Genomic DNA, 144,179 nt, shown 5'->3' with positions numbered 1-144,179 from the left:
CTAGAGATGTTTGTGAGCCATGCACACCTGGGGCCAGTGCCTCTCATGCCCATCCCATTGGAGGCTCTGTGAAAACAAGGAACATTGCAAGGAGATGAACCTAGGGCAGAGTTCTGTCCACAGAAAGCAGATTGGCTCAGGAAGAGGAGACCAAGCAGGCTGAGGGTAAAGGAGATCCTAGAGATAAAAGGAGGCAGAATGTTGAAGCATAGAGTAGATTTCCAGAGAGAGGAAGACTAGGCCTTCAGAGGGAGAAGAGCAGTGTCCTTTGGTATGGGGGATAGAAGACCAGAGTGGGTGTGGGAGGAGTTATGTAGGATGGGAGAGCAGGGACCCCACTGGATGGAGTAGTAGGGAAGAAGATAGTCACTGGGTTTCAGAGGAGATGAATGGGATCTAGAACAGAAACAATTTAACTGTAGTACATTTTAAAATGGGCTTCCCTGGTGGTGCAGTGGCTAAGAATCTGGCTGCCAATGCAGGGGACATGAGTTTGATCCCTGTGCGAAGTTGCTCCACATGCCATGGAGCAACTAAGCCTGTGTGCCACAGCTACTGAGCCTACACTCTAGAGCCAGTGAGCCACAACTACTGAGCCTGAGTGCCACAACTATTGAAGCCTGTGCACTTAGAGCCCATGCTCTACAATAAGAGAAGCCACCGCAATGAGAAGCCCGTGCACCACAACAAAGTGTAGCCCCCACTCTCCACAACTAGAGAAAGCCCATGTGCAGCAATGAAGACTCAACACAGCCAAGAAAGAAAGAAAGAAAGAAAGAAAGAAAGAAAGAAAGAAAGAAAGAAAGAAAGAAAGAAAGAAAGAAAGAAAGAAAGAAAGAAAGTTATATAAAAATGTACTACAAAGCTACAATAACCCAAACAGTGTGGTAATGGCATAAGGTTAGACATATGGATCAATGGGACAGAATTGAGAGTCTAGAAATAATCCCCTACATTTATGGTCAATTGATTTTCAACAAATGGCCAAGAAAATTCAATGGAGAAAGTCTATTCATCATGGTGCTGGGACAGTTGTATATTGGCTGGTAAAAAGATGAACTGAGACCCCTACATCACACCATGCATTAAAATTAACTCACAATGGGAACTTCCCTGGTGGTGCAGTGGCTAAGAATCATGACAATGAAGGGGACACTGGTTCTATCCCTGGTCTGGGAAGATCCCACATGCTGCAGAGCAACTAAGCGCCTGCTCCACAACTACTGAAATCCACGTGCCTTCTCCTCAACAAGAGAAACCACCACAATGAGAAGCCCACACACTGCAATGAAGAGTAGCCCCTGCTTGCAGCAACAAAGACCAAACACAGCCAAAAGTAAATAAATTTATAAAAAATTAACTCATGATGAAATGTTGAAAAGTAAAAATATAAATTTAGTAGCAGATGTAGGAGAATATCTTTGTGATTGAGCTGTGGAGAAGGAATTTGTGTGTGTTTTGTTTTTTTTAAAGACAGAAAAGAAACATCTTACTGCAAAAAACCCTGATGCTGTCATAGAGCCACTGTGAAGAACCCAACCCAGATGTTCTCTACCTTGTGTTTGAACTGCTACACACAAATTTTGGTGTGTGTGCATTTTGCAGTCCCCACATTCCCGACCAAAATGTGGTTTCTCAGAGTTTACCTCCAGCTTTATACCTACAGGTTTCCTACCTTTTCCCTGGATTTGTTTGATAATTTCTTACCGGAATGAGCATTCCTGACTTTTTTCCCATCATGGTAATGTGAACGTTTATTTTTGTTTGAAATCTTTTATAAATATTTAAATCAACACAATAATCAACTACTTAATTGCTGCAATCTGTAGAAATATACACAAGCTGTAAATAAACATCCCCCCAGGGACATAGTTGGATACACTGTCCCTTCTGTAAACACCTCTCTGGGAACAAATAAATATAACATTATTCCTGGGGCAGTTAATGTGAGGAATGAGGAGAAGTGCATCTTACAGTGTGGTATTTTATCCTTCAGGGATGGCAAAGTGTCCTCTGATATTTGTGTGTGTGTGTGTGTGAAATTTTCTAAAGAAATGTGATAATTTCCTCATTTGTTATACTCATTCATCTTGTCTTATTTTCCAAACATGTCCATTTGCTATGATGGAAAATGCTACAGCTTTTATGAATGGATTAGTTAATGACCATCTGATGTTTTGGCTCCTTTAATTTAGCCGTGGGTTTCAGCATCCAGCTCATGATGGTTCAATGTCTTGTACTTTTTTTTTTCCCCTCATACTTTTAATTAAAAAAAGATGGGGAAGCCCTAATATTTTCAAAATTCAAAGTCCAAAATCTGTCTTTTGATTGGAGCATTGAATCTATGTATATTTAATGTTTTACTTTAAATAAGGAGGAACTTACTTCTGTTACATTGCTATTTGTTCTCTATATGCCTTATAGTTGTGTTTTATCCCTCATTTCCTGCCTTATTGTATTCTTTGGTGTTTCATTGACTTTTTTGGTAGTGAAATGTTTAAAATTCTTTCTTATTCCCTTTTGTGCATATTTTATAGCTATTTTATTCTTGGTTGCCATGGGGGTTACATTTATCATTCTGAAGTTATAACACTAATTTGAATTTATGCCAGCTTGATTTCAATAACATACAAAACTCTGCTTCATTCCCACTTCTTTCAGTTGTGGATGTCACAAAATGGCATCTTTATATATTGTATGTCAAAAACATAATCTAATAATTTTAAAAATGCATTAACCTCTTAAATGATGTAAAAAAACAAACTATGGAGTTACAAACTAAAGTTACAATAATCATATCTTTTAGATTAATATTTGCTTTTTAAAATGTATTAGTTTCTTGGGCAGTGAATAAGACTCTGAGCTCCAAATGCAGGGGGCCAGTGTTCGATCCCTGGTCAGGGAACTAGATTCCACATGCATGCCACAACTAAGAATTCACATGCTGCAACTAAGGAGCCTGCCTGCCACAACTAAGACCTGGAGCAACTAAATAAATAAATAAAATTTTAAAAAATTTATTAGTTTTTGTGTGTGTGTGCTTAAATTTTGAAAAAATAAACTTGATTCTCTTTAATTATTGATGTGTGTGTGTGAAAACATGTCTTTGATAAAGGATGGTCAACTTTTGCATTTTCTTTATTTAGGGCAGCATTTCTCAAACTTCAGTTTTTGTTTTTTTTGTTGCTGTTTTAGAATTACCTTCACATTATTTACCATTATCTCATCCTATCATTATTTTTAAATTTTTATTTTGTTGTGATAAAACGCTTACCATGAGATCTACCCTCTTAACAGGTTTTTAAGCTATATAGCCGTCTTATCTGTAGGCACAGTGTTGTACTACATATCTCTAAAACTCATTCTTCTTGCATAACTGAAATTTTATACTCATTGTTTAGCAATCCCCCCTTTTCCCCTCCCCTCCAACCCCCAGCAGCCACTATTCTATTCTTTGTTTGTATATGTTTCATTATTTTAAATACATCATATAAGTGGAATCATGCCGTATTTGTCCTTCTGTGACTGGCTTATTTCTCTTAGCCTAATGTTCTCGAGGTTCATCCATATTGCTGCATGTTGCACGATTTCTTTATTTTTTAAGGCTAAGCAATGTTGCATTTTATGTATATGCCATAATGTTTTCATCCATTCACCTGTTGATGGACGTATACTTTATTTCAACATCTTGGTTATTGTGAATAGTGCCACAGTGAACATGGGAGCTCTATTTCCTTGAGATCCTGATTTCAATTCTTCTGGATAAATACCCAGAAGTGAGCTTGTAGTTCCAATTTTTAAAAAAAATTTTTATGTCACACACATAATTTTTATGTAAGAAAAATGTGTTGAAATAACTGAACAATATTTTTCTTTATTTTCAGAAACTTCTGTTTTCCTTCAGTACATCTAAACTTAGGCACTTGTAGATCTATTTATAAAACATAGAGAATAAACCATAATGGAAGAGAATATATAAAAAAAGAACGTACATATGTGTATAACTGAGCCACTTTGCTGTACAGCAAAAATTAGCACAACATTGTAAATCAACTATACATCAATAAAAAAACACAACATAGAGGGAAAGCTGTCCTAGTAAAGTTACATTGCAACATAATATTCAGGAAGCTATTTCATAAACATGCAAAAGAGCTCAGTATTTTCTCAGATCTCAGGACTTTCATTTTCACTCTTGAAGTAAGCTGTAATGGCTGGAACTGAAAAGCTCTTACTATACAAGAAAAAGGAAAAAAATGTTACATGGTTTCTTTATTTTTCTTTTAAAAAATTAATTAATTAATTGGCTGTGTTGGATCTTCATTGGTGCTTTCTCTAGTTGCAGCGAGTGGGGGCCACTCTTCATTGTGGTGTGTGGGCTTCTCAGTGCGGTGGCCTCTCTTGTTGCAGAGCACGGGCTCTAGGCACGCCGGCCTCAGTAATTGTGGCACTGCAGGCTCAATAGCTGTGGCTTGCAGGCTCTAGAGAGCTCAGCAGTTGTGATGCATGGGCTTAGTTGCTCCTTGGTATGTGGGATCTTCCCAGACCAGGGCTCGAACCAGTGTCCCCTGCAGTGGCAGGCGGATTCTTAACCACTGCGCCACCAGGGAATTCTCTACATGGTTTCTTTTAAATAGATTTTAAGCACAAGTAATAAAATTGAATATTATTGGGTTTCCTAATGTTCAGACATTCGTGCATTTGTAGGATACAATCTACTTATTTATGGTGTTTTATTATGGAAAAATGTGTATTTGTGTTATTAAAGATAGGGCTGGATGGGGAAGCAGCTGGGGAGATAGGACCATAGCCCTTGCATAAAGTGCTATGTTGATAGGAGGCAGAATAAAATTTAAGAAAATGGCCAGGCTTTTGAAATCAGACAGATCTGGATTTAAAGCCCAAATTTCAGGAATGCCACTTACAAGCTATTTGAATTTGACAAGTTACTCAACCTCCTCAAGGCTGCTTTTTATTCTATCCTAATAGCAGTATGTATTTCATAGAGTTGTTGAAGGATTAATGACTGTGCTAAGTACTTAGGTTAAGGTAATGCCTGGTAAGTAGGAAGCACATAGTAAATGTCAGATATTATTGTTGTTTTCATTGACCAGTAATTACCAATATGTTTCGCCTTAAGTAGTACTACCATGTTAGGTTTGTGCCTTCCTTATGGTTTTTCCCCCTTGCTCCAGCTTTTATTATTTATTTATTTATTTCCCAAACATTTTTTTAAAAAATTGATGTATAGTTGATTCGCAACATTGTATTAGCTTCAGGTATACAACCTAGTGATTCAAAAATTTTTATTTTATTTAAAAAATATTTCTTTTTTTATTTGCCTGCACCTGGTCTTAGTTGCAGCATGCAGTTGCCGTGTGCAGCATCCTTTAGTTGCGGCATGTGAACTCTTAGTTTCAGCATGTGGGAATCTAGTTCCCTGACCAGGGATTGACCCCGGCCCCCCCTGCCTTGGGAGTATGGAGTCTTAGCTACTGGATCACCAGGGAAGTCCCCCCAAATTTTATAGATTATACTCCATTTAAAGTTAGTGTAAAATATTGCTCTATTCCCTGTGCTATATATGGTAGGTCTACTTTTAATTTTTGAGGGACTTGCATACAGTTTTCCATAGTGGCTACACCATTCTGTGTTCCCACCAACAGTGTACAAGGGTTTCTCTACATCCTTGCCAACTCATGTTTTTTGGTATTGGTCCCTTAAATCATGTAGAAAACAAAAAGTGGGGTTACAAGCCAATGTTACAATAAAGCTAGCATTTATAATTACCCATGTATTTACTTCTACTGAGATCTTTATTTCTTCATACAGCTTCAAATTACTGTCTGATACCCTTTCATTTCACCCTACAGGACTGTCTTTAGCATTTCTTACAAGACTGGACTAGCGGGTGAACTCCCTCAGCTTTTGTTTATCTGAGAATGTCATAATTTCTTGCTTACTTTTGAAGGACAGTTTTGCTGGATATAGAATTTTTGGTGAATAGTTATTTTGGTGTTAGTATTTTGAATGTATCAGTCCCCTGCCTTCTGGCCTCCAAAGTTTCTGATGAAAAATCTGCTGATAATCTTACTGAGAATAACTTGTAGGTGATGAATCACTTCTCACTTGCTGCTTTCAAAATTCTGTCTTTGGTTTTTGACAGTTTGATTATAATGTGTCATGGCATGAGTTTCTTTGAGTTCATCTTACTTGAAGTTTCTTGATGTTTATATTCATGTCTTTCATCACATTTGGGAAGGTTTCAGCCATTATTTCTTCAAATATTCTTCCTTCCTCTTCTTTCTCTTCTCCTTCAGGGTCTCCCACAATGTGTGTATTTGTCCATTTGATGGTGTCCCACAAGTTCCTTAGGCTCTGTTCACTTTAATTCAATTTTATTTTTTTCTATTCTTCAGACTCAATAATTCTCATTTTTCTGCCTTCAAGTTTGCTGATTCTTTATGTCTATTCAATTATGCCTTTGGATCCCTCTCAGAAAATTTTTATTGCTGTTTTTGTGCTTTTCAGCTTGAGAATTTCTTCCCCCCCCCCCAGGTCCCCCCCCATCTTTACTGAGGTATAATTGACAAATAAAAATTGTAATCAGAATTTTTTTTCTTTTTTAGAATTGAAGTATGGTTGATGTATAATGTTAAAAAAAAGTTACAGGTATACAGTATAATGATTCACAATTTTTAAGATTACATTACATTTATAGCTATTATAAAATATTGGCTATATTCCCTGTGTTGTAAAATATATTCTTGTAGCTTATTTTATACAGAATAGTTTGTAACTCTTAATCCCCTACCCCTATATTTTCCCTCGCCACTTCCCACTCCCCACTGGTAACCATTAACTTGTTCTGTATATCTGTGACTGTTTCTTTTTTGTTATATTCACTAGTTAGTTTTATTTTCTAGACTCCACATATGTGACATCATACTGTATTTGTCTTTTCTGTCTGACTTATATAACTTAGCATAATACCCACCAAGTCCATCCATGTTGCTGGAAATGGCAAAATTTCATTTTTTTTACAGCTGAGTAGTATTCCACTGGTGAGTGTATATGTATATTTACACACACACACACACACACACACACATACACACACACACATCACACCTTGTTTATCCTCTTTATCCATTCATCTGCTGATGGACGTTTATGTTGCTTCCATATCTTGGCAATTGTAAATAATGCTGCTATGAACATTGGGGTGCATGTATGTAACCAGAATTTCTTTTTGGTTTCTTTTTATGTTTTCTATTTCTATGTTGATATTTCCACTCAGTTCTTACACTGTTTTCTTGTCTTTCTCCATGTCTTCCTTCAGTTATCTGAGCATCTTAAAGACAGATGTTTTACAATCTTTGTCTAGTAGATCTGTTATCAGGTCTTTTTCAGGGGAAGTTTATGTTGGTTTATTTTTTCCCTTGGATGGGATGTACTTTCCCTTTTTTTTTTTTTAATGTCTTGTGATGTTTTGGTTGAAAACTGGACATTTGCATCTAATTATGTGTTAACTCTGACCATACACACATATAAACTCAAAATGGATTAAAGACCTAAATGTAAGGCCAGACACTATAAAACTCCTAGAGGAAAACATAGGCAGAACACTCTATGACATACATCAAAGCAAGATCCTTTTTGACCCACCTCCTAGAATAATGGAAATAAAAGCAAGAATGAACAAATGGGAGCTAATGAAAAAAGCTTTTGCACAGTGAAAGAAACCATAAACAAGACAAGAAGACAACCCCCAGAATGGAAGAAAATACTTGCCAATGAAGCAATGGACAAAGGATTAATCTCCAAAATATACAAGCAGCTCATGCAGCTTAATACCAAAAAAGCAAATAACCCAATCCACAAATGGGCAGAAGACCTAAATAGACATGTCTCCAAAGAAGACATGCAGGTGGCCAACAAACACATGAAAAGATGCTCAACACCATTAATCATTAGAGAAATGCAAGTCAAAGCCACAATGAGGTATCACCTCACACCAGTCAGAATGGCCATCATCAAAAGATCTAGAAACAATAAATGTTGGAGAGGGTGTGGAGAAAAGGGAACTCTCCTGCACTGTTGGTGGGAATGTAAGTTGGTACAGCCACTATGGAAAACAGTTTGGAGGTTCCTTAAAAAACTGAAAATGAAACTACCATATGATCTGGTAATCCCACTCCTGGGCATATACCCAGAGAAAACCATGATCCAAAAAGAAACGTGTACCATAATGTTCACTGCAGCACTATTTACAATAGCCAGGACTTGGAAGCAATCTAAATGCCCATCAACAGATGAATGGATAAAGAAGATGTGGCACATATATACAAAGGAATATTACTCAGCCATAAAAAGGAATGAAATGGAGCTATATGTAATGAGATGGATAGACCTAGAGACTGTCACACAGAGCAAAGTAAGCCAGAAAGAGAAAAACAAATACTGTATGCTAACTCATATATATGGAATCTAAAAAAATGGTACTGATGAACCCAGTGACAGGTTAAGAATAAAGATGCAGGTACAGAGAATGGACTGGAGGACATGGGGTTTGGGGGGCAAAGGGGAAGCTGGGACGAAGTGAAAGAGTAGCATAGACATATATACACTACCAACTGTAAAATAAATAGCTAGTGGGAAGTTGCTGTATAACAAAGGGAGATCAACTCGATGATGGGTGATGCCTTAGAGGGCCAGGACAGGGAGGATGGGAGGAAGTCATGGGAGGAAGGGGATATGGGGATATATGTATAAATACAGCTGATTCACTTTGCTGTACCTCAAAAACTGGTACAAGAGTGTAAAGTGATTATATTCCAATAAAGAGCTTAAAAAAATAAAAATGTGTTAACTCTGGAAATCAGGTTCTCTCCCCTCTGCTGGATTTGCTAATTTTCCCCTGATGGTTGTAGGCTGTCTCTGTGCCAAAGATCAGCCTGTTGTGTAAACTTAAGGTCTTCTCAGGTGTTTTCTGAGCCTGCACCTTTCCCTGAGCATACACAGTGACTTTCTAATTTTTCTTGTATACACAATTGATTTGGAATATCCTATTTTTCCATGTCTAGCTCCACAAGGGAAAAAAGAGAGAAGTGAAGGAGGAAAGGGAGGGCACCAGTCCTTTAAATCCTCCAGAAATCCCTTCAGTTGTATAAGGAGGATTTTGCAACAATGCAGGAAGTGCAACAACAGTGGCATTTTCTCTTTGTCTGCACCTCTCTGATGAGAAGCAGCCATCAGTCATCAGAGCGCAGATTCCTGATATTTGGAGAACAGAGTGCTTTTTGCCCACCCATTTCTCCTCCAAGCTGTGTGCAAGCTGCTCAAAAAGCACATGCACAGATTACTGCCACCAGGATAGGGGATAAGGGAAGGGTAGCTGCTACTGCAGGAAGAACTGAAATTGCCTGAAATTAATTGTTTACCTCAGTTTACCAGTCCAAGCTGTCTTCTGGAAGTTTCAAGGCTTCAGTAGGCGCTGAGGTTCCAAACTAATTACATCAAACAGATTCTAGGTGGGGAGAGAGTCCTTATGCTGCCTACTCTTCCCAGAATCTTCTGCTCTGACTTTTTATACGGATCAGTGACTTCAGGTCTCATTCCTAATGTCACTTCTTCAGAAAGTGTCCTTCCTCCCACCTCAATTACTCCTACTTCTTTCCAGGTGTAGATTTTTACCTGCATTTTCCAGAATCAGGGAAACGTAATCAGGTTCATAGGGTTTATTGTTCTCTTAACAACCTATGAAAAGTTAAATCATGTAAATGAAACTAAGTTTTACCTCTATCAGTAGTATACCCATATATAAAAGTTCCCCAGAAAATGCTTGAGCCATTTTCCAGAAAGGGAAAGGCAGTGAAGCTCCCCTTGTAATTGCTGTGCAGTGTTGTGTTAGTTTCTGCTGTACAACAAAGTGAATCAGCTATATTTATACATATATCCCCATATCCCCTCCATATACCACCCCTCTAGGTCATCACCAAGAATGAAATTGATCTCCTTGTGTTATGCAGCTGCTTCCCACAAGCTATCTATTTTACATTTGGTAGTGTATATACGGCAGTGCTACTCTCTCACTTCATCCCAACTTCCCCTTCCCCCCACATGTCCTCAAGTCCGTTCTCTACATCTATGTCTTGGGTTTTTTTTTTTCTTTTTTAAATAAATTTACTTACTTATTTATTTATTTATTGACTGAGTTGGGTCTTTGTTGCTGAGTATGGGCTTTCTCTAGTTGCAGTGAGCAGGGGCTACTCTTTGTTGCATTGCGAGGGTTGCTCGCTGTGGTGGCTTCTCTTGTTGCAGAGCACAGGCTCTAGGTGCGCGGGCTTCAGTAGTTGCAGCACATGGGCTCAGTAGTTGTGGCTCACGGGCTCTGGAGCACAGGCTCAGCAGTTGCGATGCACAGGCTTAGTTGCTCCTTGGCATGTGGAATCTTCCCAGACTAGGGCTTGAACCCATCTCTCCTGCATTGGCAGGCAGATTCTTAACCACTGAACCACCAGGGAAGTCCCCGTCTATGTCTTTATTCTTGCCCAGCCACTAGGTTCATCAGTAGCGTTTCTTTTTAGATTCCATAGGTATGCGTTAGCATATGGTATTTGTTTTTCTCTTTCTGACTTACTTCACTCTGTATGACACTCTATGTCCATCCATCTCACACAAATAACTCAATTTCATTCCTTTTTATGGCTGAGTAATATTCCATCGTATATATGTGCCACATCTTCTTTATCCATTCACCTGTTGAGAAGCATTTAATTTTAATGAAGTATAACGGGTCGATTTTCTCATTCATGGGTCTTACTTTTGGTGTTGTGTCTAAAATCTCATTGCCAGGCCCAAGGTCATCTAAATTTTCTCTTATCTTTCAGGAGTTTTAAATTTTGCATTTTACATTTACGTTTCTGAGTTACATTTTGAGCTAATTTTTGTGAAAGTCTGGAAGTCTGTGACTAATTAATTATTTTTTTGCTTCTAGATATACATACATCCCATCACCATTTGTTAAGAAGACTATTTGTTGAGAGAACTTTCTTTCTCCATTGAGTTGCCTTTGTTTCTTTGTCAAAGATCAGTTGACTATATATGAGTTTATTTCTGTGTTCTCTGTCCTGTTCCCTTAATCAATTTGTCTATTCTTTCACACTGTTTTGACTACTGTAGCTTTATATTGTCTTGAAGTCAGATAGTCCTGTGACTTTGTTCTTCCATATTGTGTTGATCATTCTGGGTCTTTTTGCCTTTGCATGTAAACGTTAACCAGTTTTCATTATCCATAAAATAGCTCATGAGGATTTTGACTGGGATTGTTTTGACTCTATAGCTCAAACTGAGGAGAAATGATATCTTAATAACATTAGGCCTTGTGATCCGTGAACATGGGATGTTTTTCCATTTGTTTAGGTGCTGAGACCAGCTCGGCGACTCGAGGTGAGTGACGGGTGCCGCAAGCTTGAAGAAGACACAGACACAGACTGAAGAGAAAAGTGGGACCGTGGGGCTCAAGACCTCTCGGATCAAGAGCCCTGCTGACTCATCCCGGGTTGCTTTTACTGAGTTCCTGGGCTAACATTCTCAGGTTACACCCATAAACAATCAAGGGCCTCACATGACCGAGGCAATTATCTTTGTTTACTTCCTGGGTCCGAGTTGAGCAGGTGTGGATTTGAGCTCAGCCCGGAGAGGAAAACAGCCCTGGGGGCAGGAGACCTCTCTCAGATATTAGGGGTCTGTGCCCCACCCCTGCTGGCCCCTCTGCGACTGTGCCTGTCTTAGGTTGTTCCTCCCTTGAGGAATCTTACCCGTCTTTGGCTAACCAGCCATCCTTCAGGGCCAAACAGGGTGATATTAGTCTCCACGCCCCGCACCCTCAGCTCCTCCACTGCTCAAGCAGGATATTCTGAATCCCATCGCTCGGCCCACATACTTTAACATTTTTCAAGGTTTCAGAAAGGTTCCCGAATGTCTTCCCACATTTAGGTTTTAAATTTCTTTCAACAAAGTTTTGTAGTTTTAAGAGTATAAGTTTTGCACTACTTTTGTTAAATTTATTCCTATGTATTTCAGTATTTGGGTGCTATTGTAAATGGATTTGTTTCTTAATTTTTATTTTTATTATTATTATTATTATTTTTGGGCACACGGGCTTAGTTGCTCCGCGGCATGTGGGATCTTCCTGGACCTGGGATCGAACCCGTGACCTCTGCATTGGCAGGCGGATTCTTAACCACTGTGCCACCTAGGAAGCCCCATGTTTCTTAATTTTAAAAAAAATTTATTTATTTATTGGCTGCATTGCTGCACATGGGCTTTCTCTACTTGTGGCGAGCAGGGGCTACTCTTTGTTGTGGTGCATGGGCTTCTCATTGTGGTGGCTTCTCTTGGGGAGCACAGGCTCTAGGCACCCAGGCTTCAGCAGTTGCAGCACACAAGCTCAATAGTTGTGGCTCATGGGCTTAGTTGCTGCGCTGCATGTGGTATGTTCCTGGAGCAGGGCTCGAACCTGTGTCCTCTGCATTGGCAGTCGGATTCTTAACCACTGCGCCACCTAGGGAGTCCTGTTTTCTTAATTTTATTTAAAAATATTTTACTACAAGCATATAGAAATAAAATTGATTTTTGTATATTAATTTTGCCCTTGCAACCTTGTTGAACTCATTTATTAGTTATAATAGTTTTTTAGTGGATTCCTTAGGATTTTCTATGTACAATATCATGTAATCGGTGAATAGAGATCATTTTACTTCTTTTCCAATCTGGATGCCTTTTACTTTTTTTTTCTAGTCTAATTGATAATGCTAAGATATCTGATATCATGTTCAATAAAAGCAGCAAGAGTGGATATTGTCCTGTTTCTGTTCTTACAGGGAAAAGCATCGTGTCTATCACCAGTAAGTATGATCTTAGCTGTGGGTTTTTCATAGCCGTCCCTTGTCAGCCTGAGGAATTTCCCTTCTGTTAATTGTTTGCAGCATGTTTTTATAATGAAACAGCGTGGGATTTTGTCACATGCTTTTTCTGTGTCTGTGGAGATGATCGTGTGGTGTTTTGTTTGTTATTCTATTGATATGATATAACAGTTGATCTTGGGATGTTAAACCAACCTTGTGTACCTGGAATAAAACCTACCTAGTCATGTATTATTCTTTATATGTCCCTGAATTAAGTCTTCCAATACTTTGTTAAAGATTCTTATATCCATATTTATAAGAAATTGGTGTGTATTTTTTGGTGTTATGTTAGTCTGATTTGTTATCAGTATAATACTAGTTTTGTAGAATGAGTTGAAGTGTTCACACCTCTTCTACCTTTTGGAAGAGTTTGTGAAGATTTGGTATTAATTCTTTAAATGTTTGGTAGAATTCAGCAGTTAAACTATCTGGGCCTGGGTTTTTGTTGTTTTTATTTTTATGTATTTATTTATTTAAAAAATTTCTTTTAATTAATTAATTAATTAGCTGCATTGGGTCTTTGTTGCTATGTGGGGGCTTTCTCTAGTTGTGTCGAGTGGGGGCTACTCTTTGTTGCAGTGCATGGGCTTCTCTTCTTGTGGAGCACGGGCTTCTAGGCACACAGGCTTCAGTAGTTGCAGCACTTGGGCTCAGTAGTTGTGGTGTAGGAGCTTAGTTGCTCCGTGGCATGTGGGATCTTCCCGGACCAGGGCTTGAACCTGTGTCCTCTGCACTGACAGGAGGATTCTTAATTACTGTGCCACCAGGGAAGTCCTCATTTCTTTTTAGTGCTACCTAATATTCCATTCTCTGGATGTAGTACAGTTTATTTATTCATTTATCTACTGAAAGACATCTCAGTTGCTTCTGTGTTTAGGCAATTATTAAGAAAGCTGTGATAAACATCTATGTGCAGGTTTTTGTGCAGATCTAAATTTTCAACTCATTTGGGAAAAATTTCCTCTAGGCATTGGTTTGGGGACCAGAAGAGTCCCCTCTGCCACAGGGGATGGAGGTTAAGAATAATTTACTCTGTTAAGATCAAGTAGATGTGGGCCAAGTAGATAAGTAGATAAGTTTTGTGCAAAATCCCAGTGCTGGGACAACTGAATAGCCACATGCAAAGAAAAGAAGTTGGACTCTTACTTCATACCAAATACACTGATTTACCAAAATGGGACAAAGACCTAAACATAAGAAATAAAACTATAATACTCTTAAAAAAAGCAAGAGAAAATATTCATGACCTTGGATTTGGCAAAGTATTCTTAGATATTAACACCAAAAGCCAAAATGGCAAAAAAGAGATATTTTGGATTTCGTCAAAATTAGTAACTTTTGAGCTTCAAAAGACATTGTCAAGAAAGTGAAGACACTCATTAGGACCCTTGTGCACTATTGATGAGAATATGAAATCATTCTGCTAGTATGGAAAACAACATGGCAGTTCTTCAGAAATTACAGAGATACTGTATGATCCAGAAATTCTACTGTGTATACACCCAAAAGAATCCAAAACATGGACAGATATTTGTATATTTGTTCATAGGACCATTATCCGCAATAACCAAAACGTGGAAGCAGCCCAAGTGTCCATCAAGGGATGCATGGATCAACAAGATGTAGTAATGGACTATTATTCAGAAAGGAGATTCTGACACATGCTACAACATAGATAAACCTCAGGGACATTATGCTAAGTAAAATAAGCCTATCCGAAAAGGACAGATACTGCATGATCCCATTTATGTGAGGTTTCTATAGCAGGGGAATTTATAGAGACCAAAAATAGAATGGTGGTTTCAGGGGCTGGAGGATGGTGTGAATGGTGAGTTGTTGTTTAATGGGTATAGAATTTCAGGTTTTTTTTTTTTTTTTTTAGAATGTATTTGTTTTTAAACATAGAGGGCTGTTTGTTTATTTATTTATTTTTGGCTCCATCTGGTCTTAGTTGTGGCATGCAGGATCTTCGTTGAGGCATTTGAAATTTTTCATTGTGGCTCGCAGGCTTCTGTCTGGTTGTGGCATGAGGGTTTTCTCTCCTCTAGTTGTGGTGCACAGGCTCCAGGGTGTGTGGGCTCTGTAGTTTGTGGCACGCGGGCTCTCTCGTTGAGGTGCGTGAACTCAGTATTTGTGGCGCGCAGGCTTAGTTGCCCTGCTGCATGTGGGATCTTAGTTCCCTGACCAGGGATTGGACCCACCTCTCCTGCATTGAAAGGGGGATTCTTTACCACTGGACCTCCAGGGAAGTCCCTAGAGTTTCAGTTTTCCATGATGAAAACAGTTCTGGTGATTGGTTTCGCAATATCAATGTACTTTACACTGCTGAACTGTACACTTAAAGTGGTTAAGATGTAAATTTTCTGGTATGTGTATATTACCACAATGAAAAGTACAAAGTTCTAAAGCAAGAGAGTAAAAACACAACACACAGAATGGAAGAAAAAATTGAAAATAATATATAAGGGAATTGTATCAAGTGTAAACAAAGAACTGCTACAAATCAATAATAAAAAGTCAAATAATCCAATTTAAAAGTGGCAAAACACAGGGATTTTCCTGACAGTCCAGTGGTTAGGACTTCTGTGTTTCCACTGGGACATGGGGTGGGGGGTGGTGGTGGATTTGATCCTTGGTTGGAAGTAGGATCCCGCAAGTCACGGGGTGTGAAGTGGCAAAATACTTAGACATTTTTCCAAGGAAAATATACTAAGATTTCTGAACATGATTACACATCAAGGAAATGCAAGTCAAAACCGCAATGAGGTTGGGGGCGGGGTGGGCAAAATGGGTGAAGGGGGTCAAAAAGTACAAATTCCATTTATAAAATAAATAAGTCACTGGAATGTAACATACACCATGGCAACTATAGTCAGTAATACTGCACTTCACATGGAAAACTGCTAGAATAGAGCTTAAAAGTCCTCATTGCAAGAAAAAAATTTTTTTTTGGTAACTATGTGTGGTGAGAGAGGTTAACTAGACTTATTGTGGTGATCATATTGTAATACACACAAATATGAGATCATTGCGTTGTACAACTGAAACTAATATAATGTTGTATGTTAATTATAACTCAAAAAAACCCACAATGAGATACAACTTCATACCTGCTAGAGTCAAAAGTGAGTGAATAACAAGTGTACTCAAGGATATGGAGAAACTGAAACCCTCATACACTGCTGGTGGGATTATAAAATGATGCAGCCACTTTGGAAAACAGTCTGGCATTTCCTCAAAACTTAAACCTAGAATTACCACATGACCCATCAATTCCACTCCCAGGCATATGCCCAAGTGAAATAAAAGCACATGTTTACCTCAAAACTTGTACATGACAGTACTGATTTGAAACAGACTGTCAGCGATTTCTCCAGCAAAGATGGGTTTATTTGGGATCAGCAGAGAACTGCAATTCAGGGTCTGCAACCACGGCGAGTTGCGTGCAAGTCCGCCCAGAGCAAGGGAAGGAGGACGCTTTTACAGAGGGGAAAAGGACGCTGGGAGTGTTATGGTAAACAGTCTGCGGGTTTTCATTGACTGAATCCTTGACAAGAAAGGAGACTTTTTTTCTTCTTCTTGGGCTCTATCATTGCAGGGTGTGAGAGCTCCCCCTGCTGGTCTCCTGACTCTATTTAATTGAGGTTTCTGTTATTAGCTTTTTTACAACTGCTTATAGCAACATTTTTCATAATAGTCAAAAAGTAGTAACAATCTCAATGTCCATTAACAGATGAGTAGGTAAAGAAAATCTTCTATATCTATACAATGGAGCATTTTTCAGCCATAAAAACAAATGAACTATGGATACCCGCATATCCCTTGAAAAAATTATGCTGTGTTAATGAAGTCAACAAAGTACACATATTACATAATTCCATTCATATGAAGTCAGTGAATACTGACATCTATAGAGACAGAGAGTAGATTAGTGACTGCCTGGGGCCTGGAGGAGGAAGATGGGAAGTTACTGATAGCTAAGGGGTTACAGGGATTTCTTTTTGAGATGATGGAAATGTTCTAAAACTGGCCATAGGGACTTCTCTGGTGGTCCAGTGGTTAAGACTCTGAGCTTCCACTGCAGGGGGCACGGGTTCCATCCCTGGTTGGGGAACTAACATCACGTATGCCGCACAGTGGTGGCCAAAAATAGATAAATAAATACATAAATAAATACAATAAAATTGACCATAGTAATGAATATGCTGAAAACCATTGTGCTGTAAGACCACTGAAATAAAAAGTACTTTTTCTCTAATAATATGCTCCTGTTAAATGAAGAACAACTAAAAGCCAAAGGGAAAAAAAAAAAAAAGAAAAGAAAGAAAAAAGAAATTTCAAAACTAACCATGGAGAAGAAAAGAGAAAGAGAAGGAAGAGAAGAAGAAAAGAGCAGAGGATATCAATGTGGCAGTCAATAGGATGCAAGAAGTCAGTAAGAGAAAGCCCTGAACAAAAAAAGGCAAGGGATATTTTTCCCTTACGTGTGAAAATGAAATTGTATCTTCAAAGCCAAAAGACCTCTTATTTTTGCATTTAAGAGTTTACTGTTTGGGAACTCTACTCAATACTCTGTAATGGCCTATATGGTAAGAGAATCTAAAAAAGAGTGGATACATGTATAACTGATCCACTTTGCTGTGGCACCTGAAACTAACACCACATTGTTAATCAATTATACGTGAATAAAAAATTTTTAACAAACCCCCCCTGCACTGCACACTTTAAAGAGGTCCATTATATAGTATGTGTATTGTATCTTAACAAAGCCTTTCAAATAAATGGCTAAATGCATTAAGAGTTTGCAATCCAATCTTTTAAGCATATTAATAGTTTCTGGGTACATCCCATGTTTGTATGACCCTTTATTTTCTTATATCAGTGAAAGCAGGAATTTTTGCTGTAGGGCTATTATAGTCGTTTACATCTCAAAGCGCTTTAAGAACACACTCAAAAACTAATGTAGAATATATACCCAAGAATTTAATGAACAGGCCTCATAGCTTGTGACTGGTGCGAGGAGACCCTCCGACAGTCGTCTGGCCTGGCTCTGGCAACCCACTTGCTCTGGATTGGTTCCTCAAGGGGTTGGTCCATCTAGAAACAGCTTTGAGTTACCCTGCTTACACCTGTGTCCCATTCAGGTCCGGAGCAGGATTTGGTTGAATGCAAGGATCCTTGGTAGGCCAGGGCTGAAGCCTGGTCTGCTTGGCCACGTGGCCTCCACGTGCAGTTAACTCTGTGAGGTGGGGGGGTGATGGTGATGGGGTGGGCAGGTTTTTGGGAACCATCCTCTGGGGGCCCACCAAGGGTAGTTGGGTGGGGCGACGCCCTGCAGGGCGTGGACCAAGCTACTCCTGTGGCCACGCCCAGGATCACATCCCACCTGCGCTTTACCGCCCAAGGTGTCTCTGTTGCAGCTTCTGATGCGTTTCGACCTGCACGGGCGCTGGGGTGGAAGAGAGGGCCCCGGGGGGAACCCAGAAGCCGGGAAATGGTGAGCGTGTGGGGCCAGGTGTCCCAGGACGGAGAGGGGAGATTGAGTTGGAACTGGCCGCGGTGGGACGCAGGCCCCCTTGCAATCCACTCCGGAGTCTGCAGACCCGCGTGGGCCGAGGGCGCGGCTCGAACCTCAGTCCCCTCAGGCTCGCCAGTGGGGGCGGGGCAGGCAGCCAGGACCCCAGGCCGCCTGTCCCGCGACTTCGGCTCGGGAACCTCTCTGGACAGTTCTGCGCTCGCAGCCCCCAAGTCTCTCCCAGATTGTGCGGTGACCACGGGGAGGGTCATCAGGGAACAATCGTGACTCGGTTTCCGGGGCTCTTGCATGGGAGGAACTGTGGTCTGTGGCGTCTCCAGTGCCTATTTTCTTCCCAGCCGGCACCCGTTATCTTTTGAAGTTTTCAAAATTTTAGGAAACTGGACCTCAGATCCCTGACCCTGGTACCACCCCCCACCCCCAGCCTAGCTCTTCCTAGAACTGGCAGTAAATTCCTAAACTTTCAGATCCCTCCCGCCTTCCCAAAGCCAGCTTGCCCTCTCCAACTCACAGCCTCGTTATCAACTATTCCTTCTCCGTGGTGCATTTCAAACAGACCCAATATTTTAATTGTTTATTCTTTTCCCACAGTCAATGGATGGCTCTTTTTAAAAGTTTTATTTTTTGTTTGTGGATATTTTACATGAAAGGAAATCAGAGAATAACCACCTGGAACTACTTTATATGAAATTCTTGTGTCTCTCCCCTTGGATCTTTCCTGGATACATATACGCTATATCCTATGTGATGTCTTTGGGTCAGAAATACCTCTTTGGAAACTTTCCTGGGTGTTCTCATCTGTAAGCTCTGCCCCTCCCTGAGTTTGTTACCTTGAAAAATTTATTCACTTTCTGGAGTCTCAGTTTTTCAATATATAAAATGTATTTAATAGATCTTGAAAGACTATACAGTATTTCCAATGAAGCAAGAAAGTTTCAGAAAAATGAAATAGTGTATTTCAGTATTTTTACTGTCCTGTTTGTTAAAAGTTCTTGTTTCCCTTTTTTATTCCCCTGGGAGCATGTATAACTATTCTGAGGTGTTGTTAGAACCAAACTTGGGTCCACTTGCCTGTGCAAACTAAAGCCAGTCTACTGACACCAGGATGTGAAGTGCAGCATTTATTGCAGGCACCAAGCAAGGAGTCCAGGTAGCTAGTGCTTAAAAGTCCTGAACTCCCAGAAGGCTTTCAGGGAAAGATTTTTAAAGATAAGGTGAGGGAGGGGGGTTGTGGGGTGTGTGATCAGCTTGTGGACATTCTTCTGATTGGCTGGTGGTGAGGTAATCAGGAATCATCATCAGCCTACAGATTCCAACTGGTCTTTGGTGTATGTGCTTGTGGTCAGCATACAGTTAACTTCTTCCATGTGGTGGGGGTTTCAATATCTGCAAAACAGCTCAAAGGAATGGCTCAGAATATTATCTGTAGTCCTTGAGGAGGAACTAAAGGTCCTTGACTTTGTTTAATGGCTTAAACTATTATTATTATTATTATTTAGGGCCCTGTAACTCTGACTTCCCTTAGCAGTTTAATTTTATTTCCTGTGGGAGTGTGTGAGATTTTTAATTTCTTGGGCTTTGAGAATGTAAATTGACTGAGCGATACAATGTGACTTAGGTGAGAAAATTCTGGAGACAAACAATCTTTGCTCCTTTTAGGGCAGAGAACCTCAAGGTGTGAGATGGGTAAATTTCAGGTACACTTTCAATTTTTAAATGTTTTTCTATGTGTATATCCCTGAGAATTTTGATATTTAAAAGGCTATACTATTGCCGAGGCAAATGAATTCCCATTTAAATTGATGGGAAGAAAACTACTCAAAGCTTACATAAATCTTTGAAAACCCTACTACATTTATGGGATTAGGCCCAAACCTTTAGTGCAATATGCAGCCCATTTCCCCAGAGACCCCCAGTTTGATGTATAAGGACAAACTCTGATGCCTCTTGTTATTTATTTATTTATTTATTTGCATTTTTAAACATTTACTTTGTTCATCTGTTTATACACAACCTTGTTCCAGAAAGGGTTTAAAGTGGCTCAGAAATTAAAAGGGCCTCTTGTTTAGTTAGGAAGACATTGGAAATTTTTCATTTTTTTTATGGCTTAAGTTTTTATAACCATTAACGTTAAAAGGACTGTAAGAATGGTTTCCTATGAAGATAAGTTAAAATTAATGAAGTTAAAAGAGCAAAAGTAAGTTAATTGAAAATGCAGGCTAAGACAAAGTAAAATAGGTAATAAATTATGCACTCTCTTTTGAGTAAATAATGCATGTGAAGGTTAAAAAAAATCTATAAGAATCTAGCTCCCTACTGGCTTATCCTGGTCCCCTCCAGTGTTTTTGCTCCAGCCACCCCACTACCTGTGTTGATCATTTCTTGAGCTTCTTGTTAGTGTTTCTTTATATAAAAACAAGCAGTTGAAAATACATATTTTTCTTACCCACGTTTGTAATGAGTGGTCGGACTCCCCAGTTTTGGATGATTGACAGCGCACAGCTTAAGCCTCACCCCGCCCTCTTCTTCTCGTGCCCCCCAGTGCCCCCACCTGGACAAGCTGATGAGGAAGCCTGGGTGGTCTCCCCTCTAGAGCAGGAGATTCCACCCACAAAAGCCCCTGCCTGTGTGCAGAACACTTGCCGCAGCCTCACTCCCCAACCACAATGAACACCCAGGCTGGGCTCCTCTCCTTGTTTTCTGAAGCCATTTCTGAGCTGCTTGAGAGGCTGGCTCTGCCTTTCCTGAGACCTCAATTGTGTGAGTTGTAAGCCTTTTCCTGCTCTTTTGGTATGTGTGCCTGTCTGTGCACACCAGCACCAATCTCAACAAGGGAACCCACCTCTGAAGGTGACCACAACAGTTGACACTGTGAGCAGCACGTCCAGACATGACCAACCCCCGTGAGTCTGTCTTCTCTTGCTCTGACTTGCTTACCTGCTCTGCTGTCTGATGGCGGCTGGCGCTGTGGGCTGCTGGATGCCAGGGAGCTCGTGCTGTGAGCTGTGTTGCTTGTGTTGCATTGTTGACCCCACCAGGCCTTAGTTCTGTGTTTAGCCTACTGGACATGGAGTTTTGGGATCTGGAAACAGCACCCCATGAACTCAGCATGGCTACTGACCCCTCCTTGCGACATAATAGAGCCAAACCTGGGCCCTCCATATTCCTCCCTGCAGGAGGGGTAGCCTCCCCTCTCCTCAGGCCCTTGCCAGGTGCCATGATGCTGAAGGAGGTCACCCTTTCCCCAGACCACTGGGCTCCCTGGGGAGCTCCTTGGGATTAACTGAATGAAAAGCAATGAGGTGCAGCAGTATTTACAGTAGCCAGGACATGGACGCAACCTAAATGTCCACTGACAAAGGAGTGAATAAAGAAGATGTGGTACATATATACAATGGAATATTACTCAGTCATAAAAAGGAATGAAATAGTGCCATTTGCAGAGACGTGGATGGACCTAGATTGTCATGCAGAGTGAAGTAAGTCAGAAAGAGAAAAACAAATATCGTATAATATCGCTTATATGTGGAATCCAGAAAAATGGTATAGATGAACTTATTGGCAAAGCAGAAATAGTCGCAGATGTAGAGAACAAACTTATGGTTACCAAAAGGGGAAGGAGGGGTGGGATGAATTGGGATGTTGGGATTGACGTACATATACTATTATGCATAAAATAGATAACTATTAAGAACCTACTGTGTAGCACAGGGAACTCTACTCAGTGACCTCGTGACCTAAATGGGAAGGAAATCTAAAAAAGAGGGGATATATGTATACATATAACTGATTCACTTTGCTGTACAGCAGAAACTAATACAACATTGTAAAGCAACTATACTGTAATAAAAAGTAATAAAAAATCTGAAAAGAAAAAGAAAAGCAGTGAAGACTTCGTATACTTTATGGGCAACGTGACCACAGTCCTACATGACAGAGCTCAGTCAAGAGCTGCTGCTTTTCATCCCTTAACTGGGACATCCCTGATAAAGGACTGGACCCAAGGGTCACACAGCTGACCAGACATCAATCAGGCTGTCATCTGAGCACTGGCCAACAGTTGGCCCACCTGGACATGTTTACAGATTGCTGGGCAATTGTCTAAGAGTTGCCTTTTTGTGACTCTGGGAATCTCTTGTCTCACAGATACCCACCATATAAATCAAGGTAACACTTGTCTGCACGTATACTGAGTCTGCAATACAAGGCTTTACCCACCAGCACACTGCTCATCCATGTTGGGGTTCTAGACACGACTGAGAGTAACCAAGACAATCACTTCACTTCCCGGGACATATAGGGCTGGGCTCTTGGGAAAGGCATTCAATGGCACTTTCACCTCCCTTCCCAGTCTTGGGCTGCAGGCCTCGTAGTGCACCATGATGGCTTAAGTTCAAATCAATTAAATGAACGATAGCCTGTTTTAATCATCAGTGATCACTGGTGAATATTGATGTGTCTGTTTTAATCTTTTCTTTTTCCTAATAGATTCCTTAAAAGAATTTATTGAAATATAGTTGATTTACAATGGGTTAGTTTCAGGTGTACAGCACAGTGATTCAGTTTTATACATGCACACACAGACACACACACATATATATTCTTTTTTTACATTCTCTTTCATTATAGGTTATTACAAGATATTGAGTATAGTTCCCTATGCTATACAGTAGGTCTTTGTTGGTTATCTATTTTATGTATAGTAGTGTGTATATTTTGATCCCAAACTCCTAAATTATGTCTCCCTTCTTTCCCATTTTGTAACCACAAATTTTTCTCTGTCTATTTCTGTTTTATAAATAAGTTCATTTGTATCATTTTTTTAGATTCCATTTATAAGTGATATCATATGATATTTGTCTTTCTCTCTCTGACTTAGTATGATAATCTCTAGGTGCATCCATGTTGCTGCAAATGGCATTATTTCATTCTTTTTTAAAAAAATATTTATTTACTGGCTGCGCTGGGTTTTCGTTGCTGCACACAGGCTTTCTCTAGTTGCAGTGAGTGGGGGCTACCCCTCGTTGTGGTGCATGGGCTTCTTATTGTGGCAGGTTCTCTTGCTGCATAGCACAGGCTCTAGGTGCACAGGCTTCAGTACTTGTGGCTCACGGTCTCTAGAGCACAGGCTCAGTAGTTGTGGTGCATGGGCTTAGTTGCTCTGCAACATGTGGGATCTTCCCGACCAGGGCTCGAACCTGTGTCCTCTGCATTGGCAGGCAGATTCCCAACCACTGTGCCACCAGGGAAGCCCTCTCATTCTTTTTTATGGCTGAGTAGTATTCCATTGTATATAAGTACCACATCTTCTTTATCCATTAATCTGTCCATGGACATTTAAGTTGCTTCCACGTCTCGGCTATTGTAAATAATGCTGCTGTGAACATTGGCGTGCATGTATCTTTTTGAATTAGGAAAATAGTAAGTTTTAATCTTTTCGTTTTTCTAATAGACTACTTTTTTTTAATAGGCTACTTTTTAAAAAATAAATTTATTTTATTGGCTGTGTTGGGCCTTTTTTGCTGTGCTCAGGCTTTCTTTTAGTTGCAGTGAGTGGGGGCTGCTCTTCATTGTGGTGTGCAGGTTCCTCACTGCCACGGCTTCTCTTGTTGCAGAGCACGGGCTCTAGGTGCATGGGCTCAGTAGTTGTGGCTCACAGGCTCTAAAGCGCAGGCTCAATAGTTGCAGTGCATGGGCTTAGTTGCGCCGTGGCACGTGGGATCTTCCTGGAGATCGAGCCCGTGTCCCCTGCATTGGCAGGCAGATTCTTAACCACTGCACCACCTAGGAAGTCCCTAATAGACTACCTTTTAAGGAGGACTTTTCATTTTACATAAGACTTGAGAAAATACAGAGCTCACATATAATCCCTCTGCCTTCATGCAGTTAACCTCATTTTATATCTGATATTACTGTGTACCTATAATTAATTCAACAATATTAATACATTAAAGTCCACACTTAAAGCTGATTCTTTGTGTTATGTAATCTATGGTTGTTGGCAAATGTACAATGACATGTGTTCATCATTTCAGTAACATACAGAATACTTTCACTGCCCTAAAAATCACCTATGCTCTACCTATTCATTCATTTGTCCCCTCCACCCCTAAATTTTTAGCAACCAAAAATCTTTTTATGGTCTATATTTTTGTCTTTTCAAGAATGTCATATACTTGGGATTATGTAGCCTTGTCAAATTTGCTTCTTTCACTTAACAATATGGTTTTAAGTTTCCTCTGTCTCTTCATGCCTTTTCATCATGCATTTCTTTTTATCATGGAATAATATTTCATCATATGGATATTTTTCCCATTAATTGTTTATCTGTTTGCTTATTGAAGGATATCTTAGTTACCCCTAAGTCTTGCCAGATAGAAATAAAGCTTCTATAAACATTTAGAGGAACTTCCCTGATGACACAATGATTAAGAATCTGCCTGCCAATGCAGGGGACATGGTCTCAAGCCCTGGTCTGGGAGGATCCCACATGCTGTGGAGCAACTAGGCCCATGAGCCACAACCACTGAGTCCATGTGCTGCAACTACTGAAGCCCATGTGCCTAGAGCCCATGCTTTGCAACAGAAGCCATTGCAATGAAGAGTAGGCCCACTTGCCACAACTAGAGAAAGCTTGTGCACATCAATGAAGACCCAGTGCAGCTAATAAACGAACAAATAAATATTAAAAAAGAAACTTCACCCTTTCTTAAAAAATATTTAGAATATTAGAAATATATTTAGTCAAAAGCTTTTTCTGCACCTGTTGAGATGATCATATGGTTTTAATTCTTCAATCTGTTGTGTGATGTATCACATTGAATAATTTGTGGATATTGAAAAATCCTTGCATCCCTGGGATAAATCTCACTTGATCATGGAGTATAATCCTTTTTTTTAATTTAATTTTTTATTTTCTATTGGAGTATAGTTGATTTACAATGTTGTGTTAGTTTCAGGTTCACAGAAAAGTGATTCAGTTATATGTGTATCCATTCTTTTTCAGATTCTTTTCCCATACAGGTTATTACAGAGTATTGAGTAGAGTTCCCTGTGCTATACAGTAGGTCCTTGTTGGTTATCTATTTTATATATAGTAGTGTGTATATGTTAATCCCAAACTCCTCATTTATCCCTCACCTGCCACTTTTCCCCTTTAGTAACCCTAAGTTTGTTTTCTAAGTGTGTGAGTCTGTTTCTGTTTTGTAAATAAGTTCAGTTGTATGTTTTTTTTAGATTCCACATATAAATGATATTATTCAATATTTGCCTTTCTCTAACTTACTTCACTTAGTATGATAATCTCTAGGTACATCCACGTTGCTGCAAAAGGCATTATTTCATTCTTTTTATGGCTGAGTAATATTCCGTTGTGTATATTTACCACGTCTTCTTTATCCATTCCTCTGTTGATGAACATTTAGGTTGCTTCCGTGCCTTGGCTATTGTAAATTGTGCTGCAATGAACATTGGGGTGCATATATCTTTTCAAATTATAGTTTTCTCCAGATATATGCCCAGGAGTGGGATTGATGGGTTATATGGTAGTTCTATTTTTAGTTTTTAAAGGAACCTCCATGCTGTTCTTCAGAGTGGCTGTACCAATTAACATTGCTATCAATGGTGTAGGAGGATTCTCTTTTTTCCACATCCTCTCTAGTATTTATTGCTTGTAGACTTTTTGATAATGGCCTTTCTGACCAGTGTGAGGTGATACCTCATTATAGTTTTGATTTGCCTTCTAATAATTAGTGATGTTGGGCATCTTTTCATGTGCTTTTTGGCCATCTGTATGTCTTCTTTGGAGAAATGTCTATGTAGATCTTCTGCACATTTTTTGATTTTTTTGTTTGTTTTTTTTGGTTTTGAACCACATGAGCCATTTGTATATTTTGGAGATTAACCCCTTGTTGATCGCATCATTTGCAGATATTCTCTCCCATTCTGTGGGTTGTCTTGTCATGTTGTTTATGGTTTCCTTTGCTGTGCAAAAGCTTTGAAGTTTAATTTGGTCTCATTTGTTTATTTTTGTTTTTATTTTCATTACTCTAGGAGGTGGATCCAAAAAGATATTGCTGCAATTTGTCAGAGTGTTCTGCCTATGTTTGCTTCTGAGAGTTTTATAGTATCCGGCCTTACATTTAGGTCTTCAAACCATTTTGAGGTTATTTTTGTGTATGGTGTTAGAGAATGTTCTAATTTCATTCTTTTGAATGTAGCTGTCCAGTTTTCCCAGCACCACTTATTGAAGAGACCATCTTTTCTCCATTGTATATTCTTGCCTCCTTTGTCATAGATTAGGTGACCATAAGTGTGTGGGTTTATCTCTGGGCTTTCTATCCTGTTACATTGATCTATATTTCTGTTTTTGTGCCAGTACCATACTGTTTTGATTATTTTTTTTAAATTTTTTTTATTTTTTACAAAAAGTGCATATATTTAGAGTGTACAATTTGGTATCCCAATCTCCCAGTTCATTCCCTCCCCCAACCCTCCCCGCTTTCCCCACTTGGTGTCCATGTTTGTTCTCTACATCTGTGTCTCTATTTCTGCCTTGCAAACCGGTTGATTTGTACCATTTTTCTATAGTCCACATATATGTGTTAATATACAATATTTGTTTTTCTCTTTCTGACTCACTTCACTCTGTATGACAGTCTCTAGGTCCATCCATGTCTCTACAAATGTCCCAGTTTCATTGCTTTTTACAGCTGAGTAATATTCCATTGTATGTATGTACCACATCTTCTTTATCCATTCATCTGTTGATGGACATTTAGGTTGCTTCCATGTCCTGGCTATTGTAAATACTGCTGCAATGAACATTGGAGTGCATGTGCCTTTTTGAATTACGGTGTTCTCTGGGTATATACCCAGTAGTGGGATTGCTGGGTCATATGGTAGTTCTATTTTTAGTTTTGCAAGGACCCTCCATACTGTTCTCCACAGTGGCTGTAACAACTTACATTCCCACCAGCAATGCAAGAGCGTTCCCTTTTCTCCACACCCTCTCCAGCATTTACTGTTTGTCGATTTTCTGATGAGGCCCATTCTAACTGGTGTGAGGTGATACCTCATTGTCATTTTGATTTGCATTTCTCTAATAATTAGTGATGTCGAGCAGCTTTTCATGTGCCTCCTGGCCATCCGTATGTCTTCTTTGGAGAAATGCCTGTTTATGTCTTCTGCCCATTTTTTGATTGGGTTGTTTGTTTTTTTGATATTGAGCTGGATAAACTGTTTATATATTTTGGAGATTAATCCTTTGTCTGTTGATTTGTTTGCAAATCTTTTCTTCCATTCTGAGGGTTGTCTTTTCGTCTTGCTTATAGTTTCCTTTGCTGTGCAGAAGCTTTGAAGTTTCATTAGGTCCCACTTATTTATTTTTGTTTTTATTTCCATTATTCTAGGGGGTGGATCAAAAAAGATCTTGCTGTTATTTATGTTGAAGAGTGTTCTTCCTATGTTTTCCTCTAGGAGTTTTATAGTGTCTGGCCTTACATGTAGGTCTTTAATCCATTTGGAGTTTATTTTTGTGTATGGTGTTAGGGAGTGTTCTAATTTCATTCTTTTACATGTAACTGTCCAGTTTTCCCAGCACCACTTATTGAAGAGGCTGCCTTTTCTCCATTGTATATCCTTGCCTCCTTTGTCATAGATTAGTTGAGCATAGTTTATCTCTGGGCTTTCTATCCTGTTCCATTGCTCTATATTTCTCTTTTTGTGCCAGTACCATACTGTCTTAATCACTGTAGCCTTGTAGTATAGCCTGAAGTCAGGAAGCCTGATTCCATCAACTCCGTCTTTCCTTCTCAAGATTGCTTTGGCTATTCGGGGTCTTTTGCATTTCCACACAAATCATAAAATTTCTTGTTCTTGTTCTGTGAAAAATGCCATTGGTAATTTGATGGGGATTGCATTGAATCTGTAAATTGCTTTGGGTAGCATAGTCATTTTCACAATGTTGATTCTTCCAATCCAAGAACATGGTATGTCCCTCCATCTGTTTGTGTCTTCTTTGATTTCTTTCATTAGTGTCTTATAGTTTTCTGAGTACAGGTCTTTTACCTCCTTGGTTAGGTTTATTCCTAGGTATTTTATTCTTTTTGTTGCAATGGTGAATGGGATTGTTTCCTTAATTTCTCTTTCTGATCTTTCATTGTTGGTGTATAGAAATGCAAGAGATTTCTCTGTGTTAATTTTGTATCCTGCAACTTTACCAAATTCATTGATTAACTCAAATAGTTTTCTGGTGGCATCTTTAGGATTTTCTATGTATAGTATCCTGTCATCTGTGAACAGTGACAGTTTTACCTCTTCTTTTCTGAGTTGGATTCCTTTTGTTTCTTTTTCTTCTCTGATTGCTGTGGCAAGGACTTCCAAAACTATGTTGAATAGTAGTGGTGAGAGTGGACATCCTTGTCTTGTTCCTGATCTTAGAGGGAATGCTTGCAGTTTTTCACCATTGAGAATGGTGTTTGCTGTGAGTTTGTCATATATGGCCTTTATTATGTTGAGGTAGGTTCCCTCTATGCCCACCTTCTGGAGAGTTTTTATCATAAATGGGTGTTGAATTTGTCAAAAGCTTTTTCTGCATCTATTGAGATGATCATGTGATTTTTATCCTTCAATTTGTTAATATGGTGTATCACATTGATTGATTTGTGTATATTGAAGAATCCTTGCATTCCAGGGATAAATCCCAGTTGATCATGGTGTATGATCCTTTTAATGTGTTGTTGGATTCTGTTGGCTAGTATTTTGTTGAGGATTTTTGCATCTAAATTCATCAGTGATATTGGTCTGTAGTTTTCTTTTTTTGTAGTATCTTTGGTTTTGGGATCAGGGTGATGGTGGCTTCATAAAATGAGTTTGGGAGTGTTCCTTCCTCTGCAATATTTTGGAAGAGTTTGAGAAGGATGGGTGTTAGCTCTTCTCTAAATGTTTGATAAAATTCACCTGTGAATCCATCTGGTCCTGGACTTTTGTTTGTTGGGAGATTTTTAATCAGTTTCAATTTCATTACTTGTGATTTGTCTGTTCATATTTTCTATGTCTTCCTGATTCAGTCTTGGAAGTTTATACCTTTCTAAGAATCTGTCCATTTCATCCAGGTTGTCCATTTTATTGGCATATAGTTGCTTGTAGTAATCTCTTATGGTGCTTTTTATTTCTGCAGTGTCCGTTGTCACTTCTGTTTCATTCCTAATTTTATTGATTTGAGTCCTCTCCCTCTTTTTCTTGATGAGTCTTGCTAGAGGTTTGTTGATTTTATTTATCTTCTCAAAGAACCAGCTTTTAGTTTTATTGATTTTTGCTATTGTTTTCTTTGTCTCTATTTCATTTATTTCTGCTCTGATCTTTATGATTTCTCTCTGTCTACTAACTTTGGGTTTTGTTTGCTCTTCTTTCTCTAGTTTCTTTAGGTGTAAGGTTAGATTGTTTACATGGGATTTTTCTTGTTTCTTGAGGTAGGATTGTATTACTATAAACTTTCCTCTTAGAACTGCCTTTACTGCATCCCATAGGTTTTGGATCATTGTGTTTTCATTGTCATTTGCCTCTAGGTATTTTTTGATTTCCTCTTTGATTTCTTCAGTCATCTCTTGGTTATTTAGTAGTGTATTGTTTAGCCTCCATGTGTTTGTATTTTTTACAGTTTTTTTCCTGTAATTGATTTCTAATCTCCTAGCGTTGTGGTCAGAAAAGATGCTTGATACGATTTCAATTTTCTTGAATTTACCAAGGTTTGATTTATGATCCAAAATGTGATCTATCCTGGAGAATGTTCCATGTGCGCTTAAGAAGAATGTGTAATCTGCTGTTTTTGGATGTAATGTCCTATAGATATCTATTAAATCAAGCTGATTTATTGTGTCATTTAAAGCTTGTGTTTCCTTATTAATTTTCTGTGTGGATGATCTCTCCATTGGTGTAAGTGGGGTGTTAAAGTCCCCCACTACGATTGTGTTACTGTCAATTTCCTCTTTCATAATTGTTAGCATTTGCCTTATGTATTGAGGTGCTCCTATATTGGGTGCATATATATTTATAATTGTTATCTCTTCTTCTTGGATTGATCCCTCAATCTTTATGTAGTGTCCTTTCTTGTCTCTTGTAACATTTTTTATTTTAAAGTCTATTTTATCTGATATGAGTATTGCTACTCCAGCTTTCTTTTGATTTCCATTTGCATGGAATATCTTTTTCCATCCTCTCACTTTCAGTCTGTATGTGTCCCTAGCTCTGAAGTGGGTCTCTTGTAGACAGCATATATATGGGTCTTGTTTTTGTATCCATTCAGCCAGTCTGTGTCTTTTGGTTGGTGCATTTAGTCCATTTACATTCAAGGTAATTATCGATATGTATGTTCCTATTACCATTTTCTTAATTGTTTTGTTGTTGTTTTTGTAGGTCCTTTTCTTCTCTTCTGTTTCCCGCTTAGAGAAGTTCCTTTAGCATTTGTTGTAGGGCTGGTTTGGTGGTGCTGAATTCTCTTAGCTGTTGCTTGTCTGTAAATCTGAATGAGATCCTTGCTGGGTAGAGTATTCTTGGTTGTAGGTTCCTCCCTGTCATCACTTGAAATATATCATGCCACTCCCTTCTGGCTTGAAGAGTTTCTGCTGAGAAATCAGCTGTTAACCTTATTGGGGTTTCCTTGTATGTTATTTGTTGTTTTTCCCTTGTTGCTTTTCATAACTTTTCTCTGTCTTTAATTTTTGTCAGTTTGACTACTATATGTCTTGGTGTGTTTCTCCTTGGGTTTATCCTGACTGGGACTCTCTGTGTTTCCTGGACTTGGGTAGCTATTTCCTTTCCCATGTTAGGGAAGTTTTCAACTATAATCTCTTCCAGTATTTTCTCAGGTCCTTTCTCTCCCTCTTCTCCTTCTGGGATCCCTATAATGCAAATGTTGGTGTGTTTAACATTGTCCCAGAGGTCTCTTAGGCTGTCTTCAGTTCTTTTCATTCTTTTTTCTTTATTCTTTTCCACATCAGTGATTATCACCATTCTGTCTTCCAGGTCACTTATTCACCCTTCTGCCTCAGTTATTCTGCTATTTGTTCCTTCTAGTGTATTTTTCATTTCCGTTATTGTGTTGCATATCTCTGTTTGTTTGTTCTTTAATTCTTCTAGGTCTTTGGTAAACTTTTCTTGCAACTTTTCGATCTTTGCATCCAATCTTTTTTCAAAGTCCTGGATCATCTTCACCATCATTATTCTGAATTCTTTTCCCAGAAGAGTGCCTATTTCCTCTTCATTTAGTTGTTTTTCTGGGGTTTTATCTTGTCCCTTCATCTGGTACAAAGTCTTTTGCCTTTTCATTTGTCTTTCTGTGGCTGTGATTTTCAGTTCCACAAGATGAAATACTGCTGATACTGCTTGATTCTGCTGTCTGCCTTCTTGTGGAGGAAGGTATCTAGGAGGCTGCTGGGTGCTTCCTGATGGGAGGGACTGATGGTGGGTTGGGCTGGGTGGGCGGAGCTCAGTAAAACTTTAATCCAATTTGGTGGGTGGAGCTCAGTGACACTTTAATCTGCTTGTCTGCCAATGAGTGGGACTGTGTTCCCACCCTGGTGGTTGTTTGGCCTGAGGCGACCCAGCACTGGAGCTTACAGGCTCTTTGGTGGAGCTAATGGTGGACTCTGGAAGGGCTCATGCCAATGAGTACTTCTCAGAACCCTTGCTGCCAGTGCTCCTGTCTCCTCGGTGAGCCACAGCTGCACCCCACCTCTGCAGGCAACCCTCCAACACCAGCAGATAGGTCTAGTTCAGTCTCCTATGGGGTCACTGCTCCTTTCCCCTGGGTCCTGGTGAGCACACTTTTTTGTGTGCCCTCCAAGAGTGGAGTCTCCGTTTCCCCCAGTCCTGTGGAGGTCCTGCAATCAAATCCCTCTGGCTTTCAAAGTCTGATTCTCTGGGGATTCCTCCTCCCGTTGCTGGATCCCCAGGTTAGGAAGCCTGACGTGGGGCTCAGAACCCTCAGGACTTCTGCAGTATAACTGTTCTCCAGCTTGTGAGTCACCCACCCAGCATTTATGGTATTTGATTTTAATGCAATTGCACCCCTCCTACTGTCTCATTGCTGCTTCTCCTTTGTCTCTGGATGTGGGATGGGTTTTTTTTGGTGAGTTCCAGTGTCTTTCTGTCAATGGTTGTTCAGCAGTTAGTTGTAATTCTGGTGCTCTTGCAAGAGGGAGTGAGGGCATATCCTCCTACTCCGCCATCTTGCTACATGTCCCTGTTTTGATTACTTTTAAATTACTGTAGCCTTGTAGTATAGTCTGAAGTCAGGGAGCCTGATTCCTCCAGCTCCATTTTTCTTTCTCAGGATTGCTTTGGCTATTTGGGGTCTTTTGTGTTTCCATACAAATTGTAAACTTTTTTGTTTAGTTCTGTGGAAAATGTCATTGGTAATTTCATAGGGATTGCATTGAATCTGTAGATTGCCTTGGGCAGTATAGACATTTTAACAATATTGATTCCTCCAATCCAAGAACATGTCATCTTCAGTTTCTTTCATCAGTGTCTTATTGTTTTCAGAGTACAGGTCTGTTGCCTCCTTAAGTAGGTTTACTTCTAGGTATTTTATTGTTTTTGATGTGATGGTAAATGGGATTGTTTCCATAATTTCTCTTTCTGATATTTCCTGGTTAGTGTATAGGAATGCAAGACATTTCTGTGTATTAATTTTGTATCCTGCAACTTTACCATATTTACTCATGAGCTCTAGAATTTTTCTAGTAGAGTCTTTAGGGTTTTCTATGTATCATAACATGTCATCAACAAACAGTGACAGTTTTACTTCTTTTTCAATTTGGATTCCTTTTATTTCTTTTTCTTTTCTGATTGCTGTGGCTGGGACTTCTAAAACTATGTTGAATAAAAGTGGTGTGAGTGGACATCTTTGTCTTGTTCCTCATCTTAGATGAAATGCTTTCAGCTTTTCATTACTGAGAATGATGTTAGCTGTGGGTTTGTCATATATGGCCTTTATTATGTTTATTATGTTCAGGTAGGTTCCCTCCATGCCAACTTTCTGGAGAGTTTTTATCATAAATTGGTGTTGAATTTTGTCAAAAGCTTTTTCTGCATCTATTGAGATGATTATATGGTTTTTATTCTTTAGTTTGTTAATATAGTGTATCACATTGATTGAATTTGCATACATGGAAGAATCCTTGCATCCCTGGGATAAATCCCACTTGATCATGGTGTATGATCCTTTTAATGTATTATTGGACTTGGCTTGCTAGTATTTTGTTGAGGATTTTTTGTCTATGTTCATCAATGATATTGGCCTGTAATTTTCTTTTTGTGTGATATCTTTGTCTGGTTTTGGTATCAGGCCTCACAGAATGAGCTTGGGAGTATTTCTTCCTTTGTACTTTTGAATAGTTTGAGAAGGATAGGTTTTAACTGTGCTCTAAGTGTTTGGTAGAATTCACCTGTGAAGCCATCTGGTCCTGGACTTTTGTTGGGAGGGTTTATTTGTTGTTGTTGTTGTTGTTGTTGTTGATTAACTGATTCAATTTCATTACTGGTAATTTGTCTGTTCATATATTCTGTTTCTGACTCAGTCTTTGTTGATTGTACTTTTTCAAGAATTCATCCATTTCTTTATGTTGTCCATTTTATTGGCATACCATTGTTCATAGTAGTCTGTTATGATCCTTTGTATTTCTGTGGTGTTTGTTGTAACTTCTTTTTCATTTCTGATTTTTTGATTTGGGCCTTCTCCCTTTTTTTCTTGATCAGTCTGACTGAAGGTTTATCAATTTTGTTTATCTTTTCAGAGAACCAGCTTTTAGTTTCATTGATCTTTTCTGTTGTTGTTGTTGTTGTTCTTGTTTGGACTCTATTTCATTTATTTCTGCTCTGATCTTTTTGATTACTTTTCCTTCTACTCACTTTGGGTTCTCTTTGTTTTCCTTTCTCCAGTTCCTTTAGGTATAGGATTTGGTTGTTTATTTGAGGTTTTTCTTGTTTCCTGAGGTAATCTTGCATTTGCTATAAACCATCTTAGGACTGTGTTTGCTGCATCCCACAGGTTTTGGATCATCTTGTTTTTGCTTTCATTTGTTTCTGGGTATTTTTTGATTTCCTCTTTGATTTCTTTAGTGATCCAATGGTTGTTTAATAGCATGTTGTTTAGCCTCCACGTGTTTTTGTTTATTTGCAGTTTTTCCCCTTATAGTTGATTTCTAGTCTCATGCATTATGGTTGGCATAGATGCTTGATATTATTTCAGTTTTCTTAAATTTACTGTGGGTTGTTTTGTGACGTAGCATGTGATCTACCCTGGAATTTTCTTTTCCATGTGCACTCGAAAAGAATGTGTATTCTGCTGTTTTCAGACGGAATGCTCTCTCTATATCAATTAAGTCCATCTGGTCTAATGTGTTATTTAAGTCCAGTGTTTCCCTTATGACTTTCTGTCTGGATGACCTGTCCCTTGATGTAAGTGGGGTGCTAAAGTCCCCTAGTATTATTGTGTTACTGTCAGTTTCTCCTAAAGTGCCTTTTTAAATGGACATTTAATTAGTTGTTATTAAAAATTTTATTTATTATTTTGGCTGCACTGGGTCTTAGTTGTGGCACATGGGCTCTTTATTGTGGCATGCAAGCTCTTCATTGTGGCATGTGGGCTCTTCATTGTGGCATGCAGGCTCTTCATTGTGGCATGCAGGCTCTTAATTGTGGCATGCGGACTCTTAGTTGCAGCATGCAAACTCTTAGCTGTGGTGTGCATGCGGCATCTAGTTCCCTGACTAGGGATCAAACCCATGCCCCCTGCGTTGGGAGCACAGTCTTACCCACTGGACCACCAGGGAAGTCCCAGTTGCTGTTTTTAGAAACACTATGATAATATCTGTCTTCAAGATCTTATATTTACAGCATTGATATTTACAATAATTATTGACATAGCTGGATTAATATTTGCCATACTCTTACTGTTTTCTATTTGTTGTCCTTGTTCTTTGTTTCTTTTTTGTCTTCCTCCTTGTTCTTTGTTTCTCTTTTGTCTTCCACCTTTTTTTCTGCATTCTGGCTTTAATTGAGCCTTTTACCTGATTGTGGTTTTTCCCCCTCCTCTTTTGGTGTATCTATTATACTTAAAAACAAGCTTTTTAAGTGGTTGTCCTTGAATTTACTGTATCTGCTTACAGTTAACCTATGCACTCTTTCAAGGAACACTGTAGTACTTCACTGGTTGTATAAATTTCTCATGACAGAGTTCCCCCTTCCCTGCACCTTATAACATTGCTTTCATTCATTCCACTTTTCCATAAGGCATGATTACTGAAAACAATGTTACTATTTTTTTCAACATACTGTTATTTGTGAGATTAGGGTACAGAAAACAAACGATTTTGTCTTCCCTTCAGTTATTCATTATCTAGTGCTCCACCTTTCTTTTTCATTTTCCTTCTTTGCAGTGAAGCAATGTTATTAACATTTCTTGCAAAGCAGATGTACTGGGACAAATTCTTTCAACTTTTGTTTGTCTCAGAAAGTCTTTATTTCTCTCTCACTTTTGAAGGATAATTTTGCTCAGCACAGACCTCTATGTGGGTGGTTTTTTTTTAATCCTCAATACTTAAACATTTCTTTTTGTATGATTTCTGATTTAATTTTTATCTTTATATCTAAGCTGCTTTTTTTCTCTTCTGGTTTCTTTCAAGCTTAAGTTTTTTGGTATGCCTTGTAATTTTTTGTTGGAAATTGGACATGATGTACTGAGACAAAGAAACTGAGATAAATGGGCCTTTAGTGTGATGTTTTCAGTTTATCTGGCTAGTCTATGTTTACTATTTGCTGTACCTGCAAGTGTCAGAGGCCAAACTTTTCTCTGGTGTTCTTCCTTTCACCTCCTCTGTCATCTTTGGGGTTCTGTAGAGGTTTCTTAAATAAGGTCCAAAACGTGCAGTTCCTCCAGCATATTCCACTGTTATTAAACAGCAGCCCTCCCAGTCTTCCCTGGTGGTGCAGTGGTTAAGAATCTGCCTGCCAATGCAGGGGATACTGGCTTGAGTCCTGGTCCAGGAGGATCCCACATGTCGTGGAGCAACTAAGCCCATGCACCACAACTACTGAGTCTGTGCTCTAGAGCTCACAAGCCACAACTACTGAGCCCTCATGCCACAACTACTGAAGCCCTTGTGCCCAGAGCCTGTGCTCCACAAGAGAGGCCACCACAATGAGAAGCCCATGCACTGCAATGAACAGTAGCCCCCACTCACCACAACTAGAGAAAGCCTGCACACAGCAACAAAGACCCAATGCAGCAAATAAATAAATAAATAAATGTATAAAAAACAAAAAATAAAACAGGAGCCCTCCCAATGTAGAGGTAAGTGTGGGTGGAGGGGAAATCTTCTGTACTCTGTGATTTGGTCTCAGTCTGTTAGTGAGCTTGTGTCCCTGGGCTCTGACCTGTGGTGTAATAAAGATATTTGGTCTTTGTCCCTTGTTCCTAGACCTCCTAAAGCCCTTGGAATTTCTTGAATGAAAGTGTTGATAGAACGTGTTTTCTTCTAATGAAGCAACTCTTGGCAGCTCCCTAGATTTAAGCTTCAGGTTGGGGGGTTGGTCACCAGTAAGATGCAGCCTTTATAAGAAGCTTGGAATTTTCAGCTCCAGCCTTCAGCCTCCAGGGAGCAGAGAGGGGCAGGAGATTGAGCTAATCATCCACAGCAGTGATTTAATCAATCATTCGTTTTTAAAAAATAAATTTATCTATTTATTTATTTATTGGCTGCATTGGGTCTTTGTTCCTGTGCACAGGCTTTCTCTAGTTGTGGCAAGCATGGGCTACTCTTCATTGTGGTACATGGGCTTCTTATTGTGGTGGCTTCTTTTGTTGCAGAGCATGGGCTCTAGGCACGTGGACTTCAGTGGTTGTGGCACATGGGCTCAGTAGTTGTGGTTTGTGGGCTCTAGAGTGAAGGCTCAGTAGTTGCGGCACACAGGCTTAGCTGCTCCATGGCATGTGGGATCTTCCTGGACCAGGGATTGAACCCGTGTCCCCTGCATTGGCAGGCAGATTCTTAACCACTTTGCCACCAGGGAAGTCCCTAATTAATCATTCTTATGTAATGGAACCTCCATAAACACTCTTAAGCATTGGGGTTCAGAGAGCTTCTGAATTTGTGAATGCATTGAGGTTCTGGGTGGCGTGCCTAGTGGAGACATGGGAGCTTCACGCCCTGCACATCCTGCAAACTTCATTCTGTTCATTTCTCCCATTTGACAGTTCCTGAATGGTATCCTTAAAAAAAAAAAAAAGAAACCTGGTGATTGTAAGGAATGCACTTTTCTGAGTTCTGAGAGTAGTTCTAATGAAGTTTCTAACCTGAGGCAGTGCGGAGGGAGCTTCTAAATTTTGTAGTTGGCTGGGACTTCCCTGGTGGTCCAGTGGCTAAGACTCCATGCTCCCAATTCAGGGAGCCTGGGTTTGATCCCTGGTCAGGGAACTAGATCCCACATGCCATAACTAAAGATCCTGCATGCTGCAACTAAAAAAAAAAAATCCTGCATACCACAGCTAAGACCCTGCTCAGTCAAATAAACAAATAAAAATTAAAAAATTGTGTAGTTGGCTAGGCAGAAATGTGGGCAGCCAGGTACACCATTTGTAACTGACATCTGAAGTGGGAAAGTCTTGTGGAATTGAGCCCTTAACCATGAAGTCTGATGGTAACTCCAGGTAGTTAGTTTTATTTTATTTTATTTTGTTTTTTTAAGCTCTTTATTGGAATATAATTGCTTTACACTCTTGTATCAGGTTTTGAGGTACACCAAAGTGAATTGGCTGTATTTATACATGTATTACCATATCCCCTCCCTCCCACCCTCCCTGTCCTGGCCATCTAAGGCATCACCCATCATCAAGTTGATCTCCCTTTGTTATACAGCAACTTCCCACTAGCTGTCTATTTTACAGTTGGCAGTGTATATATGTCTATGCTACTCTTTCACTTCATCCCAGCTTCCCCTTCACCCCCTGCCCCCCAACCCTGTGTCCCCCAGTCCATTCTCTGCATCTGCATCCTTATTCTTGCCCTGTCACTGGGTTCATCAATACCTTTTTTTTTTTTTAGATTCCGTATATATGAGTTAGCATACAGTATTTGTTTTTATCTTTCTGGCTTATTTCACTCTGTATGACAGACTCTAGATCTATCCACTTCATTACATATAGCTCCAAATCCTTCCATTTTATGGCTGAGTAATATTCCATTGTATATATATGCCACATCTTCTTTATCCATTCATCTGTTGATGGGCATTTAGGTTGCTTCCATGTCCTGGCTATTATAAATAGTGCTGCAGTGAACATTATGGTACATGTTTCTTTTTGGATTATGGTTTTCTCTGAGTATATGCCCAGTAGTGGGATTACTGGATCATATGGTAGTTCCATTTTTAGTATTTTTAAGGAACCTCCAAACTATTTTCCATAGTGGCTGTACCAACTTACATTCCCACCAACAGTGCAGGAGAGCTCCCTTTTCTCCACACCCTCTCCAACAATGTATTGTTTCTAGATTTTTTGAATGATGGCCATTCTGACAGGTGTGGGGTGGTACCTCACTGTGGCTTTGACTTGCATTTCTCTAATGAGTAGTGATGTTGAGCATCTTTTCATGTGTTTGTTGGCCATCTGCATGTATTCTGTGGAGAAATGTCTATTTAGGTCTTCTGCCCATTTGTGGACTGGGTTACTTGCTTTTTTGGGTATTAAACTACATGAGCTGCTTGTATATTTTGGAGATTAATCCTTTGTCCATTGCTTCATTGGCAAGTATTTTCTCCCATACCGAGGGCTGTTTTCTTGTCTTGTTTATGGTTTCTTTTGCTGTTCAAAAGCTTTTAAGTTTCATTAGGTCCCATTTGTTTATTCTTGATTTTATTTCCATTATTCTAGGAGGTGGATCAAAAAGGATCTTGCTTTGATGTATGTCATAGAGTGTTCTGCCTATGTTTTCCTCTAGGAGTTTTATAGTGTCTGGCCTTACATGTAGGTCTTTAATCCATTTTGAGTTTATTTTTGTGTATGGTGTTTGGAAGTGTTCTAATTTCATTCTTTTATATATTGTTGTACAATTTTCTCAGCACAACTTATTGAAGAGGCTGTCTTTTTTCCATTGTATATTCTTGCCTCCTTTGTCAAACATAAGGTGCCCATATGTGCTTGGGTTTACCTCTGAGTTCTCTCTTCTGTTCCATTGATCTTCCTTTCTATTTTTGTGCCAGTACCATACTGTCTTGATCACTGTGGCCTTGTAGTATAGTTTGAAGTCAGGAAGCCTGATTCCACCAACTCCATCCTTCCTTCTCAAGATTGCTTTGGCTATTTGGGGTCTTTTGGATTTCCATAGAGATTGTAAGAGTTCTTGTTCTAGTTCTGTGAAAAATGCTATTGGTAATATGATAGGGATTGCATTGAATCTGTAAATTGTTTTGGGTAGTATAGTCATTTTCACAATGTTGATTCTTCCAATCCAAGAACATGGTATGTCCCTCCATCTGTTTGTATCATCTTTGGTTTCTTTCATCAGTGTCTTATAGTTTTCTGCATACAGGTGTTTTGCCTCCTTAGGCACGTTTAATCCTAGGTATTTTATTCTTTTTGTTGCAATGGTAGATGGGAGAGTTTCCTTGATTTCTCTTTCTGCCTTTTCATTGTTAGTGTATAGGAATGCAAGAGATTTCTGCACATTAATTTTGTATCCTGCTACTTTACTAAATTCATCAATTAGTGCTAGCAGTTTTCTGGTAGAGTCTTTCGGGTTTTCTATGTATAATATCATGTCATCTGCAAAGAGTGACAGTTTTACTTCTTTTCCAATCTGGATTCCTTTTATTTCATTTTCTTCTCTGATTGCTGTGGCTAAAACTTCCAAAACCGTGTTGAATAATAATGGTGAGAGTGGGCACCCTTGTCTTGTTCCTGTTCTTAGAGGGAATGCTTTCAGTTTTTCACCATTTAGAATGATGTTGGCTTTTGGTTTCTCATATGTGGCTTTTATTATGTTGGGGTAATTTCCTTCTATGCCCATTTTGTGGAGAGTTTTTATCATAAATGCATGTTGAATTTTGTCAAAAGCTTTTTCTGCATCTATTGAGAGGATCGTATGGTTTTTATCCTTCAATTTGTTGATATGATGTATCACATTGATTGATTTGCATATATTGAAGAATCCTTGCATCCTAGGGATAAACCCCACTTGATCATGGTGTATGATCTTTTTAATGTGCTGTTGGATTCTGTTTGCTAGTATTTTGTTGAGGATTTTTGCATCTATATTCAGCTGTGATTTTGGCCTGTAATTTTCTTTTTTTGTGATGTCTTTGCCTGGTTTTGATATCACGGTGATAGTGACCTCATAGAATGAGTTTGGGAGTGTTCCCCCTTCTGCTACATATTGGAAGACTTTGAGAAGGGTAGGTGTTAGTTCTTCTCTAAATGTTTGATAGAATTTGCCCATGAATCCATCTGGCCCTGGGCCTTTGTTTGTTGGGGGAATTTTAATCATATTCTCAATTTCCCTACTTGTGATTGGTCTGTTCATAGTTTCTATTTCTTCCTGGTTCAGTCTTGGAAGATTGTATTTTTCTAAGAATTTATCCATTTCTTCCAGGTTATCCAATTTATTGGCATATAGTTGCTTGTAGTAGTCTCTTATGATCTTTTGTATTTCTGCAGTGTCAGTTGTTACTTCTCTTTTTTCATTTCTAATTCTGTTGATTTGCATCCTCTTCCTTTTTTTCTTGATGAGTCTGGCTAATGGTTTATCAATTTTGTTTATCTTCTCAAAGAACCAGCTTTTAGTTTCATTGATCTTTGCTATTGTTTCCTTCATTTCTTTTTCATTTATTTCTGATCTGATCTTTTTGATTTCTTTCCTTCTGCTCACTGTGGGGTTTCTTTGTTCTTCTTCCTTTAATTGTTTTAGGTATAAGGTTAGGTTTTTTATTTGATATTTTTCCTGTTTCTTGAGGTAGGACTGTATTGCTATAAACTTCCCTCTTAGAACTGCTTTTGCTGCATCTCATAGGTTTTGGGTTGCTGTGTTTCCATTGTCATTTGTTTCTAGATATTTTTTGATTTCCTTTTTGATTTCTTTAGTGATTTCTTGGTTGTTTAATAGTGTATTGTTTAGCCTCCATGTGTTTGTATTTTTTATAGTTTTTTTCCCTATAATTGATATCTAGTCTCATGGTGTTGTGGTCAGGGAAGATGCTTGATACAATTTCAATTTTCTTGAATTTACCAACGCTTGATTTGTTACCCAAGATGTGATCTATCCTGGAAAATGTTCCATGTGCACTTGACAAGAAAGGGTATTCTGTAGTCTTTGGGTGGAATGTTCTATAAATATCAATTAAGTTGAGATGGTCTAATGTGTCATTTAAAGCTCGTGTGTCTTTATTTATTTTCTGTTTGGATGACCACAACTGCTTCCAGCCCCTTCCTGGGTCCCAAAAGCAATATCTGTGGCTGGAAACTTGTTGTCTGAGCTCAGGAGGCCTCCTCCCTCCACCAACAGCTGTTGTGATTACAGGATGCAGTCAGGGCACTTGGACTCTGCAGGGCTGACAGGAGTAACTTCTGTGGGCAGATGAGACCCTAGTGGAGGTGATGTCCGCTGGGGAGACCAGATGGAGGATGTGGCGGCTCTGCAGGGAGATAAAACCTTTACTACCCTTACTGATAGTGTTTGGAAAACCAAAGTGAATAAAGGGTCATGTTAACAAGGGTGTGTTTCTGGAGGTGATTATAGCAGCATGAGGGGCTGGTATGTAATTCCAGCCATATTGGGCCCTGACTCTCACCTTTAACTCCTGTTTTGTGTTTCTGCAGATGTGGTCTTTTTGTACACTATGAGCTGAGGAAGTGTAAGATTCCTTCCTCATCAGGAGGGGCAGATGGACTCTCTTTTGGGGATTGGTTGGGGGCCAGGACACATCCCTCTGCCATGGGGGTGAGAACAATTCACTCTGTGAAGATCAGGTGACTATAGACCTGTGTTGAGATTTGTGTAAAAACCCTGTGTGTGTGTGTGTCTGTGTCTGTGTGTATGCGTGTGTGTCCAATTATTCAATAAGTATCAATTCTCTCTTGTATAACAGGCCTTCTAGTAGGTGCTGAAGTGAACAAAGCAGAACAAATACCTGTGTCCCCTTGAAGCTGACATTCTAGGAGATAAGAAACAAGATACAAGTAAAATATACAGGATATCTGGTGGCAGTTATTCAAAAGGAGAGAAAGAGAGCCAGGGAGGAGTCTGAGGGCCTGGGCTCTGTCTGTCTGCATCATCTCTGAGGGCTTATGGGTGTTCTTGCTTGTGTCAGGGTGTGTCCACCTGCATGTTGAATGACAAAGTCTGTGTGATTTTAGATGTCTGAGTAGGGTGTATATTCTTTAAGATCTTGAATGCTTTATGTTATTTTTTGCCTAATTACCTTCGGTTGCACCTTCCATACCATGTTGAATAGAACTGGCAATAGAAGACATCATTATCTTGTTTCTGGTTGTATTAATCATGTTCTGTATTTTCTGTGTCTTAAGATGTGACATTTGGGGGACTTTTAGACCTGGGGAGTGATTGCTTCTCCCAGAAGTACCTAATTCCAAGGAGTGGTGGTGGTGGATAGCTTGCCTGGAGCCTGTCTTTCCTGTGCAGACTGCCTAACCTAGTGCCATATCCCCACCCACCTCCTTATCTATTTCCCACACCCAAACCAATATTTCCTGTCCTAAACCAATCCAGGGTCAGGTGCTAGACAACTTGTGAGAGCCCCTATGCTCAAAGCCTTCTGTAATTATTGAAACTAGACAACTCTAAAATGTTTATTCTGGCCCATCTTACCACTCCTGTGAAAACCCCAGTAACAGCTTGGCCTAGGCCAAGTCCTCAACTTGATATAGAACTTCTAAAAAGAACACACAGCAAATATCATACTTCATTTTGAGAAACTAGGTGCTTTTCCACTAAGATCAGGAACAAGGCAAGGATGTCCCTTCTCACCGTTTCTATTCATCATTGTACTAGAATTTGTAGCTAATGGGATAGAACAAGAAAAGGAAATAAAAGCTTTTGAGGTTGGAAAGGAAGAAATAAAAGTTTTCTAACATGATCATCTATGTAGAAAATCCCCCCAACAATGATTTTAAAAAGTCCTGGGATTAATGAGCAATCACAGGAAGACTGCAGAATATGAGGGAAATATATAAATATCAATTACTTATTAATATACTGGCAATATACAACTGGATTTGGATATTAAAAAACCCAAATAAGTTTGGATAGTCTACATTCATAGATAGGAAGGCTTAATATTGTTAATATGTTAGTTTTCTCCAATTTGATCTATAGATGACTATTTTGTGGTTATCGATTGATTTTAAAGTGTATATGGCAAAATACCTACAATAGCCAGCATAATACTGTAGAAGAAAAATAATCAGAGGATTGACACCACCTGACTTCTATACGAACTATAAAGCTATGGTGATCAAGACAGTAGGGGTGTTGCCAAAAGAATAGACGTAACAAATATTAGTGGAACAGGACAGAGAGCCCAGAAATAGACCCAACAAATACACTCAACTGATCTTTGAAAATGGAGCAAAGGCAATTCAATGGAGATAATCTTTTCAACAATTGGTGCTGGAACAATTGGACATCCACATGCAAAGAAATGAGTCTAGACATAGACTTTACAGTTTTCACAAGAAGTAACTCAAAATGTGTCATAGACCTAAATGTAAAATGCAAAATGATTAAACTTTCAAAATGCAACATAGGAGAAAACCTAGGAAACCTTGGGTTTGATGATGAGGTTTTAGATACTGAACAGAAACAATATCCAAGAAAAAAAAATGATAACGTGAACTTCATTAAAATGAAAAACTTCCAATTTGAAAAAGACACTGTTAGGAGAATGGAAAGTCAAGCCACACTGGAAACACATATCTGATGAAGGACTTGTATCCAAAATATGAAAGAACTCTTAAAGCTGAACAGTAATAAAACAACAATCCAATTAAAAAATCTGCAAAAAGGACTTCCCTGGTAGCACAGTGGTTAAGAATCTGCCTGCCAGTGCAGGTGACACGGGTTTGATCCCTGGTCCAGGAAGATCCCACAAGCCGCGGAGCAACTAAGCCCAAGCGCCACAACTATTAAGCCTGAGCTCTAGAGCCTGTGAGCCACAACTACTAAAGCCCGTGCTCCACAACAAGAGAAGCCACCACAGTGAGGAGTCCAAGCACAGCAATGAGTAGTCCCTGCTTGCCACAACTAGAGAAAGCCCACAGTAATAAAGACCCAATGAAGCCAAAAATAAATTTATTTTAAAAAATCTGCAAGAGGTCTGAACAGACATCTCACCGAAGAAGACATACTGATGGCAAATCCAACATATGAAAGGATGATCAACATTATCATTAATGTCCTTAGGGAATAGCAAATTAGGGAATCTTTTGTTAGGAGCGTATAGATTATTATGTGTTCTTGGAGAATTGGTCCTTTTATCACCATGTTATGTCCATCATTATCCCTGATTATTTTCTGTTCTGAAGTCTGCTTTCTGTGAAATTAAATTCTTGGTCTGGTCCTTCACAAAACTCTACCACATCTGAGTTTTGTTTCAATGCTCATTTTATCTCTTCAGATTGTTTCTCTTCCCTTTTTGCATGTCTTATAATTTCTTGTTGAAAACTGGACAGGATATATCAGGGCTATTGGATAGGTCTTTGGTGTGAGATTTTATGTTTTCTTGAATAGGAGTTCAATTGCTGCATGCTGTAGCTATAGGTATTAGGGGCATCAATATCCTTTAGGGTCCTTGTATTTTTCTCCCCTGTTGTGTTTGGGTTTCCCTAGAAACTCATCCCTTAGTAAAGCCTGTGTCATACAGCTCTCTCAGTTGTAGTCTACTCTTACTATTAAACTGAAGTCCTATTAATGTGGTGATAGGTATTTGGGAAGGCAAGGGTGTTCTCTAACAATATGATTAAGCCTGTGATTATTTGGTGTGACAGCTTCTAGGGGCTGTGACCTTCAGTACAGTTTCTTTGCCCTCTATTTTCCCTCCCCTTTTGTCATACAGGAAAGCTGGAGGTGGCTATAGTTGGCTAATTGCCCTTTCCTCAGGTCAGGTAAGGCTTTGGCAAATTAGTTTTCCTTGAGGGGTGGCATAAATTACAGAGAACAGAATGCTCTGGGTGTATTTCAAAACGTTTTTCTTTGTGTGAAGCACAAGGCTTGGGCTCTCGGAAGTAAAATTCATGAATTGGGGGGGACACCCTATGACTGGGCCCCCAGAATGCTCTCAAGCTAGTCCATTCTGTATCTCCAGCAGTTCATCTATAGTACTTGTGTTACCACAGTTGGCTGAGTCCAGTGGCTTCTGCTTCCAGCGAGTGGTAATTCTCTATATTTCAGTTTTTTTATTTATTTTTATTTTTATTGGGGTATAGTTGATTTACAATGCTGTGTTAGTTTCAGATGTACAGCACAGTGAATCAGTTATACATATACATATATCCACTCTTTTTCAGATTCCTTTCCCATATAGACCATTACAGAGTATTAAGTAGAGTTTCCTGTGTTGTACAGTAGGTCCTTATTAGTTATCTTTTTAAAAAGTGTACAACTTGATATTTTTTCTTGTTACTAATGTATATATGGCAACCCTAATCTCCCAATTCATCCCACTAGGTTTTTAAAATATTTTTTATTGATTGATTGATTGATTTGATTGATTGATTCATTCATTTGGCTGTGCTGAGTCTTAGTTGTGGCAGGCAGGATCTTTGTTGCAGTATGCAGGATCTCTTTTAGTTGTGGCATGTGGGATCTAGTTCCCTGACCAGGGATTGAACCCGGGATCCCTGCATTGGGAGAGCTGAGTATTAGCCACTAGACCACCAGGGAATTCGCCCCCGCCTCCAGTTTTTTAGGGCAGTTGTTTGTTTGTTTGTTTGTTTTTTAACATCTTTGCTCCCATTTTTATTTTCTTAGGATCGATCCCTATCAGGGACTGTCCTTTTTGTTTATGTGGATCTTAAAGGACAAGTGGGGATTAGCCACATTCCTTTTTTTTTTTGGCACACGGGCTTAGTTGCTCTGCGGCATGTGGGATCTTCCTGGAGCTAGGATCGAACCCGTGACCTCTGCATTGGCAGGCAGATTCTTAACCACTGCGCCACCTAGGAAGCCCAGGGCAGTTGTTTGTTTACCTTACAATCTCAATTCTCTGATGGATTTAAGAACAATTGTTTTCTTTTTCCTTCCTTCCTTCCTTCCTTCCTTCCTTCCTTCCTTCCTTCCTTTCTTTTTTCTTTCTTTTTGCCATGTTGGGTCTTTGTTGCTGCGCACGGGCTTTCTCTAGTTGTGGCAGCTAGATGTGTGGTGCATGGGTTTAGTTGCTCTGCAGCATGTGGGATCTTCCTCAACCAGGGATCGAACCTGTGTCCCCTGCATTGGCAGGTGAATTTCACCGTTTTTTCTTATGATGATGTAACTGATGACTCCAAGCTCTTTTCATGTCAGAGCAGAAACCATTCATTCACTTCTGTTGCTGTGTGGTTTTCCCTTGTGAGACTATAGCATTTTCACTTACTGATTTTACGGCTAGTGACCATCTGTGTGGTTTCAAAGTTTTCTATTATAACCAATGGGTCTAAAAAGCTTATCACATGGGGAACTCTGCGTTTGGATGTCTTACCCTCATAATCCTTTCAAAATCCCCCACCCTAAGCTCCTGTTCCTCACTGTAAAAACATGTCCCATGGTGACCTTCTGTTTTATCACTGCCCTTTTGGGGGAAGGATCAACCCTATACCGCAAATAGGTTTGAGTGTCAAGACTGATGATGTCACACACAAGTGAATACAAAAATGTTTATTACTCATTGTGACCTTCTGTGGAGAGTACGGCAAGTGTAAGCTGGCCTAGGTGGCTTGAGTAAAGCAGATAGTCAGTTGGATCTTTATTGTGTCTATAGATTGAGGCTAGAGTTTTTCAAGGTTTGGCACATCCAGCCACTGGCACAAAAAGAAATGGGACATTGTGAGCATTTTTAACTTGGTTATCTGTGTTGGGCCAAGCAGGGAAGATGGATGAGTATATAAAGTCTGTTAATAGTCAGACACCAAAAACGGAGCCAGTGTCTTTTTCTAAAAAATTTATTTATTTATTTATTTATTGGCTATATTGGGTGTTCATTGTTGCGTGCGGGCATTCCCTAGTTGTGTCGAGCAGGGGCAACTCTTCATTGTGGTGCGCAGGCTTCTCACTGCAGTGGCTTCTCTAGGTATGCAGGCTTCAGTAGTTGCAGCACTAGGGCTCAACAGTTGTGGCTTATGGGCTCTATAGCACAGCCTCAGTAGTTGTGGCCCACAGGCTTAGTTGCTCCGTGGCACGCAGGACCTTCCTCAACCAGGGCTCAATCCTGTGTCCCCTGCATTGGCGGACAGATTCTTAACCACTGCACCAGCAGGGAAGTCCCAGAGCCAGTGTCTTTATTAAAATTAACTTTTGATGTTTGATGTTGATTGAAATATACTATATCTTCATTTACATGAATTTGGTTTTGAATAGGAATCTTAAAAGCCAAGTGACAAGCACAGGCAACATTATAAATAAGACGAGAAAGGTTTGAAGAAGCCATCCTATTGTTGGAGAAATCCAGGAAGACATTTGTGGGGTTCTGGAGCTGTGTTCAGTGATTTTAGTCATGCTGTTGGTTGTTTTAATGGGTTGTCTCATTTGTTGAATTATTGGTGGCACTTTGTCAGTGTTTTCTGCCCATATGCAGCACAAAACCGCTTTGCAGGGAACAGAGCTCTCTCTGACTGTCCAATAAGTAATCCAGAGCCATACTTTCACCAGCTACCAAGGCTGCCAGAGAGTTTTCCTTCATGGAAAGCATCTAAGGCACCAGCTGTCTGCTGCATGAGTTAGGAGGCTTTTTGGTATTTGCTGATTGGTATGAATGATGTGTTTCTTGAGTTATGTCATGTATGCCCAGGGCAGTCCTGGTGGTTCCCACCACAGTGAGTGTGTGAGTGAAGTTTGTAGGAAAACAGCACATTTGTATTGGGAAGGGCCAGAGGATGTTATGAAGGAGGGTGCCCCCAATAAGATATTGATATCCAGGGTACAGAGTACAGGTGGTGTTTAGGAGGAAGGTCCGGTGGTGGGATATGAGTGTTTGCTACTGGACACGCTTACAATAAACAAAAGGATTGTGAGAATGACTATTTGACAGAAATGTCTGGTATAGAAAAGCCTCTACTTATAAGGTGTCAGTAAGCCTGAGGGTCAGAACAAAGTAATAGGCCCATACACCGAGGTGGGGGGAGGGGTCTAACGCCTCAAACAGCAGGAAGACTCATTTAGAAGCTAGCACAGTTTGCCTAAGGAAGTCATTCTAACTTCTATGAGCACTGTATCCTGGGGTTGTAAGAGGTAAAAGTCCCACTGGATGCCTTTCTCTAGAGCCCAAAGTTTTGAGTAGATCATGTCAGTGTCTTGGTGAGTCCTTCTGTTTTGGCTTCATCAGTGGTGTGTCTAATAGGATAAGTCAGTAATATGAGGGTGAGTCTAAAATTATCTCCACTCTGGCTATATTAAAACTTCTGATGGCTGCACTGTCTTATCAGTGCTTTCCATTCAAGGCTACTGTCTCCCCAGTCACTGCTGTGCAGGTGTGAACGTGTTACATCAGTTCATTTGTAACTGTGGTGCGAGCAAAAATGGATGCTCCACTTGTGATTTGCACGAAAGAGCAGTGTGCAGTGATTTGCTTTTGTGGTCTGAGGGTGTATCTGGTGCCATTATATACTGAAGACTTTGTGTGCAGTATGGAGAAAGTGTTTTGTTGCAAAAAAGTGTGTATGAATGGATAGAGAACAGAGAAATGGCTCCATCGGACTTCCACATATTTGGTTCCCTGAAAGCAGCCCTACAAGGATGAAGATTTGCTTCTGATGAAGAGGTGATGACAGTGGTGCATTCGTGGCTCGCAGCTCAGCCTAAAACATTTTTTAATGAGGGAATACAAAAGCTTGTTGACAGATGGACAAAGAGTTTCGAAAAGCAAGAGTATGTCAAAAAATATCTTTTCTAAAAGTTAATTAAAATTATACAGCCAAAGTGCAGATAATTTTTGACTCACCCTCATATGTCTATATAATGTGTCATACCATGATCAGAGCATAGCAAGTAGCCCTGTTGAGGGAATGAAGGGCCCTATAAAATCTATTTTCCATCAGCTGTAGGGACCCCTTCTTCAGCCTGGGAATTATGTCCATTGATTATACTACTAGTGGCATTACTTCCCACATCAGGTGAATCCATCAGGGATGTCATTTGATCTGGGGACAGAACTTGGCATCTCTCCAGTGGACTCCACCAAGTGTGGTGGTGGCACACGGTCTATAAAGTACATGACCTCTCATGGTCCTTCGTGTGATCCTAAGTGATTCTCCAAATGGCCAGTGAGTCTAGGAAAGGGGTGACCTCCTCCAGAACAATTGCATTACTTGGAAGACAAGGAAACACACTTCCCTCCTGTAGTTGATGCACAAGAGGTCCCAGTTTTGGCTCTGTCCTGTAGGTACCATTATCAATGAGGTGACCACTGTGGTGAAAAAAGCCTGAGGGAGTCCTGACTTCATGACCCAAGGCAAAACAGAAAACTGGTTCCACTGAACTTCAGCTCAGGGCCTGTGAGGTCCTCCATTTCCAGACTGTGTGTGTTACCAACAGTGGCTGCTCTGTGTTCTCAACTAGGCTGAGATTAGTTTCTTACACCAGGATGTCCTGGTTTATGGCCATCACAGGTGGTTTAGTGACTTGAGAGGCATGAGAGGTGGCTGCTAGGGCCTCTGTGGTGTAGGAGTGTGGGGAGGGCAACACTCATGTAGTGCCAGTTATTGGGTCAGTCTGGATCCTTTTGTTTTCCTGTTCGAAGCCCACAGATTTTTAAGTATTTTGTAAGGAAGCAAGTAGAGATGATAATTATGGGACACCTGGGATTACTCAGCTGAGAGGTATGTGCCCATGACATGGGTTTGGCCACTGTTTCTTCCACTCTTTCAGCTCACAGCCCCCTGGTGTTGCCACACAGAACTTTTCCAGAGTGGGATAGGTGTGGGTTTCTAAAGATGTTTGCCAGTAGGAGGCACAGAGTAGGCTTGAGCTGGGAAATGTAGAGCCGGAAATGGCCTTAAAATGACCCTAGAAAAGATAAGATGCTGATGATTATGAATTAGGCTGTTCCTGGGGCAGATTCCACTTGGGAAGACTGTGGGATACACCTTTATGTTTCAGAACCATAGTACTTCTGGAGATATGACCACAGAACCTAACAAACTCTAAAGATCTGGGAGCCCTCTCACTCCACTCCTGTTATGATGGTTGGTGCAGCCCTAGAGGGTGTTTTCTCAAGTAAGATGAGAGTTCAAGAAAAGCCTGTTGAGGACTGAGTCCTTCTTCCTGGTCCTTCAATTATTCCTAAGTAGTACCAAAAGGTGGTGGAAATAACCATTGCATATGTAAAAACCAAGTTTCAGCGAAGTTTAACATTCTCCTCACATGGGAAAGCATCTTCATTGTCTTTTGTTGATTATTTTGAATACATATATATACTACTGATATTTTAAGTGTAGTTGTGAATTCTCACAAATGTACAGTAATGCTACCACCAAAAGATGGGTTCTACTCCATCCCAAAGGACACTTCTGTGATGCTGCTTTTCACCAGACCCCTTCACCACTGACTAATCTGTTTTAGGTCCCTATGTATGCTTATCCAGAATGTAAGATGGGATATGGGGGGTTGTGGGTCCCCAGAAAAAAAAAAAAAGCTTTCAACTAATTCTCTTATAGAAAGGCATTAAAATTTTCCCGTCTCCTTTTACATTAAATTAGGATATTACTCAAAATGATACCATCTCTCTGTAGCTCACCTCAGTTATTCATTGGATAATTGCCTTCTAAACAACCACAGCTCTTTTTGTTGTTTCCACCAGGAAATGACAGTATACTTACACAAATATCACTCCACTCACAGGATAAACTCAGGATGGGCTAGAACAGTGCAGATGAACATAACCTTTTCTCAGACTGGAGGGAACTCCAGGATTTAACAGAGTATATACTGTGTCAGTCAGTATACAAGCAAACTGAAAATGCCAAATATAAAACTTGAAATAGTTAAAGACAGGTGAGTAGTTTCTTAAAAGATGTTAAACAAACAAACAAACAAAAACAATGCCACAAATATCTGTGGCCAAATCAACAGAAAGTCTCAAGTCCCAGAAATCTATGTCCAAACTCATTATCACATACTGTACATAGAAAACTGCAAAAGTGAAGGCGAACTATATCAATATCTTTATCTTTATGGGGAATCTTTACTGTTAATCAAGGAAAACAGAACTTTCTACATTGCTGCCCTCTATTTACTTCCACACCCAAGCAGTTCCTGTAAGTTAAGGTAGTAGAAATGCAAGTGATCAATAATGACATCCTCACTCACTTGAGGCCCCTACCCTCAGAGGAAAGATATACACACACTCCCAGCCTATTATCTCACATATCATTATCGACTTTCCTTCAAAGCTCTTATTTCCCATGCCTTATTTGTGCTAAGTTGAGTATGTATTGAATCTAGTGCTAGGCATGTTGAAATAACACCAAGAGTATATAGTCTCTGAGCAAGAAATGCTTAATTGGAACAGTGATCCTGTCTCTCTCTCCTGCTAGGTTTGTGTTCTCTCCCAATTTACCTGAACATATAGGCCTCAGCTGAGTTATAAAGGAGGTATTAAAAGGTATCATATACTTTACTAAGAGGTGAATTTATATATTTTCACTGAGGTACTTTATGGTAAACACTGTCCATCCAATATACCACAGGAAGTATAAGAGTGTTTAGAGAATGAGTAGGAAAGGTAAAAGCATAATTACAGTAGGATATTTTAACATATGTGCTCAGGAAATGAAAACCACACTATCTGTTAGTATGCAAATTGTATGAAAACAGTTAATGAAAACATTTCTAAGAAACAACAGCAGAAAATTCTGTTCAACAAAAATGTATTGTTTGTAATCACAATCAAATATAACTGAAAATGTACTGAGGAACTGTGTATAGCTATGAGCAATGGGAAACATCCACAGTCTGATAAAAAGGAGGTGCCAATTCTCACATGGAAGGCCTGGGCCAGGGCAGTCACCACACAGTGCAGTAGAGGAACAAACTCCAATGTGGTTCTTTTGGACTGTACAACTGTAGCTGTCACAGTGGAATCAGAACACATGGTGACTAGCAGTATTACCAGAATTAGGTGTTTACTATATAAATTAGGCCTTGTATGAATATAACCTAAAGAAGACGTAAGTCCAAACATCAGAGAATACTCCGAACCATGAAAGTTAGAATTAGTTGCCCAGTAGACACATGGAAGCTTGCAGGGAAATCCAAAATGCGATGGATCTTTGATGTGGAACTCGTGAAGATGTGTGGAAACGTACAGCTATGAGCAAATGGAAGTCAACCAGCTTGACTGTGGTTGCTAGGATACTCTTGATTGGCAGGGCAAGGAACCAGGAAAATGGGCTAGAAGCAGATGTTCTCAAAGTTGCTACATGCCTGTCTCCCTGTATGGTGCTGAAATATGACTAATGCCTCCTGTACTTCTGAATTCCAAATCTCATGCGAGTGAGGCTACATGTGAATTTTCACATGGAACCATAAAAGAAACAGATTATAGAAAATGTAACATTACCCAGGTGACAAAACAGTGTAGGAGAGCCAGCTCCAGTTCTACATTTTATTGTTCAATGATGTGTTAAGACAAACCTATTACAATTATTTTTTAAATCGTTATTTACTTATTTGGCTGCATTGGGTCTTAGTTGCGGCACGTGGGATCTTTTAGTTGCAGCACATGGGATCTGGTTCCCTCACCAGGGATTGAACCTAGGCCCCTGGCAATGGGAGCCCAGAGTCCTAGCCACTGGACCACCAGGGAAGTCCCTCTTAACACATTATTGACCAGAGTGGTATTAATACATCTTTTGCTACCCAAATGTTATTGACTGGAAACACATCAATACATTTTTAGAGAGTGATACAATTAATATCACCGTGAGAGGTTGTTAGAACTTAAAATCAATCAAGGGTTCATTATACAACTTGATAGTTATCATTCACATTTTGCTCCATTAGGTTTTTCTTCCAACCTTGTGTATATTATGAACACAAGTTTATAACCCTGAAATTTTCAAAAATGACGCATCATGAAATTTTGAGTGAAGAATTTTTAGATGAATTTTATGCAGATATTTTCTCTGACCATCTGAGCGACACATATACTGGTGTCTCAGAAGATGACAGAGCTTGAGAATATAGTTCTGATTCAGATGACGTGAATATGAGACCAACAAAAAGACAAAAAACCTTAGTGATTGTTTCTGATACAGAAAGTGAAAATGAAACTCACAGTGCTGGAGAATGCTTCTTTGCTTCTACAGAAGAGTGGGTTTAAGATGACATTTCATGAAAATCAGAAGACTTTATAGGTGTGTCAGGTGTAACTATTGAATGTAATAACCCACAAAGTGTTAGTGAAATAACAATTAGTTTTTGGTAATGACTTTTGAGTTGGTTGCTTCTCAAACCTGTATCACCAACAGAATGAAAAATCATAAAGTATGATAAAGCTTTCAAATGGACTGATGTAACCAATAGTGACATGAAGAATTTTCTTGGATTAATAATTTTGATGGGACAAGTAAGAAAATCATATTGGAAAGAATACTGGTTGACTGATCCCTTACTTGAAACACCTATCTTTCCAAAGATTATGATGAGAAGAAGGTTCGAACAAGTAATGACATTTTTTTCACTTTAATGATAACTCTGAAAACTCCACTTCCTGCACACAGAGTTTCAAAAGTTAAACCTCTTTTGGATTATTTCCTACCAAAACTTCAACCAATCTATATACCCAAACAAGAGCTACCACTTGATGAGGCACTGAAAAAGGCAACTCAGATTCAAAACCTATAATCCTGGAAAACTTACAAAATATGGAATTTGTGTCAGGATGGTTAGCAAAAGTAAAACTGGATATATATGCAACCTTGAGATTTTACACAGGTGAAGGAAAGAAACTGCAAGAAACAATATTATTGGTCCTATGACCTTATCTTGGTTCATGGCACATATTTACCAAGACAATTATTACAACAGTGTGTCCACATTTGAAATATTGTTGAAAAACAAAGCCACAGTTTGTGGGACTATGAGACAGAACTGTGGTCTACCAGAGCAATTAAAGGAGAAATCTAAAAATCTAGAAGAGAGAAATGACATTCTTACAGAAGGGAGAAGTGATTCTTCTTATATGGAAAGACAATAGGCTAGTCTGCATGGTGACAACTATTCATGATGGCTCCATGGCATCTACAGGAAAAGAAGACAGGAGGACTGGCCATCATATAACCAAACCCACTTGCATATTAGGAATATAACAAATATACCAAAGGAGTTGATCAAGCCAATTAATATCTGGCAAACTTCACTATCCTCTGGAAAACTTGTAAATGGTATAAGAAAGTGGGTTTCTATCTGAGTAATTGTGGTTTACCCAATGCATTTAAATTTACTGTAGCCTTAATGCACAGAATAAAATGACTTACAAACAATTTTTTTGTTAGCAGTAGTTAGAGAATGGGTAACTGACCATTTTGGTGAATGTAGTAGTTGTCCCACACCTGGTCCTCCTTGTGGCATTTCTAAAAGGGACCCCACAAAGATCCACCTTGTCAACTATCAGGTAAAATAAAAGAACATATTCTAGAGAACATAATACCCACAGGACTAAAAAAAAAAATGCCACCAGAAAGTCTGCTCTTCCAGGGGAAAGTGCAGTGAAACATGGTATATTTGTAATAGATGTTCTGTTCCCCTGCACAGAGATGCCTGCTATACTGCTTATCACACTTTAACAAAACATTAAAATGCTTTAGTATAACATGTGCAAAGTTTCAAATAAATACATTAAATGCAAAAACACCCGATATTTCCTCAAACTTGGGTGTTTCAGTATTCACTTACATATCAAATCATTGGCCATAGGCATTAGTTTCTGCAAAAAATCCTCTGGTCAATAATGTGTTAATGCAAACTCTGTTTTTCAAATCCCAGTGAGAAAGAATGACAAAAAGCAAAGGGCAAAGAATAGAAATAACTCTCATGAGACTATATATGATAAACTTTGCATAGTTACGAATTTATGCATCTTTTACTAGCAAGGAAAATGGAATAAGGTACTTCTGGCCAAAAAAAGAGTAGATTTTCTCATAAGATAAACCATATAATGGGTAAGGGATATCCAATACCTGGCACTACAGGAGGCCAGTAGGAAAATCCCAACAAGTACTAAAATGTCATTTATCAATAGCCCCACACACAACAATCAAAACGTAAAAATTAAATCAACTTGCATATTAAGAATACCTGTCAATGCAAGCATGGATTAAACAGGCTCCAAAATGAAAAGAGAAAAATGTTAGTTGATTTAAGAGCAAAACAATACTTCTTAATCTTATGTAGTATTGCTTAGAGAATACTTACAAAATTATTTCACTTCAGTGTTCATTTTTGAAAGTATTAAATATCCAGTTGAGAGATACACTTTAAGAAGGAGGCAATGATAAAGACAATATAACTCTAGGTATTATTCTTTCATGTGTTTTTTTTTTCTGGAACATTATACATGGATTAATTTGTAACAGGCATTCTCAGATTTCTTACATATATAGGGTCTCTCTCCAGTGAGAGTTTTCACATGTAAGAATAAAGGCCAACTGAGGTTTTCCCCATGTTGCTTACATTCAAGAGGTTTCTATTAAGTATGAGATCTTTCATGTCTTCGAAAGGAATTGGGCCGACTGAAGGCTTTCCCACATTGTTTACATTTGTATGGTTTCTCTCCACTGTGCATTCTCATGTGCCCTCGAAAAGTAGTGCGATAGACGAAGGCTTTCCCACATTCTGTGCATTCATAAGGTTTCTCTCCAGTGTGAGTTTTTTCATGTGTTCGAAAGGATGTGTAACAACTGAAGGCTCTGCCACACTGTTTACATTCATAGGGTTTCTCTCCTGTGTGAGTTCTTTGATGTATTCGAAATGAACTGGGAAAACTGAATGCTTTCCCACATTCCTTACACTTATAAGGTCCATCTCCAGTGTGCATTATCATGTGTGTTCGAACACTTGAGGGAGAAATGAAGGCTTTCCCACATTCTTTACATTTATAGGGTTTCTCTCCAGTGTGCTTTCTCATGTGTCCTTGAAAAGTTGTGCGATAAATGAAGGTTTTCCCACATTCTGTACATTCATAGGGTTTCTCTCCAGTATGAGTTCTTTCATGTATTCGAAAGGAACTGGGCCAACTGAAAGTTTTACCACACTGTTTACATTCATATGGCTTCTCTCCAGTGTGAGTCCTTTCATGGGATCGAAATGAACTGGGACAAATGAAGGCTTTCCCACATTCCTTGCATTTATAAGGTCCGTCTCCGGTGTGTGTTATCATGTGTGTACGAATGCTTGAAAGAGAAATGAAGGCTTTCCCACATTCCTTACATTCGTAAGGTTTCTCTCCAGTGTGAATTCTTTCATGTATTCGCAAACCTAGAGGAGAACTGAAAGTTTTCTCACACTGTTTACATTCATATTGTTTCTCTGCATTGTGAATCCTTTCATGTCTTCGAAAGGAACTGGGACAACTGAGGGCTTTACCACACTGCTTACACTCATAGGGTTTTTCTCCAGAGTGATTTCTTTCGTGTATTCGCAAACCTAGAGGAGATCTGAGGGATTTACCACACTGTCTACATACGAAGGGTTTCTCTCCAGTGTGAGTTCTTTCATGTGCTCGAAATGAAGTGGAACAACTAAAGGCTTTCCCACATTCCTTACATTTATAGGGTCCTTCTCCAGTGTGTGTTATCATGTGTCTCCGAAAGGTTGTGAGCCATGTGAAGGCTTTCCCACATTCTTTACATTCGTATGGTTTCTCTCCAGTGTGAGTCCTTTCATGTCTGTGAACAGATTTGCGGTAACTGAAGGCTTTCCCACATTCCATGCATTTATATGGCTTCTCCTCATATTCACGATACTCATAGGGTTTGCGTCCACTGTGAGATCTGATGTGTCTATTAAGGAATGAATGACGCATGAAGACTTTCCCACACACATAACATTCACATGGTTTTACTCCAGAAGAAGTTTTCTGGTCCAGGTTAAGATTTGGAATCTGGCTGACAGTTTCTCCATCTTGACTACCTTCTTTGCTTTCACAGAGTTTTTCTACCATATGACTTCTGTAAAAAAAAATGAGAAATCATTAATGATTTCTTTAACAATTTCACATTTATTAGTAGGGCATAGGAATTACATTTTTATATTTTATAGCAAAAGTGAAGGTTTTTTGCCCTTTCTGAATTTTTTGAGGGTGATTATACTGAAAGCTCTGTAAGAGGACTTCACATAGCTATTATGGAAACAGTGATATCTTAATATTGTTTCCAAAAGTGGATAAAGTTGCAAACATTGGACATTCATGTCACATTTAAATAAATGTTTTGGTGAAAAACATTTAAGGATAACTTTGAAGCTGGGGTTATTTATTTGCTTATTTTAAAGGATTCTCATGTGGGACTTTGCTCTCTACTGTGTGCATGACTCACCTTAGTTTTCTCCTTTGGGTTTTGTACCAATCTTCAATGTTATGACTGTCCCATTTTTTCCCTAAAATGCAGACCCAAAAAATAATGCAAATTATTGGAAATTATGGAAAAATATTACATTCTAGGTCCATGGTGAACTGTGACTATGCTTAGTTTATTTACCAATGTACAAGAGTCCCCCCTTATCCACGGTTTCACTTTCTGTGGTTTCAGTTACCTATGGTCAATTGCAGTCTGAAAATATTAAAAGGAAAATTCCAGAAATAATTCATAGTTTTAAACTGTGAACCCTTCTGAGTAGCATGATGAAATCTTGCCATGTCCCGCTCTGTCCTGTCCAGGGTATAAGTCGTCCCTTTGTCTAGGCTATCCATGCTGTATACGCTACCTGCCCATTAGTTACTTAGTAGCCATCTTGGTTGTCAGATCACTGTGGTGGTACTGCAGTGCTTGTGTTCAAGTAATCCTTATTTTACTTGATGGCCCCAAAGTGCAAGAATAGTGCTGCTGGCAATTAGGATATGCCAAAGAGAAGCTGTTAAGTGCCTCCTTTAAGTGAAAGGATGAAAGTTCTCAAGGGAAGAAAAAAATCATATACTGATGTTGCTAAGATCTATAGGAAAATGAATCTTCTATTGTGAAACTGTGAAGAAAGAAAAATTGACCTTAGTTTTGCTGTCTCATCTCAAAACTGCAAATGTTATGGACTCTTAACACGTTACGTACACGTGTATTATACTTGCTCTATTCTTAGTTATTGTTATCAATCTCTTACTGTGCACCAAATTTCTAAATTAAATTTTATCATAGGTATGTATGTATAGGATTAAGTACTATGCAGTTTCAAGCATCCACTGGTGGTCTTGGAATGTATCCCCTGCAGATAAGAGGGGACAATACTGTATTCCTTTTCCACATTCTACATCTTGGAACAATGCTGATGGGCAAGAAATTGTTCTCTATTTAAAGAAGTGAAGGATTGTTGTCATTCTTACCTATTGAGGCCAGGTTCCTCAAGGTTTCCTGCATCACATCTCTGTAGAGTTTCTTCTGCAAAGGATTCAGTAAAGCCCACTCCTCTGGGGTGAAGTTCACAGCCACATCCTCAAAGGTCATGGGGTCCTAAAACATCCCAAATATATTTCCAGTAAGAAGTGTGAGTCTGATAGAAATGGAGATTTATACTCAATTTATGGGAAGATTATGTATGATTCTGTCACCTTCAAACATTTATTTCATGTCTTGGTCATCAGAAACTTTCTGTCCACACTTCTTCCTGAATTTAACAGCATAACGAACACATACAAGTTATTTATGCATTTTTATTTGGGATCACTTTAAATGTTATTGTTCTCTAATGTCAGGGTCTGGAGCACCTTAGAGAAAGAGAAATATAACACAAATGATCAAATATCATTTTAAACACATCAATCTCTTGTGAGGAAAAACCCTTCTCCTTTGTTATTACACACTAACTCAGCACTCCATGGTGTACAAGGTCAAATCTGCAGGTTTTTATTTTTATAAATATATTTTATATTTATTGACTTTTCTACATCATTTTACTCTTAAGGTTTAGATGTTTTGGCTAATAAAAATAAGCTGTTTTTTTTTATTTTGTTAGGATGTTCTGGTTTTTTTTTGATCTTTATTGGAGTATAATAGCTTTACACTGTTGAGCCAGTTTCCACTATACAAAGCAAATCAGCTGTATTTATACATATATCCTCATCCCCTCCCTCTTGAGCCTCCCTCCCACCCTCCCTATCCCACCCCCATGTCATCACCAAGAGTTGATCTCCCTGTGTTAGACAGTTGCTTCCCACAAGCTATCTATTTTACATTTTAGTATATAAATGTCAATACTACTCTTTCACTTTGTTCCAGCTTCTCCTTTGCCACCTCCCCATGTCCTCAAGTCTTTTCTCTACATCTGCGTCTTTATTCTTCCTCTGTCACCGAGTTCCATCAATACCACCTTTTTAGATTCCATACATATGTGTTAGTATACGGTATTTGTTCTTTCTGACTTACTTCACTCTGTATGACAGACTCTAGGTCCATCCACCTCACTGCAAAGAACTCAATTTCATTCCTTTTTATTGCTGAGTAATATTCCATTGTATATATGTGTCACATCTTCTTTATCCATTCATCTGTCAATGGACATATAGGTTGCTTTCATGTCTTGGCTATTGTAAATAATGTTCTGCAGGTGTTTTTAATGAGTAAAACATAGTAAAGAACTGGAAGCTTTTTCTTCTATTCCCATCACCAAACATGAGAGTCCAGGAGGCCTGTGGAAATTCAACTTATAACAAGGATCCATTTGCCATACTTGCCTGAATTAGTCCAGGTGATTAGAAACAGCCAGGTGCAATTGGCTAGATTAAAACATTCTTGTAAAGAAGTAGTACTTTTAGCTTGTGTAAAATTTATTGTCAGACTCAGTTTCTCCATTCTCTGTCTGTCCCATTCATGGAGCTAGGAAGTTATTCAGAAATTAGGGCTCAGACAATTTAGCATGATATGACATATTTAAGACACAACTTAGACCTCCACAAAAACCCTGTACACAATGAGCCTCAGTGCTGCTTCTCACCAGTTTTTAGCACACACAAGCATGCATAATGAAGCAATAAAGTATTAAAAGATCTCTTTTCAGTCAAAGCCCTTGCTAACCCTGAGGAACAGGTTAAGAGCTGCATATTGCATTAAAGTCCACAAAGGTCTGATGGTGACTCTGCCCACGATTATACAACACATAAAGGATTCACTGCTTTCCTCCAAAGAATGTAAAACCTCCACTCTCTAGTTTCAGGTGGAAGTGTCCTGACCAGCCACTCTAGAGGCAGTCCTCCCCACATCTCTCATTTCTGAGCTCCCATATGGTGCACAGAAGCATTACAACCCACCCCCAAGTACAGAAACACCTAAGTTGATGACACCACACACTGCCAATAGTGTACAAAAGGGTTTATTACTTCCATAGTTGAGGTCTCTGGGGAGTAAGGCAGGACCCTCAATTTGATATTTTTTTTCCTGATTAGTAATGTATATATAGCAATCCCAATCTTCCAATTCATCCCACCCCAACCCCTGCTCCTGCCCCCCCACCCCCTGTGTCCATATGTTCTCTACATCTGTCTCTGTTTCTGCCTTGCAAGCCAGTTGATCTGTACCATTTTTCTAGATTCCACATATATGTGTTAATATGCGATATCTGTTTTTCTCTTTCTGCCTTACTTCACTGTGTGACAGACTCTAGGTCCATTCATGTCTCTACTACTGTCCCAATTTGTTCCTTTTTACGGCTGAGTAATATTCCATTGTTTATATACATCACATCTTCTTCTTTATCCATTTATCTGTTGATGGACATTTAGGCTATTTCCATGACCTGGCTATTGTAAATAGTGCTGCAATGAACACTCGGGGGGGGGGGGGGGTGCAGGCCCCTCAAGAAGGCATGAAATGGCTTGAGAGTGCAAGGAAAAGTACATGGACTTAATTTTTAATTGAGATTGTAGGTGGACTGAAGAGAGAGCTCACATACAAGGGCAGGAGCAGGCATGAACTGAATCTCTTTCACTGCCAAAGGAAGGAGAACTAAGGCCTTCCTATCATCATGGATACATGTGGGTCACAAGAGGAGGAAGGAGGGATGAGGCTTCAAAGCTGTCAGCAGTCAAACATAAAGAACTGCAGTCAGAGACTTCTGTTTTCTTGTTCATTGTATAATTAACTTAGAAACCATCATTCCTAACCTCACAAGAAAAAAGGCAGAAAACAAAAAATGAACAACTCTTCTCAGATCCATCAGAGAATTGAAGACACAGAGCAAACCACTGTTTCCAAAATTGGAAAGACAGAAAGAAGCTATTTTGAAATAGCTATTCTTAACAAGGCCTATCCTCAAAAGAATCTATTTCACCAGGGCCTAATGCAAAGATGGAAAAGAACACAACATCTAAGAACTCTGGGACAAAGACAGCAGATATAAAATACACATAATGAGACTACTTGATAAAAAAGAAAGGCAGAAAGGAATGAAAAAATAAGTGAAGCAATCATCACTGAGATTTTCCTAACAGTGATAGACAGCAAACTGCAGATCCAGGAGGCTAAGAAAAACACAAAACATGAAAAAAACAACAAAACAAAAACTGCACTGCCAAGCATTTCATTTTCAATTGGAGAAAAAATCAAAGGGAACATTCTTGAAAGAAGCCAGAGGGGAAAAACAAACCTTAGTTTTACTTAAACAAGGATAAGAATTAAATCAGACCTCTTTTCAAAAGTTATGCAAGAAATATAACTGGAATCACATTGTATTTATCCTTTGGAATCTGGGTTCTTTCATTTAGCAATACATATATTGCAATCATATATATGATTTATCCATGTTGTTGCATGTATTGATAGTTATTTACTTTTTATTGCCGAGTAGGATTTCATTGTACAGATGTACTATAATTTATTGATTCACCAGATGAATGACTTTTGTTTCCAGGTTTTGGTGATTATGAACAAAACTGCTGTGAACATTCACATACCAAAAATAACAACAACAAAACCCCCAACCATGCAAGCAAGAAGAGAATGGAATGAAATACAGTGCAGAAGATAAAAAAGCAACATCCTACAACTCTGTGTCAAGCAAAATTATTCTTCAAAAGTGAGGGAGAGGCTTATATCCTCTCTGCAGCATGCCAGGACTGGAACACACAGATTGTGGCTTGACCTGCTTGCTCCCCAAGGTGAGGGGCTGCCTGTGTGGAGATCTTTCTTGCAGCTTTGGTTGTACAGAAGTTCTTCTGGGGACTTCCCTGGTAGTCCAGTGGTTAAGACTCTGTGCTTCCACCGCAGGGCGTGCAAGTTCAATCCCTGGTGGGGGAACTAAGACCCTGCAAGCTGTGTGACATGGCCAAAAAAAAAAAAAAAAGTTCTTCTGCCAAGTTCCAGTTAGTTTTGTGTGAGAACTGTAGAAGTATTTTTGATGTGTTTGTAGGGGTAGAGGAGTTCCACATCCTCCTACTCTTTCATATTGATGCCCTTTCTACTTTCAAATTATTAAATTATACTATTTGTTATGGTAATCTGTGAGCAATGATCTTTGAGGCTACTACAATGACTCCCTGATGGCTCAGATGATGGTTAGTATTTTTTAGCTATCAAGTATTTTAAAATTAAGGTATGAACCATTTTTATACATAATGCTGTTACACACTTAATAGACTACAGTATAGGGTAAACATATTTCTACACACAAGGAAACCAAAATTTATGTGATAATTGCTTCATTGTGATAATTGCTTTATTGCAGTGGACTGAATCCACAATATCTCTGAGATACACCTGTGCTAGAAACAAAGAAGATAAAGGGAATGGAATCTAAGCATACTGAAGACAGGAAACTAAGCAAGCAAAGAAAACAGGAAAATAGGAATTATAAAATAGCCAGAAAACAGTGAACAAAATAGTAATAAGGACATACCTATCAATAATTACTTTAAATGCAAATGAACTAAAAAATTCTCTCATCAAAAGACAGAGTGGTTGAATGGATTAAAAAAAAAAAAAGACCCACTTATATACTGCTTACAAAGACCTCACTTAAAGTATATAAGTGCACACACAGACTGAAAGGATGGGGAAAAAATATTCCATGCAAATGAAAACCAGAAGAAAGCTGGAGTAGCTATACTTGTAACAGTCAAAATAGACTTAAGACAAAGACTAGTAAGGGACAAAAAAGGTCATTATATATTGGTAAAGGAGTGAATCCAACAAGAGGCTATAACATTTGTAAATATTTATGCACTCAAAATAGGAACATCTCCCTTTACATCTGTTAAATTTTGCTTTATATATTTAGAAGTAGAAAGCCATACAGTGACAGCAAGAGACTTTAAAACCCCAATTTCATCAGCAGATACATCATCCAGACAGAAAATCAATAAAGAAACATGGGCCTTCAATGACACATTAGGCTAGTCATTCCATCCAAAAGCAACAGAATACACATTCTTCTCAAGTGTATATGGAACATTCTCCAGGAGAGAGTATATGTTAGGCCACAAAATAAGTCAATAAATTTAAGAAGATTAAAGTCATATGAAGCATCTTTCCCGACCACAATACAATAGAACTAGAAATCAATTATGGGAAGAAAACTGGAAAATTCACATATGGATATTAAACATGATACTGAACAACCCATAGGTTAAAGATATCAAAAGAGAAATTTTAAAAGTACATTGAGATAAATGAAATGGAAATTTAGTAGTACCCCATTATCTGTGAAGGATACATTTCATGACACCAAGTGGATGCCTGAAACTGTCAATAGTACTTAACCCAACAAATATGTTTTTTCCTATACATACATATGCACACACAGCGTGGCTAGAGAACAAAGGGATGATTCACATCCCAGGCAAGATGGAGCAGGATGGCACAAAGTTTCAACACACTACTCAGGACAATGCACAATTTAAAAATTTATTTTAAAAAATGTTTAAAACATAAAGAAAATGTTTATTTCTGAAATTTTCCATTTAATATTTTCAGACCACAGTTCACTGCAGGTAACTGAAACTGTAAAAAGCAAAACTGCAGATAATGGGGGACTACAGTGCAACATACCAAAACTTGCAGGATGAAGCAAAAGCATTTCCAGGAGGGAAGTTCATAGTAATAGTGATAAATCAGGAAACAAAAAAGATCCCAAAAAACCTAACTTTACACCTCAAGGAACCAGAAAAAGAATAACAAACAAACCCCAGTTAGTAAGATGAAAGAAATAACGTAGACCATAGTGGAAATAAATGAAACAGACTAAAAAGATAGTAGGATAAAAAAATAAGCTATATTTATACATATATCCCCATATCCCCTCCCTCCCATGACTCCCTCCCACCCTCCCTACCCCAGCCCTCTAAGTCATCAGCTATCATTGAGAGCTTTTTAAATATAAGATAAACTGAAAAACCTTTAGATAGACTCACAAAGACAAAACAAGACTCAAATAAATAAAATCAGAAATGAAAGATGTTACAACAGGTACCACATAAATACAAGGGATCACAAGAGACTACTATGAACAATTATACTCCAAAAAAATTGGACAACCTAGAAGAAATTCCTAGAAACATACAAACTACCAAGACTCAATCACGAAGAAATACAAAATCTGAACAGACCAATTTCTAGTAAGGTGATTCAATCAGTAATCAAAAACCTCCCATCAAAGAAAAGTCTAGGACCAGATGGCTTCACTGGTGAATTCTAACAAACATTTAGAGAAAAACTAATATCAATCCTTTGTAAACTCTTTCAAAAAATAGGACAGAACACTTCTAAACTTATTTTACAAGGCCAACATTCTGCTGATACTAAAACCAGACAAGGACTCCACAAGAAAATTACAGGCCAATATCCCAGAAAGAACACAGATATAAAAATCCTTACAAACTATTATTATACAAAGTTCAACAACACATTAAAAGGATCATGCACCATGTTCATGTGAGATTTATTCCAGGGATGCAAGGATGGTTCAACAGCTGTGTATCAATCAATGTGATACACCACATTAACAAAATGAAGGGCAATAATCGTATGGTCATGTCAATAGATACAGAAAAAGCACCTGACAAAATCCAACATCTATTTATAATAAAAATTGTCAATAAAGTCGGTATAGAGGGAATGTACTTCAACAAAATAAAGGCTGTATATTACAAGCCCACAGAGCATACTCAGTGAAAAACTGAAAACATTCTGTCTAAGATCAGGAACAAGGCAAGGATCCCCACTGTTGCCACTTTTATTCAACGTAGTATTGGAAGTCCTAGTCACAGCTATGGGCAGGGGGTGGGGGGGGTGGGGAGCGGGGTGGCAGGGAGGGAGAATCCAAATTGGAAAGGAAGAAGTAAAATTGTCATTATTTGCAGATGACATGACATTATAAACAGAAAGCCCTAAAGACTACACCAAATCTGTTGGAACCAATAAACAAATTCAGTAAAGCTGCAGGATACAATATCAATATACAAACATCCATATCTCTATACACTAACGATGAATTATCAAAAAGAGAAATTAAGAAAACCATCCTAATTAGAAGTTTGGTATTAAAAGATGCACACTACTATACATAAAATAGATAAATAAGGACCTATTGTTTAGCACAAGGAACTATATTAAATATCTTATAATAACCTATGATGACAAATAATCTGAAAAAAGATTATATATAACTGAATCACTTTTGCTGTACACTTGAAACTAACACAATACTGTAAATCAAGTATACGTCAATTTAAAAAAAAGCAAATGTTTATTGCAGCACTATTTACAATAGCCAGGACATGGAAGCAACCTCAATGCCCATCAACAAATGAATGGATACAGAAGATGTGGCATATATATACAATGGAATATTACTCAGCTATAAAAAGGGATGAGATGGAGCTATATGTAATGAGGTGGATAGAACTACAATCTGTCATACATAGTGAAGTAAGTCAGAAAGAGAAGGACAAATATTGTATGCTAACTCACATATACGGAATCTGAAAATGGTACTGGTGAACTCAGTGACAAGAATAAGGATGCAGATACAGAGAATGGACTGGAGAACTCGAGGTATGGGAGGGGGCGGAGGGTGAAGGGGAAACTGAGACGAAGCGAGAGAGTAGCACAGACATATATATATTACCAACTGTAAAACAGTCAGCGGGAAGTTGTTGTATAACAAAGGGAGTCCAACTCGAGGATGGAAGATGCCTTTGAGGACTGGGGCAGGGAGGGTGGGGGGGACTTGGGGGGAGGGAGTCAAGGAAGGGAGGGAAGATGGGGATATGTGTATAAAAACGGATGATTGAACCTGGTGTACCCCCCCAAAAAATAAATAAATAATTAAATTAAAAAAAAGCAAATCAGTAATTAGCAAATCAGATCTATTCTGATTAGATCAAACTCTTGAAAACTAAGAATTTCAGTCTGAGAGGAAAGAGAAATACATTTAGTAGAGAACTAAAATCCTGTAGTCCTGTGGAAATATCACTATAAACTTAAGTTTTATCTTCTGTAAAAAAAAATTCTGTACTTCACTGACAAAAAAAGAAGAAAATCCTACTTACAACTGCATTAAAAAGAAAAAAACTACCTGAGAATAAATTTAACCAAGGAGGTCAAAGACCTGTATACCTATGTGTATAAAGTGTTGATAAAAGAAACTGAAGATACAAATAAATGGAAAAATACGCTGCTCTCATGAATTGGAAAAATTTCCATACCACCCAAAGCAATGAACAATTCAATGCAATCCCTATCAAAATTTCAATGGCATTTTCCACAAAATAGAACAAACAATCCGAAAACTTGTAAGGAACCACAAAGACCCTGAATAGCCACAGCAATCTTGAGAAAGAACAAATAATGTTTCCTGATTTCAAACTCTATTACAAAGCTAAAGTAATCAAAACAATATGGTACAGGCATAAAACAGACATATAGAGATCAATGGAACAGAATAAAGAGTTTAGGGGAAAAAAATCCATGCTTATATGGTCAATTTTTGGCAAAGGAACCCAGAGTATACAATGGGTAAAGGACAGTTTCTTCAATAAAAGGTATGGGAAAACTGGACAGCTACATGCAAAAGAATGAAACTGGACCACTATCTTATACCATACACAAAAGTCAACTCAAAATGGATTAACTAAATTGGAAGACTGGGATTGACATACACACACTAATATATTTAAAATAGATAACTAAAAAGGACCTACTTTTATAGAACAGGGAACTCTACTCAATACTCTGTAATGACCTATATGGGGAAAGAATCTAAAAAAGCATAAATATATGTACATGTGTAACTGATTTACTTTGCTGTACACCTAAAACTAACAACATTGTAAATCAACTATACTCCAATGAAAATTTTAAAAATGGATTAAGACTTGAACATAAGACCTGATACTATAAGAATCTTAGAAGAAAACACAGGCACTAACCTCTCTGACATCAGTCTTAGGGATGATTTTTTTTTTTTTTTTTGACACCAAAAACGAAGGCAAGAAAAGCAAATGTGAACAAGTGGGACTACATCAAACTAAAAAGCTCCTGCACAGCAATGGAAACCATCAACAACATGAAAAGGCAAACTACTGAGTGGAAGAAAATATTTGCAATCATATATCTGATAAGGAATTACTATCCAAAATATGTAAACTCATACAACTCAACAAGCACAAAAACAATCTGATTTAAAAAAGGGACAGAGGATCTGAATTAATATTTATCCAAAGACATACAGATAGACAAAAGGTACATGAAAAGGTGCTCAACATTACTACCACAATGAGATATCACCTCACACCCACTAGAATGACAATTATCAAAAAGACAAAAACTAACAAGTGTTGGTGAGGAAGTGAAGGGAACTCTTGTGCACTGTTGGTGGGAATGTATATTGATGAAGCCACGATGGAAACCAGGGTGGAGGTTCCTCAAAAAATTAAAAATAGAACTACCATATGATCTAGCAATTCCACTTCTGGGTTTTTCTGTTACAATCTGAAGGAACTTTTTGGCAAACCCGATACTTCCACCCCCATGTTCACTGCAACACTATTTACAATAGCTAAGTCATGGAAACAACCTAAGTGCCCAATGACAGATGAATGGATTTTAAAAATGTACACACACACACACACACACACACACACACACAATGGAATACTAGTCAGTCATAAAAAAGGAAATCTTGCCATTGCCATTTGTGACATGGATGGACCTTAAGGGTATTATGCTAAGTGAAATAAATCAGAGAGAAAAATACCATATGATCTCACATATATATGGAATCTGAAAGAAAGAAATAAAACCCTGGGAATTTCCTGGCATTTCAGTGATTAGGACTTGGTGCTTTCACTGCCATGGGCCCTGGTTCAACCCCTGTTCAGGGAACTAAAATCCCGCAAGCCACGCAGCAAAATAAAGAACACAAAACCCAAGTTCATAGATATGGAGAACAGGTTGGTGGTTGCCAGAGGTGGGAAGTGAAGGTGGGTGGAGCTGTTGAACAGTGGGTGAAATAGGTGAAGGCTGATCAAAAGTTACAAACTTTCAGTTATAAAATAAGTCAGGGGATACAATATGCAGCATTGTGACTGTAGTTAATAATACTTTATTGCATATTGGAAAGCTGTTGAGAGGAAATTTCAGAAATTTTCATCAGAAGAAACTAACCATGTGTTACAGTTACTAGTTACATCTAGTTAACTAGTTAACTAAGCTTATTGTGATAATACTTCAGAATGCATACAGATATCAAACCATTACTTTGTACACTTGAAAAGTAATGTTATATGTCAACTACATCTCAATGAAAATAAGTAAAATAAAATGACCAAAAAATAAAAATAAAAAATTAGGTAAGGCATAAAAATTTCAGGAATATAAACAATCAATAAAACCAAAAACTGCTGCTTTGAAATAATCAGTAAAATTGATAAAGGTCTAGTCAAGTTAACTGAGAAAAGAGGGAAGACAGAAATTACTAACATCAGGAATGAAAGCAGTGTAAGTAAAATGGAAAAGCATTTGATAGACTCATATACACCATCCACTTATAACACACTAGGAATAGAGGGAAGTTCTGGCTCTTGAGATAAAACATCTTCATGAAACTTGTAGGCAACATCACACTTAATAATAGATGCTTTTTTTTTTTAAAGATAAGAAACAAGGTAAGGAAGTCTCCTGTCACCACTCCTATTCAACACTGTACTGGAAGACCTAGCTAATGCAATAAGGCAAGAAAAGGAAATAAAATATATACAGATTGGGAAGAAAGAAATAAAACTGTCTCTGTTGTGTATGACATGATTTTCTGTGTAAAATATCTGAAAGAAACCATAACACCAGAGATCACTCCAGGAATTAATGAGTATAAAAAGACTGAGGATACACAAGTCAACTACTTTCTTATAGACCCAGAGAAATATAGCCAATTGATCTTTGATAAATGACTAAAAGGCAATTCAACGGAAGAAAAAAAGTTTTTTCAACAAGCAGTGCTGGAAATTAGTGGATACCCATATGCAAAAAACAAGTAAATCTAGACAGACCTTACACAACACTTAAAATAGACCATAGCTGTAAATGTAAAATGCAAAAGTAAAAAATTTTTTGGAAGATAACACAGGAGAAAATCAAGGTGACCTTGTGTTAATTGATGAATTTTAAGATACAATACCAAAAGTTAAGATCCAAGAAAGAAAATGATAAGCTTCACTTCATTAAAATCCCCTGTGCTATAAAAGATGGGAAAAAATCTGCAGAACACTTATCTGACAAAGGACTGGTATCCAAAATGTCCAAAGAACTCTTAAAAAGCAACAGAAAGATGACAAATAATCCAGTTAAAAAAATGGGAAAAATCTGGGACTTCCCTGGTGGTCCAGTGGGTAAGACTCCACGCTTCCAATACAGGGGGCACAGGTTTGATCCCTGGTTGAGGGACTAAGATCCCACATGCCATGTGATGTGACTGGAAAAAAAAATGGCAAAATTGAAAATAGAGCAAGAATTCCTGGGGTGGTGGGATAAAGTTCCAAACATGGGGAAAAATACAGACAAAAGATTTGCATACACATCAAAAGAAGCTCAACATCAAATGTGATCAGGAAATTGCAAATAAAACAAATAGGTACCACTAAATGCTTATTACAATGGGTAAAATTCAAAAGACTGAGGATACCAAATATTGATGAAGATGTAAAACTACAGGAATCCTTATTCATTGCTGGTGGGAATGGAAAATGGTATGCCTACTTTGGAAGAAAGGCAGTTTCTTACAAAACTAAACATACCCCTATCATAGGATCTAGCTCCTAGATTATACTCCCTGTATATATTTTTTTTTGTTATTTTTTTTGGGGGTACACCAGGTTCAATCATCTGTTTGCATACACACATCCCCGTATTCCCTCCCTTCCCTGACCCCCCCCCCTCGAGTCCCCCCCACCCTCCCTGCCCCAGTCCTCCAAGGCATCTTCCATCCTCGAGCTGGACTCCCTTTGTTATATAACAACTTCCCACTGACTATTTTACAGTTGGTAGTATATATATGTCTGTGCTACTCTCTCGCTTCGTCTCAGTTTCCCCTTCACCCCCCGCCCCCTCCCATACCTTGAGTTCTCCAGTCCATTCTCTGTATCTGCATCCTTATTCTTGTCACTGAGTTCACCAGTACCATTTTCAGATTCCGTATATGTGAGTTAGCATACAATATTTGTCCTTCTCTTTCTGACTTACTTCACTATGTATGACAGATTGTAGTTCTATCCACCTCATTACATATAGCTCCATCTCATCCCTTTTTATAGCTGAGTAATATTCCATTGTATATATATGCCACATCTTCTGTATCCATTCATTTGTTGATGGGCATTGAGGTTGCTTCTATGTCCTGGCTATTGTAAATAGTGCTGCAATAAACATTATGGTACAAGTTTCTTTTGGGATTATGGTTTTCTTTGGGTATATGCCCAGGAGTGGGATTACTGGATCATATGGTAGTTCTATGTGTAGTTTTTTAAGGAACCTCCAAATTGTTTTCCATAGTGGCTGTACCAACTTACAGTCCCACCAACAGTGCAGGAGAGTTCCCTTTTCTCCACACCCTCTCCAACATTTGTGGTTTCCAGACTTTGTGATGATACTCCCTGTATATTTATATTTACCCAAAAGAGTTGAAAACTTGTCTTCACACAGAAACATGCAAATCAGTGTTTATAGGTGTTTCATGCATAACTACCAAGACTTGGAGTTAAGCAAGATATCCTTCAGTGGCAGAATGAATAAACAACCAGTGGTATATCCATATGATGAAATATTGTTCAGTGATAAAAAGAAATGAGCTACCAAGCCATGAACAGACAAGGAGGAAACTGCTGTGTATTGGTTTGTTACAATTTCAAATTTATGTCTTAAGTGAAGTTGTTTTGATCTATTTGTTTATGGCTCAAGTAAAAATGTTTTGGTCCAAGAGTCAATCTGTTTACTTTGGGAGGCCATGTCAGGATGATGTCATCAAAATTGTGCTTATCAATATGAACACGCAAAGGAGTGACAATCATGTGACGGACCTGTAAACTTTAAATACTAAGAATCTGTGAAGACTTACTGAGAGTATTTGGTCTGGGCAAGGCTACTCTTTAGTGGTCTAAATAGCTCTCGGAAGATAGTGAGACACTTGCTCCTGCTGTAGCCAGGTTACTCTTGGACAGCAGTGGTGTTAAATCAAACAGTAGTCTCAGAAAGCCATGAAATGGTCCCTGGACCAAGCAGCCTACTTTGCCTGCCAACACTAGTGCCTCTGCCCAGCAGGGAGGGATCTAAGCAGGCATCTGATACAAGGCTTTTAGCTGAAAGGACTGACTCTACCAAGAACCAATTCATATAAAGGTAAACTCAACTAAATTTGGACTTTATTTCTTTCATCTTCCCTTTGGCTAGAACAATACTGTAATTAAACTACCACTGGTTTGGAGGATATGTTATTTCTTTACTGGCTTATTGAGAGACATGATCCTATTTGCTACTGGCTTGTGAAATATAATAAATTATAATTCCTGAGGTGAACCTGTGTTAAATAAATTACGATCTCAGTCTCTGAGCATAATTTGCCTAAACAAAACAGGAAACTTAGAAGCATATTTTTAAGTGAAAGAAGACACTCTGACAAGGCTACATACTGTATGAGTCCAAGTATATGACATTCTAGAAGAGACAAAACTATGAGCCAGTAAAAAGGTCTTTGCTTGTGAAGGATTTGGGGGTTGGAGGGAGGGATGAATGAAGCACAGGGTATTCTTAGGGAAGTTAAACTATTCTATATGATATGGAAATGATCGACACATGCCACTATACATTTGCCAAACCCCCTACATTATATAACACAAAGAGTCAAGGCTAACATAAACAGTGGACTTTAATGCATCGATATTGATCCATCAGTTGTAACAAATATACCATCATAATATGAGATGTAAAAAAACAGTACAAACTGCGTGGATGCAGAGGGGTCAAATGGGAACTCTGTACTTTCTGATCAATTTTTCTGTAAGCCTAAAATGTTCTAAAAAACCTGAAATCTCATCACTTCAAATCTTACAACTCCAAAAGATCCTTTACAAGCATTATTTAAAATTAAGAGGAATTTATATACACCATATTTTCTTAATAGTGTGTTTTTAATTAACTTTTGCTACTTTAAATTTAATTTTAAATTAATTTTAACTTTTATACATAGGAAAACATTCTAAATTTCTTTATTTTATTTTTTAAAAATTGATTAATTTATTTTTGGCTGTGTTGGGTCTTTGCTGTGTGTGGGCTTTCTCTAGTTGTGGCAAGCAGGGGCTACTCTTTGTTGTGGTGTGTAGGCTTCTCATTGTGGTGGCCTCTCTTGTTGAGGAGCATGGGCTCCAGGCACATGGGCTTTAGTAGCTGCGGCACATGGGCTCAGTAGTTGTGGCTCCCAGGCTTTAGAGTGTAGGCTCAGTAGTTGTGGCATATGGGCTGAGTTGCTCCAAAGCATGTGGGATCTTCCTGGATCAGGGCTCAAACCCATGTCTCCTGCATTGGCAGGCAGATTCTTAACCACTGGGCCACCAGGGAAGTCCCTAAATTTAATTCTTTAAACGATAATGGTATAAAACTGCAGACTATAAAAAGTGAAAAACTTCAAATGTCTAACTAAAAGGATAAAGTACATAGTTTGTCCCTCCACTATATTTCACACTAAGGGTATTATCAAGAATGAGGAGCATATTATAATCCATTAGGGGTTTCCATTTAATCCATGAGGAAACTTAGTAGGATTTTCAGATTTCCCTAAATTTGAGTAGCTTTTCTCATAACAATTAGAACAGAAATTCAATAGGTTTTTCCACTCATTAATCCAAGTAGAAATTCATTTGCCTTAAGAATTGTACAGCCTTTTAAATATCAAAGTTCTCTGGGGACATGCACATATAAAAACTGATCTAAAAATGAAAATGTGCCTGAGAACTTACATACACCCATCTCACAGCTTAAGATTCCATTGCCTAAAAGGAGCAGAAATTCTGTTTGGTTTCAGGATTTTCTTGCCTTACACACATATTTTTCAATCAACTTACATTTTTCAAAGCCTAAGAAATAAAAAATCTTATACACTCACACAGGAAATAAAATTGCAAACTAGTAAGGGGAACTAGAGTTAAAGGGCTGGAATATCCAATAGATAAAAGCATCTAAAGAAAAAAACCCACAAATAGTCAAATCAGCACAGATAAACAGTCTGCTTGCCCACAGTTAAGAAGGAAAACCCACATTCAGAAAGTTAAACACATCCCCAAGCTTGGGGTTTAGATACCCCAGATTGAGATATAACCCCTAAAGTGGGTCAGCCCCTGGGGAAGGAAGGTAGGGACACCCGAGCAGTCACTGGAGAGAATTCTCCTCACATTCTCACAATTCTCAAGGCAGATTCAGTTTTGAGATCTGACTCAAACTTCCAAATTCGTAAACTCTTTGTCCACGAGACAGAACTCCTGACCACAGTCTTTTTCAACACACAAAATACACTCTGAGTGAATATCACAGATGCAGAACTCAAACACAGCATGTAAAACATCTAGGCCAAAGAAAATCCCCACTGCTGGCTCCAAGCCGGGCTTTAGTTTGGAGTCACTGGCCTCAGGCCTCTGCTCCAATCAATACTTTGGATCACCATTGATAATTTAAATCACATAAACCCAGTGTTTCAATAATTCAGCAAAATCACTCACCCCAGTGTTTATGTGTAAAGAAAGAGAAAAAACTGTAAGGCAATTTTATTTGTTCAACAGGAAAACCTCAAAACATCTATTCCTATCGGAAAATGAAGATGTCAGTTATTTCCAAAAAAAGAAACTGATTTGTAAACAATCATACTGGAACACTGTTAGATGCTGCAAGTCTTAAGTCCTGATATGCCATTGTATATCACCCAAAGAGCTCAGAATATCACTAAATCCACTCAGGGTAATTAAGATAGATAGATATATAGGTAGATAGGGAAGGAAGGAGGGTGGGAGGGAGGGAAGAAAAAAATTCACACACAGGATGTAATAATGAAATATTTTTTCCTGAAATTCACCTTTCTTGCCTCTTTGGAAAAACTTTAGACTGTCTCCCCAGGTCTACTGAATAAATACAGTTTACATTTATTGAAAAACCGAGTCTCAAATAAGTGAATAAATTGTTTCAAAGAAAGAAACTCAGGAACGTAGGCAGTGCTTAAAAATTAAAAGGCAGATCACCCAGGGAAGTTTCTCATGAGGACCCTCCACCCAAGGTCTTCCCATAGGATGTCTGTGACCAAGAAAGATTTTGAGAGGAGAGGCAAAAGGATTCCATATAACATTCCAGGTGGTTGTTCTCTGCTTTCAAGTAAAACAGCCATTAAAAAAAAAAATCTTTAAAAAGAGCCATCCATGGCTCTGTTGATAAACGATTCAACAAAATACTGTATCGGTTTGAAACGCACCACAGAGAAAAAGAGTTAATAGTGATACCATGACCTGCAGAGGGGAAGACAGCATTGGGGAATGCGGGGAAAAAATCTGGAAATTTAGGGATTTCTTGCCAGCTCTAGGACGAGCGAGGCTGGGGGGCGACAGGGGTCGTGGTTTTGAGAACTTGCTCCTCAAACATTTTAAAAAGTGGGAGTAAAATGATTCCCCTGGAGAGAAAGGGGGAACCGGACACCCCACAGACCACAGCTGCTCCCACACGTGAACCCCGGACACCGAGTCACGACTGCCTCGAGTCCCTCCCCACGGCCACCGCGCAGTGTGGGGGAGACTCGGGTTCACAGTGACAGGACAGGACGCTTGGGGGTCCCGGCTGTCGGCCCGGCCCCCAGGCTGCGTTCCGTGCCACTGGCGGACTCGGGTCCACAGACTCCGGAGGTGGCCGCACGGAGGCCCGGTTCCACCAGCCCCACCGCCCCCTCCTCCCCAACACCCGACGCTGTACACTCACCATTTTTTGGTTTCTGGTCGTCCACCCCATGACTGCCAGGGCAAGTGCCGGTCACAGTGACACAGAACGCTGCATAGTCACTGGCAGCCTTCCCAGTCAGCGACCACTGATGCTACCGCTGCCAGAGCCCGCAGGCACTAACCACGCAGGCTCCGCCTCCGCCGTCATCGGAGCGGCGCCACACGTAAAATAATCAGCGACTCTCCTGATTGGACAGTTCACAGGGCCCCCGCCCTCCCGGGCCTGAGTGACAGGAGGGCGGAGGTCGCGTCTTTGAGCCGACCTTGTCCTGGCTGTCGGGCGGAAATGTTCTCTCCAAGGACACAGTCTCAGACCGTAAGGCCACGAGGCCCTGCATGGAACTGTGACCCTTCTACATAAACACGGACACTTAAAAGTGTCATTAAAAGTTACTATTGGGTTATAATGAGTCCGTTCTAGGAATTCCCTGGTGGTCCAGTGGTAAGGACTTGGTGCTTCCACTGCAGGGAGCACCGGATTCCATCCCTGGTCGGGGAACTAAGATTCTGCAAACCCTGCAAGAGTATCCCCCCTACCCCCCACATCTCCAAAAAAAGAGTGTTCCAATTTCATCTTTGACCATTTCCTGTAGGAGAATTCAGTCTTATCACTCCCCACCCCCACTCATTTGGTACTTTAAAAAGTTGCCTGGCTTCAAGGAGTACTTGGCTCAGGTGGGAGGATGAACCCCACAGTCCTGGACGCAGCCTGAAGCCTCAGACACTAGAATCTGTGAAACACCCGAAGCAGAGAAACCATTTGAAAACCTTTTCATTGGAATTCCGTTAATACTAGTTTGTTGAAAGGTCAAAGGAGGTGAACCTGAAAGGACACTGCTGAGTGAAAAATGATCTTTAGATGGTAATGGTATGTAGGAGAAATAAAAAATAATCAGGACAGTGGTCATGAATGGGGCAGATGGAGATAAGTAAGGGATGAGAATGTCAGGACACTCTCACCACTGCCCACAGGCCATTTAAGAATCTTCACGGTGATTCCAAGGATGTTTATATTATTACTAAATCTTACCACAAAACATTTTGTACATTTTTTTCCCTGAATATATTTATGATAACAATTTTAAGAAGAAATTCAGTTTGGAAAATAACGTACTTTGTATATGTTTGCTTGCCTTGTAAGGTGGCAATCTGAGTTTTCATTCACAGTTTTGGCAGCAAAAATTAGTAATAATTTTTCAACTGAAAAACATGCACAATATAAAAGTTGAGAATTATATTTTATTTGGAGGACTTTCTGAGGACTTAAGCCTGGGAAGCTGTCTCTGAGATAGCTCTGAGGGGACTGCTCCAAAGAGGTAAGTGAGGGGCCAGGATATATAGGAGTTTTGCAATAAAAACCAGGTAGTTGGAACATCAAAAGATTATTGTTAACTAAAGAAGATCAGGTATCTCAAGTTAAGGAATTCAGTGCTTTTCTATCTATGGGAAAGCTGCAAGAGTCTGGGCTCACTGAAATCATTCCTTTGATAGGGCCCGTATTCTGCTTTTTTCCACCCTGCATCCCCTGAGGATGCACAGTTGAGGATGGCTGCAGTGGCTGAGGACTTGATGGCTGCAACGTCCTTTGTTTTTTTTAACTTATTTTTTCTTTTGTGCAACCTCCTTTGTTTATTGATATGGCAGGCAACATTTTTCATCCACAGTAACAAGCCACGTGTCTCTTTAGCAAAAATGGGTTACATAAATTGATCATCATATGTACCTTTATAAATAAAGGGTGGCATGTATTGATATGTAAAAATCTGGAGTATTTATCAATAGAACAATTAAGCAAAGTGTATCGCTAAAGATACTGAGAAATAAAATATTGCCTGCCGTACCAGTAAACAAAGGATGTCACAGTCATCAGCGATCGCAGTGCCGCCAATGGTGAGCCCAGAGGGAACTCAGGAAGGAAACAAAGAACACCTGCCATCCAGCAGCCATCAGACTGCAGCCATTCCTGATGGTGAGATCTGAGGAGACTCAGGATGTGAAAACACAGAATACTGGCCCCAGATAGCTGTGCATGTCAAAGGAATGATTTCAGTGAGCCCAGGCTCTTGCATCTTCCCATACATAGAAAAACGCTAACTTCCTTAACTTGAGATACCCAGTTTTCTTAATTAACAGTAATCTTTTGTTCCTACCGCCTGCCCTTTGTTGCAAAACTCCTATATATCCTAGCTCCCCTCCTTGCCTGCTCAGGGCAGTTTTCTCAGGGTTACTTCAAATGCTGCCTTCTGGACTTGAAGTCCTCAGTATGGTCACTGAAAAAAACATAACTCTCAACTTTTAGGTTGTGAATATTTTTGCAGTTGACAATACCTTACCCCTTCTATAACTGTTATGGTAACCTGCTTGTGTTAGGTGGGTCCCTTCCCTAGGTTTGATTGACAACAGATTACTGCCAGGAACATATAAAAGAGTTTATTGCTTTCATAATGGAAGTATATGGGGGAGGGCAGGGCAGACCTATTGAGCAGGTGGGAAGTGCTTTGATAGAATAAGGAAAGGACCCTGGCCTGAGTTTTTTTCTTTTTTCTTGATTTTTATTGGCGTATAGCAGATTTACAATGTTGTGTTAGTTTCGGCTGCATAGCAAAATTAGTCAATTACACATATACATATACATACATACATATACATATACATACACATACATATACATACACATACACATATACATACATACATATACATATACATATACATACATACATATACATATACATATACATATACATATACATACATACTCTTTTTTGGATTCTTTTCCCATGGGTCATTGCAGAGTATTGAGTAGAGTTCCCTGTGCTATGTAGTAGGTCCCTATTAGTTATCTATTTTACTTTATTTTTAATTAAAAAAAAATTTTTGGTAACGCCATGCAGCATGTGGGATCTTAGTTTCCGGACCAGGGATTGAATCTGTGCCCCCTGCATTGGAAGTGGAGAGTCTTAACCACTGGACCACCAGGGAAGTCCCTTTATTTTATATATGTTAGTCTGTATATGTCAATCCCAATCTCCCAATTTAAGCCTCTCCACCACCCTTCACCCCCAGTAACCAAAAGTTTGTTTTTTACATCTGTGACTCTATTTCTGTCTTGTAAGTTCATTTGTACCATTTTTTTTTAGATTCCACATATAAGCGATATCATATGATATTTGTCTTTCTCTGTTTGACCTACTTCACTCAGTATGACAATCTCTACGTCCATTCATGTTGCTGCAAATGCTAGCCTGAGTTTTTGTATTTTTTTAAAATTGAGATTAGGAGGTGGGCTAGGGTGAGATTTTGCACACAAAGGCAGAGGCTACCAGGGATTTAATCTCTTACCAGCACCAAAGGAGTGAGCACCCAGGGCTTCTTGTCATCTTGTACAGATGTGGGGCACCAGGAGAAGAAGGGAGGATGAAGCTTTTTGTCAGCAAACATTAAAAAATGGAATCAGAGACTTCTGGATTCTCATCTGGCATGTAAAGAACTTAGAAGGTTACATTCCTATTATCCTCACCAGAAAAAAGCAAACTTAAAATTAATAACTCAGATCTATCAAACCATTAATCACAGGGCTAACTGCTGTCTCCAAAACTGGAGAGACAGTAAAATAGCAATTTTGAAATATGCCCACAATATTCTGTTCTTAACAATGTCCGTCCTCAAAAAAATTCTGTTTTACCCGTGCCTGACATGGTGGGAGGGTGAAGTACAAATAGATGGACTCTTGGGCTGGACAGCTGGTATTTGTTGAGTGGAGCAAAACTGAAGTTTTGTTCTCAGACAAGGATGGCACCTGTTTCCAACTGCCTCCATAGATGAGGGAAAGAACTAGCAGTGGGGAGTTTGTTACAGCAAAAATAGAAACGAAGTTCTTCCTCTCCTGAGGACAAGGAAAGTAAAGGGAGCAGTGAACAGGCTAGAGAAGAAACATAAATGGGCCAGAAAGAGTTACTCACTCCCAGCTTTAAGGGTTACTAATCTGTAGTGTCTGTAACTAGATTTGTCCTTCACAAAGCTAACCTATCACTCCTTGACCCTATGTGAATTACAACCTGCACCTATCACCCCTAACTCTGTGTGATGTAAATTACATCCTGCATCTGGTGTTTATGCTCCTCTGCACTCCCTTGTAAGAAATTATCCCTTGCAGCTTTTTGCATTTCAGAAAGAAGGTCGCAGGCCTATAAACCAGAGACAAAGGGCCCCATTACTGAGCCACCTGACACCAGCTGTGACCCTTTTGAAATAATGCAAGAAGAAGAAAAATGCAAGACCTTCACAACTTTGATTCTTATTATATATCCCACCCCCTCCCCCCACCCCCTCCCTGGACTGTGAGCCCCACCTATAAGATCTGCTCTGATTCCCCTGGGAAGTGGGGTCATAGTTCTTGAAGTGCTAGCCTGCTGTGTTTTCCCCTTTGTCTGGCAAAGAATTAAAAGCTATCTTTCTTTTCCTCCAAAAACTCTGTCTCCATATTTCTGTTTGGCATCAGTGCACAGACAGCCAGGGTTTTTTTGGCAACAAAGGAAATTGCCAACTTGAGTCCCCTTTAGCCTTTGGCCTGACCTAAGTTGAGGGTGAGGGGGAACTTAGAAAGACTTGTGAGGTTGAGAGCTTGTTTTGTTTTGTTTTGTTTTAAAACCCCTGACAGCAGACATGTGGAGCGTCTTCCGAAAACACTTCTCCAATTCCAGCTCTCCAATTCCAACTGGGTGTCTTACAACTCAATTCAATTCTACCACTAACCAGAGTTAACATCAGATTCCACAGTTGAAGGGCCCAGTCTCGTTAGGGGAACCGCAGACAGAAACCACCCATCCTGCCCAGACATGATAGTAACCACTTGCGTGAGTTATCTTACAACAGGAGGTCCTGGTAAGGAACTCAGAACTAACAAGCTATCACCAACTGTAAGAATTTGGGAAAGGTCAAAAGCAGAAGCCAGTCCATATGTCCTACCAACCTCCCAGAATCCTTCTTGCTGGAATCCATCTTGGCTGAGTGATGCATGTGCCATTAGGAAGGACCCTGAATCAGAATGATCGGCCAGAGACAACCTGGAAACTAATCCCTTTACTATAAATCCTAAGACTGTGAGCCACATGGCAGAGCAGTTCTCCTGGGTTCCCTCACCCTGCGGCTCTCTGCCTGGGCACCCCTTCCTAATAAAGTCTCTTGCTTTGTCAGCATGTGTGTCTCATTGGACAATTCATTTCCAAGTGTTAGGCAAGAGCCCCATTCTCAGGCCCTTGAAGGGGTCCCCCTTCCTGCAACACCACAAGAATGCCCCCATGTCAGATGCCAGCTGCAAATGCAAGGCCAAGGCCACACACATTTCTAGATGGCTGACTACAAATTTGGAAGTTCCCTATAACCCCTCATGTTTGTTAATTTGCCAGAATAACTATTAGAACTAAGAAAAATGCTTTACTTATTATTATCAGCTTATTTTAAAAGATACGAGTCAAAACCAGCCAAATGGAAAGGGTGCACAGGGTAAAGTGGGGGACAAGGGGTAGAGAGCTTCCATGCCTTCTCCAGGCATGACAGCCTTCCAGTACAGTGATGTGTTCACCAACTCAGCTGTCTCTGGATCCCGAGGTTTAGGGGTTTTGATGTAGTTTGCAACATTGGGGGTTTGAGGTTGGACTGGGCTGAGAGTTCTAAGTCTCTAAGCATAGCTTGGTCTTCCTGGTGACCATCCTCCATCCTGAAGCCATCTATGGGTCTGGAAACAGTTGCTTCATTAGAACACAAGATGCTCCAATCACCCTTATTATGGGAAATTCCAAGGGCTTTAGGAGGTCTTGATAAGAACCATGGACAAAGACCAAATATCTTTCTTATACCACAGAAGGTCACAGTCCACGGTCACATACTAAGACCCAATCATGGGACTATAGAACATTTCCTCTCCACTCTCAACGTACCACTACATGAAGAAGACTCCTGTCTAATAACAGTGTAGAACACTGAAAGAATCATATATTTCAGAACTTATTGACAAGTCTCTGTAGTTCCCCCAAAGATGACACAGGAGGTGAAGCAAGGGCACCTGAAGATGTTTTAGCCTCTGACAGCCACAGAAAGTAATAAACACAGCCCAAACCCTAGCTGGATAAACTTAAAATCTCACACTGTGGGCCCACATAACTCAGTTCCTTTTTGCAGTACATCATGTCTGGTATTCAACAAAAAATTAAAAGGCACAATAAAAGACTTAAAAACACATCTCCAGGTTAGGGCAAGCAAAAGAACTGGATTCAGATGCAGCAGATATGCTGGAATTATCAGACCAGTAATTTAAAGCAACCATGATTCATATGCTAAATGCTCTAATAGAAACAATGAATGACATGCAAGAATAGGTCATGTATGCAGAGATGGAAACTCTAAGAAAGAACCAAAAAAGAAATTCAACAAAAAACAGAACAAAAATAAAGAATTCCTTTTTGGGGGGATCTTATCATTACAGTGGAAATGTGTGAGGAAAAAGAATCAGCAACCTTTGGACTTCCCTGGTGGCGCAGTGGTTAAGAATCTGCCTGCCAATGCTGGGGAAACGGGTTCGATCTCTGGTCTGGGAAGATCGCACATGCTGTGGAGCAACTAAGCCCTTGTGTCACAACTACTGAGCCTGTGCTCTACAGCCTGTGAGCTGCAACTATTGAGCTGTTGAGCCACAACTACTGAAGCCCACGCACCTAGAGCCCATGCTCCACAACAAGAAGCCACTGCAATGAGAAGCCCGCGCACTGCAACAAAGAATATCCCCCACTCGCTGCAACAAGAGAAAGCCTGTGCGCAGCAACAAAGACCCAACGCAGCCAATAAATAAATAAATTAATTAATTAATTAAAAAAAAAGAATAAGCAACCGTGAGAAACTGTCTCTACAACCTTACAAACTGAAATGTAAAAATAAGAAAAGGGTAAAAAGACAGAACAGAAATCCAAGAGCTTTGGTACAATTAAAAAAGGTGTAATAGACATAAAATGGGAATACATGAAAGAGAAGAAAGGAACAGAATAAATAAAATAATGAGTGAGATTCCCCCCAAACTAACAATGGACACCAAAACACAGATCTAGGCAGCTCAAAAATCACCAAACAGGATAAAACTCTAAAAATGCACACCTAAAATATATATATTCAAACTCAAGAAAAATCAAAGACAAAGAGAAAATCGTGAAAGAAGACAGGGTAATAAAACCTTAGTTATAGAGAAACAAGGATAAGAAGTAAATTGGACTCCTTTTCAAAAACCATGCAAGCAGTGTTGTGAAACAGTGTTGAAAGAGAAACCACCCAACTAGAATTTTGTGTCAAGCAAAATTATCTTTCAAAAGTGAGGGAAAAATAAAGATTTTCAAAAAAAATTGAGGGAATTTGTCACCAATACCCCTGCTTTGCAGGAAATGTTAAAAGAAATTCATCAGGAAGAAGGTAAATGATAAAGGTCAAGTGTTAGAGAAGGAACAAATAAAGGTCATAATTAAATCATTTGTTTTTGTTATTCTTAATCTGACATTGTTGAAAATAATAACAGCAACATATTCAGTAATTATAGCTTTTGGATGAGTGAAATGAATGACAGATGTTACAAGGGGCAGGGAGAGAATTTGCACACCCAGTGAAATGCTATGGTATTACTTCAGAGAGGACTTGGATTAGTTGTAAATGTATACTACAAACTCAATGGCAATGACTAAAAGTATTTTTAAAAAGTTATAATAATATGCTAAGAGAGAAAATGGAATCAGGTAAAATGCCCCCTAAAAGGTAGAGAAGACAGAAGAAAAGTGGAAGACAAAAAAGAAACAAGGAGCAAGGGCAACAAATAAAAAATGGTAAAAACATGGTAGATATGAATCCAGCTATATCAATAATCACTTTAAACATCAATGGTCTAAATATAATAAGTGAAACATAAAAGCTGTCATGGTGGATTAAAAAAAACCCCACCTAATTATATGTTGCCTGTAAGAACCACACCAGATATAAAGACACAGATAGATTAAAAGTAAAGGGTTGGATCTGGGGCCCCGTGAGACTGCCGGGGGGTGGGCACAGTGATTGAGGGGCGGCCCTCCTCACCTATTCCGGATCCACAGCCAATAGGCGGGAGTGGGGGCGGCCAGGTAGCCCAGCTTTGTGAAGGCTCTTGGCCTGCCGCCACCTGGCACGCACTGCCCCCACCCCAGGATGTTCTAGAGGAAGGTCTGCTTCCCAGAGGAGACGGCCATGGAGGAGCCCAAGAGGAGATGGGTGATGTTGTCAGCTAAAACAAGGGAAAAGGAGAGCAAAGGGAAAACAAGTTGAAGTGGCTAGCACAGAGACTAAAGACAACTTACCTGCAGAAAACGGAGAAACAAAAAATGAAGAGAGCTTAGCCTCTGATGTAATGAGAGAGAAAGAAGCCAAGTCTGGTTAATGTCATACACCTGGTCCTATCACTGGTCCCTGTCTCCCTTCTTGTACCATCCAGAGGGCTATTTTTATCAACTATTTTGTAAATGCAAGTTTTTTTTTTTTGTAGCTCTGTAAACATTTTTAAGAAGGAGGGAATCCCACCTTATCCCATTTTTTTTAAAGTATAAATGTTTTTTTGTTTGTTTTTGTCTTTTGTTTTTTAAAGAGGTGAAATTTTTTGTTATTTGCTGGTTGTTTAGTTTTTGGTAAAACCAGAAAATAGTGGGATATTGAATACAGGAGTTTTGGTCTTGGGAGTCAGCTCAACATTTCATAGGCGGGCGTAGCTTTTATATCCTGTAATACAAAGCATACTAAATGGAAATTTGGAGTCAGTTGTGCATTTAATATCTTTAACACTTTAAATTACTTCTCTTCCTATATGGTTTTTGGTGGAATTATTTCCTAAAGCAAACCACCACTTGATCTTGTCCTCCTTGTCAGAATTTTGTGCACTGGTAGGTCGTGGTAGTCCACTTTTTGTAGTAACTTTGTTAATGTTCTGTGAACGATTGAAAATTTAAGTATGTAGTGTATATGATATTAAATTGTGAATTAGTGGGACTTCTGATGTAACAGTATTTTAACATATGAAGACATTGGTACTTGATACCATGTTGAGGAAATTCTGCCTCCAAATTTAAAGCTGGAAAGTCACTGGAATAACTGTTCAGAAAAGGATAACAGCTACATGATTTTGTTGTTTTTTAGATTTTTGGTACATATATTAAGAATTGTGTGTAAATTGAAATGTCTGTGTACTGATCCTCAAAACAACCAATGAAATCTCACTTATGCAAAAAAAAAAAGTAAAGGGTTGGAGAAAGATACGCATGCCAACATTAAACAAAAGAGAGCTGGTATAGTTGCATGAATTTCAGATAAAGTGGACTTCAGAGCAAGGAAAACTTAAAGCTAAAGAGGAACATTATATAACGATAAAGGGGTCAATTCTCCAGGATGACAAAGTGATCCCTAGTGAGTATATGCATCATAACAGATTGGCAAAATACATGAGAAAAAACATGATAGAACTGCATGGAGAAATAGATGAATTCACTATTACCATGGGAGACTTCAATACTACTCCGTCCCCATCAGTAATTAAGAGTTCCAGCTGGCAGGAAATCAGGAAAGACATAGTTAAATTAAACAGCATCACCAAACAGGTAGATTTAATGGAAATCCATGCAATACTTCATCCAAACACAGCAGAACACACTTTCTTCTCAAGTTTCCACAGAACTGTCATGAAAATAGACCACATTCTGGGAACATAAAACACACCTTAAAATTATTGAAAGAATAGAAATCATACCAAATATGCTTGCAGGCTACAGTGGTATTTATCTTGAGTTCAATAACAGAAAGAGTTGGAAAACCCTCAAAAGTGTGGAGATTAAACAACACATTTCTAAACTACTTGTGGCTCAGGAATTCCCTGATGGTCCAGTGGTTAATATTCCTGTCTTTCACCACTGGGCCCAGGTTTGATCCCTGGTTGGGGAACTAAGATTCTGTAAACCGAACAGCGTGGTCAAAAACAGAAAAAAAAAATTACATATGTCTCAATGTGAGAGTGATGACAGCAAGATAGTGGAATGAGTTTTCTACCAAAATCTCCCCATGGTGCATCAGTTTTGACAACCACACAAGAGTGAGAGTATCTTTCTGGGAGTCCATTGGAGAAGTTCCAGATACCAATGGAACAAATAAACTGAGACAAATTGAAGAAATAAGAACAGTTTCACTTTACACACATCACCCGTCCCCTAAAGCTGCACATCTCATTGCCAAGAGACACCCCCTCGGTTTGGCCTGCGATGTCTCCAATCAGGTAAGTGAGAGCACAGTGACTGAGTGAGCTCTTGGTGTGGGACGCTGCTCAAGAGGCTCACTGCTTCCTCATCTCATAAAGAACACCAGGGGGGAAGAGCACCAGAATTACAACTAACTGCTGAACAATCATTGACAGAAAGACACTGGAACTCACCAAAAAAGACACCCCACATCCAGAGACAAAGGAGAAGCTGCAATGAGATGGTAGGAGGGGCGCAATCACGTTAAAATCAAATCCCATAAATGCTGGGTGGGTGACTCACAAACTGGAGAACAGTTATACTGCAGAAGTCCACCTGCTAAAGTGAGGGTTCTGAGCCCCACATCAGGCTTCCCAACCTGGGAGTCCAGCAAAAGGAGGAGGAATCCCCAGAGAATCAGACTCTGAAAGCCAGCAGGATTTGATTGCAGGACCTCCACAGGACTGGTGGAAACAGAAACTCCACTCTTGGAAGGCACACAAAAAAATGTGCTCACCGGGACCCAGGGGGAAGGAGCAGTGACCTCATAGGAGACTGAACCAGACCTACCTGCTGGTGTTGGAGGGTTGCCTGCAGAGGTGGGGGGGGCAGCTGTGGCTCACTGAGGAAGCAGGGGCATTGGCAGCAGGGGTTTTGGTAAGTGCTTATTGGTGTGAGCCCTCCCAGAGTCTGCCATTAGCCCCACCAAAGAGCCTGTGGGCTCCAGCACTAGGTGGCCTCAGGCCAAACAACCAACCAGGTGTGAACACAGCTCCACCCAGTAGCAGACAAGCAGATTAAAGTTTTACTGAGCTCCGCCCACCAAATTGGATTAAAGCTTTACTGAGCTCCACCCACCCAGCCCTATCCACCATCAGTCCTTCCCATCAGGAAGCACACAGGAGGCTCCTAGATAGCTTCCTCCACAAGAGGGCAGACAGCAGGATCAAGCAGTATCAGCAGTATTTTGTCTTGTGGAACTGAAAACCACAGCCACAGAAAGATAGAGAAAATGAAAAAGCAGAGGACTTTATACCAGATGAAGGGACAGGATAAAGCCCCAGAAAAACAACTAAATGAAGAGGAGATAGGCACCCTTCCAGAAAAAGAATTCAGAATAATGATGGTGAAGATGATCCAGGACTTTGAAAAAAGACTGGATGCAAAGATCGAAAAGTTTACCAAAGACCTAGAAGAATTAAAGAGCAAACAAACAGAGATATGCAACACAATAACGGAAATGAAAAATACACTAGAAGGAACCAATAGCAGATTAACTGAGGCAGAAGAGCAAACAAGTGACCTGGAAGACAGAATGGTGATCATCACTGATGCAGAAAAGAATAAAGAAAAAAGAATGAAAAGAACTGAAGACAGCTTAAGAGACCTCTGGGACAATGTTAAATGCACCAACATTCGCATTATAGGGGTCCCAGAAGGAGACGAGAGAGAGAAAGGACCTGAGAAAATATTGGAAGAGATTATAGTTGAAAACTTCCCTCACATGGGAAAGGAAATAGCTACCCAAGTCCAGGAAGCACAGAGAGTGCCAGGCAAGATAAACCCAAGGAGAGACACGCCAAAACATATAGCAGTCAAATTGACAAAAATTAAAGACAGAGAAAAGTTATGAAAAGCAACAAAGGAAAAACAACAAATACCATACAAGGGAACTCCCATAAGGTTAACAGCTGATTTCTCAGCAGAAACTCTGCAAGCCAAAAGGGAGTGGCATGATATATTTCAAGTTATGAAAGGGAAGAACCTACAACCAAGAATACTCTACCCAGCAAGGATCTCATTTAGATTCGATGGAGAAATCAAAAGCTTTACAGACAAGCAACAGCTAAGAGAATTCAGCACCACCAAACCAGCCCTACAACAAATGCTAAAGGAACTTCTCTAAGCGGGAAACAGAAGAGAAGAAAAGGACCAACAAAAACAAAAACAAAACAATTAAGAAAATGGTAATAGGAACATACATATCGATAATTACCTTGAATGTAAATGGACTAAATGCACCAACCAGAAGACACAGACTGGCTGAATGGATACAAAATCAAGACCCATACATATGCTGTCTACAAGAGACCCACTTCAGAGCTAGGGACACATACAGACTGAAAGTGAGGGGATGGAAAAACATAATCTATGCAAATGAAAATCAAAAGAAAGCTGGAGTAGCAATAGTAAGAGACAAGAAAGGACATTACATAAAGATCAAGGGATCCATCCAAGAAGAGGAGATAACAATTATAAATATACATGCACCCAATATAGGAGCACCTCAATACTTAAGGCAAATGCTAACAACTATGAAAGAGGAAATGCAAGGCAGAAATAGAGACACAGGTGTAGAGAACAAACACATGGACACCAAGTGGGGAAAGTGGGGAGGGTTGGGGGGGAATGAATTGGGAGATTGGGATACCAAATTGTACACTCTAAATATATGCTGTTTATTGTCTTAACTGTATCTCAATAAAAGTTCTTAAAAAAAAAAAAAAAGAACACCAGGGGGATCAGCATGGATTGTTGCAGAAATTGGTCCGTCAAGAAACCAAGCACCATACCCGGAGGGTAGGAGAACTCAGGTTTATTAAGCTGGCGGCCCCAGATGAGCTCATGCTCCAAAGTTCTGGACCCCAAGCTCAGGGTGAGCTTTACTTTTTTTTTTTTTTTTTTTAGAACTTTTATTGAGATACAGTTAACATATAATAAACTGCATATATTTAGAGCATAAAATTTGGTATCCCAATCTCCCAATTCATCCCCCCCAACCCTCCCTGCTTTCCCCACTTGGTGTCCATATGTTTGTTCTCTACATCTGTGTCTCTATTTATGCCTTGCAAACTGGTTGATTTGTACCATTTTTCTATAGTCCGCATATATGTGTTAATATATGGTATTTGTTTTTCTCTTTCTGACTCACTTCACTCTGTATGACAGTCTCTAGGTCCATCCACGTCTCTACAAATGTCCCAGTTTCCTTGCTTTTCACAGCTGAGTAATATTCCATTGTATATATGTACCACATCTTTTTTATCCACTCATCTGTTGATGGACATTTAGGTTGTTTCCATATCCTGGCTATTGTAAATAGTGCTGCAATGAACATTGGTGTGCATGTGTCTTTTTAAATTATGGTTTTCTCTGGGTATATGCCCAGCAGTGGGATTGCTGAGTCATATGGTAACTCTATTTTTAGTTTTGCAAGGACCCTCCATACTGTTCTCCATAGTGGCTGTATCAATTTACATTCCCACCAACAGTGCAAGAGCGTTCCCTTTTCTCCACATCCTCTCCAGCATTTACTGTTTGTAGATTTTCTGATGATGCCCATTCTGACTGGTGTGAGGTGATACCTCATTGTGGTTTTGATTCGCATTTCTCTAATAATTAGTGATGTTGAGCAGCTTTTCATGTGCCTCTTGGCCATCCGTATGCTGTCTTTGGAGAAATGCCTATTTAGGTCTTCTGCCCATTTTTTGATTGGGTTGTTTGTTTTTTTGATATTGAGCTGGATAAACTGTTTATATATTTTGAAGATTAATCCTTTGTCTGTTGATTTGTTTGCAAATCTTTTCTCCCATTCTGAGGGTTGTCTTTTTGTCTTGCTTATAGTTTCCTTTGCTGTGCAGAAGCTTTGAAGTTTCATTAGGTCTCACTTATTTATTTTTGTTTTTATTTCCATTATTCTAGGGGGTGGATCAAAAAAGATCTTGCTGTTATTTACGTCAAAGAGTGTTCTTCCTATGTTTTCCTCTAGCAGTTTTATAGTGTCTGGCCTTACATTTAGGTCTTTAATCCATTTGGAGTTTATTTTTTGTATGGTGTTAGGGAGTGTTCTAATCTCATTCTTTAACAGCTCAGGGTGAGCTTTACTTTTATAGTGCACATGTTTACAGAGCATGGAAGTTTCCAAACAGAAACTTACAAGAGCAGGTGCAGAACAATCCACTTTTTAGCAAAACATCTTAAAGTTACATTGGATTGTTAGGTCACCCTGTTTTTCTGTTTTTCTCCACTCAGCAAACATATTTCACAAAAGCAAAACAAGCATGGAGTTATTTTCAGCTGAGTGTAAGTTTCTAACTTTCTTCTTCAGGATGAATGGCTGGAAGAGTGGTACCAGGAAGTCATAAGGACTCATACCAATCAGGGCTTGGAAATCCAAAAAAGGGCAGAAGACTCTACTAACTGCTCCCTGACTCCATCAGGGGGTTTGCACACCAGCTGCTTGGGATACTATGCCTGCAGACACTTACAACTGGCCCGTAGGCATGCCCATTGCTCCATTCCTCAACCCCACCCTATGTCTGGCTCCCCACATGACCCCCAAAAGATGAGCACAAGCCTTTCTAGCATACATATTCATAAGCATACATTCAGCCAGCTTGACTTGGTTGGATGGGGAGAAGACACACAAACTTGAGCATTTGGGGGACTACCCCAGGGAAACCAACACAGCACCCAGTCTGGCTGTGAGGCATCAAGGAAAGGCATGTACTCTTAAAAATAAGTGGGCATCCACAGAAAAGGACTGAGAGAGCCTCAGAATACCTATCTGGGGAGACTCCCCTGGTGGTCCACTGGTAAAGAATCCACCTTCCAATACAGGGGATGTGGGTTCAATCCCTGGTCAGGGAACTAAGATCCCATGTGCCGTGGGCAACTAAGCCGGCATGCCTCAACTACTGGCTTGCGCACCTCAACTAGAGAGCCTGGGTGCTGCAAACTACAGAGTCAATGCGAGAGAGGAAAAAAAAAGCCCACACACAACTAGAGAGAAGCCCTCACATTGCAACTAGAGAGCCTGCAACAAAGATCCTGTGTCCCACAACTAAGACCCCATGCAGCCAAAAAAAAAAAAAAAAAAAAAAAAAAGAATACCTACCTATCTGGGCTGGATAGTGAAGGCGTTTTTTTTTTTTTTTAATCTCTTTATTGGAATATAATTGTTTTACACTGCTGTGTCAGTTTTTGCTGTACAACAAAGTGAATCAGCTGTATTTACACATATATCCCCATATCCCCTCCCTCCTGCGACTCCCTTCCACCCTCCCTATCCCAGTCCTCTAAGTGTGAAGGTGTTTTTAAAGTCAGTCAGTAAAAACTGGAAGAGCTGACTGTTTCTTCAAATGCAAAGACAGCAACACAACACTTTAAGAAACATGAAAGGACTTCCTAGGTGACACAGTGGTTAAGAATCCACCTGCCAATGCAGGGGACACGGGTTCCAGCCCTGTTCTGGGAAGCTTCCACATGCCGTGGAGCAACTAAGCCTGTGAGCCACAACTATTGAGCGTGTGTTCTAGAGCCCATGAGCCACAACTATTGAGCCCATGTGCTGCAACTATTGAAGCCCACACGCCTAGAGCCTGTGCTCCACAACAAGAGAAACCACTAAGATGAGGAGCCCGGGCACCACAACGAAGAGTAGCCCTCGCGTGCATCAAATAGAGAAAGCCCATGTGCAGCAATGAAAACCAATAAAATAAATAAATTTATAAACAAAAAGAAACATGAAAAATCTAGGGAAAATGAAGTAGAAGGAAAAAAAATGAAGAAGACTGTAAGGCATTTTGCTAGCTCAATAAGATAATCCACAAGTATCTATTGATTTCAGAAAATAATGATATTGTTATTATTTCCATAACAAGCAACTATCTTCTAAGCAATTTATCATATTTGGGCACTTCTGCTCTGCAAGTCTAAGCCCTGGAATTACATTCGAAAGCACCCCAAAGTAAGAAACAGACTTCACAAACATCCGCTGAGGGCAGGAAAAAAGGGAAACAAATTTTAACATAGGCAATGTAATACTGCTATGTTTTACTTTTCTGAAATTTACCTCTTTCATCAGTTTACATTACTGTAAAATGGAGACTGAAAAATGAATAAATCTTTTTAGGGTGACAAACCCAGGGAGGAGCAGGAACGTTTCCCAAGAGGTACCAATACCCATGGACTTTCCATAGGATACAGGATGTCTGTACCCAGGAAAGAGCCTGAGGGGAGACACCCAAGGATTTAATACAGCTAGTTACAGGTGGTTATTCTCTGCTTTCCTCGCATGGTAAAATAACTACAGAGCAAAAACTACACCTTTAAAGATAAGCCTTTCATTGGTTGTGGGAAAACAAAATTCTGTGTCCGCTTCTGCCAAAGAGTGGCTGTGGTACCTTGTGTACAGACTTAACTTCTTGGAGCCTTCATCGTTTGCTTCTAAAAAGTGAGCTTAATGTTTAGTAGGTGTTAGGATTAAATGAGATATGCAAAGTTTGCACAGTTCCTGACACAGGGTGAGCATTAATTTTAATTTCCACTAATAATACAATTGATTTTATTATTAAATCAATAAACACACAAGTTCTCTGCCCTGGAAAAAAGAAAACTGTGTCTATTTGAAATGCACCACGGATGACGAATAGTTGATAACAATGCGGTGAATTAGAGAGGAAGTTGACTTTGGGAAGGTGGGAAGGGACCTGGAAATTTATGGATTTAATGCCAGCCCTGGGAAGAGCTAGGCTGGGGGACAGTTTCGTGGATTTGAGACTCTGCTTCCCAAACATTTGGGAAACTCAGGAGAAAACTGGTCCTCTTTGGGAGAAAGGAGGCACTGGGGACCCCACAGACTAAAGCTTCACCCACACATAAAATCTAGACACCCAGTCTGATGCCCACCCCCCACCCTGGATCAACGCAAAATCTGGGGACACATCTGGGGACATGTGGGGTTGCGGGTGCAGAGCTGCCCAGAGAGGCTCTGGGGCCAAAGTCACCATGCACAGTGAAGGGACAGGACGCCCGAAGTCTTGGCTGCTGGCCCAGCCCCCACACCGAGAGCTGGAGAGGGCTTAGGTCTGAGCTGAGCTCCGGAAGAACTCGGGTCTGCAGACTCCGGAGTTGCCCGCAGTGGGGTCCGGGTCTCGCAATGGCCAGTTCCCACTCAACTCCTTCTCCCTGTCCTGGGACACCTGGCCCCTCAACTCACCATTTTCCTACCCTCAGCCTATATAAGGAACGAATTTGCGCCCCACCCCCCTCCAGGGAGTGGGTAAACAAATGAACCTGTTGTTTGTTCTCACTTCCCCCCTACTGAAGCAGGGGCCCCATTAAAGCCTTGCCTGAAACAAAACAAAACAAAACACAAAATAAAACAAAACCTTCCACCACGTGGAAGCAGTTAACTGCATGCTGACCACAAGCACATAGACCCCAGACCCGTTGGAACCAGAGGGTTGTTGATATTAACTCCTGAAACACCATCCTGTTGCTTCACCACCAACCAATCAGAAAATCGTGCATCATGACCCTCACCCTCTTTTGTCTATAAAACGCTTCCCTAAAAGCCATTGGGGAGTTCCGGTCTTTTGAACATGAGCTGCCTGTTCTTGCTTGGCCCCATGTTGGGTGCTTTGCAAGAAATTTGGTTCTTTCCTTCACCACAACCAGGTGTCAGGACACTGGCTTTGCTGTGCATTGGGCAAGCAGATCTAAATTTGCTTCAGAAACACATATTCCAACTTTCTCCAAATATCTCCTTTTTGTAAGTGGCTTGTTTCAAACTAGGATTCAATCGACTTTCACTGTGGCTATTTTTATCAGTATGTATTACACAATTAATGTGCTTTTAATATGGAAGTTTGAAGGCATAAAGAATATAATGATTCCATTCAGCAATCCCACTCCTGGGCATATATCTGGACAAAACTATAATTCAAAAAGACACATGCACCCCAAAGATCATAGCAGCACTATTCACAATAGCCAAGACATGGAAATAACCTAAATGTCCATTGACAGACAAATAGATAAAGAAGATGTGGTACATATATACAATGGAATATTGCTCAGCCATAAAAAGGAATGAAATAATGCCATCTGCAGCAACAGGAATGGACCTAGAGATTATCCTACTAAATGAAGTAAGTCAGAGAGAGAAAGACAAATACCATATGATATCACTTATATGTGGAATCTAAAACATGACACAAATGATCTTATCTACAAAACAGAAACATACTCACAGACACAGAGAATTTTGGTTGCCAAGGGGAAGTGGGGGTGGGGGAGGGATGGATTGGGAATTGGGGATTAGCAGATGCAAACTATCATATAGAGAATGAGTGAATGATAAAGTCCTACTGTATAACACAGGAAACTATTGAATATATTCAATATCCTGTGATAAACCAATGGAAAATAATATTAAAAAGAATACATATATATGTATTAATGAACTACTTTGCTGTACAACAGAAATTAACACAACATTGTAAATCAACAGTACTTCAATAAAATAAATTTAAAAAGAATATAGTGATTCTACATAAAAGAGGATAGGATAATATATTTTGAATGTTTCTATTTGTGAACAGCAAGGAACTAGGAAATGTGTGCAGCTGTCAAAATTCATAAAATATTAAAACTGCAATGAAGACATTGTATTGTCTTCTGATGAATGGCTGTAACTACATATGAATATATCTTGCTAAAAACCCCCAAACAAAACTTGAACCCCTAATTACAACAATGACTTTCATGAGATGGTGGATGACAGAGGAAAAAGGTAAGTGACCTTTTAGGGTGGCAAGGATCAAAACCCAAACTACAGTAAACTTTGCAACATAACTTGATTTCTTCAATTAATAATTCACAACTGGTGCACAGCCACACAGATATCCCAGCTGTGCTCCAAGAATTATGAACTACAGATATTAAAAATAATTTCAGAAACAGATCAGCCCATTGCAAGATATGGGTTTTATTAAAATCCTGACTCCAATGTTGATAAAATGTAAACTCAAGAAACAATATTGAGGGACTTCCCTGGTAGTACTGTGGTTAAGAATCTGCCTGCCAATGCAGGGGACATGGGTTCAAGCACTGGTCCGAGAAGATCCCACATGCTGTGGAGCAACTAAGCCTGTGTGCCACAACTACTGAAACCTGTGCACCTAGAGCCCGTGCTCTGCAACAAGAGAAGCCACCACAATGAGAAGCCCGAGCACCACAACAAAGAGTAGCCCCAGCTTGCTGCAACTAGAGAAAGCCTGTGCTCAGCAACAGAGACCCAATACAGCCATAAATAGATAGATAGATAGATAGATAGATAGATAGATAGATAGATAGATGATAGATAGATAGATAGATGATAGTGTTTTAAAAAGAAACAAGGTTGAAAAACTAGAAACTCTGTATAATGACTAGATGATTGATTACAGAAACAACTTATTTTTTTAAATTTATTTATTTGATTGTGCTGTGTAGGCTCCTTAATGGCAGCACATGAACTCTTAGTTGCAGCATGCATGTAGGATCTAGTTCCCTGACCAGGAATTGAACACAGACCCCCTGCATTGGAAGCATGGCGTCTTAACCACTGGGCCACCAGGGAAGTCCCAGAAACAACTTATTTTTATTTTTGTGTGTGATAATGCTGTTGTGCTTATATTCCAAAAGTTCTCATCTGGAAGAGAAACTGAAATATTTCAGTGAAATATTGCTGAAGTGCTGTCAGCAATAAGCAGCTAGTTAATTCTGGGGAAGTAGATGTAAGCATAAACAAGGCCAGACTGCTGAATAGTTGACAATATTTGAAAGAAGTGATGGGTTCACAGAAGATAATTTTCCATACTTTCAGATTTGGAGGTTTTTGAAAAATTTTCAGAATGCAATTTTAATAAAATACTATACTAACTCTTCACATTACACTACTAAAAAAATGCAACATTGTATGTATAAAGGAATTCTTTGCCTTCCTGACCTAGTGAGCTATCACTCTGTCTGGTTTCTGTGAATTAAGAAGCCATCAATTATTCATTTAGCACAAGTTTATTGAATAAACATTCATTAGGGAAACATGTTTACTTTGTGTCCTATGCTGTGACCCAGGTCCATGAATTTCCTTGACTCTGAATCTAGTGTGGCAATGAAGGCAATGAGACTGCTGTCAAGGTTCTCCAAGTGGAAAATACTCTTACTTGGAGTATGATCATTGTTAAGGTTCCAAAATCAAGGCTAAAAAACTTGGCCTGGGAAATTATTCCAGTAACTGACCTCTGGAATATGAAGCTTGTTATCCTTACTGGGTGTCTAAAACACAAACCATGTTTTTCTGCTTTGCCTCAGTTTCATGGTCTAATTGTTTCCTCTGTGAGGTTAGGGCATATTTTTTTTTTGAGCATTCTCTCCAGAAACAACATGAAATGTGAAATTTGAGCAAAATGGGAACAAAGTCTACCATCCATGGAGAATGTTCTTAGCTCATTTGGATATTCTGCCCTTCTTCTCTCCCTGGAGAAATGTGTCTCAAAGTATAGAGTGCATCACAGTCATCTAGAGGGTTTTTTTCTCTCAGATATTTATGGGAGTATAATTGTTTTACAATGTTGTGCAGTTCTTGCTGTACAACAAAGTTAATTGGTTGTATTTGTTACCGAGTGCAAGCTCGCTCTGCTCGCTGCACGACAGGCCAATGAATCGGAGACGAGGTGTTGAGATAAGGAATATGACTTTATTCGGAAAGTTGGCAGACTGAGAAGATGGCAGACCAGTGTCTGTCAAAAAGCCATCTCGCCTGAGTTAGAATTCAGGCTCCTTTTATGCTAAAAAGGGGAAAGGCATGTTGTTGGTTGTTGCAGACTTCTTGGTGGCAGAATCCTTTTCTTGCAGCTGTCCACGGAGGTCAGGTCATGATGTTCCTGTAAACCTCCAACAAGGCAAATGTTATTCTTTGTTCTGCAACTTTAATGAATGGAAAAGTGTTATACTTTTAAAGGTCAGAGGCTTGAGAATGGGCTATCCTCTATATTTCAGGATAAAGCAACATTCTAAACTTGTAGCAAAAGCAATAGAATACAAAGGTTGCTGGGATCAACTCGGCGACTCGAGGTGAGTGACAGGTGCCGCAAGCTTGAAGAACACACAGACACAGACTGAAGAGAAAGATGGGACCGGGGGACTCAAGACCTCTAGGATCAAGAGCCTTGCTGATTGATCCCACGTTGCTTTTATTGAGTTCTCGGCATAGCCTAAGGGTCTAACACTCCCAGGTTAATCCCATAAACAATCAAAGGCCTCACATGACTGGGGGCAATGATCTTTGTTTGCCTCCTGGGTCCTGATTTGAGCTGGGCGTGGAGAGCAAAGCAGCCCTGGGGGCAGGAGACCTCTCTCAAAAGGATTAAGGGTCTGTGCCCCACCCGTGTTGGCCCCTCTGCGACTGTGCCTGTCTTAGGTTGTTCCTCCTCTGAGGAATCTTACCCGTCTTTGGCTAACCAGGCATCCCTCAGGACCAAACAGGGTGATATTAGTCTCCACGCCCCGCACCCTCAGCTCCTCCACTGCTCAAGCAGGACATTCTGAATCCCATCGCTTGGCCCACATACTTCAACATTTTCAATGTTTCAAAAAGGTTCCAGAATGTCTTCCCACAAAAGGTTAATGTAAAATAAACAGATTCAACATGGAGTCCAATTTAGCTTTTCCCTGTTGTGTATTTACACATATATTCCCATATCCCCTCCTTCTTAAGCCTACCTCCCCCTCCTCCCTATCCCACACCTTGGTCATCACCAAGCATCAAGAGTTGATCTCCCTGTGTTATGCAGCTGCTTCCCACTAGCTATCTATTTTACATTTGGTAGCATATATATGTCTATGCTACCCTCTCACTTTGTCCCAGCTTCCCCTTCTCTCTGATGTCCTCAAGACCATTCTCTACATCTATGTTTTTATTCTTGTCCTGTCCCTAGGTTCATCAGTACCATTTTTTTGTTTTTGTTTTTTTAGATTCCATATATATGCATTAGCATATGATATTTGTTTTTTGCTTTCTGGCTTACTTCACTCTGTATGACAGACTCTAGGTCCATCCACCTCACTACAGATAACATCTAGAGGGTTCTTAAGTCTCAGATTACTGGACCTCAACCCAAATAGGTCTGGGGTGAGAATGGAGAATTTTCATTTCTAAGAGGTTCCCAGGTGATGTTTCTGGTATAGGCACCACACGTTGAGAACAGGATTTGGGAACATCATAAAGCAGATGTGAGACAAGGACAGAAAGATGAAGGTCATCATCCAGTGCTAAATCCAGACCAATTATGTAATAAATTATTCAAAGACTAAAATTTACTTTCTCAAAGATTTAAAATCCATCTGCTACCTATATTTATGCAAAGATATCATCTTTTCAGTGATATACTACAGTAAGTTTGTAACTATAGCTTAAGATTCTAAATTCTTTCTCCATATAATCCAATTGTAAGATTCTAGCCACAATGACCTGTTTAAAATATAAAATTGATCAGTTCAACAAAAGTTTTCATATATATCTGGTAATTTATTACATGGATTGGGTCACAGGGTTACGAGGTAGAGAAGTCCCAGAAATGGCCATCTCCAAGCTGGAGAACCAGAAAAGCTGGTGGTATAATTGAGTCTAAGTCTGAAGTCATGAGAACTAGGACATCTTTTCCAAAGTCAGAAAAAGATGGATGCCCCAGCTAAGGAAGAGTGAATGGGTTCCCCTTCCTTCACATTTTTGTTCCATTTGGGCCCTCAGCAAACTAGATGAAACCCACCCATATTGGACAGGGTGGATCTGTTTACTCAGTCAACCCAATCAAATGCTAATGTCTTCCAGAAAACCCTCAAGAACACACAGGAAATGGTGCTTAATTACCTACTGAGTATCCGTTAGCCCAGTCATACTGACACAAAATATTGACCATCACACATGGCTTTATCCAGCCAACACCAGTAGAAATATAACAAGGTGACCTACATAATTTAAAATTTTATAGAACCCACATTAAAGAATATAAACATAAGCAGAGGAAACTAGTTTTTATAACATTTGTATTTAACCAAAAAATCTATATATTAACATTTCAAAATGTAGTCCACATCAGAACAAAGAAAAGATATGTTATATCCCTTTCTTCTTTCTTTCTGAGCCTTGAAATACAGTGTTTTATTCTTGCAGAACATGTCAACTTAAAAGTTAAATTTGACCCTGTTTTACTTGATCTCTATGGAGATTTCATATGATTTATTTACAGTTGTAAGAGAACATTTGCACAGAGTACTGGTTTTTCCTCTTTTAGGGGTACTTATTATAGAGTTTGACCTATTTTTCCAGGGGGTTTTAGTCTTGTGTTTCCTTTGACAGAACTACTGTATTTACATTATTTGGCTTCATGTATATTACCAGATGTATATAATGCTAATCTCTATCCCCACACAGGGTTTCCACCCCCTATATCCTTCTTGTGAATTTTGATAAATACTGATTCCTAATATATCTTAATATGATCTGTTACAATTTTCCCCTATGTATTTGAGTTTTATCATATTAAGAGGGATATATTTCTGCCTCATTATGAAACTTATCTTTTTCAAAAATTAAAGCTAGGTATGGTTTTTTTTAGAACTAAAGTTAAGAATTTAAGTAATTAAGAAGGTATTGATTCCAGTGATAGACCGGATTACTAAACTGCAAGACAGTTCAAGAGCAAATATGCCAACAAAACCTAAAAGTGAACAATATTGAAAAACTCAGAACAGAGTTAAAAGAGAAGTGGGATGTGATTAAAAGAGGAATAGGGAGAAAACAGGGAGGAACTGATATCAGAGGTGAAAATACACAAGGATGTTTCAAACTGATGAAAGACATCAACCTGCAGATGCAACTAACTCAACATTTGCTGAGTCAGGTAAATACACAGGAATTGCTGTGTTACACTATAGTCTAAAAACCAATGTCAATGTAAAAGATTTGGGAGAATACAGAGAACAAATAAGCACAAAAAAGGCAAATTGGTGATATCTAAACAGAAATAAAATTTGATATAAAGGGCACCATTTTTGAAGTGCTGAAAAAAACTTCTGACAAACAAGTCTACCCAGCATCAATATTGCCCCAAATAAAGATGTCTTTAAAAATGTAAAGTGAAACATTTCATTGTTAGCAGCACATGTCATTTTAAAAGTTAAATTTTAAAACCAGGAAGCAGGAAGAAATGAAGAGGAAAGGAAAGGATCATTTATAAATAAATATGAATAGATTTTGCTCTGTAAAGCAATTCTAGATACATCTCATGGATGTTAAGATACTTGTAGCATTAAAATTCATGACAACAGTAATAGAAAAGTCAGGACAGTTAATGTGGTATTGAAAGTGTCCTAAGGTATTAGCATTTGAGAAAGGTGCTAAAAGTAATTATCTGTATTAGGCTATTAAGTGAAGGATTCATCACTTAATCACTAATGTAACTACACAATGATGTGTATATAATTGTGACTAACAAGTTTCAGGCGGAAAAATGGATTAATAAAAGAGTTAAAACCTAGTTAATGAAGTAAAGGGAGTAAAGAGACTATTTAGGTCAAAGGGTAAGGAAAGAGTAAGGTAGTTGAAATGTCAAATTTACCAGGAATTAGTTGAAAGGTAAATGCATAAAACACTATTCTTTTTTTTTTTTTTTTAGAATGGCTGTGTTGTATAGACATTACAAACTTGTCAACAAACATTTTGGTTATTCTATTATTGGCAAACATTTAAACAGTCTCTATTTTTTGCTATTAAAACATCAACTTTTGGAAATCTTGGTAGATAGAAATTTCCATTCCTGTTTTTGTTGACTGTGTCCATAGTGGGAGAAAAAGGAAATATTAATACGTTGATAGAAACTGCAAATACCATCCCATACACAGATATGTTATGTTTTTTCATCTTGGACACTTTCTGACAGTGTTAATGACCCCATATTTTTGCATTTGTGCATAAAGATTGAGGAATCTCTCAAATCCCTTTGATATGAGATAGGGTGTGTCTCTGGATTATCCACTGATTGGATTACCCACTCCCTCTATAAAAAAGGGAATCAGAGGTAGAAGTCATTGCTTTTGTCTGCAAGCCATAGGCTGCATCTGAGGAGTGGGTCACAGGACAGCTGTTGTTACTTGGGGGAACCAGCATCGACTTCTTGCACAGATCAGCCTGTTCTGGTGAGTATGCCACCTGTATTGAGGCAAGAATGCTCATTTGCATCCTTTTTTTTTTTTTTTGGTTAAATCTATTTGTTAGCTCTTAAAAGAAGAAGTTGTGTTATTGAAAATTATATCCTAAGTGTTAATGTTATAAAACATTCAAGGTTTTGTATATTTTTGTATTAGAAGCTTTCTTGGAATAACAGGAGAGATGTAAAAAACAATCCACATCACTAGGACGTGGAGTAGAATTTGTCTCTGCTCTGTTAAAATTGTTCTCTCTGAAAAATTCTTTACCCACACAGTGCTTGATCACTTTTTTTTCCTTTCTTTTTTTAAAATTAAGTTCTCTGCTCAAACGTGTCCTCAGTTAGGCTTTCCCTAATCTCTTCACCATCAGTAATGGTAGTTAATTTCTTCCTCCCTTTATCCCTTCTTACTTCACTTCCCCCATATTTCCCTTATTCTCTGTCTCAGTGTGGAGCTTACTGTTTATCACAACATTTTTTTATACCTAACAGTAGATTAGACATTTATTACTCTATTAACACTTTCCTTTCACCAAGATCTAAATAAACTGGGGCAATGACTCTGTTAAGTGAAATTGTGAATCCTGGGTTTTTGTACACAGCTTGGAATATATTAGGTGCTCTATCTATCATTAGAAGGATCAAGTAATTTTCCCTGAAAACTGGGACATCTTGAGTAATGAAAAGGATAGTACTAATAATTATGGTGCAAAAACAGGGATGAAATGATTTCTCCTTTAAAAACTATCTTTGAAGACAGAAACAAGAGACTTTTAGGAGGAAAGGTGTACTGATTAAATATAAATTTTAAAGACATTACTTAGATTAGAGTCTTAAGGATTAGACAGAGAAAGGATTTGGAATCCTAAAGACAATTGATTGCAGTATACCACAAAAGAGATGATATCATTACATAACTGTAGTTAAGTGAATTTCTTTGTAAAATTTAGAAAAATCCTTTTAGGAGTCTTTAATAGTTTCTTTCAAAAACTATCTGAGCTCATCCTAAGGGCAAAGCAATAGGTAAATATCTCCGGTGTAAAACAAAGTCCACATTAGTGATCTCTTCATTGAATATCCAATTTAGCGAGTAAAATTGTATCAAAAATAGATAACAATGCAGAGAAAATTGAGTTCGAAAAGAATCAATGTAGAGAAAATGCAATAAGAATTTTGATTACTGGACCAGGAAAGGTCATTCAGTTCAAATGATGTTTTGCAGGAAAATTGAAAGTTGCTCAAGATTGATTCAAGGGCGGCAGCGGCTCCAGAAGCAGTAGCAGCATCACCAAGTCTCACTGCAGGTTCGGGACCCGTCCAGTTCGGTCTGGTTCGTCTTCGTCCCCAGAGATCTCCCTCAACCCCCTCAGCTTCGGGAAAATGGCTCAAGCGAGTAAGCCCGCGATGAAGAAAACTCCGACATCTGTTTCTCTGGATGTGAGAAAGAAAGAAAAGGAACCATTCTGTAAACTCTTTATTGGTGGCTTGAGCTCTGAAACCACAGAAGAAAGTCTGTGGAACTACTACCAGCAATGGGGATATCTTACAGACTGTGTGTTAATCAGGGACCCTGCAAGCCAGATATCAAGAAGATTTGGTTTTGTCACGTTTTCATCCATGGCTGAGGTGGACGCTGCCATGGCTGCCAGACCTCATTCCATTGATGGGAAAACGGTTGTGCCCAAACGTGCTGTCCCAAGAGAGGACTATGGAAAGATGGGGGCTCTTGTCACTGTGAAGAAGCTGTTTGTTGGTGGGATTACAGGAGATACTGAGGAGCATCATCTTAGAGGTTACTTTGAGAAATATGGAAAAATCGATGCTATTGAGATAATTACTGATAGGGAGTCTGGAAGGAAAAGAGGCTTTGGATTTGTTACTTTTGATGACCATGATCCCGTGGATAAGATCGTGTTGCAGAAAGACCATACCATCAATGGTCATCGTATAGAAGTACAAAAGGCCTTGTCTAGAGCTAAAATGCAGGGAGTCCAGAGTTCTAGAGGTGGGAGGGAAGGCCACTTTGGTTTCAGATATTCTCATGGTGGTGGTGGTGGTGGAAATTTTGGAGCAGGACATGGAAGGAACTTTAGAGAAGCCTCTGATGGATATGGAAGTGGTCGTAAATTTAGGGATGGCTGTCATGGGTATGGAGAAGGAGCTGGAGATGGCAATTTTTGAGGTAGCCCTGGTTATGGAGGCTATTATGCAGCGTCATCGTGTAATAAGACATGTTATTCCTTTAAAAAATTTTAGTGAGTGTGCAGAGTTAAGAAGCTGTTGTATATTTATGATTTAATAAAAACTGAAAGCAAAAACAGCTGTAATATGTATTCTTTCATTGATAATCTTTTACCCTTTTTTGACATAAATACCAGCAATATTTTTTAAAGAATTTTTATTGAGATATAATTGACATGCAACAAACTACATATATTTAAAGTGTACAGTTTGATATTTTTTCTTATTAGTAAGGTATATATGGTAATCCCAATCTCCCAATTATCTTTTGCACTTTTTTTATCTTTAAAAACATTTTTCTAATTTTATGAGATCAAAGTTTAAAGTGTGCAGTATCATAATATGACATACATATATTATGAAATGATTACCACAATAAATTTAATGTCCATTTCATACAGTTACCAAAAATAAAAAAGAAAAACTTTTTTCTTGTGATAAGAATTCTCAGGATTAATTCCCTTTAAGACGGCATAGAGCTGTGTTCATTACGGTCTTGTTATACATTACATCCTTTGTTTTTATTTATCTTATAACTAGAAGTTTGTACCTTTTGACAACATTCATCCTATTTCTCCTCTCATCTCTTCTCTGCCTCTGTAACCGTAAATATCATCTTACTTTCCGATGAATTTATTTATTTGAATTTGGTTTTTTTGGATTCCACATATAAGTGAGATCCTAAAACATTTGTCTTCCTCTGACTTATTACACTTAGTATAATGCATTCAAGAACCATCCACGTTGTTGCAAATGAAGGATTTTCTTATTTTTATGGCTGAATACTATACCACTGTATCTGTGTGTGTGTATATATATATATATACGTTTATGTATATGTATGTATATGCATATATACAGATACCTACATATGTATAAACTATAGCTTTTTCCTTATTCATCTTTTAACAGATATTTAGGTCATATCCATATCTTGGTTATTGTAAATAATGCTGCAATGATTATGTGAGCATAGATGGTTATCAGGACAGTGGCTTTGTTTCATTCAGATATATACTAAAAAGTCAAATTCATATGTAGTTCTAATTTTAATTTTTTGAGAAACCTCCATACTGTTTTTCACAATGGCTGCACCAATTCCCACCAACAGTGCACAAAGGTTTTCTTTTTGCTACATCTTGTCAAGCATTTGCCTTCTCTTGTCTTTTTGGAAACAGCCATTCTATCAGGTGTGAGGTGCTATCTTCTCGTGGTTTTGATTTGTAATTTCCTAAAGATTTGTGATGTTGAGTACCTTGTCATTTTCCTCTTGGTCATGTGTATATCTTCTTTTGGATAAATGTCTATTCATGTCCTTAGCCCATTTCATAATTTGATTATTTGTATTTTTGCTATAGAGGTGTAAGTGTCTTTAAATATGCACTTTCGATATCAACCCCTTATCAGCTACGTGGTTTGCATATATTTTCTCCCATTCCATTGGTTGCATTTTCGTTTTGTTGCTCATGTCCTTTGCTGTGCAGAGCTTTTCATTTTGACATAGTCCCCTCTGTTTATTTTTGACTTTGTTGTTTGTGCTTTAAGTGTTACAAAAATAATTCCAAGGTCAATGTTCAGGAATGTTTCCTTTATTTCCTTCCAGGTGTTTTATTGTTTGAGGTCTTACTTTAGTTCTTCGATCCACTTTGAATTCATCGATGTGAGTTGTGTAAGATAGGGTTCTAGTGTCGTTCTTTGGCACATGCATACCCAATTTTCCCAGCACCGTTTATCAAAGAGACTGTTTTTGCTTCACTGAGTATTCTTGGCTTCCTTGTCAAATATTAGTTAGTTGCATGTGCAGGGGTTTTATTTCTGGGCTCTCTATTCTGCTGCGTTGGTCTACGTGTCTGTTTTTATGTCAGTACCATAGTGTTTTGATGAGTCTGTAATGTGGTTTGTAGTACGTTTGAAATCAGAAAGTGTGATGCTTCCAGCTTTGTTTTTGTTTTTCCTCAGAATTGGCTACCAGAGATTTTGTGATTCCACAGAAATGTTAGGACTGTTTTTTCTCTCTCTGTAAAAACAAGCCATTGGAATCTTGATTAGGATTGCATTGAATCTACAGATGGCTATGCCTATAGTGGACATTTAAACAATAGTCATTCTGTTTATTCACAAACGGGGATGTCCTTCCATTTAATTATGTCTTCATTTCTTTGATTAATGTTTTATAATTTTCAGGGTAGAGATCTTTCACATCCTTATTAAATTTATTCCTATGCTGTTTATTGTTTTGATGCTGTTGTAAGTGGGATTGTTTTCATTATTTCTTCTTCAGTTGTTTGGAAATGCATCTAATAAAAATGCAACTGGAAATTATCATTATTGTTGTTGTTTACATGTTATAGCTGTTTTAATATATAGAGTCAATTTACACTAGTTAAAATTCAAATCATTTTTCAAAAAACCACCTTCCATTTATTTCCAAGGGGTATCCCAGGCAGGGGTGGGTCCTATTGATTATCCATTTGTGCAGTGAAGGATGTTGGAGTCCCATCCAAGTTTTGGCAGTTGTAAATTGAGCTTCTAAGAAGCATTTCTATCTGGAGTTTTTCGTGAACATTACTTTTTATTCCTGAAAAGCAACTATCTTGTGTGGGAAAGCTGCATCAATCATGATACATTACAAAAGAAAATACCGCCCCGATATCTCAAGTGATTGTAGTATTTTGCACACCTGCCAGCAATGGATGAGAGTTCCAGTTGCTCCATGTCTTTTGCTGCCCTTAGTATTGTCATTTCCATTGTGGCCATTTTTATGGGTACGTATTATACAATTAATGTGCTTCTAATCTGGGAGATTGAAAGCATAAAGAATATAATAATTTTACATAAAAATGAAGATAGCATAATATATTTTGAATGTCTCTATGTGTAGACAGTAAGAAATGAGTAGATTTGTGCAACTGTCAGATGATAGTAAAATTTTAAAACTGCAATGAAGACATTGCATTGTCTCCTGAAGAATGGCTAAGGCACCACATATGAGTGTTTCTTGCTGTAAACCCCAAAGAGAACATGACCCTCTAAGTCCAAGTATGACTCTCCTGGGATGCTGGATTCAGAGGATAAAGGTAAGTGATCCTTTAGGGTGGCAATGGTCAAAACCCAAACTATAGTGAAATTTGCACAACCACATGATTCCTTCAATCAAAAATTCACACAGGGACTTCCCTGGTGGCACAGTGGGTAAGACTCCATGTTCCCAATGCAGGGGGCCCGGGTGTGATCTCTGGTCAGGGAACTAGATCCCACTTGCATGCTGCAACTAAGAGTTTGCATGCCACAACTAAGGAGCCCGCCGGCTGCACCCAGCACAACCAAATGAAAAAAAAATTCATACAATAAATTAGCAACAGCTTAAGAGTCCAAATCCTTTCTCCTTGTAATCCAATCATGAGATTGAGATACAATGATCTGGCTTAAACGTAAACCTGAGTTCACCTTAACTTTTCATATGTATCTGTGAATTTATTATAGGAATTTTCTCAGGTTTATGATATGGAGAAGTCCCAGAAATGACTGTCTCCAAGCTGGAAAACCAGAAAGGCTGAAGTTTGGGTCCAAATCTGAAGGCCTGAGAACCAGGAACTCTGATTTCCAAGGGCAGGAATAGATGGACATCAGCAGCTCAAGAAGCCAGGGTGGATTCACCCTTCCTACACCTTTTTGTTCCATTTCTTTTGGTCCTCAGGAGATTGGATAACACCCACCCACACTGGTGAGGGTGGGTCTTTTCACTCAGTCTATCCAGTCCAATGCTAATCTCTTCTAGAAACACCCTCAAGATCACACCCAGTAATCAAGCTTAACCAGCTATCTGGTTATCCCTTAGCCCCGGCAAGCTGGCACACAAAAAAGTGACCACCAAGCATAGCTTTATCCAGCCAACACCAATGGAAATATAACATGACCTATGTAATTTTAAAGTTTGTAGAAAACACATTTAAGAAAGTAAACCCAAACAGAGGACACTGGTTTTGATAATATTTGTACTTAACCAAAGAAAACAAAATATTATCATTTCAAAATGTAGTCCACATTTAGAACAGAGAACAAGATAGTCGTTTCTTTTTCTTCTTTCTGAGCCTTGAAATATGGTATCTTATGATTACAAGTTAATTCAAAAGTTAAATTTGAAATCTGACCCTTTATTTTTGACTTGTATTGAGGTTGACAAGATTGACTGTTGTCAGAGAAGATTCACACAAAGTATTAGTGTATCCTTTCTTTCTAAAAAATTCTTTTAGCTTTATTTATTTATTTATTTATTTATTGCCATACAATAGATGCTTGTCGGTTATCCAAGCTTATCCTTCCTTATGGTGTGCCTATTTTGCAGTTTCACCCATTTTTCCAGTGGTTTTTCAGTGTTTTGTTTCATTGGACAGAATTATTGTATTTACATAATTTAGCTTGATGTACTTTACCAAGATATGTCATGCAAATCTCTTCTCTCCACTCACGTTTTCCACCCACTCTGTCCTTCAGATGAATTTTGATGAATAGTGATGTCTGAGATATTTTAATATGACACAAGTTACAATTTTCCCCATCTATTTGAAATTAATTGTACTAAATGGAATACATTTTCTCCTCATGAAACTGCTTTCTTTTAAAAATTAAAGTTATATATTGTGTTTATGTTAGAACTGAAATTAAGAATTTAAGCAGCTAAGATGCTATTGATTCTATCAGTAGATCAGATTACTAAACTGCAAGACAGTTCAAGAGCAAATATCCCAGCAGAATCCAAGAGGGACAATATTGGAAAACTCAGAACAGAGTTAAAAGAGAAGCAGGTTGTGATGAAAAGAAGAGTAGAGAGAAAGTGGGGAGGAATTGATATCAGGAGTGAATATACACAAGCCTGGTTCAAAAAGACATCAACCTGGGACTTCCCTGGTGGTCCAGTGGTTAAGATTTTGCCTTCCGATGCAGGGGGTGCAGGTTGGATACCTGGTCAGGGAGCTAAGATCCTACATGCCTCAGGGCCAAAAAGCCAAAACATAAAACAGAAGCAATATTGTAACAAATTCAATAAATGGTTCACATCAAAATTTAAAAAATGGTCCACATCAAAAAAATCTTTAAAATAAACACCCCCAAAATACATCAACCAACTGTTTTAATTACTCAATATTCCCCGAGTCAAGTATATACACAAGAAACAATAATGAGCTAAAATATGGCCTAAAAACCAAACTTAATATAATAGACTTTTAGAGAATAGAGGCCAAATAAGCAAGAAAAAGGCTAACTGGTGATGTCTAAAGATAAACAAAATAAGATAGAAAACAAGAGAGCACCATTTTTAAAATGCTAAGAAAAATCACATCAAACTAGAGTTCTATAACCAGCATCAATATTACCCCAAGTAAAGATGTCTTTAAAAAGTTAAAGTGAAACATTTCATGTGGGCTGCACTGAATTACAAAAAATACTAGAGGGAGTTTTTAAGTCCAAAGGAAAGTAATTCCAGATTGAAAACCAGGAATCCAAAAAGTAATGAATAGGAAAAGAAAGTACATTTTACATATAAATCTGAATAAATTTTGTTTCGTAAAGCAATTCTAGATACATCTCATGGACATTAAAATACTTGTAGCACTAAAATGCATGACAACAGTAACAGAAGAGTCAGGAAAGTTAAAATGCTATTATTGAAAGCAGTTCTAAGGCATTAGCATTTGAGAAAAGTGCTAAAAGTGATTATCTGTGTTAGACTATTAAGTGAAGGATTCATCATTTAATCACTAATGTAACTACATAATGACGTGTCTATGATTGCGACTAACTCGTTTCCAGAGAAAAAATGAATTAATAAAAGTGTTAGACCACAGTCAATGAAGTAAAGGGAGTAAAGAGACTATTTAGCTCAAAGGGTAAGGAAAGAGTAGGTAGTTGAATTCATGTCAAATTTACCAGGAATTAGTTGAATGCACAAAACACTAATTTTTTTTAGAATAGCTATGTGATATAGACTTGTTAACAAACATTTTGCATATTCTATTATCGATAAACATTTAAACAGTCTCTATTTTTTTGCTATTAAAACATCATTCTCTGGAAAGCTTGATAGATAGAAACTTCCACTCCTGTTTTTGTTGACTGTGTCCATAGTGGGAGAAAAAGGAAATATTACCATCTTGATAGAAACTGCAAACACTATCCCATACATAGATGTATTATACTTTTTTCATCTAGGGCAAGTTCTGACAGTGTTAATGGCCCCGTATTAACACATTTGTGTATAAAGATTGAAGAATCTCTCAAATGCCTTTGATGGGAGATAGGGTGTGTTTCTGGATTACCCACTTTCTCCATAAAAGAGGACTCAGAGGCAGAAGTCACTGCTTTCTCCAGCAAGCTTCAGGCTGCATCTCAGAAGTGGGTCACAGGACAGCTCTTAGAGCTAGGGGAGCCTGCATCGACCTGTTTCTCCAATCAGCCTATTCTGGTGAGTGTGGCATCCATACTGATGGGAAGAATGTTCATTTGTATCCCCCTCCTTTCTTTTTTTTTTTCATAAAATCTCTTTAAGTTAGCTCTTAAAAGAAGTTCTGTTATTGAAAATTATATCATAAGTGTTAATGTTTTGAAATATTCAAGGTTTTTGTTGTTGTTATTGTTTTTGTATTTGAAGCTTTCCTGGAAAAATAGGGCAGATTTTTTTCTTTTTTAAATAGGAACATCAATAAGAAGTGGAAGTAGTGTTTGGTCCTGCTCTGCTTAAATTGTTCTCCTCTCTGGAAAATTCATTACCCATCCTGTGCTTGGTCTTTTTTTTTCTCCTATTTATTTTTTGTTTTTTTACATTTATTTATTAATTTCTTTGCACCAGGTCTTAGTTGCGGCAGGTGGGCTCTTTAGTCGTGGCATGCAAACACTTAGTTGCAGCATGTTTGTGGGATCCAGTTCCCTGGCCAGGGATTGAACCCCGGGCCCCCTGCATTGGGAGCTCTGAGTCTTATCCACTGCACCACCAGGGAAGTTCCCACCTTTCTCTCTCTCTCTCTCTCTTTCTTTTTTAAATTACGTTCTCTGGTTAAATATGTCATCAGTTAGGCTTTCCCTAATCTCTTCACCATCAGTAATGGTAGTGAATTTCTTCCTCGCTTTATCCCTTCTGTTTATACCTAACAGTAGATTAGACATTAATTACTCTATTAACACTTTCCTCTCACCAAGATCCAAATAAACTGGGGCAATGACTCTGTTAAGTGAAATTCTGAACCCTGGATTTTAGTACACAACTTGGAATATATTAGGTGCTCTGTCAATGGTAAGATCAAATACTTTTCCCTCCAAAGTAGGACATCATGAGTCTTGAAAAGGGTAGTATCAATAGTTATGGCAGGAAAACAGGAATTAAATTTAAAAATAGCTTTGAGAACAGAAACGAGAGACTAAAGAGGAAAGCTGCACTGATTAAATGTAAATTTTAAACATATTGTGATTAGAGTCTTATAATGGATTAGACAAAGAAAGGATTTGAAATCTAAAGGATAATTGATTGCAGTATACCACAAAAGAGATCATATCAGTGCATAATTGTAGTTGACTGAATTTATTTGAAAAATTTATAAAAATATGTTTTTGAGTTTGAACCATTTTTTCAAAAAAATTATCTGAGCACCTTGTAAGGGCAAAGCAATAGGTAAATATCCAGGTGTAAAACATTAAAGTCCACATTAGTCATCTATTCACCGGATATCCAATTTGGTGAGAAAAACAGTGTAAAATAAATAGATAATAATGCAGATAGAATTAAAAATTAGAAAAATCAACGCAGAGAATGTAATAAGAATTTTGTAGTGCATACATGTGGAATCTAGAAGAATGGTGTAGATGGTCTTATTTGGAAAGCAGAAATAGAGACACAGATAGAGAACAAATGTATGGATACCTGGGGGAAAGGGGTGGGGTGGGAGGAACTGGGAGACTGAGATTGACACATATATATTATTGATACTATGTATAAAATAGACAGCTGATGGGAACATACTGTATAGCACAGGGATCTCTATTTAATGCACTGTGGTTAACTAAATGGGAAGGAAGTCCAAAAGGGAGGGGATATCTGTATGTGTATGGCTGATTCATTTTGTTGTGCAGTGGAGGCTAACACAATATTGTAAAGCAACCATATCTCAATAATAATAGTAAAAAAAAAAACACCCCAAAAAACTCTACTCATTTTCTCACATAGTAAGGAATAGACATTGGTGTGGGATTGTTGTAAAATCCAGGCCTAGATATTTTTAAGGATGAATATAAAATAAAACGTATTATAGAAACAAAAAAAATTGAATTTTGATTACTGGATCAGGAAAGGTCACTCTGTTAAGTGATGTTTTGCAGGAAAATTGAAAGTTGCTCAAGACTGATTCAAGGGCGGCATTGGCTCCAGAAGCAGTAGCAGCGTCACCACGTCCCCGGTGGAGGTGCTCCTAGAGGTGTTGTTTCTGGAGCAGCAGAGGTTCTCACTCCAGGGCTGGGACCCATCTGGTTCAGTTTGGTTCATCTTCGTCCCCGGAGATCTCCCTCAACCCCCTCAGCTTCGGGAAAATGGCTCAAGGGAGTAAGCCCGTGATGAAGAAAACTCCAACATCTGTTTCTCTGGATGTGAGAAAGAAAGAAAAGGAACCATTCTGTAAACTCTTTATTGGTGGCTTGAGCTCTGAAATCACAGAAGAAAGTCTGTGGAACTACTACCAGCAATGGGGATATCTTACAGACTGTGTGTTAATCAGGGACCCTGCAAGCCAGATATCAAGAAGATTTGGTTTTGTCACGTTTTCATCCATGGCTGAGGTGGACGCTGCCATGGCTGCCAGACCTCATTCCATTGATGGGAAAACGGTTGTGCCCAAACGTGCTGTCCCAAGAGAGGACTATGGAAAGCCAGGGGCTCTTGTCACTGTGAAGAAGCTGTTTGTTGGTGGGATTACAGGAGATACTGAGGAGCATCATCTTAGAGGTTACTTTGAGAAATATGGAAAAATCGATGCTATTGAGATAATTACTGATAGGGAGTCTGGAAGGAAAAGAGGCTTTGGATTTGTTACTTTTGATGACCATGATCCCGTGGATAAGATCGTGTTGCAGAAAGACCATACCATCAATGGTCATCGTATAGAAGTACAAAAGGCCTTGTCTAGAGCTAAAATGCAGGGAGTCCAGAGTTCTAGAGGTGGGAGGGGAGGCCACTTTGGTTTCAGATATTCTCATGGTGGTGGTGGTGGTGGAAATTATGGAGCAGGACGAGGAAGGAACTTTGGGGGAGGACCTGATGGATGTGGAAGAGAACATAAATTTGGCAATGGCTATAATAGGTGTGGAGGAGGACCTGGAGGTGGCAATTTGGAGGTTAGCCACTATGGAGGAGGACGAGGAGGATATGGTTGTAGAGGTTCTCGATACGGCAACCTGGATGGGGGCTCCAGAGGTGGTTATGAGAACTATGAAGAAATTATGGAAGTAGAAATTGCAGTGATTTGGGAAATTATAAGCAGAAACCTTCTAAGTACGATTTACTGAAGAGTGGGAAACTGAGTGGTAGCAGAAACATGGGAGGATCATACGGTAGAGGAAACTCTGGTCCAGGAGGCAGTGGAGCAAGTGGGGATTATGGAGAGACCAGACGATATTGAGCTTATTTACCATGTGCTTGACTGTATAAATAGGAGAGGCTGAGAGCCCAGAGGTAACAGAAGAGCTTTAGGTTATTGAAATAACAATGTTAAGGAAACTCATATCTCAGTCGTCCATAAATGTGCAGGGATGTGGCAGAAGACAGCAGAGCAGGTGCAGAGGGCCGTTTTGTGAGTGGACTCGATTATGTAAGAGCGTTACCTTCCTGTGGAGGAAAGACTATAAAAATGCTTTTGAGACAGTGTCTTAGCTTTTGAATTGTTGTATCTCTCCAGTGGTCTCTGTAAGAATGAGCAAGCAGGGGCTTCCTAGGTGGCGCAGTGGTTAAGAATCTGCCTGCCAATGCAGAGGTCATGGGTTCGATCCCAGCTCCAGGAAGATCCCACATGCTGCGGAGCAACTAAGCCCGTGTGCCAAAAAAAAAAGAAGAAGAATGAGGAAGCATCCCCTCTTTGGTAATGTTAAATTTCAAAGTTTTGGGTGATATTTGAATACTTTCCAAGATTTTTCTCAAAGTTTTGAAAAACTATTAGCTAGAATCATGATGTAATAAGACATAACATCATTCTTGTAAAAAATTTAGTTCATGTGTAGAGTTAAGAAGCTGTTGTACATTTAAGATTTAATAATTCTAAAGGTAAAACAGTAGTAGTTTGTCCTCTTTCTTTGATAATTTTGCACTTTTAGTCTTTACCTTTTAAATATTTTTTGTTTTATGATATCAAAGTTTGAAGTGTGCAGCGTAAATTGATATGACTTACATACATTATGAAATGACTACCAAAATTTTTTTTCTTCTTGCAATGAATATTCTTAGGAATTACTCCTTTAACAACTTTTATAAAGATCCTACAGTTGTGCTAATTTTGGTCATCTTGTACATTACATCTTTTGTAATGTTGAGTAACTTATGTGCCTGTTGGTCTGTCTTAGGATATATGTCTATTCAGTTCCTTAGTCCATATTATAGTTGGATTATTTGCTATTGTGGTATGTGTTTTTGTTGTACATTACATGTTTTGTATTTATTTATCTTGTAACTGGAAGTTTGTACCTTTTGATAACCTCCATCCTCTATTTCCTCCCACCAATTCTCTGCCTCTGGGAACCATGAGAATGATTTTTTTCTATGAGTTTATTTTTGTTTTTGGATTTCACAAATAAATGTGATCATACAACATTTGTCTTTCTCTGATTTATTTCACTTATCAAAACTGCCATCCATGTTGTTCCAAATGGAGGATTTCTTTATGGCTGAATAGTATACCATTGCATGTGTATATATATGTGTCTGCAGGTGTACATAAAATATTTATGTGTGTGTCTGTATACACAGATATTTACATAGGTATGAAATATGAAATCGCCTTTTAAAAAAAGATTTATTATTTATTTATTTAATTTATTTTTGGCAGCATCAGGTCCCAGTTACGGCACTTGGGATCCTGGTTGAGGCACGCAGGATCTTTTGTTTTGGCGCATGGGCTTCTCTGTAGTTGTGGCATATGGGTTCCAGAGTGTGAGGACACTGTAGTTTATGACATGCACGCTCTCTCGTTGAGGCGCACGAGCTCAGGATTTGTGGCACTTGGGCTTAGTTGCCCTGTGGCATGTGAGATCTTAGGGACCAGGGATCGAACCTGAGTCCCCTGCATTGTAAAGGTGGTTTTTTTTGTTTTTTTGTTTTTTTTACCACTGGACCACCAGGGAAGTCCCATGAAATCACTTTTTCTTGATATACTCATCTTTTGACAGATATTTAGGTCATTTTCTCATGTCTTGACTATTGGAAATGATGCTGCAAATATCATGCGAGTGTAGACGATTATTTGGGACAGTGGCTTTATGTTGTTCAGATATATACCCAGAAGTGGAGGTGCTGGTTCCTACAGTGGTTCTATTGTTAACTTTTTGACAAACTTCCACACTGTTGTTCAACATGGCAGCACCAATTGACATTCACACCAAGAGTGCACAAAGTTTCCCTTTGGTGTGTCTGACACAACCACCGTGAGCACTTTGCAGGGACATCAGTCGTGGACACAGGATGACAGAGCTCTCAGTGTCAGGATGGGCTTGTCCCCCCCACACCTCCCTCTCCAGCCCCTCCCCATCCCTGAAGTCTTGTGGTCACACTCATGATGAAATCATGGAGGCAAGGCGAAAAAACATGTTTGTTTTTTTTTTTTTTTCTGAATTGTTTTTTCACCAGGATGGAGGGAGACAGGTGCAGAGCCCCAGGACAGGAGCCTCCCCAGAGGTCCTCCATGGGGCTGATATGAAGCAGTGAAAAGAAGGGGAAGCCAGGCTGCTCCCATCACAGTGACACTGAGGGTGAGGTCTCTGCACTGTGACTTCCTTATAAATACCTACTTTATGATTCTGACTGTGCCCTTGCCTGGCACACCAGCCTGGCACATGCCCTGAAGTGTTTCCACAGTCTGAGAGACGGACTGGTAGTGGGCATAGGCTGTGGTGTATGTGAGGGGAAATTTTGCTTTCTGAGAGCAGAGCCTACAGACTCACTCTTGATCCAGCTTCTCCCCAGCTCAGCTTAGACACAGGGTTTTGTCTCTCTGTTGTGCAGATGCTGCCATGTCGTTCTCTCTGATTTTTCTTATTCTGCTCCTGCAGCCTTTACACACTGCATGCACAATGCATATTGAAGACTGTGTGCTATACCAGAAGCCAAGTGTCTATAGAGATGGGGATCTGGTTGTGGGTGGGTTCTTTCCCCTCTATTCCATGGACTAGGAAGCAGAAATACTCCAGCTCTCCTTCCTGAGAAAGCCAAAACAATTATCATCCTCTTTGTAAGTTCTTGTTTACATGTGCATGTGTGTGTGTGTCTCATCCCCCTGAAAATGATCTAAGGTGTGCACGGAAGTGGCAGAAATGTAGACCAGTGGGATTCTGAATGTTCTATCCTTTCTCTGTCCTTCTACTACCTAAAATTATTTTCCTCCTCACTCCTTTCAAGACAGAGGAGAGAATTATGCATCTTTCCTGTCCTCTCCATCAGCTGGATACCCAAGCTCAGTCCCTGAATCTCTTAGAATTAGTGACACTGCTGAACCCCAGCCCCTCCTACCTCCAGGGCCCTTAGACTGAGGCACACAATCCCTTTGAGTCACTGGTCCTCTTGGCCTGAGGACACTCTTAGGAGAAAGTGACTCAGCCTGAATGCTCACTGCTGACAAAGACATTGTTGAAATGCGCTCCCCCCACCACCACCCTGTGGAGACCATAAGTGCCTTGGATTCACCACTCCAAAAAGATAAGATCACCACTAAAGATCATCAGTTTAATCCCATCAGGAATGTGGTATTTAGGCCAATATCCTGGAAACCAAAAGAAGAAAAGTAGATACTATGTCAGAAGAGGTTAAAGCCATTCATTTTATCCATATAATTAACTTCTGGAAAAATGAGGAATACTGCCTTAAAATCTGGACTTTATCTAATTGTGTGGCATGCATGTCTCTGATGAGTTATAGCAGCAATGATTTACAAGGGGGTTGCATCAAGCAGCCTGTGTTCTGTTCATGCTTTGTTGGTTGAAAGAGCTTCCAATGGTTCTGCAACATTTATCAACATGCCCATGTCCTCAAAAGCTTGGAGGTGTTTTGAACCTATGCACTTTGTTTCCTTACTAGTTATGTTTGGAATATTTTAACACTAGGCCTTTCGGCAGGTGCCCTGCTACTAGAGAGCTGCTGATTTGGCGGGTAGAATTTCAATCTTGTTTTCACTCGTCTGTGCAAGGCCCTCTGCCAGTCTTTGTCCCTTTCAGCTGTCTCATTTCCCATTTGCTTTCCTCATGGTTTGCTGCTGTATCCTTTACCAAAATATGAAATGGAATGTTTGATGAAGGTTATCTCAGGTGTGTTCATTTTCTGGTTTGGTGGAAGCTTCTAATTATTTGCCCTCTACCAGGGTTAGGGCGGCAGGCAGTGACTATCAGGGAATGAGGGAGCCTCTGATCTCAGGCACTGTGTGGGGAAAGATAGAGCCTGTTTTGTCCATGAGTCCAGTATGGGGGCAGGGGTAAGTGTCTGCAGTAATGTCACCAGGGTGGAAACCAAACTCTGCAGCCTTCTTCCTGTACTGCAGCTGGAGAAATGTATGGACATGTCCATTCTGGGCAGAGGAGCAGCAGACATCATTTAATTGACAAACTAAGGAATGTTATTCTAAACTCTGTGGGTTACTCTGTGGGTATATACTATCAACTTCGTTCTGTGAACTACTTGTCATACATAACTATTTATCACATACATAATTTAACATAAGTAACTGGACATTCACATTATGATTTAATGTCTAAAAATGTCATTTTGTACACATATGGAATATTTACTTGGCCATTGTCATTAATTTAATGTAACAATAAATGTGATGATTAATTCTCTTAACAAACTTGGGACATTTCTCTGATTTCGCTAATTGTGCATTGTTGGATCAAGACGCGTGCACGTTCATACGGCATTTGGTATATGTTGACGGATACACCACCTGCTGGGAAACCAGCACTTCCCCATCCGGCCAGCAGAGGGCAGGGCCGTCCTTTTCCTACATTCTTGCCAAAATGGATATTCTACTTTTTGCATCAATTCAGAGGCATAAATGTAAGGTCATTATTTAATGTGCTGGTTAGAGTCTCAATATTATTATGTGTGGCTTTAGACTGTTGTACATATTGTCAAAGAGTGTGTATATTCATAGCCTTTGTCTTTAATGGTATTTTTACTTACTTGTTGCTCTTTTGCTATTTATTTGTAATATTATGTAATAATTATCTGAACCCATTGTCATAGATTTGACAATTATTTACTTCCAGTATCTGTTTTGCCATTTAATTCTGTGGTGGTGTGGAGAATTAAAAAGTGCTTATATTTATGTAGTGAAATTTTTCATTTTTCCACTTCTGTTTTTCTGTTTCATCTAACTCAAGAATTTGTGTGTACTTCTATATTGAATTTTTAAATTTATTTTCTTTGAGGTACACCAAAGTCAATCATATATTGAATTTTTAAGCAAACACTTTATTGAGATGTAATTCCTGTAACATAAAATTCAGCCTTTTACAGTGTACAAGTCGATGTTTTTGTACATTCACAGAGCTGTGCAACCATCACTACTATCTAATTTTAGAACATTTGTATCACCCCAACATGAGATTCCACATCTATTATCAAACTCCTCGAATTTTCCTCTCTCCCAACCCCAGCCACTAATTTACTGTCTTTATAGTTTTTCCTATTTGGGGCATTTATTATAAACAGAATTCTATAATATATGGTCTTTTGTGAGTGGCTTCTTTTACTGAGCTTCCTTACTGATTCCCTGCCTGGTTGATGAATTCACTGTTGAAACTGGGTTATTGACATCCCCACTGTTATTGGATTGTTGTCTGTTTCTCCCTTCTTCTCTGTTAGCATTTGCTTAGACTATCGAGGTCCTCCCATAACGTAGGATGTGAGCAGAGAGTTTTTAGTCGATGTGCTTTATCAGGTTGAGGAAATTGCCTCTACTCCTAGTTTGCTGAGGTTTTATTAAAGGATTTTAGATTATTTCCTACACGTTATCTGCATATATTCAAAAGATCTTGTGTTTTTCCTACTTTATTTTACTAATACGGCAAATTACACTGATAATCAATGTTAGCACAGCCTTGTGTTCCGAGAATAATCTCAGGAATGTCATAATGTATATACATAAATACAAATATGAATATACATATTTATATATTCATTTATATGTGTGTGTGTGTATTTGGATCAATTAGCTATACTATTGTGAAGAAATTCTGCATCTAAGTTATGAAAAGACATTTGCCTGTAGTATTATTTTCTTCTAGTGCCCTTGTCACATTTTGTTGTTACAGTAATGCCAGCTGCCCAGAATGACTTAGGAAGTATCACATCTTCTTAGTTTTGTGGAAGAGCTTTTAAAGAATTGGTCTGATCTCTAACTGAAATGATTTGGTGAAGTCATAGATTTTCCTTTCTTCCAACCTCTGGGTTCTGTGACACATTTTACTATGTCATAGTATTTTTTTGCCTTTTATACTGCCTTGTTGAATTTTATCAGGTAAAATGTGTAAAATGATTACGTTTGGGTTTGTCCAGGGAATACGACAGAAATTGATTTCTCAATATTCAATTTTTTAAATAAATTTATTTATTGACTGCATAGGGTCTTTGTTGCTGCATGCAGGCTTTCTCTAGTTTCTGCGAACAGGGGCTACTCTTCATTACGGTGCATGGGCTTCTCATTGTGGTGGCTTCTCTTGTTGTGGTGCATGGGCTCTAGGTGCACGGGCTTCAGTGTTGTGGCACACGGGCTCAGTAGTTGTGGCACACGGGTTTTGTTGCTCCGTGGCATGTGGGATCTTCCTGGACTAGGGATGAAACTCGAGTCCTCTGCATTGGCAGGCAGATTCTTAACCACTTTGCCACCAGGGGAGTCCCTCTCAATATCCAGTTTAGGTCCTGACTCTTCTAGCCTCAAGAGAATTGGCTGGGGAGTCTCCACTTTATTTTCTCTCACAAATGTTATAATTGCACATTATATATTGCTTGAAGTTTCTTAAGTTTACAGAAACATGACTTGTAAAGCAATCTGTATTGGGCTCTTTGTGTGCCATGTTTAAAATTAGATATAAATCTAACTGCTGGGAATTCCCTAGGGGTCCAGTGATTAGAACTTGGTGCTTTCACTGCCGTGGCCAGGTTCAATCCCTGGTCACAGAACTAAGATTCCCAAGTCCCAAGGTGCTGCCAAAGGAAAAAAAAATCTGACTGTTGATGTTTATGATCTCTTCAGCTTTTCTACCCATTTGTGGGTGGTGATGAACTTTTTATCTGAGAGGTTGAAATTAAAGAAATAGAGAAAAAAAAGATGGCGGCGAAGTAGAGGGACGTGGAATGTATCCCTCTCCACAGATGCATTGGGAATGCACCAAAGGACACAATAATCCCCACAGAGAACCAGCTGAACACCAGCAGATGGCCTCGGACACCAGAAAGGACCTCAAGGATCCCGACATAACCGGTAGGGAGGCATCTATGATGGCTCAAAGAGGGTGAAGCGGCGGAGCTGTGGCAGACGGGAGGGAGTGAGAAACACACAGAGCGTCCGCACCGCAGCTCAGCTTTCCCTGACCGAGATGTTGATCCACAGCTGAACAGAGGGTCCAGGAGTGGGGAGTGGGAGCATGAGAACCGGAGAGCTGGTTCAGGGTGAGAAACACTGTTGCCAGTAAGGTGACGGACTGAGAGGACAGGAGGGAAGAGGTCCGCGGCGAGGAGTGCCTGCCCCTGAGAGCTGCCCGGCCATGATGGCGGCTGGAGGCTGCAGGCTCACGGGCCGGGGGCAGGAGCCGGGGCCATAGCCTCTCTCTCTCTTTCGGAGCCTCTGCAACAGGCAGTGGAGAGACGCCCTGTGGGCCACCTAAGGTGCTCAGGGATAACAAGCACCCTCAGGCACTCGGGCGGGGCTAGATTAAAATCCCTTGGATCACTGGCAGCAGGGAGGCTGCCGAGAAAAAGAAAAAAAAAAAAACCCCCAAGAGAGGCCCAACTCTGAGACTTTCTGTTTACACCTGAGCCACCAGCATCCCTCTGCAACAGGCACCTCCAAGCCTGACTGAAACAACAGTGCGCCACTGCTCACTCACTCCCAGGGAAAGGAGCCACTATTGTACCCTCTCCCTCCCCATACACTGAGGCTTACAGACGAACAATAAAGGAAGCTCTGCTGGTCACAGAATAATGCAAAAAAACCCAAGGCGAGTAGAAGGACACTTGCAGCTGAGCCTCTAAGGAAACAGAAATATTAGTATCAATCCTATTGAACTGGTCCATTCTGGGATCAGTTCTGGATTTTTTTTTCCTTTATTAATTACGATATTAGTCCTAAGGGATCTACAAGTTTTATAACCTAATGTTTTTAATGCTATTTTTTATTCTATTTTTATTTTTTTGCCTTTTTATATACTTCTATTTCTAGCTAAGTTTTTGGTAGTACAGACAATATATCTCTCATACTTTCCTTTCATCCCTATCTTTTATACATTTCTATTCCTTTCATTTTATTTCCATATTTCCAATCACACTACAGTCTTCTGTTCCCCTTTCTTCCATCCATTTTTAGTTTATTTTATCTTAACATACTTATAACCAACACTATCGGTCTGCTCAGACTCCTTGCTCTATTCTCCAGATGACGCACCGCCTTGGTATTTAATATTAGGTTTTTGTCTTTATCTTAGTTCTTAGTACAATTGTCTAATTACATTCTGAGAATCTACATTCTGTCTGGTGGTACTCTAGCTCTTTTCTATATTTGATTCTAGCTTACAAAATCTCCCTGGATTAGTGTTTGTATGTGTAAGGTGTTATTTGTTTGTTTGTTTGCTTTTGCTTTTGTCTCTGATTTGTTCTGTTTCAGTTGTCAATTTCTGTTGGGTTTCTCTTTGAATATCTCATAGCATACTGGGGTTCTGTCAGGTCTTTCCAGAGCCTTATGTCCTAATGGATTCAGTAATTGTGTGTCTTATACATGTATGTGTTTCCTAGACTTAATATTTGTTTAACCCAACACTTGGACATTAGTCTGAGGCTTGGACAGTTTTCTATAAACACCTCTATCTCCAGGACAAGCAACCCCAAAAGTTTGGACAACCATGAGGAAACAAAGAAACTCCATGCAGGCAAAGGAGCAGGAAAAAAACCCACAAGACCAAATAAATGAGGAGGAAATAGGAAAAATGCCTGAAAAAGAATTCAGAGTAATGATAGTAAAAATGATACAAAATCTCGATAACAAAATAAAGTGCAAGAAACAGTTCATAAGAACTCAGAAAAACAAACAGCAATGGATAACAAACTAACCGAAATTAAAAATACTCTAGATGGTATAACCAGCAGAATGACTGAGGCAGAAGAATGAATAAGTGAGTTGGAAGATAGAATGGGGGAAATAACTGCCACAGAGCAGGAAAAAGAAAAAAGAATAAAAAGAATAGAAGACAGTCTAAGAGACCTCAGTGATAACATTAAGTGAATCAACATTCAAATTACAGGCATCCCAGAAGAAGAAGAAAACAAGAAAGGGTCTGAGAAAATATTTGAAGAGGTTATAGTGGAAAACTTCCCCAACATGGGAAAGGAAATAATTAACCAAGTCCAAGAAGCACAGAGAGTCCCATACAGAATAAACCCAAAGAGAAATACACCAAGGCACATATTAATCAAACTAACGTCAATTAAACAAAAAGAAAAAATATGAAAAGCAGCAAGAGAAAAGCAACAAATAACATATAAGGGAAAACCCACAAGGATAACAGCTGACCCTTCTACAGAAACTCTGCAGGCCAGAAGGGAATGGCAGGATATACTGAAAGTCCTAAAAGTGAGAAACCTACAGCCAAGAATACTCTACCCAGCAAGAATCTCATTCAGATTTGAGGGAGAAATCAAAAGCTTTCCAGACAAGCAAAAGTTAAGAGAATTCAGCACCACCAAACCAGCCTTACAACAAGTGCTAAAGGAACTTCTCTAAGTAGGACACACAAGAAAAGGAAAACACCTACAAATACAAACCCAAAACAATTAAGAAAATGGTAATTGGAACACACATGTCAATAATCACCTTAAATGTCAATGGATTAAATGCTCCAACCAAAAGACACAGACTGGCTGAATAGATACAAAAACAAGACCCTTCTATATGCTGCCTACAAGAAACCCACTTCAGACCAAGGGATACATATAGACTGAAAGGAAAGGGATGGAAAAAGATATTCCATGCAAATGGAAGTCAAAAGAAAGCTGGAGTAGCAATACTCATATCAGACAAATTAGACTTGAAAGTAAAGACTATTAAAAGAGACAAGGAAGGGCACTACATAATGATCAAGGGATCCATTCAAGAAGAACATATCAGGGGGGAGGGGAAAAAAAAAAGAAGAACATATCACAATGGTAAATATCTATGCTCCCAACATAGGAGCACCTCAATACATAAGGCAAATGCTAACAGCTATAAAAGGGGACATCGACAGGAACACAATAATAGTGGGAGACTTGAACACCCCACTGACATCAATGGACAGATCATCCAAACAGAAAATAAATAAAGACACACAAGCTTTAAATGACACATTAGACCATCTCGACTTAATTGATATTTATAGGACATTCCACCCAAAAACGACAGAATACACTTTCTTCTCAAGTGCACACAGAACATTTTCCAGGATAGATCACATCTTGGGTCACAAATCAAACCTTAGCAAATTCAAGAAAATTGAAATCATATCAAGCATCTTCTCAGACCACAATGCCATGAGACTAGATAACAATTACAGGAAAAAAACTGCAAAAAATACAAACACGTGGAGGCTAAACAATTCACTATTAAACAACCAAGAAATCACTAAAGAAATCAAAGAGGAAATCAAAAAATATCTAGAAACAAACGACAATGAAAACACAACAACCCAAAACCTATGGGATGCAGCAAAAGCAGTTCTAAGAGGGAAGTTTATAGCAATACAGTCCTACCTTAAGAAACAAGAAAATTATCAAATAAACAACCTAACCTTACACCTAAAACAATTAGAAAAAGAAGAACAAAGAAACCCCAAAGTGAGCAGAAGGAAAGAAATCATAAAGATCAGAACAGAAATAAATGAAAAAGGAAGCAATAGCAAAAATAAATAAAACTAAAAGTGGTTCTTTGAGAAGATTAACAAAATTGATAAACCATTAGCCAGACTCATCAAGAAAAAAATGGAGAAGATGCAAATCAACAGAATTAGAAATGAAAAAGGAGAAGTAACAACGGACACCTCAGAAATAACAAAACATCATGAGAGACTACTACAAGCAACTATATACCAATAAATTGGATAACCTGGAAGAAATGGATAAATTCTTAGAAAAATACAATCTTCCAAGACTGAACCAGGAAGAAATAGAAACTATGAACAGACCAATCACAAGTACGGAAATTGAGAATATGATTAAAAATCTCCCAACACACAAAAGCCCAGGACCAGATGGATTCATGGGCGAATTCTATCAAACATTTAGAGAAGAGCTAACACCTATCCTTCTCAAACTCTTCCAAAATATTGCAGAAGGCAGAACACTCCCAAACTCATTCTACGAGGCCACCATCACCCTGATACCAAAACCAGGCAAAGATGTCACACAAAAAAGAAAATTACAGACCAATATCACTGATGAATATAGATGCAAAAATCCTCAACAAAATACTAGCAAACAGACTCCAACAGCACATTAAAAAAATCATACACCATGATCAAGTGGGGTTTATCCCTGGGATGCAAGGATTCTTCAATATACGCAAATCAATCAACGTGATACATCATATCAACAAACTGAAGGATAAAAACCATACGATCATCTCAATAGATGCAGAAAAAGCTTTTGACAAAGTTCAACATCCATTTATGATAAAAGCTCTCCAGAAAATGGGCATAGAAGGAAATTACTTCAACATAATAAAAGCCATATATGAGAAACCAAAAGCCAACATCGTTCTCAATGGGGAAAAACTGGAAGAATTCCCTCTAAGAACAGGAACAAGACAAGGGTGTCCACCCTCACCATTATTAATTCAACATAGTTTTGGAAGTTTTAGCCACAGCAATCAGAGAAGAAAAAGAAATCAAAGGAATCCAAATTGGAAAAGAAGAAGTAAAATTGTCACTCTTTGCAGATGACATGATATTATATATAGAAAACCCTAAAGACTCTACCAGAAAACTGCTAGCACTAATTAATGAGTTTAGTAAAGTAGCAGGATACAAAATTAATGCACAGAAATCTCTTGCATTCCTATACACTAACAACAGAAGAGCAGAAAGAGAAATTAAGGAAACTCTCCCATTCACCATTGCAACCAAAAGAATAAAATACCTAGGAATAAACCTGCCTAAGGAGGCAAAAGATCTGTATGCAGAAAACTTTAAGACATTGATGAAAGAAATCAAAGACGACACAAACAGATGGAGGGACATACCATGTCCCTGGATTGGAAGAATCAAAATAGTGAAAATGACTGTACTGCCCAAAGCAATTTACAGATTCAATGCAATCCTGATCAAATTACCAATGGCATTTTTCACAGAATTAGAGCAAGAAATCTTACGATTTGTATGGAAACGCAAAAGACCCCGAATAGCCAAAGCAATCTTGAGAAGGAAAAATGGAGTTGGTGGAATCAGGCTTCCTGACTTCAAACTATACTACAAGGCCATAGTGATCAAGACAGTATGGTACTGGCACAAAAATAGAAAGGAAGATCAATGGAATAGAATAGAGAACTCAGAAGTAAGCCCAAACACATATGGGCACCTTATCTTTGACAAAGGAGGCACGAATACACAATGGAAAAAAGACAGCCTCTTCAATAAGTGGTGCTGGGAAAATTGGACAGCAACATGTAAAAGAATGAAATTAGAACACTTCCTACACCATACACAAAAATAAACTCCAAATGGATTAAAGACCTACATGTAAGGCCAGACACTATAAAATTCCTAGAGGAAAACATAGGCAGAACACTCTATGACATCCATCAAAGCAAGATCCTTTTGACACACCTCCTAGAATCATGGAAATAAAATCAAGAATAAAAAAATGGGACCTCATGAAACTTAAAAGTTTTGCACAGCAAAAGAAACCATAAACAAGACTAGAAGGCAACCCTCAGAATGGGAAAAAATAGTTGCCTATGAAACAACGGACAAAGGATTAATCTCCAAAATATATAAGCAGCTCATGCAGCTTAATACCATAAAAGCAAATAACCCAATCCACAAATGGGCGGAAGACCTAAATAGACATTTCTCCAAAGAAGACATACAGATGGCCAACAAACACATGAAAAGATGCTCAACATCACTCATCATCAGAGAAATGCAAGTCAAAGCCACAATGAGGTATCACCTCACACCAATCAGAATGGCCATCATCACAAAATCTGGAAACCACAAATGTTGGAGAGGGTGTGGAGAAAAGGGAACTCTCCTGCATTGTTGGTGGGATTGTAAGTTGGTACAGCCACTATGGAAAACAATTTGGAGGTTCCTTAAAAAACTATAAATAGAACTACCATATGACCCTGTAATCCCACTACTGGGCATATACCCAAAGAAAACCATAATCCCAAAAGAAACATGTACCATAATGTTTATTGCAGCACTATTTACAATAGCCAGGACATGGAAGCAACCGAAATGCCCATCAAAAATGAATGGATAAAGAAGATGTGGCATATATATACAATGGAATATTACTCAGCCATAAAATGGAAGGATTTGGAGCTATATGTAATGAGGTGGATAGACCTAGAGTCTGTCATACAGAGTGAAGTAAGTCAGAAAGACAAATATTGTATGCTAACTCACATATACGGAATCTAAAAATGGTACTGATGAACTCAGTGACAAGAACAAGGACGCAGGTGCAGAGAATGGGCTGGAGAACTCGAGGATTCGGAGGGGGCAGAGGGTGAAGGTGAAGATTAGACGAAGCGAGAGGTAGCACAGACATATATATACTGCCAGCTGTAAAATAGATAGCTAGTGGGAACTTGTTGTATAACAAAGGGAGTTCAACTGGAGGATGGAAGATGCCTTAGAGGACTGGGATAGGAGGATGGGGGGGACTCGAGGGAGGGTGGGTGGGGAGTTGAGGGAGGGAGGGAATACGGGGATATGTGTATAAAAACAGATGATTGAACCTGGTGTACACCCCAAAAAATAATAAATAAATAAATAAAATTTTAAAAAAAATCAAATTGTATGCTTTAAATATATGCAATTTATTGTATTTCAGTTGTATCTCAATAAAACTTCTTTTAAAAAAAGAGGGAGGGGATATGGAGATATACGTATAAACGCAGCTGATTCACTTTGTTGTACAGCAGAAACTGGCACAACAGCGTAAACCAATTATACTCCAATAAACAGCTGAAAAAAAAAAAAGAAAGAAAAAAGGCCATCTCTTCTCTGAGAGTATATATAAAATATGCATCCTTTTGTTGCTCCAAGAACTTTTATAGCTTCAATTTTTATATTTAAATCTGTGATCATCCCTGTTCCACACTACCAACTGGTGCTTCCAACGTGATTTTGTTTTTTTAAGAACCCATTATTTCTTTACTGACAGCGTGCACGCGTGCGCACACACACACACACACACACACACACACACACACACACACATTTCATTATGAAAAAATTTTGTGTTGAGATGATTTGAAATAGTTTTACAGTGAAAATTCATGTTATGAACTGTATTGTGTCCCACCCTCCCCACCCCTCCCATCCTCCCCACCCCTCCCATCCTCCCACATTTGTATATTGAAGCCAAAATCTCTAATGCCTCATAATGGGACTGTATTTAGAACTTGGGCCTTAGGTAAAAAGAGGCCATTAGAGTGGGCCCTAATCTAATCTCACTGGTGTCCTCACTGGTGATTAGGACATACAGACCTAGAGACACCCCAGGGCCATGCACGCACAGAGGGATGACCATATGAAGAGGCAGCAAGAGGGTGGTCATCTCCAAACCAAGGAGAGAGGGCTCAGGAGAAACCAGCCTGCTGGTACCTTGATCTTAAATGTCTGGCTTCCAGAACCATGAGAAAATTAATTTCTGCTGTGTAAGCCACCCAGTCTGTGGTAGTTTGTTATGGCAGCCCTAATGAACTAATGCAGTTCACCATCTAGAGTCCATCAGTAACATTGTCCTCTATTTGCTTTGCCACTTCCATCTTTCTATTAGCCATGAGGTCACCTCTTTTTAAATGATTTTTAAAAAAATTTTTGGCCACACTGTGAGGCATGGGGGATCTTAGTTCCCCAACCAGGGATCAAAGCCATGCCGCCTGCAGTGGAAGCACAGAGTCTTAACCACTGGACCACCAGGAAAGTCCCCAGGTCATCTTTTTAAAATGCATATTGAACTAGGTTGCAGACAGCAGTAGATTTCACCCTTAAATGTTTAGCACACGTATTAATTAGACTTCGAAATTTGACTGGGGCTGGAAGATCTTCCAAGGTGGCTCATGAAATGGCCAGTAATTTGGTGCTGACAAGCTGGTTCCTGTCCACGTGGACCTCTCCATGGTGGGCTTGAGTACCCTCGTGGCATGGCAGATGCCTTCCCTTACAGAGGGAACAATCTAAGAGACCAAGGAGGAAGCTTCAGTGTGTTTTATGATGTAGCCTCAGGTGTCACACAGTCATTTCTGCAGTGTTGTATTGATCACGTGGGTCATGTCTAACGCAACGTGGGGGGACCCTGCACAGGACGTGAATACCAGGTATCTAGGGTCATGGGTGGCCCCCTTGGAGGCTAGTCAGCACACTCTTTTCTCCAGGCCACATCTGCACATCAGCACATCATTTCTTTTACTCAGCTTCAGCTTGCCCCTGAGAGACTGGTTTGATTTTATCTGTTCAGGCAGGGCCTCTGGAATTCATGGCTGGGGTTGGGACAACTTGGAATGTCTCCTTTTCCCATTTATTTTACTCCTCTCTCCTCTCCATCCTTCTCTGCCTTACCCCCAGCTCCAGCTTTCCTTTTCCACAAGTCCTCTTAGAGCAGTAGAAGATGTTCTGAGGGCCAGCTGGGAACGCAGCAGATCAGAAGGGTCTGCTGGGGCAGGAAATTCTGGGGGAAGGTTTCCTTGCTGAGTTCCTGTCACCTCCTGCGTACTGGGAGCTTGGAGCATCTGCTGGCCTGTCAGGACTGCTGTTGTCTTCCTTATTCAGAGACTAGGGTCCTCAACGTTTCCCAGGGCAGGGGACACTTGCTTTGATAGGGCTATACCTACTACAGTTGGGGACAGAAACATCTGCATTGCAAAAGGAGGCTGAAGAGTGGCCAGCTGGGGCTCAGAATGTGCCTCGTGTTTGGGATAAGGGACGGGTTACCGAAGGGGCAGTCATCTCTCCTGTTGGAAAGGACTTAAGAGACTTGCATCCTGGCCTCCTGGCCTCATTTGTCTTGAAAGTGTTGCTTGCTGATGCTTCTGTCAACACTTATTTTGCAATAATGAGAAGAGAGGTAGTTTTCTGGGGATCTATTTGATATTTGTTTGTTTTTTCTTTTTGTTTTTGTTTTGCTTGGCCACACCACGTGGCATGTGGGATCTTAGTTCTCTCACCAGGGATCAAACGTTGCCTCCTGCAGTGGAAGCACAGAGTCTTAACCACTGGACTGCCAGTGAAGCCCTGACACTCATTAGGAGAACCTGGTGGGTTGCCTGTTGAGACTGTTCATTGCTTGTCTTGGAGGACACAGGGGATGCTCCTTGCTGGGGATACTCTTATATCCAGTCTTGGGGAGCCAAGGAAGGCAAGCTGGGGTTTGTGTTGGGTGAGAATGGTATGGCATTTGTTGGGTGTCCTTTCTTCTTTAGTGTGTAAGGAACCATAAGTTGCTCTTTGGGGTTTCCATCACCTCTAACCTTGAAGACATACAGGGGGATCGCTTGCTGAAGTTTCCACCAAGGAACCATTATGATGTTGGAGTAAATGGGGGGTATGAGGCTAGGGTTCTTGTTTCTCTGGTGTTGGAAGACTCACTGCTGTCTGGTGACAGGGAGGGGATCACTGGGTGGAGATTCCATTGTCTCTAACTTTGAGAGAGAATTGGAGGGACAATTGCATGGGATTCCATTTATCTCTAGTCAGGGGGCTGGGGAGGTAGTCTTTTACATAGCTCCTGTTTTACCTAGCATGGGCAGGGGACTAGAAGAGTCACGTCCTGGGTCTCCCTTTGTCTGTGTTGTTTACATAGACTAGGTAGGTCATTAGACTGGGGCACCCCATTCTCTAGTGTTGAGAAGCAGCTGAGGGAGTCACTTGTGGGGCTGCTCTCATGTTTAGTATTGGAATGACTGGGTGCGTGGTGCTTGCTGGAGTTTCCCTCATTTCTATTGACAGTTTTGGGAGGATGCAGGTCTTGTTTGCTCAAATGCCATCATTCGTGTTTGGATGACAGTTGCTATCTGAGGTCCTTATGCCTCGTGTTGGGGGAGTGGACATGTAGTCACTTCATAGGGCTTCTGTCAGCTCCACTGTTAGATGCAGACTGTGAGCATCACCTGCTGGAGCTCTCACCATCTCTAGTCTTGGTGTTTCAAATGGAGACAAAAGTAATTGCGCCTTTGTACCAACCCCCCTCCCCCCCGCCCCTCCCCTCCCCCCACCCCACCACCACCACCAACCAGTCATTGGAAGTGGACTGGCCCCTAGAGAGTAGCATCTCTGCTTAGGTGTGGCGATTTTCTTTGGCCCAAGAAAATTCCCAGAGAGGTTGGCAGCATAAGCCATTAGCAGCCAACATTTTCAGCAGCTGGGGAAGGGACTTAGTCCTAAAAGAAGAAATCTGGGAAATACACCAGTCTCCATTATGGTCCCCCAATTACACCACTCAGATGTACTTGCTTCTTACAGTAAAGGCACATACGATTCTGCTTGTTCTTGTTGCCAGGAGAAATTTACAAGAGAAAGATCAGTGGGACAAACTACAGACAGCTGTCCACAGTAGCTATTCTCAGTGCTGCAACTGACAACTTATCATCCCATTCCCTTCACCCTTGACTAGCATCTCTGCTGGTCTAGGTGGCTTATCTGGAGGAATGGTCCAGATCCTCATCATTGAGGAGCCTGAACACCTGGTCACCATACCTTTCTCGGGATACAGATGCTACACTTAACAAAACTGGGAAAAGAATATCGAGACATCCCACTGGATTACGTGAATGCCAAATGTTTTCTTCTTTGCTCTCATTGTGTAACAGAAGCCCCATATCTTCTGGATGACAGAACTAATTACCATGCCAGAAGCCATGGTGATGGCTTTCTTTGTGCGCTGGTAGCAGCCATAAAGTTCAACAGGACTCTTACTTTGTCTCCTGGTAGAAGTGTTCCTCCTCTGGGAACCAGGACCTTCCAGTTATGTTTTGCACTTTCCTCCCAAGAAAAGTGCAAACACTTGTGGAGGAGACTATTTTAAAGCACTGAGGGAGTATATCAGTGCTGTGACAGCACCCAGGATGCTAGAGTAGTTGATGGAATTCCTGAGCAGGGACGTGAACTTTCCACCCAGGTGACTGTTAAAGAGCATATTCTTATCAAAAGGGGTGAGCAGTTCTGGTTTTCTTCCCCCTAGTGAACCCACTTACTCTACCTCGTTGCACCTAGGAAGGTTAGTCAGTATGAACTGCATCAATGGGCTTCCTTGCCTTATGGTTTCTGGTTGGGTTTGGGTCAGTGGGGACCCTGGGCGTGAAACAGGGATGAAAGAGACTTGATGTCTGGCACTGGCTATTTCTTGCAGAACCTGGGACTGGACACTATCCCCGACATCCTCTCAGCTCCTGGAATACAATTCTCTCCTCTCTTATCTCTGGATTTCAATAACCATTCCCTCCCCGTGCTCCTTCAGGCTTAGGGGTATTAGAGCACTACCTTTACCAGCTACTGGGTACCAACTACCTTTTGTGGTCTTTCTATTGATACATCCTCCCTACACCACCCTATAAGCAGCCCTTTTATGAACTCTTACTTGAACTGCCCTAGTCTGAGTGTCAGTTGTTTCTTGTTGGGGCGCTGACTGAAAGCCAACTCACTGAAAGTATAAGGAAAGGTCCTAACAGTAACCCGTGAAACCCAACAAGAGCCAGATCCCCCAAGTCTCCTCTCCCACTCCGTCACCATCCCCAGCTTGTTCTACGCCATTCACACTGGCCTCCGTGGTGTGGGTCTCTGCATGCCGAGACTACTCTTGCCACAGGAATCCACATGACTCACTGTTCAACACATTAAGGTCTCTATTCAATTGCCCCTTAACTAAGAGACTTTTCCTTCCTCTTCTACATAAAATAGCAAGATCCCAATCCCCCTTAACTATCTTATACTGCTTTAGTTTTCTTTTCTTTTTTTTTTAGAACTTTTATTGAGATCCAGTTAACATACAATAAACTGCATATATTAGAGTGTACAATTTGGTATCCCAATCTCCCAATTCATTCCCCTCCCAACCATCCCTGCTTTCCCCACTTGGTGTCCATATGTTTGTTCTCCACATCTGTGTCTCTATTTGTGCCTTGCAAAACGGTTGATTTGTACCATTTTTCTATATTCTGCATACATGTGTTAATATACAGTATTTGTTTTTCTCTTTCTGGCTCACTTCACTCTGTATGACAGTCTCTAGGTCCATCCATCCTCTACACACTGCTTTAGTTTTCTACATCACACTTATAACAACGTATTTTCCTGATTTTTCTATAGGAAGAGTCATTAGGACGTAAGTGTTTTAATGGGCAAAACTTGAGTTTCATTCATTGCTATAGACACCAGTGTCTCAAACAGTGCTTGGCATATAGAATACACTCAATAAATAGGCTAGTGGTTGAGAGCACAGACTGTCTGGATTCAAATATGGGCTCTACCATTTACCAGCCAGTGAACTTAGGTAGGCAAGTAACGTAAGCGTACCATGCCAATTTTCTCATCTGCAAAATGGGATGTTAATAGTACACCTTTCTTAAGCTTATACTGAGCATTCAGTAAGTTAATATCCATAAGGCATTTAGAAGAGTGCGTGGTCTTTGGGAAGAGCTATATAAACGTTCAATCATTTATTACTGTATTGAAATACTCTGCTATGAAAAAATACGGCCCCTACATAAAAAAGAACAATTCACAAAACAATACCTAACCATATATGTACTTATTTACATCAAAATACAAAAGAAAAAATGACAGAAATACCAAGAAGAATTTGTTAATCCATTACCATATGGAAGACTTTCACACCTATCACTAAATAAGCTTGAGAAGAAAAAAAAAAACACAAACCTGAATGTACATACTATATCTGAACATCATAAAGTCCACTTACTTGATAAAAATACCATTAAATTAGAAAAAGGCATGTAGCAAATATAGTATCCTAGTTTCTACTAGGATAACTAAATCACTCAGGAGATATTAAGAAATACCTCTATGAATATGCAACGTGTTAATATTTTTAGAGTAAATGATGATAAACATATTACATACAGAACTATGGAACATAATTTAAGGTTTATTTTAGGGTACAACTATAGACATAAATGTTTATACTTAAGCAAAAAGGCTGAAAATTAAAGAGCTCGTTGCCCCACCCTAAGGATGAGACACTGATGAAGGTAACACCACGCTCATAACATTTACACTTTTCATTCCCCGTTTAAAGTATTCTGTGGCCACTCATGGAAGGGCTGCGGCAATCTCATGTTGAGTATCTTCTAGGGTTCCCCTCCCGCGTGACTTCTCACAGGTCAACAAAGACAGGAATGACCGAAAGATTTCCCAGAATTAGTCCACTCACAGGTTTTGCATCCAGGAATTTCATACTTTGATTAAAGGCATTCCCTCATTCTTTATACTCACAGGTTTCTCTGCAGTGACTTTTCAGTTTAAGGAATGTGGGAAAATGGAAGGCCTTCCAATACTGATGCCATTTCATGGGACTTTCTCTCCAGAATAATTCCTCATCTGTCTCTTAAAAACTGAGAGAATACTGAAGGTTTTCCCATAGTACTTGCACTCAGAATTTCATCTGTTCAGTAATGTAAATACTTGTGCTACAGGGTTTTCCACATTCCTTATATGACTGTTCCTCTGTAGCGATTCCTCATGTGTGTTCTAAAGGATGAGTGTCCCTGAAGGCTTTTACATTCTGATGATATTCATAGGGTTTTCCCCTTAGTGTGAACTGTTACATGACTCCCTAGATATCACCACTGTACTCCTCAGATTTATCCCCAATACATAATCTTTTGCGTACATTGTGAGTTTGAGCTGAAAGCTTCTCATAAAGACTGCACTCATGAGATTTTTTTCACGAGTGAATCAACACAAGAGTTACTGATTATTACTTCATATCAAACAGACTGAAAGAATGAGGGTCTCCTGAAGGCCTTTCTTCAGCGTTTTCATGGAAAACTTCTCAGACAGTTCCCAACAATCTGTTTCCTGGTATTCATACTGAGTATCGTCTCTTCCCACACTGTATCAGGATTGGTCTGTGACCATTAAAATATGGAAGAAGTGATGGTATGTCCTGCTGAGTCTAGGTCATAAAAGACACTGTAGCTTTTGCATTAACTCCTTTTTGAATCAAATGCTTTGGGAGGAAGCTGGTTCTACATCATAAAGATACTTAGCGCTGTGGAGAGTCCTACAGGATGAGGCAATGAAGGTTCCCTACCAACAACCAGCACTACCTTGCCAGGTATGTGAGTGAGCCATTCTGGAAGTGGACTCTTCAGCAGTAAAGCAGCTGACAGTAGCTCCTGTTGACATCTTGACTGCAACCTCATGAGAGATCCGGAGCCAGAACTACACAGCTAAGCTGGTTCTGAATTTCTGACCTATAGATAATAAATGTTCGCTGTTTAAAGCCACTATGTTTTAAAGGGAAATTTGTTACGCAGCAACAGATAACTCATACATCTATGTGAGCTACCACAAGTTGTCTGAGAGATAAGAAATCAATGAATGCTTTTCCAGTTACTGTAGTCATATCCACCTATTATGGATTCTCTTGTGCACAGAAAGGTAAGAGTTAGTGGTGAAAGATTTTCCACAATGATTACATTCATAGGGTTTTTCTCCAGTGTGAGTTCTCACGTGTTTCTTAACAGCTGAGAGATTATTAAATGCCTTCCCACAGTTACTGCATTCATAGGGTTTCTCACCGGTATGAATTCTCTTGTGCACGGTAAGAGAAAAGCTACTGCTGAAGGATTTTCCACACTGATTACACTCATAGGGTTTTTCTCCAGTATGAGTTCTCATATGCTGCGTCAGATATGAGCTCTTCCTAAAGGTTTTCCCACAATCATTGCATTCATAAGGCTTCTCCCCTGTATGAATACTATTGTGCCCAGTAAGGGAGGACCTCGTGCTGAAGGCCTTGCCACACTGATTACATTCATGGTGATTCTCCCTCGTATGAATTCTCTTGTGGCTTTTGAGGTTACAACTAGTGCGGAAAACATGAAAACACTGGTTACATTCATAGGGCTTTTCTCCAGTGTGAATTCTGACGTGCAGTCTAAGAGAGGAAGGATCGTTGAAGGCCTTTCCACAGTCATTGCATTCATAGGGTTTCTCCCCATTATGTATTCTCTTATGAATAGTAAGGTAAGATCTGCTGCTGAAGGATTTTCCACATTGATTACAGTCATAGGGTTTTTCTCCAGTATGAATTCTTTTGTGCTGAGTAAGGTTAGATTTTGTGCTGAAGACTTTAAAACACTGATTACATTCATTGAGTTTCACTCCCAGATGACTTCTCTCCTGTTAAGAGAAGAATGAAATCTATAGTTACAATATTTTTTTAATAGTCAACGCTGTTACACAAATTCTCTCTCCTAGGAATCTGTTATATTGTTATGACTGATGTTTTGGCTATCTATTTCAAATGCTTGTTACACGGCTTCTACCCAGTTTGAGCTCTTAGGAGTTAAAAAAGACAGATGCATTGCCACAACTCCTTATCATATTCAGAGAGCATTTTCTGATAAATTTAAGACCACTATATTTTGACAGTCGATATTTTAGTCACATTTAAGGAAATATTTACTTGTGGAAACTCTCAGCAAAGAAACAAGTCTGGAGCTAATTTACAGTTTCCTCCAAATTCACAACTGATTTTTAGTATCTCTCCTGAGACACCATTATCTCTTATGTAAGTGATACTTCCTTTTAATGACTCTCCTGCTTATAGTGTGGCTTTTCTAACTTATGTAATTCACCTACTGTGAAAAGCCAGAAATCATCCATGTTAGTCTTACCGCTTTAACACCATTAGAATGCTCTTTTCTAAAAACATGCTTCTTAGGAGTTAACCATTTTGCTTTAAGTACCGTCTCCAAATCTGAAACAAATTGAAAAGAAATTTAAGTTGATGGAGAAAATAAACATGAAAGTGCACAGGAGTAAAGACAGACTCCGAGGGATTAGGGTTTTGAGGAGGTTTGCAATGAAAGGGATATGAGTACTCAAATTACAGGCACTAAAAAAAGACTCTAAAAGGATTAGGGTTGATCACAGAGATTTACAAAAGGAGGAACTATCAGGAAGGTAAAGTAGGAAGGAATCAGACAGAGAGCTCATAGGAGACTTAAATTTAAAAAGGAAAAAAGAGACATCTTTTTTCCCTCCCTCTGAGTCCGAAGTAAAGTATGAGATGTTGAACAGAAAACCAAAGAGGAGAGAAAGAAGGTGTATGAGGAAGCCCATACCAAATGTTCTTGGTCATCTCTGTCAGAAAAAAGGACATTTTACAAAGTTCCCTGATTGGCATTTCCTAATGCAATACTCTCATGCCCTGAATTGACGGCCAGAGCTGTTCCTCATATCCTCCTAGTGCTCACCTGGACAGATGCCTGGGAGAATTCCTCTTTCCTCTGTCATTACCTTGTCTTCTTGCTCCAACTGGGAGATCAGACTGGGTTTATCAACATGATACCCTATTCATGGAGAAAAGACGTATTATTGGGGGCTGTGCAAGTGACAAACAACTCTGTGAAACTGAAGCCAAGAATTCTGAAGAAGGGCAAGTGTGGCTTTTGGAGCAATGGGATAATTACATGTAAATTCTAATGAATATAGTAACTCTCAGGAAACAAAAATACAAGCAACTGCATTCAATATCCAGGGCGATAGGGGACACATAGTCCCAAAGTCCATGCCCAAGTTTAAAAACACACTTCAAAAGCTATAAAGCTTTTAAATATGGAGGATATAAAGTCAGGGTAAGGAATAAATATTCCGTTCATAGGGAAGGCATTAAACAGAAAGCTCTATGAGCCTGGGGACCATGTCTGTCTCCTTCATCACTGTACTCCTACACCCCAGCAACAGACCCAGAAACAGAGACATGCTTCAAGTCTTGTGAGAAATGATGACAATGAAAACCATGGACTATGGAGCTTCAAAAGTCCCTCTTGCTACAAAAACAGTGAATAAACTGGCAAAAACGGTCAGAACAACTTTATCAGAACTCTGAAAAACTTGTCAAAAGTCTACAGCAACCATGAAAATGTTTAATCAAGGACAAAAAACAGGTGACATTTTAACTGCCCTTTGCCTCATCCTCTACTCCTTGCTTTGGCTGTGACATTGCAGATAACTCGTAGCACTGGAGGGAGTAGGATGGACCTTATTCCCAACAAACTGTGGTTGTTTGTTTTGACCTTTCTGGTGGCTCCTGAAGGACTGGCTCAAAGGGCCTGCCTTTACTTATCTAACCCCAAACTTTCCAAAGACTGAGAGGGTTACCCAGCAGGCATGTGCTGAAGACATTAAAAGGCAATAGATTAGCCACTACTGCCTGAGGCAAGTGGAAACAGCAGGGGAAAGCAAAAGGCAAACCAAGAAGCCTGGAGAAAAAGTACAGAATAAAATGCTTTAGGGAATATTTGAAAAGTTTTTTGAAAAGCTCTCTCATATTCCTTTGAATCTAGAAAGCCATGTGCATACCCACGCTTGGGCACATGCTCAAAAAAGACATGAGAGGGCGCTAAGTCCTCACCTTTGGCAGACCTGAATTTAGGCTCTGCACAAGAAGGAAGTGAAAACTAAGTGAAAACTGCCTGATTCTGAAGGTAAGCCCCTGTACAGACAGAATAGGAGTTTTTTACTTTTTGTTCCAAGTGTTCAAGGAAATCTCTGATAGATCACTAGATAACCATTAAGCTAAAAGAAAAGAGTCTTCGGTGGCCTCATGCAACAAACACTGACAGTGCAGAAATGAGTTCAGAAAGATCACTAAACATACATACCAGACCAACCAGAATAAGCAATGACAACAAACTCTAGGAATAGGGAAAAATGTGATTCCGCAATTACTACATTATAATATTCAAAATGTGTAGTTTTCAACAACAACAAAAATTTATAAGGCAGGCAAATACACATTACAGGAAAAAAACCAAAATTTAGTAGAAACTATCCTTGAGGAAGGCCAAACATTGGACTTATTAGACCAAGAATTTAAATCAACTATTTTAAAAATGCTCAAGGATCTAAAGGAAACCATAAGAGCAAATTCTGATCAAAGAGAAAACATCTGAAAGAGACAGAAATTATAAAAAGAAACCAAACAGAAATTATAGAGTTGAAAAGTACAATAACTGAAACGAAAAGTTCAGAAGAAGGGTTCAACAACAGATTTGAGCAAGAAGAAAGAAACAGTAACCATGAAGATAGGACAATTTATATTACTCAGTCTGAAAAAAAGAAAGAAAAAAAGAATAAACAAAATATGACCAGCACCTAAAAGACCCATGGGATACCATTAAACATACCAACATACACATAATAGGAGTCCCTTAAATGAAGAAGAAAAGAGGCAGAATATTTAAAGAAATAATTGCTAAAAACTTCCCCAAATTTGATGAAAGACATACGTGTACACAACCAAGAAGCTGAGAAAACCCAAAACTCAAAGAGTCAGAATCCATCCTGAAACACATTATAATCAAACTCTGGAAAGTATGATTATAAAGTTTGATTATAAAGACAGAGTATCCCGAAAGCAGCAAGAGAGAGGTGACTCCTCATGTTCATCATGTACACAGGATCATCAGCAAGAGTAATAGACAATTTTGAATCAGAAACCAGAGGCAACAGACATTGGCATGATATACTGAGACTGCTTAAAAAAAAAAAAAAGTTAACCAAAAATTCTGTATGTGGCAAAACTGTCCTTCAAAAATAAAGAAATAAAGACATTCCTATAAACAAATCTGAGTGTTTGTCATTAATATATCTACCCCACAAGAAATGCTAATAGGAGACTTCCACGTTGAAATGAATGGGCAATGAATACTGACTCAAATCAACAGAAAGATCAAGAACATTGATGAGGGAAAATACACAGGTAAATATAAAAGCCAATAACAATGGTTTATGTTTGGTTTGTAATGCCTGTATTTTTGGCTGTTGACTTCTCTTTCTTCCTAATGTTTTAAAAGAGAAACGCCTGAACTAAAAATTATAAATCCATGTTAGTGGAACACAATGTGTGAAGTTATAATTTGTAAAACAAAAAACAAACAGCAACATGACAGCAACGTGGAACTGGTTCAATGATAAACGTGGATTAATAGAAAATAACTGAGAGCACATGAACTGACATGTTCATGGTCAAATAATTTTTGACAATCATGCCAAAACAATTCAATTGGGGAAAGAATAATCTTTGCTACAAAGGTGCTGGGACAACTGGATTAATACATGCAAAGAAGGAAGTTGATAATTTCTCCAAGCCATATAAAAATTAACTCAAAATAGATAAAAGATTTCATTGAAAAGGTAAAACTAGAAAATTTCTGAAGAAAAACATAAAGGTAAACTTTCAGAACCTTGGATTTGGCAATAACTAGGTATGATACCAAAAGCACAAGAAAAGAAAGGAGAAAGTACATAAGTTGGACTTCACCAAAATTTAAAGTTTTTGTGTATCAAAGGGCACTTATCAAGAAAATGAAAAGATACCACACAAGGGGAGAAATCATTTGCAAACAGGGTCTAGTATTCAGAATATAATAAACTTCTAAAACCCAAGAACAAAAATGACAAACCACCCAATTAAAAAATTGGCAAAGAACTTGAACAGACATTTCTCCAAAAACGATATACAAACAGCCAACAATTACCTGAAAAAATGTTCAGTGTCTTTAGTAATTAGGGAAACGCAAATCAAAAGAAGAGTAAGATATCACTTCATACCCAAGAGGATGGCTATATGCAAAAAAGCAAATGTTGTGGAAGACATGGAGAAATAGGAAGCCTCGTATATTGGTGCAGCTGCTGTGAAAAACAGGTTGGCAGTTCCTTGAAAAGCTAAATACAGTAATATATAACCCAGGATTCCACTCCTAAATATATACTGTAGGGAACTGAAAATAGGTGTTTAAACAAAGATTTGTGCACAAATATTCACAGCAGCACTATTCACAATAGCCAGTAAGTGGAAACCATCCAAATGTTTATCAACCAAATGAATGGATAAACAAAATGTGGTATATCCACAAAATGGAATATTATTCAGTCATAAAAAGGAATAAAGAAACTATACATGCTACAACATAGCTAAACCTTTAAATATTAAGTTACCTGAAAGAAATGAGACATAAAGATCACACATCTTATGATTCCACTGATATGAAATGTTCTGAATAGGCAAATCCACAGAGACAGAAAACAAATTAGTGGTTGCCAGCAGTGGGGAGTGGGGAAGGTAATGGGTACTGACCACTGAATGCGTACAGGCTTGTTTCAGGGGTGATGAGAATGTTGTGAGATTAGACGGTGTTGATGGCTGTGCAACACTGTGAACTGCTGAATTCTACACTTTAAAATGATTAAAATGGTGAATTTTATATTATGTGAATGATAGATACCTCAATTTTAAGAAGTCTTGTTACCTGAATCATTAAATAAATGCAGGAATTATGTCAGGCTTACCAAGCGAAGCCAGGTTCCTGCAGTTCTCCAGCGTCACATCTTTGTACAGTGTTCGCTGAGAAGGGTCCAGCAGTGCCCACTCTTCCTGGGTGAACTCCACGGTCACATCCTCGAAAGTCACCAAGTCCTAAACCACCACAAATATCATGGCTTCGCCAAGGGCCATCCCCACCAATTCTGACAGGAAAAAAGCCAAGGACAACAGGAGCAGGAACAGGCAATCCAAAGCAGAAGCTGTATGGGCAGGGTTCTGAGCTCTGCTCTCAACTGCTCCTAGGCTCAGTCCTGAACGCTCACCTCCTATCTACTCATGCTCACCCCCAATGTTAAATGCACCTCTAACAGGTGATTTTCTTTTCTAGTGAGACTGTGACACCCCGCGATCGAATTCCTCTCAATCTCAAAGGATAAGCATAGGCCTAGGACACTGCAGAAATCAGAAACACTTGGCAAATGGATGAATGATGCTCCAATGGCCGTCACCAACTGCCAGAATTTAGGACACAGTCATGTCTTTCCTTAGCTTCCCCTTAAAACTCTCAGCAGAGGCCGTGGGAGGTATGGAGGGAAGGAATGGGAGTTACGGATTAGCAGAGGCAAACTATTACACACAGGATGGATAAACAACCAGGTCCTACTGTATGGCACAGGGAACTATATTCAATAGCCTGTGATAAACCAAAATGGAAAACATGAAAAAGAATATATGTAAGTATAACTGAGTCACTTTGCTATACAGAAGAAATTAACACAGCACTGTAAATCAACTATACTTCAATAAAATTTAAAAAAACAAAAGACAAAGAAAAAAACCTCTCAGCAGAATATGGTATAGATAGTGACCCTGGAGGAAGCTCTGTATTGCAGTAAATGCTGATGTTATTTGGGTCACCCCGAGCCCTCAACCAGATGCCTGAAGACCTAATTTGGCTCTGAGCCTCCAGGTCACTGAAGGATAACAAGTCCAACTTCCGGTCAAAGGAACAGCGACTTGGAAACAGGAGTATCTGACTCACCTGTAACCAGTTTGTCAGGAAGCCATCAGCCAACCCTTCCTCCTCTGTGCATCCTTTCTGGTGAGAGACTAGGTACAGGGAAGACTGAGCTGGAGAAGAAGAAATGTCCTAAGAATTCAGGCTTGCCCCCTGTTCTCACACTCACAAATCTGAGGCTTCCCCACCTACTTGAGACTGACCGTATCCCCAGCACACACATAGGACTGTTTTCACACACAGCACATATTGACACCCAAACACCCACACCCGCTTCCACAGGAAAGCAGAACAGAGCACTGTCTCACCCAGGGCCAGAAAATAGGGCCAAGCGTCTTACCACCCTGGAGGAATAGATTACTATTTCCATTTTGCAGATGAAGAAATTGAAGTCCCAAAGGACACCACTGCTATTTTTTCAAGTTTACAGAAAGAATTAGAAGTGTAATTCAAAAGCTCCCACACATTCGCCACACAGGTGACATCTCCACAGATACTCAAACCAGCTAAGTCCCAAACCCCAAGAACCACAGAGTCAGACACCAGTGACCTCCAAGTTCCTGGGGTGACACTTCTGCCTCATGTGCTCAGTCCCTTCCCTCTACCTGCTCTGTGGTGCAGGGGCCTTTAACATCTGGCCTCTGGGGGCTGACCCCCAAACTTACCACAAGTTGGGGACAGAACCATGGTCGCCATCCTGTGATTCAGACAGTAAGTTTTCCTGAACAACAAGGAGCAGAAGAACCAGGACGCTCCTCCTCTTACCCCCACAGTGCACTCAGGACAGGGCTCTGGAATAAATGGGAATGCACAAAGTACTCACAATCAATTTCCCTCTCCAGGTTACTGCAGACAAATCTTTCTTAGCCTGTCCATCATGTCCTCCTTCAAAATGTAATATGTTTTAATATTGGGCCTTTATTTTGCTTAGCACGTGATGAACTCAGGACCACATGATGGCAAAATGCGTCTGCCTCTGCCCACAATGGTGGACAGATACTGCTCCACCCACCTTAGAACCTCAGCTTCCCTGAGTCTCAGGGCACATTCTTCCCATCCATGCGGTTGCCATAAGCACATTCCCACCTACAAGCCCTTACGCACTGGACACTCTGGCCCCTGACTCCCAATATTCTTTCCGCTTCACTCAGATGATGTCAGAGCCAAGGAGGGCGACCCTCACACAGTACTAAGAGTCTGTCCCCACTCCACCTTGGCCACACACTCCCCTGGCACCAGCCTAGACTCTGTCATCACCTGACATGATTCTACGAACTAGAACAATAGTTCAGAAATTTCTCTCTCTGAATCTCCTAAACTTCGATCTTGTTAGTTCATCTTTTCCTTTCACTGTGTGTGTACTTCTCCCACGCAAAGGACAGTCCGTACACTCTCCTACACTCCTGCTAGGGACCCCTTCCTTCTCTCCTTACCTCATACTTACCCAGCTTGGATCTCACTGTCCTTCATTTCAACAAATTTCCTTACCCCTACCTCCTACCTTCACTCTGGTCCAGCAGAACTCCAACCAGGCTTGATTCCAATCCTCTGCCTGCTCTATGGCAACATCTGGGCAGACCAGCCTACACAAGAGCTACTATGTTGCCATCTCTAGAAAAAACACAGTCAACAACAGGAAAAGGGCCCTTGACTTTGGCCGGCAATCCTATAAATCAATCCTATAAATCAATCCTATAAATCGATGTAGCTTCCTACTCATGAACCCTTCTTCTCTTATCGCTTTAAATTTCACACAGCCTCACCTTGTCCCCCTACAGTTGCCAGCTTCCTGAATAGCTTGAACGATCGAAGCTTATTCCTGGAATTTACAGCCACACTGAATCAGGGCTGACCTGTGTGACCAATAGAAAATTGTGGAGGTGACTTCCAAGGGTAGATCCCTACAAGGCACTGTAGCTTCTGCTTGGTCTTTCGGACTGTTTGCTCTAAGAGAAGGCAAATGCCATGTT

General features: G+C 39.4%; 3 protein-coding genes and 1 pseudogene across 8 annotated transcripts in view; 2 read left to right on the top strand and 2 right to left on the bottom strand.

Moving 5' to 3' along the window:
• Positions 1 to 56,141: 56,141 nt before the first annotated feature.
• On the bottom strand, positions 56,142 to 76,542 carry LOC130836624 (zinc finger protein 709-like). Its single transcript, XM_057708947.1, has 4 exons — positions 76,394 to 76,542; positions 59,296 to 59,422; positions 58,301 to 58,361; positions 56,142 to 57,934 (listed from the first exon to the last, which is right to left on the bottom strand). Exons 1-4 carry the CDS (start codon positions 76,421 to 76,423, stop codon positions 56,455 to 56,457), a joined length of 1,698 nt encoding a protein of 565 aa, XP_057564930.1. The 5' UTR covers positions 76,424 to 76,542; the 3' UTR covers positions 56,142 to 56,454.
• LOC130836179 (heterogeneous nuclear ribonucleoproteins A2/B1-like) lies at positions 76,422 to 112,560 on the top strand. The gene is made up of 4 exons (XM_057708256.1): positions 76,422 to 76,577; positions 102,983 to 103,717; positions 103,887 to 103,949; positions 112,369 to 112,560. Exons 1-4 carry the CDS (start codon positions 76,422 to 76,424, stop codon positions 112,558 to 112,560), a joined length of 1,146 nt encoding a protein of 381 aa, XP_057564239.1.
• A 7-nt stretch (positions 112,561 to 112,567) lies between these two features.
• On the top strand, positions 112,568 to 113,628 carry LOC130836626 (heterogeneous nuclear ribonucleoproteins A2/B1-like; annotated as a pseudogene).
• An 18,961-nt stretch (positions 113,629 to 132,589) lies between these two features.
• The window catches only part of ZNF558 (zinc finger protein 558), a 22,183-nt gene continuing 10,593 nt past the window's right edge, over positions 132,590 to 144,179 (bottom strand). For 2 of the 6 annotated variants that reach the window (XM_057708952.1, XM_057708954.1), the window contains 6 exons: positions 142,875 to 143,000; positions 142,234 to 142,322; positions 141,218 to 141,344; positions 137,119 to 137,214; positions 136,537 to 136,619; positions 132,590 to 136,039 (listed from right to left, as the gene is read on the bottom strand). In XM_057708952.1, coding sequence (XP_057564935.1) covers positions 135,257 to 136,039; positions 136,537 to 136,619; positions 137,119 to 137,214; positions 141,218 to 141,344; positions 142,234 to 142,322; positions 142,875 to 142,905 — 1,209 coding nt within the window. In that variant the 5' untranslated portion in view covers positions 142,906 to 143,000 and the 3' untranslated portion in view covers positions 132,590 to 135,256. Of the gene's footprint in view, positions 136,040 to 136,536; positions 136,620 to 137,118; positions 137,215 to 141,217; positions 141,345 to 142,233; positions 142,323 to 142,874; positions 144,063 to 144,179 lie in introns of all 6 variants that reach the window. The other 4 variants (XM_057708950.1, XM_057708951.1, XM_057708953.1 and 1 more) reach the window with 4 other exon arrangements.

The sequence above is a fragment of the Hippopotamus amphibius genome, chromosome 15 (assembly GCF_030028045.1).
Source record: "Hippopotamus amphibius kiboko isolate mHipAmp2 chromosome 15, mHipAmp2.hap2, whole genome shotgun sequence".
Classification (NCBI taxonomy): Eukaryota; Metazoa; Chordata; class Mammalia; order Artiodactyla; family Hippopotamidae; genus Hippopotamus; species Hippopotamus amphibius.
Note: the sequence above shows the minus strand (reverse complement) of the source record. Positions and strands in the feature narration are given on the sequence as shown.

What these genes read in the sequence shown, in the direction of transcription:
- LOC130836179 (XM_057708256.1), top strand. Translation starts at nt 76,422, where the DNA reads ATGACTGCCAGGGCAAGTGCCGGTCACAGTGACACAGAACGCTGCATA. An exon ending in TCATCGGAGCGGCGCCACAC is followed by an intron (nt 76,578 to 102,982) that starts GTAAAATAATCA and finishes GATTGATTCAAG; the next exon opens with GGCGGCAGCGGCTCCAGAAG. An exon ending in CTAGAGCTAAAATGCAGGGA is followed by an intron (nt 103,718 to 103,886) that starts GTCCAGAGTTCT and finishes GGTATGGAGAAG; the next exon opens with GAGCTGGAGATGGCAATTTT.
- LOC130836624 (XM_057708947.1), bottom strand. Translation starts at nt 76,423, where the DNA reads ATGGGGTGGACGACCAGAAACCAAAAAATG. An exon ending in CGACCAGAAACCAAAAAATG is followed by an intron (nt 59,423 to 76,393) that starts GTGAGTGTACAG and finishes GGGATGTTTTAG; the next exon opens with GACCCCATGACCTTTGAGGA. An exon ending in ACCCAAAGGAGAAAACTAAG is followed by an intron (nt 57,935 to 58,300) that starts GTGAGTCATGCA and finishes TTTTTTTTACAG; the next exon opens with AAGTCATATGGTAGAAAAAC.